Source organism: Ruditapes philippinarum, unplaced genomic scaffold (assembly GCF_026571515.1).
Source record: "Ruditapes philippinarum isolate M1 unplaced genomic scaffold, ASM2657151v2 ctg8_1_1_1_1, whole genome shotgun sequence".
NCBI classification, from domain to species: Eukaryota; Metazoa; Mollusca; class Bivalvia; order Venerida; family Veneridae; genus Ruditapes; species Ruditapes philippinarum.
Genome location: NW_026856049.1, coordinates 482,642 through 613,613, shown reverse-complemented (window position 1 = coordinate 613,613; position 130,972 = coordinate 482,642). Strand labels below are relative to the sequence as shown.

The 130,972-nt window shown below is 33.0% G+C and overlaps 2 protein-coding genes across 5 annotated transcripts in view; both read left to right on the top strand.

Moving 5' to 3' along the window:
• Positions 1–9,399: 9,399 nt before the first annotated feature.
• On the top strand, positions 9,400–117,406 carry LOC132745248 (FMRFamide receptor-like). Of its 4 annotated transcripts, XM_060734112.1 has the most exons (3): positions 9,400–9,488; positions 52,595–52,686; positions 114,846–117,406. In XM_060734112.1, exon 3 carries the CDS (start codon positions 115,538–115,540, stop codon positions 117,038–117,040), a length of 1,503 nt encoding a protein of 500 aa, XP_060590095.1. In that variant the 5' UTR covers positions 9,400–9,488; positions 52,595–52,686; positions 114,846–115,537; the 3' UTR covers positions 117,041–117,406. The 4 variants fall into 4 exon arrangements, with proteins under 4 accessions (XP_060590095.1, XP_060590093.1, XP_060590094.1 ...); XM_060734110.1 differs by lacking the exons at positions 9,400–9,488; positions 52,595–52,686 and adding an exon at positions 80,716–80,914; XM_060734111.1 differs by lacking the exons at positions 9,400–9,488; positions 52,595–52,686 and adding an exon at positions 87,894–88,033.
• A 7,509-nt stretch (positions 117,407–124,915) lies between these two features.
• The window catches only part of LOC132745253 (general transcription factor 3C polypeptide 1-like), a 15,576-nt gene continuing 9,519 nt past the window's right edge, over positions 124,916–130,972 (top strand). The window contains exons 1-3 of the mRNA XM_060734118.1: positions 124,916–124,936; positions 128,255–128,395; positions 129,336–129,399. Coding sequence (XP_060590101.1) covers positions 124,916–124,936; positions 128,255–128,395; positions 129,336–129,399 — 226 coding nt within the window. The remainder of the gene's footprint in view (positions 124,937–128,254; positions 128,396–129,335; positions 129,400–130,972) is intronic.

The window sequence follows — 130,972 nt, the reverse complement described above, 5'->3', positions numbered from 1 at the left end:
ATACATCATTATCGTACCTACCTTACAACAAATACAACATTGTCTTGTTGTTGTTTTTTTCAGCAGGATCGAAAGACACAAATCCATTTTATTTTCAAATATATATACATACTTTTGAATTCAGGCTCTCTATTATTATCATGAACAATGTTCTTGTGAAATTTCTAATCATGCCTGTGTTTCTCAATTCTCTCTAGGTCTCTTTTGTTCATATCATGGCAATTTCATCAAATATTCCATTAAAATCTTTGACCTGAAACAAAGCACACTGAGATGAAATTTGATTGTTTTTGTAATTCTGATTTTCTGTCCTCTTCCCTCTTACAATTATTAGTTGTATTCCTTATATTTTAAGGTATTGCATATTTAAATGAATGGCCATCATGACAGTCTTGTTTACTTTTCAGGGAAGCAAGAATACAAAACTTTAATGTCTATAAAAAATTATTGTGATATGACAGTGCAGTTTGTATATTTTTTTTTATTTTTTTTTTATTACGTTTATTTAAGGTCGCCGCCGGAAAGCCCATATGGGCGACCCGTTTCCACTTCAAGTCGGGGCCATTCCTTTAGAGGTCCCGCCGAGAAATTTTGTTGCATTTTTTTCCAGCTTTTATTGGATGGAGGAAAGACCCCAGGTGGCCCTCCGGGCATTATTTTAGGCACAAGCAGGCACCTGGGTAGAACCACCGACCTTCCGTAAGCCAGCTGGATGGCTTCCTCACATGAAAGATTTCAACCTGAGTGAGGATCGAACTTACAGCGGTGAGGGACCTGTGATCTCAAGTCAGTGACCTTAACCACTCGGCCACGGAGGCCCCCCTGCAGTTTGTACCAGGTATTGGTTTCTTTTATAGCCAACAACTTCAACAATTTCAACTGGTGTAGTACTGGTGGTGTTAGCTGAATAGAGGTGCAAAAGAAGCATTTCGCAGCACTTCAGGGATTATTATTTGCTATTGTAACATTTTTTTATACAACCTTTTGAAGAAAAGGGGGTATATTGTTTGTATAAAATGTTCGTCAGTCTGTCAACATGTCTGTTGTTGGTTGACCCATTTGTTTCTGCTCAATAATTGATGAACCATTAGACTAATAGCCTTCAAACTTCATAAAAATGATCACCCTCATTGAATAGAAAAGCCCTTTTGTTTTGGGAGCCCAGGTATGAAGGTCTAGGTCACAGTGACCTTGAAGGGAAAACCATTTCTGCTCAATAACTAAAGTATTATTTGACCTATAGCCTTCAAAACTTCATAGGAAACAATCAACCTCATTGAGTTAGGAGACCCTGTATAGTTTTTAGCTGCCAAAGCATGAAGGTAAAGGTCACAGTGACCTTGAATAGGAAAACCATTTCTGCTTGATTAACTTAAGAATCTTTTGACACACAATCTTCAAATTTCATGTGATGATCATCCTCATTAAGTGGAAGGTTACCCTGATATGATAATGGGTAATGCTTACTTATTCTTACTATCCATTAAAGGTAAGTGGAGGGGGACATGTGTGTCATTTTCACTTTATTCTTCATAAAAAGTCTTAAATTGGCTTTTATATGTACATATAGCATTCCATCTTGGTTGTATGTTTTATATAACCTACCATATAACCACTCATGTGTCAGACATGACATGTGACAACTACCAGAAGCAGCATGAGAATATCATATTTTAATGTCAGTATATATTTTATTGTAAATATTAACAAAGGAGTGTAAAAACACCCTCAGTACAGTAAAATGAAAATTTACAAAGGGTAGGGTCCCTGCTTGCTCAGCCGTGTGGCTTTACTCAAATAATGTCCTCCATCCTGCAGTAGATATTCATTGAGGTCCATTTTACTGCACAGCCACTAGATTCCAAACAATCTAACTTTAATAAAGGCAAAAAAGAAACAACATCATGTATGAACATGTCAAATAAATGTAAGCAATCTTGTCCACAAAATGGATTAAAATGTTGAAACATATAAGAGATAGTTATCTTTTGTATTTAACAACTGTGAAACATCACCAAGATCTGGTGTAGCACCTTCAGTCCATTTTAAGCTAGCATAGTTCAAGAAATAAAAATATCTGGTGGTCTCATGCATTGTCTCCTCCAAGAAATAAGTTTAGATTGACCATTTAAATTTGAACATTGTAGTGCACAATCTTTAATTAAATTTAGGAAGTTTATGTTCAATCCATGGTGATCATTATCATATCATTGTATTATCTAGGTAAGTTGATCATGAGAACTTCATCATTTTCTTTGAATACAGCAGAATCAGTATCAGACTTTACAGAGTAATTCTAATAAAATGGTTTTTGTTTTCTTCAATTAAGGCAGACACTTTTAACTCACAAAACTCTTTAAGTAGCTCCTGTTCTTTACTGCATCTAGAACAAATTGAAGTAAAAAACAAAAGCATTTTCCAATTTGAAATTCAGTTGAATTAATCTGTAAATCAATCCACTAAACTTCATTACAACCAAATTGTTTTGGAATACCATGGGTGGAAATTGAAGAATTCTCTATAACTATGTTATATTCTTTTATTGTTAAAGTGTGAAACTTTAATCTGCACATTTCATGAATATTAACTTAGGTTTGAAGATAATTGGTATAAAAGTTTACCTTTGAGGAAACATTTAGTCTTCTGATTGATGATAATTACTGTACTGTTTCCAATTAACACCCACCACCCCTCTAATTAGCCTCCTCCCCCTGTCATAATTTTTAGAAAAAAAAAATCTTACTACAATATCTATAGATTTATAATCCAAATATTTTTATTTAAAAAATAACAATTAATGACACTCCACTGATTAAAAAAAAATCCTGAAAAAGTCACTAAATTATATATTAAATAATAATAATGAATAATGATTTTTATAATTGAATTGTATCTTTAATTAATGAAAACAATTAAAGCACATTTTTACAGTAACTAGTGCCCCCCCCCCCCCTTTAAAAAAAATGCGGGGGGGGGGGGGTAAATAGAGACAATACGGTATTTGCTGGAATTAACACATGCTTTTGTTTTTGTTTTGAATGCTTGAGTCAAGAAGAATACTAAATACAGAAGAAATAAAATTTTGAATATTTGATTGCATTACAATAGCTATTGTATTTTGTAAAAAAATTGTTTAATGAGTGTTGTAGCCTAGTTTCCAGGCTGGCAAAGTCAGCATGTATTTATCATCAGGCTGGGACTTCTTTGATCAATTTTATATTCAAAGGAGGAAGTACATGAAAGTTTACTGTAACCATATTGAAGTCTTGGTTCTTTCATGACTGTGCTTGAAATAATATTTGAAATGTAGCAGGTGTGTTTTATTTCAGCTGTAAGATGTGAATGTTTCCTTACACTTGTGAAACATAAAGAATTGTTAATTTGATTAATTCTCTTGGAAATGTATCTTGATGAAGAGTCAGTTACCTTTTACCTTGATCAAGGATGAAAATAGTGTCCATTAAACATTAGTTTCTACCTTCATTATAGTATCAGATTAACTTCTTCATTTACAAGTGTATCCTTTTATAACCTTGAGAAGCTGTGTTGCATTGTTTAGTAAAAAGCTTAGAATTTTCAAGCCATTAAACTAAGTTATCTATAAGCCTGCATGGTCATACACAAATACATTAATGGACAAATGTCTTAAAGAAAAGAGGAGAATGCTTTTATGGAAATTTGAGAGGAGAAAATAATTGTTTCTTGTACCTGTAAAGTGAAGTGAACTGTACTTCCTTTTAATTAAAATTTATTTGCTAGTGAATTTGTTCAAAATAAAACTGGCATGACTCTTTCTATATCATTTTAATTGGAATGCCAGTTTATGGGAAGTTGAAAGGGATAAAGATTTTTAGTGTTTCAATGGTTGATTTGATCATTATTGTTGAAATTATATAGATTTGCCCTTTCTTGTTCTTGCTAAACCATAATTTATGGAGTAAACACATTATATATGATAAGATTCAAGGAACCATTTGCAGTAAGAGAACTAGCTAAAAAGTGAACAAGTTGTTGTAGCTTTAGAAATCCTGGCATACAAGCAAATTGAATATTGCTGCATCATATTTTGAGGATATTTTAAAATAGATAATGATCATTATGTTGACATTCTATCACAAAATGTATCCATTTGGCATCTGTGTATTTTCAGTATAATTGTGTTTTACGTTCATTCTCAATAAAACACAGCATTTGATGTTCCACTGGGTAGCTCTTATACCAAGGTTTTTCTTGAGGTCAAAATGTCGTTAGAAAGGTGGCTGCCACTTTGTCTAATAGGGACACTCTCAGTTTTTTACATTTTCTATCTGTTATTTTTCTTTTACAAGTACCATTAATGCCCTAAAATGTAACATACGTTACTGTCGCCACCTAGAATTTTCAACTTTGAATTGTGTCTCAGAAAAATAAGTTCCAGAATAAACGAAACATGTGCAATTAGTCATTGCTGTGTGTATATGAACTTTGATTATTGGTAAAAATTATATTTGACTGTTAAAATCTCATTGATATAATGGATGATCAAATGTCGCCAAATGCATGTAAATAAATAGTGACAAACCTAAAACAATAATAAGTGGAACCGAAATTACATAATTGAATCGATGCATGCTTAATAATACAGCATATATATAATTATAAGTAAAAATAAGCTTGCAGCCTCTCAAATATCATTATATTTTCGGAAATTTTCATTTTTTATTCAAATCTTTTCAACAGCATTTTAAAAAGAAACATACGTTACCATTATTTAAGAGCCAATCCATTCAAAGAAGAATCCAAACAAGAAAGAAAATTAACATGTGTGTAACTCTGATATATTAACCACAAATTATGGCGGGTTAAACGGTCTTGCATCATTTTTTGACCCACTTTCAATGTAAAAATGAAACATACGTTACAGAAACATACGTTATCAACTTTTTAAAGTAAGTTTATCAAAAGGGAAATTGAAGTCAGAAAGCACGTAGGAAATTGAAGTCAGAAAGCACGTTTAGTGCTCGCCAATTTTTTTAAGCCAATCACCGACGAGGATTTTTCAAATTTTCAGGTTTCAAATCTTAATAGAACAGATTTTATATAAACTGGACGTTTTATATTATAAAACGCAAGTGGGCGGAGCTAAGTTTCGAAGAGCGCTAAAGTGAAATATACGCATGTGCAGAGATCTTGAAGTTTACTCCTACTAATCAATATTTATGCATGTTTTTCCGTACACGCACATGTATATCGTCACTACGGCATAGAATTAAAAAAAAAGGTTCATTTAAATGAAAACAGGCAAAATAACAGTAAAACTGTTTTATTACTTACGGAACCAGTATCATTTTATAATTTCCAAATAAAAAGTTCACTTATTCCAACAAAGTATGTATGTAATATTTCTTATTTTTTATGTAAATATTACAGCCCGTGCCGCTGCAAAACCGAAAGTAGGGTGTTTTTATTAATTTTACATTTATTTTTGACAATATTCTGCCATTTGTCCGAAGATGATATGTATATGAACATAATAAATATGTATGCTGCATATATAATCAAGCTACAGGTTCATTTCAGCCCGAAAAATATGTCGAGGTGACGGGCGAGGCAAGACATGTCGACATTTTGTAGCTTATTGTGAAGTTGCCGTACTTGAAAATCGGGCACATGACAAATCAGCACATAAATAAAACATTCTAGCGTTCCGTGGTCATACCTCCTTTTCTTATTACAATGAATTTTTACTGCATTGTTATCCATCGCTGATTTGTTTTTAGCAGAGAATGACCTGTGTATGTTCAAAGAGGGTACCGTTTGAGAATATTTCGCAAAGAGGGTACCGATATGGATATGCACCGTGATATTGTTCTGATTTACCTAGACAGAATGCGGAATAAGCTATGCAAAACACGTGACCCGAAAATGTGTACCGCTACCCTCTTCCAAATAGGTTATACACATTTAGGCTATCGTGTGACGTCACGCAGTTATTGGGGGGCGGAAAAAAATGGGCGGAGCACTAAGCCGGTTAGAGTGCATATTGGATGTTCTTCGTAAATAAGAAAGCTACAGTCGCTTCGCAAGCTCCGCTCCTTTTTAGCTTTCTTATTTACGAAGAACACCCAATATGCACTCTAACCTATACATAACAGCAACATTAACTTCTATTTGACATTAGTAAGTAAATTTTGATAACTTTGGTCGAGTTTTAACTTGTTTAAGTAACCACAGTGAAACAAACGTTACTTTTATCAAACAGACTTTATATTGTTTACACATGCATAATATAAAAACATAAAATCGCATTTTTATGACAATAGAATGATGTACATTTGATTCCTAAATAAAAAAGTCGATTTTACATGTAAGTTTCAATTCCGTGATTAAGTTCATAAATAAGCGAGTGTGAAACATACGTTACTCCAACTTACAATTCAACAATTTTTGAAAATTAAAGATAAAGTTGGGATTATCATGCCTGTTAGTAACGGTTACCTTGTATTAGATGTAAGAAGATACAAAATTGTTTTTACAAAGGAAAGATATGTTAATAATATGTTGATGTACCAGCAGAAATGTTAAAAATATTTTACAAGGTATTGATGTTCTCAGCAACAACTAATTCGTTTCTGCAAAGAGCTTACTGGCCGTATTTCATTCTATATATAATAATATTAAAATAATATCCATAAATATACATTATTTTACAAAAAATAAAATTGTTTTCTCAACCTTTACTTGCATTTAAATAAAATGAAACATACGTGACATCCTATATGGGGATAAATATAGAACTGCTTAGCAATAAATTTTCCAAATATTAAGAAAGTGAAAAGTTGAATGTTTTGAAAAAAAATTGCTTATACAATATTTGTGTATGCATTCGACCTCTCATATATTATATATGATATATATCCTTTGAATGAAGACATAAAATAATCATTTCCAAAATTGACTATTTTTGCTTTCTACGAATATTTAACTTTGAAGAAATTAACTGAAAATTAGCAAGGTACCCAACCTCCTTGAATTTTCCTGGGTTAGAAAGTCCCTCTAGATAGAGAATTTACAGATTTTGATATATTTTAAAGACATTTGTTGTTAATATTCAGCCAATATGTTACATTATTAGATCTGAAATCTACGTTACTGAAGAAATACAGTGTCATTACCGAAATAAATGCCATCCTGTTATATCATAGTTTCTTGTTCAAAATATTTCTGGCAAACTTGCAAAATACCCTAAACTTTTACTTCAGCGATAAAAAATGACACAATGACAACATCAAATTTTTAATATTTTTCAACCTCAAATGCTTTATTTTATTGAGAATGGGCATTTATAGCAATAAAAAAATTCATTTGGTTTTGAAATTAGACGAAAGTACTATAGCTTTTATATTTGAATTGTTGCCACTTTTTTATGTTTGTTGGTATATAGTGTACATATTTCATAATTTAGTTAAAAAACAACATATGATTGAATGTTAACAATATTACTCTGTATAACTGTAATGTTTCATTGCAAAATCTACTCTGCCAAGAAATATTGAAAAAGTTTGCAAAGAAATCTTTGGAAACGGTTGTTACTTGTTGTAAAATGTGGTGTTAAAATGACCAGTAGAAATAGATGAACCACCTTTAACTTAAGATATGATGTTATGTTGAAACAAATAGACTTACTAGAAATTAAACAACAAGGTTGATTAGCAATAACAAGACTATTTAAACTGTCTCCTGGTGGAAATCTATACAATATGAAACAAACCTGGAAAAGCCAATTCAATTAAGTTAATTTGATAAATAAATCTGGTTTAATTTCATTTCTTCAATCAATCTGGCTTTTTAAATTACATTGAACCAAAATTCAAATTTTAGACTGTTACATAAATTGTATGAAAATTACTTTACATTAATTACTTTTGGAATAATTAAAATGAAAATATTTCCTCCAACAGCAATAAAATATATTTTACATTTAGTTTATTAATGTTTCCTATTTTCTAATTAAATGATTATATGCTTGTTTTTTGCCTTAAATATCTAATTCAATGTCATATTAAAAGTCACAAGACCATCCTTTAATTAAATTCTTAAAACAACAATATCCTTATGCTTAACATATTAGTGCAATCATCAGAAAGAACAGGGGTAATTATATTTCACCCATTACATGCTGGAACCAAATGTGACAAAACTTTGATATCCCTGGAATTGGTAATGGATGATTTCAAATATGTTTTGAACATTTAAAGCTGCATGCCTCCAGATGAAATAAAAACGAAAGCATCCTGGGGCATAATGGGCCTTTAAGATTGGATGGTATTGGTAATTGCAGTTTAAGTAAGAATACTAAAATTTCACGACAAGAGATATTCCCATTATAATCTCTTTGTTAATCTCGAATCTTGGAGACATTTTGATATTAAATTACCATGCTACATTGTTTGCTAATGTACACTGACAAGATTAGAATCTGTTGATATATCACTGAAACAACCACTTTAAACATAGCATAGATATGCTGAATTCCATACTAAAAATATAACTTATCCTGAATAGATTAACTTGATCTGAACTCAACCTCCAACAGTGTATGCCTTATAATCATGTCACAAGCATTTCATTCAAATATTCAACTGCATGAATTTCAATCAGTTAAACATTGTTATCTCAGATGAAGAATATATGTATCTACTGGTGTGATACGGACATTTTTGTCTTACCTCTAAATACCATAGAATCCCTGCATATAGCTGAGGACATAACCTTAAATGATCTTGATATGACCTGAGTAAGGTACTAAGCTTTAAACACACAACTTAATTGAAAAGGAAATCATCATAATTAAATTTTTCATAACATTATCCAGGATTTTGTAGTGCAAATATTTGTTTGTTTCAAGCTGGTATGTTTTTTTAGAAAAATCATAAGAGCTATTGCTGCAGTCATGGTGCTGTTCCAGTTCCTGTTACAGCCCACCAACTATGATCATGAATTTTAATGCTTAATGAATTGTCTTTATTCTTGGACAAAACAACCCTTTGGATGAGACATCAACTAGACCAGACGAAACATGACCTTGACTTATAAATGACCTTGACCTGAAGTTGAATTTTTCTTAAACTTTCATAACTTAGTTATGATGAGGGAAATTGCACTTCTTTATTATCCCTCATGTACAGACTCAATCAAACCGAGTCTGCAATTTTCATGATATTTTATTGTGATTAATGCTTCCGAGGGATCACCTTTTTTCCAGAGTTTTACACTCAAAAAACTCTGAAGAAAGTATAATATATTAGATGAAAACTTGAAAATATTAGCAAGGTCATTTGTCATATTGATACAATCATGAGGAGAAGTATTGGTTTGCTTATAAATGATTTTATGATATTTTTGCAGATTTATGATGGATGAAGTTGGCAACTCTAATTCCCAAGGCATACTGATGGCTGGAATAAATTGAATCAAAAGTTGCAAGATGTTAAAATGTTGCTGATCAAGTAAGTTCACAATGTTCCTATGGGTTTTGTCTCTCTGTAATAACTATCTGCCCAACTTGTGTATTTGCTTTCTTTAGAAATATTTGACATCACTTTACAGTAGAGAATGCGCCATTATGCTTACTGTTGTCTCTCACTCTGTAATATGGTGGCTTGTACAGATGGACTTAGTGTTGTTTGTGTGTTAGTCTGTTATATACGTGTATTGAAACTTTATTTGAGACATGCAGATTAGATCATTTATACAGTATTGACAGAAACATATTTTGTCTTGTTAATTACAAATTGGATTACTGAATAGAAAAACAGATCAGAATAGTCCCTTGTGAAATCTCAAAATATGTACATGTCCAGTTTATTGTGCCCCCACTTTAGTGGCGGACATTTAGATTTACCCTTGTTCGTCCTTCCGTCCGTTCTCTTTTGTGTCGCAGGTAACTCAAAAAGTATTTGACCTAGAGTCATGAAACTTTACAGGAATGTTGATCAGCATGTGAAGTTGTGCACCTGGGTATTTTCGTCTGGATATTTTTAGTATTTTTAGAGTTATTGCCCTTGACTTAGTAAAATTTTGCAATTTTCAACTTGTGTCGCATGTAACTCAAAAAGTATTTGACCTAGAGTCATGAAACTTTACAGCAATGTTGATCAGTATGTGTAGTTGTGCACCTGGGTATTTTCGTCTGGATAATTTTAGTATTTTTAGAGTTATTGCCCTTGATTTAGAAAATTTTTGCAATTTTCAACTTGTGTCGCATGTAACTCAAAAAGTATTTGACCTAGAGTCATGAAACTTTTCAGGAATGTTGATCAGCATGTGTAGTTGGGATTAATTTAGTATTTTTAGAGTTATTGCCCTTGACTTAGAAAATTTTGCAATTTTCAACTTGTGTCGCATGTAACTCAAAAAGTATTTGACCTAGAGTCATGAAACTTTACAGGAATGTTGATCAGCATGTGAAGTTGTGCACCTGGGTATTTTCGTCTGGATATTTTTAGTATTTTTAGAGTTATTGCCCTTGACTTAGTAAAATTTTGCAATTTTCAACTTGTGTCGCATGTAACTCAAAAAGTATTTGACCTAGAGTCATGAAACTTTACAGCAATGTTGATCAGTATGTGTAGTTGTGCACCTGGGTATTTTTGTCTGGATAATTTTAGTATTTTTAGAGTTATTGCCCTTGACTTAGAAAAATTTTGCAATTTTCAAATTGTGTCGCATGTTACTCAAAAAGTATTTGACCTAGAGTCATGAAACTTTACAGGAATGTTGATCAGCATGTGTAGTTGGGATTAATTTAGTATTTTTAGAGTTATTGCCCTTGACTTAGAAAATTTTGCAATTTTCAACTTGTGTCGCATGTAACTCAAAAAGGATTTGACATAGAGTCATAAAACCTTATGGGAAGGTTGCTCAGCATATTTAGTTTTGCACTTGGGGTTTTGCTTGTGGATTTATCCAGTATTTGTAGAGTTATTTCCCTTGACTTAGTAAAAACTGTTTCATTATGTTGTTATTTGTTCCTTGAGTGCTTAAGTTAGAATCGACCAACTTTACAGGAATAATGATCAATATCACTAAATTACAGGAATAATGATTCACATCACTGTGTAGCTATGAACCTGGGACTTTGCATGTGGATTTTTTCAGTTTTGTTAGAGTTATTGCTCTTGACTTACAGTAGTATAAATTTGCAATTTTCAACTTGGGGTTTGCTTGTGTTTGTAAAGTTCTTGCCCTTTACTTAGTAAAAGATTTTTAGTTTTCAAAAAATATTTGACCTAGAGTCTTAAGATTGACAGAACAGTGGCGCGGTGGGGTCACCCGTGTCCTATGGACACATTTCTAGTATCTTCTTGTTGAAAACTACAATGCCTGGAGTTAGATATTTGGTATTTAGCACTGTCTAAAAGACCTTTACAAACATTATATAAATCATAAATATAGAGTCATAAATGGCTTTTCAGCTCACCTGTCAAAAAGTGACAGGGTGAGCTTTTGTGATCGCTTTTCGTCCGTCCGTCCGTCCCGTGTCCGTCCGTAAACTTTTACTTTAAATGACATCTCCTCATAAACCACTAAGCCAAATTCATCCAAACTTCACAGGAATGTTCCTTTGGTGGTCACCTTTAAAAATTGTTCAAAGAATTTAATTCCATGCAGAACTCTGGTTGCCACGGCAACCGAAAGAAAAAACTTTAAATATCTTTTTTTAAAAAACACGAGTTCAAATAAAAGCCCTGGGGTCAAAATTGGCCCTGCCCCAGGGGGTCATTGATTTTCCCTATATGCATATAGTAAAACCTTAAAAAATCTTCTTTTAAAGAACCCATGGAGCTAGAGCTAAGATATTTAGCATGAAACATCATCTAGTAAGTGTCTACCAAGTTTGTTCAAATAAAAGCCCTGGGGTCAAAATTGGCCCCGCCCCAGGGGTCATTGATTTTCCCTATATGCATATAGTAAAAACTTAAAAAATCTTCTTTTAAAGAACCCAAAGAGCTAAGATGTTTAGCATGAAACATGTTCTAATGGGTGTCTACAAAGTTTGTTTAAATAAAAGCCCTGGGGTCAAAATTGGCCCCGCCTCGGGGGTCATTGATTTTCCCTATATGCATATAGTAAAAATTTAAAAAAACTTCTTTTTAAGAACCCATAGAGCTAGAACTAAGATATTTAGCATGAAACATCTTCTAATAAATGTCTACCACGTTTGTTCAAATAAAAGCCCTGGGGTCAAAATTGGCCCCGCCCCAGGGGGTCATTGATTTTCCCTATATGCATATAGTAAAAACTTAAAAAATCTTCTTTTAAAGAACCCATAGAGCTAGAGCTAAGATATTTAGCATGAAACATGTTCTAATGGGTGTCTACCAAGTTTGTTCAAATAAAAGCCCTGGGGTCAAAATTGGCCCCGCCCCAGGGGGTCATTGATTTTCCCTATATGCATATAGTAAATACCTAAAAAATCTTCTTTTAAAGAACCACAAGAGCTAGAGCTAAGATATTTAGCATGAAACATGTGCTAATGGGTGTCTACAAAGTTTGTTCAAATAAAATCCCTGGGGTCAAAATTGGCCCCGCCCCCGGGGTCATTGATTTTCCTTATTATGTGTATTGCAAAAACTTAAAAAATCTTCTTTGAAAAAACCCAAATAGCTAGAGCTTAGATATTTGGCATGAAACATCTTCTAGTGAGTGTCTACCAAGTTTGTTAAAAAAAAGCCCTGGGGTCAAAATTGGCCCCGCCCTGGGGTCATTGATTTTCCTGATATGTGTATGGCAAAAACTTAAAAAATCTTCTTTGAAAAAACTCAAATAGCTAGAGTTTAGATATTAAGCATGAAACATCTTCTAGTAAGTGTCTACAAAGTTTGTTCAAATAACAACCCTGGAGCTAAAACTGGCCCGCCCCGGAGGTGTCATTGTTTTTTAACTATATGTGTATAGTAAAACTTAAAAAATCTTCTTTTAAAAAACCCAATGAGCTAGAGGTTAGATTGCAGGAAGCATTTTTTTGTGGGTGTCTACCAAGTTTGTTCAAATAAAAGCCCTTGGGTTTAAATTGGCCCTGCCAAAGAGGAGGGGGGAGGTCATTGTTTTTCATTATATGTGTGTAGTAAAAACTTAACATCATGAAACATCTTCTAATGAGTGTTTTCCAAGTTTGTTTAAATAAAAGCCCTGGGGTTTATACTAGCCCCGCTCAGGGGGGCCTAAATATAGATGAGCGACCTCAGGGCCATCATGGCCCTCTTGTTATCCCCCGCCGAAAATTTTCGGCGGAGGATATAGAAATAGTCTCCGTCCGTCCTTCCGTCCGTCCGTCCGAGCAGACGAGAGCTACATTATGAGGTTTAGGTTTATGTACAGGCACTCTGTATGGGGTTCATTCCGTAGAGACATGTATTATGTGGTTAAAAATGCTCTTATGGGGTTAAAAAAATTTGCTCTTGTGGGGTTAAGAGATCAAAGGAATAACCCCACAAACACGTCTGCTAAGTATGTCCGTCCTTCCGTCCGACATTTTTGTCCGGAGCATATCTCTAAAAGTATTTGAGTTATCAACTTGAAACTTCATAGGTGGATAGACCTCATTGAGGAGGAGTGCAGTGCACAAGAATGATAACTCTACCTTGCATGATTTTTGAGTTATTGCCCTTTGTTATTTTTCAAAATTGATTTTTGTCCAGAGCATAACTCCAAAAGCCTATGAGATATTAACATGAAACTTCATAGGTGCATAGATCTCACTCAGGAGGTGTGCATTGCATAAGAATGATAACTGTACCTTTCATAATTTTTGAGTTATTGCCCTTTGTTATTTTTCATACCTAATTTTTCACCTAAGTGGAGCATAACTCAAAAAGTGTTTGAGATATCAACATGAAATGTCATAGGTGGATAGATCTTATTGAGGAGGAATGTTGTGCGCAAGAATGATAACTCTTCCCTATACAATTTTTGAGTTATTGCCCTTTGTTTTTTTTTCATGCTATTTTGTCCAGAGCTAATCTCAAAAAGTATTTGCGGTATCAACTTGAAACTTCAAAGGTGGATGGATCTCATTGAGGAGGAGTGCAGTGCTTAAGAATGATAACTCTACCCTGCAGTATTTTTGAGTTATTGCCCTTTGTTATTTTTCAAAATAATTTTTGTCCAGAGCATAAACTCAAAAAGCCTTTGAGATATCAAAATGAAACTTCATAGGTGCATAGATCTCACTCAGGAGATGTGCACTACACAAGAATGATAACTCTACCTTTCATAATTTTTGAGTTATTGCCCTTTGTTATTTTTCATACTTAATTTTTCAATTCAATTTTTTTCTCACAAAAGTATTTGAGGTATCAAAACTTGAAACTTCATAGGTGGATAGATTTTACTGAGGAGGGATGCAGCACCCCACAAGAATGATAACCTACCCTGCATTATTTTTCAGTTATTGCCCTTTGTTATTTTCAGCCATCAGTATTCACATAGGTTTCAAATCTGTAATCACTATAGCCATCAGTTTTCATTACCAAAAGACCTCTTAAAATGGAATTATTCTGCTCTACTACATATACATTCTTCCAATGAGCAAACACATTCGGCGGGGGATGGCCATGTTGACATGGCTCTTGTTATTTTTATTTTTTATTTATAGCTCACCTGTCACAAAGTGACAGGGTGAGCTTTTGTGATCGCTTGTCGTCCGTCCGTCGTCCGTAAACTTTTACTTTAAATGACATCTCATCATAAACCACTAAGCCAATTTCATCCAAACTTCACAGGAATGTTTCTTTGGTGGTCACCTTTGAAAATTGTTCAAAGAATTTAATTCCATGCAGAACTCTGGTTGCCATGGCAACCAAAAGAAAAAACTTTAAATATCTTCTTCTATAAAACCCAAAGAGCTAGAGCTTAGATATTTGGCATGAATTATCTTCTAGTGAGTGTCTACCAAGTTTGTTCAAATAAAAGCCCTGGGGTCAAAATTGGCCCCGCCCCAGGGGGTCATTGATTTTCCCTATATGCATATAGTAAAAACTTAAAAAAATCTTCTTTTAAAGAACCCAAAGAGCTAGAGCTAAGATATTTAGCATGAAACATCTTCTAATGGGTGTCTACCAAGTTTGTTCAAATAAAAGCCCTGGGGTCAAAATTGGCCCCGCCCCAGGGGGTCATTGATTTTCCCTATATGCATATAGTAAAAACTTAAAAAATATTCTTTTAAAGAACCCAAAGAGCTAGAGCTAAGATATTTAGCATGAAACATCTTCTAGTGAGTGTCTACCAAGTTTGTTCAGTTAAAAGCCCTGGGGTCAAAATTGGCCCTGCCCCGGGGGTCATTCATTTTCCTTATATGTGTTTAACAAAAACTTAAAAAATCTTTTTTGAAAAAACTCAAATAGCTAGAGTTAAGATATTAAGCACGAAGCATCTTCTAGTGAGTGTCTAAGAAGTTTGTTCAAATAAAAGCCCTGGGGTCAAAATTGGCCCCGCCCCGGGGGACATTGATTTTCCTTATATGTGTATAGCAAAAACTTAAAATTTTTCTTTGAAAAAACCCGAATAGCTAGAGTTTAGATCATTAAGCCTGAAACATTTTGTGTCTACAAAGGATTTGTTCAAATAAAAGCCCTGGGGTCAAAACTGGCCCTGCCCCAGGTGTGTCATTGTTTTTTACTATATGTGTAAAGAAAAACTTGAGGAGCTAGACCTTAGAGGTTTAGCAGAAACATCTTCTAATGTGTTGTCTACCAAGTTTTTGTTCAAATAAAAGCCCTGGGGGTTTTAAACTGGCCCCGCTCCGGGGCCTATATACAGGTGAGCGACTTCAGGGCCATCGTGGCCCTCTTGTTTTAATATTGCGTTTATTTAAGGTCCCACCGCCGGAAAGCCCATATGGGCGGACTGTACACTCAAGTAGGGCCATTAATAGAGCGTCCCGCCAAGATTTTTTGTCGAATTTTTTCCAGCCTTTATTGGTGGAGGGAAACCCCAGGTGCCCCTCCAGGCCCATTATTTTTCAAAGGCACAAGCAGGCACCTGGGTAGAACCACCGACCTTCTGTAAGCCAGCTGGGGATGGCTTCCCTCACATTGATAAATTTTTCGACCCGAATAAGGATCGAAACCTTTTACAGCGGGTTGAGGGACCTGTGATCTTCAAGTCAGCGGGACCTTAACCACCTCGGCCATTGGAGGCCCCCCTCATAAATGGCCCAACCTGGGTGCCACTAAATGGCATATTAGGGATAACTAAGATAAAAACATGTTTCAGACAAATTTCATAAATGGGTCAATTCAAAGATTATTTTAGATAACCTGAACAGATTTGTATAGACAATTTTTACCCAGCTTCTTTAGGGTGCTGTAATGTTTTACTTGAATTTACTGTAACAAACCAAAACGGTAATATAAAAATAAGTCACATTATTGTAAGACAAAGTCCACTGTTTTCCTATAGCCGGCCAAAAATTTCATCATAAAAACTGTGTTTATAGGAATAATTTCTTCCTGTCTGAATGTAACTATATTTTGTGCACCAGATGATGGAATTATTAGCCACTTTGTGTCATATATTATATTTATTACCAAATAACGCAACCAATATAAAAATCTACTGTCCATATTAACTGAGCTCTGTGACCTCCAGCTAGTCTTCCAATTTTAGCAATGAATATTTTCATCTACCACACAAAATAGAAGTGCATGGCATTAGTTTTTTATGATTAATGGAGGAAAGATGGAAAAAATTTTTTTCAGTGTTATTTTTGTGAATTTTTAATGAAAGTCCTTTTAGATTTGTTGCAATCATTGCATTTTTTTAATGCAAGCTTTTAGTTGTTATGTGTCTAAGAGAAAGAAAAAAAACTTTTATTTCTTAGTTTTCAAAATGTCTAACCCGAGGATACCATTGTTTGGTATTGTTTAAGGGTATATAAGTGTGAAACAGTTAATCTGTTTCCTGACACCACACATAGTGATTTCACCAAATAACATATCCCCTCATGGTTTATTATTTATTACAGTTTGGAATGCATATTATGTGAACTCACCCCCTTTTTAGCGAGACTCCCTCTTTTCTTCAGCCCATATATTCAAAGATTTTTCTTAAAATAAGGGTATTTTTTCACAAATAAAAGAAATTTTTTGAATGTCAGAAACATAATTACTGTTTATTGTTTAAATTTCTAAAAATCTCTCTCTTTTTAAAGAAAAATCTCCAACTTAATAATAAAAAAAAGTTCACATGTATGTGAATGACAGGCCAAAAAGTGTGCTACAACAATATTGCTTTTCATAGACAAAGTTTGCAGAAAAAATATTTCTTAGTATGATTATACGCATAAATATATTTATAATATTGCACGTTTGTAACGTTGCTTTTCATTAGATTATTGTGACGTTTATATAGTTTTATTTACACGGTTGCTGACAATTCATTAAGAAATCTCAATAGAAATTTTGCAGTACAGTGTAACTTCCGAAAACCGAACACCCATGTGACTTGTCAAAAAGTTCGGATTTCAGAGGTTTCCGGAATTCAGAGGTTTATGATAATGTGAACAAGAGTAAGCCACTTAATATCACTAAATGTCAAGAAAGATTTGGCCATTACTGTAATGTCATATATAATAGTCTTTTAATCAAGATAAAGATGAGAATGAAAATAATACATTTTTATCTTACCTGAAAATGCTTTTGAAATTTTATTCAGTTTGTAGATATTATTGTTAATTGCATAACTTACATATCGTCGATGCTACCGTTAATTAATTATATCATCAAATGCAATAAAATCCTTAAAACGTTTGATGCATACATTGTCCAATTTCATTGTCATTTAATCCTGCTAATAAAAAACACTTTCAAATTAACTGACCGCCGTAAATTACTTTTGATTAAACCCATCACTTCAAACATTTACCATTTCACAGTTTGTAATTTTAACGCGTTGTCAAATTATACGATCACCGCTAATTAGTAAACAATAGATTAAATCTTCCTGCAGGGTAAACATTCTCGATTTACAATGTATTTCACACCTTTGGATATTTCCGGTTTTTGGAGGTAAAATTGCATTGATTTGACTCTAATTTTTCGAAAAAAGCGTCCGGAATTCAGAATTTAGAAGTTCCGGAATTCAGAAGTATTATATTCATAGAAAATAGAAGGGAAAAAATCGGAACCGAAAAAATTGTTCGGTTTTTAGAAGTTTCCGGATTTCAGAAGTTCCGGAATTCAGAAGTTACACTGTATTATAAATTAAATATAAATATTCTCGACAGGTTATGTTGCCTGGTGGCTTGGGTTATATTTACAAACAACTGTTACTGGTAATATAGGGCCATATAACCTGTCAAAAATCTTTATTGGCGTCCGCGCCGAAGCGCGTCGCCTTTTATGTAATGAAATCAGATTTTGTGAAAGGGCGACAGCAACTTCTCGAGCCTTTTATAGTTGTTCATAATAAAAGCCGATCATTCCGATCGGTATGAGGGTGCTTGATTATTAATTAGTCGCGATTTGTACAATGAATAGCGAACTGGAGAATTTCGCAATGCAAACATTTTCAAATTAGAATCTAAATAACCTTTTCCGTCAATAAATCGCGCTCTTCAGGGTATTTCTATTTATCATTTTGTAGTACACAGTGGATTATTATAGTATGTTATTCCGAAAGCTGTAAATAGAAAGATGAGTTGATGACCTAAATATTCCGAAAATCTATTTATAGATGGATGTACTCCTGTCGGTAAATCCCGGTCTCTCCTGGTCTATTTTGACGACCGGCGAATAGTACCATCGTTTATTGTCCGGTCTCTCCCGGTTTTGGAGTAGATGTTTGATATCGTTACAGAACAGAACAAATATTTTTACAGATAAACACGGATTTATTATTATAAATCGGTGAGATAAATAAGCTTTTTTTTCAAAATGAATGTTTGTCACTTAGTTTGGTTACAATAATTAAGAAACACAGATCAACTCTCAAAATTATTGATTATTGTTATAGATATACATACAATTCGAAAATAAAACCCAACAACACACATTGCATGTTTTATTTTATCTATATGAGATAAAAACAATAAATATGTACAATAATTGAGAAAAAATGTACATTTTTATGGCATTAATATGACACTATCAACTTTGAAACATTTTATTTAATCTGTTATTCGTGTTTAGTAAAGATGCCGAGGAATTGTTCAAAGTTACAAATCAGATTTTATGAATTATTCAATTGATTGATAATTTAAGAAATGATAAAGAAAAATACAAATGTACATGTATATGGTTTAAGAATAAACAATATTATATATTGAAAGATTAACCATAATTTACTGACTTTTTGCAGTTAAGTTTTGACTTATAATCGTCGGTCATTATGACAATTGAATTCTTAAAATAATAGTAAACGTAAAAATTCAGTATTAAAATAGTGCATAAAACACAAAAAAGAAAAGCAAACAATATTCATAAAATCTGTATTTTTTTTATTAAAAAAGATATTACAATTAGTATATAATAAACATTTATGCTCAACATGATCAACATGGTAATATAACAAGTGTCTTATTGTTACTTAGTGTGAACAGATACCTTAAGAGGGGGTCTTCGCTAATAGCGATAACATAATAAGGGACAATTACACAAGTGTGGTGTTGATCATGCGTTACTCAAATGGATTATAAATGATTGTATACATGTATATCCGTTGCTATTAATAATCACGATCATAAAGAAATAACAAGTAATATTCTAATTTCTAGCATGCCAATCAAATTTATAAATAATGAACAATGTCTTTTAATTGTTCCTTCGTTCATAAGTGATATACAATTCTGGTAAAAGCCAATGAACCATTGAACAGTTTATCAACATATATCTACTAGTTCATCTGCACCTGATGCGTTTCTTGCTTGGACGCCCTTTGATGCTTTGCATCAATGCTTTTCTTGTAACTAATAATATAAACTTCTCAGTGAAGATGTGATAAATTGTGGTTTGTCTGTCACCAGTCCATTGTTTTAGTCAAGATATTGTAAATGTAAAATAGTTGTCCTTGTTTGTCAGTATTTGCCTGTTTTGTTAGATATTATTTACTATTTGAATCCGAGAATCAATATAATAAAAAAATCCCAATAAATTAGGACAAAAATATAGCTGCTCTTACTTTTATTTGATTATTTTTAGATGGACCATAAATTCTTGTTGTTACAGATCATTTGTTTCTGCTAAAAGCCATAAAATTTCTGTGACACTGAAATGAAATATTGTAAGTCTGCAATGAAACGTGTCAAACTCTCAACTTGAAGCGATAAAAGTTTTAATGAGATTTTTTCCTGCAGCATAAAATTTTATAGTTCTGTAGTGCCATGTGAAGGAAGTCAGTTAACTTTTGTGTGTATTTTAAATAATTGATCGAGATTATACTGTAAATGTTATTCACAACTCTTATTTTAACTTGTATCTCATATAATCTTAAATTTACTGGACGCCAAAAAGATGGTTGTTGTTCAGAAGCTAATATTAAAAGCACTGTGCAAAAAAATAAAATATGGCAACATCAGAAAAGTTCTTATATTTTGGGTTGGTTTTCTTTCATTTCATGCATTGAGAATTCTCTAAATGTATCCAGATCATTGTTAAATGTTATTATGCCCCCATTTTGAAAAAAAGGGGGTATATTGCTTTGCACTTGTCGGTCCGTCGGTCCGTAGACCAAATGGTTTCCGAGTGATAACTAAAGAACCCTTAGGCCTAGGAACTTCAAACTTAGTATGGTGATTGGTCATGACCAGTACATGACCCCTATTGATTTTGGGGTCAAGGGGTCAAAGGTCAAGGTCACATTGACCTTGAAAGCAAAAACGGTTTCCGATCAATAACTAAAGAACCTTAAGGCCTAGGAACTTCAAACTTGGTATGGTGATTGGTCATGACCAGTAGATGACCCCTATTGATTTTGGGGTCAAGGGGTCAAAGATCAAGGTCACATTGACCTTGAAAGCAAAAAAACGGTTTCCGATCAATAACTAAAGAACCTTAAGGCCTAGGAACTTCAAACTTGGTATGGTGATTGGTCATGACCAGTAGATGACCCCTATTGATTTTGGGTCAAGGGGTCAAAGGTCAAGGTCACATTGACCTTGAAAGCAAAAACGGTTTCCGATCAATAACTAAAGAACCTTAAGGCCTAGGAACTTCAAACTTGGTATGGTGATTGGTCATGACCAGTAGATGACCCCTATTGATTTTGGGGTCAAGGGGTCAAAGGTCAAGTTCACATTGACCTTGAAAGCAAAAACGGTTTCCGATCAATAACTAAAGAATCTTAAGGCCTAGGAACTTCAAACTTGGTATGGTGATTGGTCATGATCAGTAGATGACCCCTATTGATTTTGGGGTCAAGGGGTCAAAGGTCAAGGTGACATTGACCTTAAAAGCAAAAACGATTTCCGATCAATAACTAAAGAACCTTAAGGCCTAGGAACTTCAAACTTGGTATGGTGATTGGTCATGATCAGTAGATGACCCCTATTGATTTTGGGGTCAAGGGGTCAAAGGTCAAGGTGACATTGACCTTGTAAGCAAAAACAGTTTCTGATCAATAACTAAAGAACCTTAAGGCCTAGGAACTTCAAACTTGGTATGGTGATTGGTCATGACCAGTAGATGACCCCTATTGATTTTGGGGTCAAGGGGTCAAAGGTCAAGGTCACATTGACCTTGTAGGTAAAAACGGTTTCCGATCAATACCTAAAGAACCTTAAGGCTTAGGAACATCAAACTTGGTATGGTGATTGGTCATGATCAGTAGATGACCCCTATTGATTTTGGGGTCAAGGGGTCAAAGGTCAAGGTCACATTGACCTTGTAGGTAAAAACGGTTTCCGATCAATAACTAAAGAACCTTAAGGCCTAGGAACTTCAAACTTGGTATGGTGATTGGTCATGATCAGTAGATGACCCCTATTGATTTTGGGGTCAAAGGTCAAGGTCACATTGACCTTGTAGGTAAAAACGGTTTCCAATCAATAACTAAAGAACCTTAAGGCCTAGGAACTTCAAACTTGGTATGGTGATTGGTTATGACCAATCAGATGACCCCTATTGATTTTGGGGTTAAGGGGTCAAAGGTCAAGGTCACATTGACCTTGTAGGTAAAAACGGTTTCCGATCAATAATGGAAGAACCCTTAGGCCTAGGGACTTCAAACTTGAGATGGTGATTGGTCATGATCAGTAGATGACCCCTATTGATTTTGGGGTCAAGGGGTCAAAGGTCAAGGTCACATTGACTTCTTAGGTAAAAACGGTTTCCGATCAATAACTAAAGAACCCTTAGGCCTAGGAACTTCAAACTTGGTATGGTGATTGGTCATGACCAGCAGATGACCCCTATTGATTTTGGGGTTAAGGGGTTAAAGGGCAAGGTCACATTGACCTTGTAGGTAAAAATGCTTTCCGATCAATAACTTAAGAACCCTTATGCCTAGGAACTTCAAACTTGGTATGGTGATTGGTCATGACCAGCAGATGACCTATTGATTTTGGGGTCAAGGGGTCAAAGGTCAAGGTCACATTGACCTTGTAGGTAAAAACGGTTTCCGATCAATTAACTAAAAACGCTTAGGCCTAGGAACTTCAACCTTTGTGTGATGATTGGTCATGACCAGCAGATGACCCCTATTGAGTTTTAGGTGAAGGGGTCAAAGGTCAAGGTCACATTGACCTTTTAAGTAAAAACAGTTTCTGATCAATAACTCAAGAACACTTAGGCCTAGGAACTTCAAACTTGGTATGGTGATTTGTCATGACCAGCAGATTACTCCTATTGATTTTGGGGGATTAAGGGGTCAAAGGTCAAGGTCACAATGACCTTGTAAGTAAAAAACGGTTTCTGATCAATAACTAAAGAACGCTTCGGCCTAGGAACTTCAAACTTGGCATGGTGATTGGTCATGACCAGCAGATGACCCCTATTGATTTTGGGTCAAAGGTCAAGGTCACATTGACCTTGTATGTTAAAACGGTTTCCGATCAATAATAAGAGAACCCTTAAGCCTAGGAACTTCAACCTAGGCATGGTGATTGGTCATGACCAGCAGATGACCCCTATTGATTTTGGGGTCAAGGGGTCAAAGGTCAAGGTCACATTGACCTTGTAGGTAAAAACTGTTTCTGATCAATTTACTAAAAACGCCTAGGCCTAGGAACTTCAAACTTTGTATGATGATTGGTCGTGACCAGCAGATGACCCCTATTGAGTTTTGGGTCAAGAGGTCAAAGGTCAAGGTCATGACCAGTAGATACTTTATAACCCTTATTAATTGTTTGATCACTGGGTCAGAAGTCATGCATAATAACCTTATCACATGACTAATTGGCTGCTGATAGGGGGCATACATGTTTTACAAACATATCTTGTTTTAATGGCATTGCGCTAGAATATTTATTTGTAAGTGTATTGTGACTCAGGTCAGTGTCCTTACAATATACATGTATACAGAAACACTGAACATAAAAGTTTAAAAGGCTAGTAAGCTTGACTTGTCATGGATTTTGACTTAAATTTTCAATTTTATGAATTGTTAGAAGTCTTGCTTGAGGATTTCACTTGAAATGTCTTAATTGTAGGTCACTGGTATCTTATCTGATATATTATTACCTTTTTAGCACTGAGATTAGAGAGCATGCTATCCATTGCTTTACTGCCAGATAAAGTTGAACTTACTGAACAGCGGTGGTTCTACTCAGGTGCCTATTCCTGCCTGAAATAATGCACAGAAAGTTACCTGAGTTCTTCCTCCACCAGTAAAGCTGGAACGTCGCCATATGACCTATACTGTGTCTGTGTGAAACCCAATCAAACAAACACCATATAAAGTTAAGCATGAGAAATAAATAAAATAAATATCTTAAAGTACTACATGTAGTGGTTTCAAAATTAACAGATGTACTTTTCAATACAAAGTTCATCATCTTGGCAAGTTTAATAACTATGACTTCAATTTTTCCAAGTTATTGCCCTTTTTATCACTTTTAAAATATGGCCTGGTATGGTAAACCTAATTATTGTGTCAAGTTGCATTAAATTTATTCAAATAACTTCATTTATTTAATGATATCTTCCATATGTGGTAAATGCCTTTAATGGTCCTTTAAATTTTTGATGGAGTTTAGGGTCACTGGGGTTAAAGTCACCAGTGCTAAAATACATTTTAACAGCCTTTATTTTATTGACAGATGGCTTTTATATTTGGCAGGAAGATAACTTGGATGGTCTCCTTTCTTTGGATGTAGTTAGGGTCAGTGGGTCAAGGGTGCCAACAACAGAACTCTACACATTTGATTTTACAGCCTTTCATATCCTTTGGTTGTAGTTATGAATCAGTGGTCAAGGTCAAAGGTGCCAAAAAAAATATTTCTACAAATTTGCTTAAAACACCCTTATTTATTGACTGATGTTTTTTCATGTTTTGAAAGGAACATTACCTTCCATAGTCCAGTGATAGGGATAACAAGATGAAGGTCACTGACAATAGTTTTTATACGCCAGAAAAAACATTCAGCATTACATGTATATTGATTAAACACGTTTCAGGTACAACCTTTACTTTTTTTAACCAATGTCATTCATATGAAGATGGAACATACCTTGGGTGTCCCTTTAAGTTTGGGTGGCATTCAACTTTTCATTCAAATACCAAAGACATGTCAACTAGCATTTTTTCTCAGTACTTAAAAGTCATGACTCTGTCAAGTAATATTACTATGTTTACAATTTTCATCCATAACTGACGTCGAATGGTTACCTTTTTTGAAAATTTGTGACTGACAAGAATCTGGTTGGGCATATTTGTGTTTCCAAAAACAAGTTCTTGTTTATTTTTAGATCTGGCTTTTACTATTTAATCCATGTCATATGTTTCTAGCTGCATACTATGGCTGTGTATTTATTAACCAGTGACTTAAAATGTAAAATTGTATTGGTAAAGGAAATAGGTCCTCCTTTGATTAGAATAAATTTAATGTCTCTATAAACATCACATATTGAGAGAATTTTCTGGCTTTAAAATCCAATTAATTTTGCATAAAATTTCTGAAGTTTCTAGCAAAATTGGAATGTCTTTCAGATATGTAGAAAATGATTTTCAAAATATGGATGTTTTGTTTATCCAATTAATGCATCATGAAAACCAGGAGAGAATAAGGCTGCCAGTTTGTCCTGAACGTTCTTTTGTCCTTACTTCTTCATTATCTTAGTTACAGGAAAATACCATGCTTGAACTCTATTTACCATGGGTTGGATTCACAAAAAATGTTTGCTTTGTTGCAATGGAGTTAAAGTGAGTGTGAAGGCGTACCCTTTACTATGTCTTGTTCAGTCACCATTCACATTTTTAAATTCAATTCAAAATGGCCAACTTAGATGAATATTAATTTTTGCCATTTAAAATATTACAGGGGTTTTAGATTGATTAGGGTCAAAGTCAGTTTAAACCATTTAAGGTAATGTTGAATGTTTAATTTTTCGTACCCTATTTTAAAACTATGTATATTGTAAAAAAAATTTGAACCAGCTAATTAATGGGAGGGTTGTCAATTTCTGCCTGTCATTTTCTCTATTTAAGAAAAATCATAATCATTTAGGTAAAAATGATGTCACCATTTGAATCTTTAAATATATATAAACTTATATAAAAGACAGGTGTGAAAATTAAAATCTTGTTATACAAGGGAACAAAATCTTAAACCTGTGAAGATATATATCTATTTTGTTCTTTAGATATATAATTATATACAAGATTATCTTTTATAATAAGGTATTGTCAAATAAGAATCTTATATACAGTAACTATAGAAAATAAAAAAAAAAATTAAAAAAAAAAATAGTGACAGAACTGTTATTTCCTGAATCTAGGTCAGTTATACATCATTTACCAGATATAAATTGGTGGTTCATTCACTATGAGTCTCTTTTGATTATTTCACTTTTCTTATTTTATTGTCAGTAAATAAAAAAACAAATGTTTGGTTTTTAAAATTATAGAAGATTAAAAACCAATGTAAGCACTTAGTTAATGACGAATTTTTAGGGAAAATCATTGTTGGAAAGGTTGTTGGTACTACCTTGGTTGCTTACATCTTTGGCTACAAAGCCAGTTTCTTCATCACAAAAGATAAAGGTATTTATTATTGTGAATTTGGTGGTAGTGAGTTGCACGAAGTACTAATAGTTGCCTACCATCCGTGCCATCTGATCATGGTCTGCACAGTTCACTATTCAGTAATTACATACATGTATTTTGAAATTTTTCCTACAAAAGATGAATGATTTTGTCCAAACTGAAAGATGGACAAGTCCATTCAAGATATATATAATATATAATTATATTACATAGATTTTATTTGAAATGTAAAAATTTTAATGTGATCAATTAAAGTAAAATTGGTGGGGGGGGGGGGAAACATATCAAACATGATTGATGTAAATTAATTCCAGTGATGATTAAAATACATTTGTACATAAATTATCTTGTGAAGTATATCAAGTTGTTGAAGAATTGAAGAAATGAACAACATTTTACTTGCATCATAGATAAAAATTGTAAATCAAGTTTAAAGAAAATTATGAGTCATAATTTCCTGAGAAAAGAGATAATTTACTTGCCAGTCATGTAGTCATTTTGGTTGATGTTGTAGTCATAAAAATTTAATGTTGGTCAAAAATTTTTATTTTCCTGTGGATTGCCTTCATACTTGGACACAACAACCATTTTGGACAAGACTTTCAAGTTGATCAGACTGAACTTGACTTTCAGGCCTAAATGACCTTGACATTCAAGGTCAAATTATTTTAAGTTTGCTTGATTTTGCTACAACTAACTATATTTTTTATTAGTCCCCTACCGGTTTAACCGGAGGGGACTTTAGGTTTACCGTCCGTCTGTCTGTCCGTCCGTCCGTCTGTCAGGACGTCAGTCCGTCTGTCCACAAAACTGGATCCCGCGATTAAACGCAAAAAGTACTGAAAATATTTTTTATGGGAAACTTATAATGGATAGATGGCAGTATGGAGATTATGCAGTCTTTTTTATGCCCCCACAATGTGGAGCATATAGCGTTGCACTTGTCCGTCCGTACGTCCCGAAATCTTGTGAACGCAACTCCTCTTAAACCGGATGGCAGATTTTGCTTAAACTTACCGACGGATGAACAACCCTTAATGTGTAGATGGTAAGTAAGGAAGGAATTTTCGCTGCGACCAAATTTTAACAGAATTAATGGCCCTTGTTGATTTTTTCACTATATACTATGTAGAAAAATTTTGTGAACGCAACTCCTCTTAAACAGGATGGCAGATTTTGCTTAAACTTACAGGGATGAAAACAACCTTAATGTGTAGATGGCAGTAAAGGAAGGAATTTTTTCCTGCGACCAAATTTAACAGAATTATGGCCCTTTGTGATTTTTTCACTATATACTATGTAGAAATTTTGTGAACGCAACTCCTCTTAAACCGGATGGCAGATTTTGCTTAAACTTACAGGGATGAACAATCTTAAGGTGTAGATGGTAGTAAAGAAGGAATTTTTCTGTTGCGACCAAATTTAACAGAATTATGGCCCTTTTTGATTTTTCACTATATACTATGTAGAAATTTTGTGAACGCAAACTCCTCTTAAACCCGGATGGCAGATTTTTGCTTAAACTTACAGGGATGAACAATTAAGGTGTAGATGGTTTAGTAAAGGAAGGAATTTGTTGCTGCGACCAAAATTTTACAGAATTATGGCCCTTTGTTTGATTTTTTCATTATATACTAATGTTAGAAATTTTGTGAATGCAAAAACTCCTCTTAAACCGGATGGCAGATTTTGCTTAAACTTCCAGGGTATGAACAACCTTAATGTGTAATGGCAGTAAAGGAAGGAATTTTTTTTGCAACCAAATTTAACAGAATTATGGCCCTTTGTTGATTTTTTTCATTATATACTATGTAGATTTTGTGAACGCAACTCCTCTTAAACCGGATGGCAGATTTTGCTTAAACTTCCAGGGATTAACAACCTTAATGTGTAGATGGTAGTAAAGGAAGGAATTTTTGCTGCGACCAAATTTAACAGAATTATGGCCCTTGTTGATTTTTAGTTTTCAACTTGTGGCCACATGTAGTCCAAAAAATATTTGACCTAGAGTCATAAGATTGACAGAACAGTGGCGTGTGGGAGCATCCGTGTTCTATGGACACATTTCTAGTTTTCTTCCTATGTTGAAAATTCTGGTTGCTATGGCAACAAATAGTCTGAAAATATGGCAAATTTAACACATAAACTGGATCCAGTGATAACTCAAAAAGTACTGAAAATATTTTTATGAAACTTGAAATATGGGTAGATGGCAGTCTTGAGATTATGCACATTTTTTTCTTTTCTTCCTCTGTTGAAAATTCTGGTTGCTATGGCAACAAATAGCCTGAAATTCAAGATTTCTGATTTAAATTTTTCAGCTTTTTCACTATAAGTTCTTTATTTCTTAAGGTGTTTACTTCAAACTTTAAATAAGTTTCTGGTCATCAACCACATCATATGTGACAAGGTTTACAACTCTAGCACAAAAATTATCAGTATTACCTCCCTTGAACTTAGAATTTTTATGAAAAAAAATGTTGTCTTTTTAGCTCACCTGAGCTTGCTCAGGGTGAGCTTTTAGGATCGGTGAATGTCCGTCGTCCGTCCGGCCGTCCACAATTGCTTGTGAACACTCTAGCGGTCGCATTTTTGCCTCAATCATCATCAAAACTTGGTAAGGATGCTTATCTAGTTGAAAGCTCGGATGAGTTTGAACAGGGTTCATCTCGGATGAAAAACTAGGTCACAAGAGCTAAAAATAGAAAAAACCTTGTGAAACACTCTAGAAGGTCACATTTTTGACCCAATCATCATCAAAACTTGGTCAGGATGTTTGTCTAGGTGATAGCTCGGATGAGTTCGAACATGGGTCATCTCGTATGAAAAAGTAGGTCACAGGAGCTATAAAATAGAAAAACCTTGTGAACTCTCTAGTGGTCACATTTTTGAACCAATCATCATCAAAACTTGGTCAGAATGCTTGTCTAGTCATTGCTTGGATTGAGTTCAAACATGGGTCATCTCGGATGAAAAACTAGGTCACAGGAGCTAAAAATAGGAAAAACCTTGTGAACACTCTAGCGGTCACATTTTTGACCCCAATCATCATCAAACTTTGTCAGGATGCTTGTTTAGATAATAGCTCGGATGAGTTCGGATGAGTTCGAATATGGGGTCAATCTCGGATGAAAAATAGGTCACCGGAGCTATAAATAGAAAAACCTTGTTAACACTCTAGCGGTCACATTTTTGCATCAATCATCATCAAACTTGGTCAGGATGCTTATCTAGTTGAAAGCTTGGATGAGTTCGAACATGGGTCATCTCGGATGAGTTCGAACATGGGTCATCTCGGATGAAACCGCCTCCGTGGTCGAGGGGTTAGAGTCGATGACTTCTAATCCAGTTACCTCTCTGGCGTGGGTTCGATCCCCGGGAGATGCTTTGGTAGTTTAGCGCGGAGGAAGGTTGTCTAGTACTGGTGTAACTCTCCAGGAACGATGGTTAGGGAAACTACCCGCCTATATGACTGAAATACTGTTGGAAAAAGGCGTAAAATGAAACAAACAAACAAACATCTCAGATGAAAAAAGTAGGTCACCGGAGCCTAAAAATAGAAAAAAAAACCTTGTTAACACTTAAAGCGGTCACATTTTTTTGCATCAATCATCATCAAACTTGAATCAAGATGCTGTCTAGGTGATAGCTCGGATGAGTTCGAAACATGGGTCATCTCGGATGAAAAAACTAGGTCACAGGAGCTAAAAATAGAAAAAAACCTTGTTAACACTTTAGTGGTCACAATTTTGACTCAATTGTCATCAAACTTGGTCAGGAAACTTGTTAAGGTCATTGCTGGGAATAAAATCGAACATGGGACATCTCGGATGAAAAAACTAGGTCACAGGAGCTAAAAATAGAAAAAATCTTGTTAACACTCTAGTGGCTACTGTTGTGATCCAAAATATTCTGTTAATTGGTCTGAAAGTTTGTTTTGATGCATTTTCTAAGTCAAGATCGAACATGGATCATCTTGGATGAAAAAACTAGGTCACACCGCCCAAATATGGAAAAACCTTGTTAACATTCTAGTGGTCACATTTGTCGACTCAATTATCATCAAACTTGGTCAGGATGCTTGTCTAGGTAATTGCTTGGATGAGTTTCGAAATCGCATGTGAAACTAGGGTCACCGGAGCTAAAAATAGAAAAATCTTTTTAACACTCTAGTTGCTACCTGTTTTGATTCAAGTATCCTGGAAATTGGTCTTGAAAGGTTGTTTTTGATGCATTTCTAGGTCAAGTTTTGAATTATGTCACCTGGGGTAAAAAAACTAGGTCACCACTGCTCAAATATGGATAAATCCTTTGTTAAAACACGTAGTGGTTCACATTTTTTGACTCACCTGTCATGGAGACTTGGTTCAGAATGGCTTGTTCTAGGTAATTGTTTGGATGAGTGTTTGATAATTTCAGGTGAGCGATCTAGGGCCATCATGGCCCCTCTTGTTTTTAAATAACTTCTTTATTTCCTAATGTATCTACTTTCAAACTTCATATATATGTCTTCTTATTATCATTTTCAAACACACTTTTTGAGAAAGGTTAAATACTTACTAGCAAGACTATTTGCAGAATTATTGTCCCCCTTGAACTTTAGATTTTTTTTGGTATTTTGCACTCCAACTTCTTCATTCCTTATAGGATTTACTTTAAAATCCCACATCGTAAATAATATGACAAGGTTGTATAAACAATAATTTCCTTACTAGGCAGGGAAACTTAACAACATAACTGTGAATATAGACAAAACTTTAGAACTTCAAAAGATTAAGTTCATTCATGTTCATTCATTCACTGGTAAAATTGAATGGCAACAATGCCCCCCGCCCGCCCCCCCCCCCCCCCCCAATTCAGAATGTTGCTTTGGGTTCTAACCGGTTTAGGCGGACTTATTTGGATTGCCTTGCAAACTATGATAATTGCTTGTTAACTTAATGGTTTCCCAAATTTAAAAAAAAAGGGTTTTACCCCCCCCAAAATTATTTTTTTTTATATTTTCCAGTAATTTTCTTTTGTTGAAAGTTAAATAAAGCGAAACTTCTCGTTGATAGTTTTACTGTAGATGTTTATTTTTGGATATATAACAAGTTTCGGATAGGCTATGAAAATGTGCTGATTATCATTGTATAAAAACTTTTTTATGATTGTCTTCATACTAGGACACAACAATGTGTAAGAAAAGACCTTCAAGAAATTAAACTGACCTTGACTCTGACCCTTAATCTGATAGATGACCTTGACCTTGCAGGTAAAATTATTGAATTTTGTTAGATTTTTGTTACAACTGGCTATAACTTTATTATTATTAATGAATGGATTGTCTATAAACTTGGCCACAACATGTCTACAAACTTTGCCACATCATGTCTACAAACTTGGCCACAACATGTCTACAAACTTGGCTACATCATGTCTACAAACTTGACCACATGTTTACAAACTTGGCCACAACATGTCTACAAACTTGGCCACAACATGTCTACAAACTTGACCACAACATGTCTACAAACTTGACCACAACATGTTTACAAACTTGGCCACAACATGTCTACAAACTTGGCCACAACATGTCTACAAACTTGACCACAACATGTTTACAAACTTGACCACAACATGTCTACAAACTTGGCCACAACATGTCTACAAACTTGACCACAACATGTCTACAAACTTGACCACAACATGTCTGCAAACTTGGCCACAACATGTCTACAAACTTGACCACAACATGTTTACAAACTTGGCCACATCATGTCTACAAACTTGGCCACAACATGTCTACAAACTTGACCACAACATGTTTACAAACTTGACCACAACATGTCTACAAACTTGGCCACAACATGTCTACAAACTTGACCACAACATGTTTACATACTTGGCCACAACATGTCTACAAACTTGACCACAACAATCTTTGAATGAATCGGATTTCATTGCATGCAGGGCAATGACATGGCTTGCTTTAATCTAGTGGGGATTTTTAGCTCACCTGTCACAAAGTGATAGGGTGAGCTTTTGTGATCGCTTTTCGTCCGGCGTCCGTCCGTCCATCGTCCGTCCGGCGTCCGTCCGTAAACTTTTACTTTAAATGACATCTCCTCATAAACCACGAAGCCAATTTCATCCAAACTTTACAGGAATGTTCCTTTGGTGGTCACCTTAAAAAATTGTTCAAAGAATTTAATTCCATGCAGAACTCTGGGTTGCCATCATGGGCAACCGAAAGAAAAAACTTTAAATATTTTCTTTTAAAAAATCATAAGAGCTAGAGCTTAGATATTTGGCAAGAAACATCTTCTAGTGAGTGTCTACCAAGTTTGTTCAAATAAAAGCCCTGGGGTCAAAATTGGCCCCGCCCCGGGGGGTCATTGATTTTCCCTATATGCATATAGTAAAAAATTAAAAAATCTTCTTTTAAAGAACTCAAAGAGCTATGGCTAAGATATTGAGCATCAAACATGTTCTAATAGGTGTCTACCAAGTTTGTTCAAATAAAAGCCCTGGGGTCAAAATTGGCCCCGCCCCAGGGGTCATTGATTTTCCCTATGTGCATATAGTAAAAACTTAAAAAATCTTCTTTTAAAGAACCAAAAGAGTTAGAGCTAAGATATTTAGCATGAAACATGTTCTAATAAGTGTCTACCAAGTTTGTCCAAATAAAAGCCCTGGGGTCAAAATTGGCCCCGCCCTGGGGGGTCATTGATTTTCCCTATATGCATATAGTAAAAACTTAAAAAATCTTCTTTTAAAGAACTCAAAGAGCTATGGCTAAGATATTTAGCATGAAACATGTTCTAATAGGTGTGTAACCAAGTTTGTTCAAGTGAAAGACCAGGGGTCAAAAAATTGGCCCCGCCCCGGGGGTCATTGATTTTCCTTATATGTGTATAGCAAAAACTTAAAATCTTTGGAAAAACCCAAATAGCTAGAGTTTAGATATTAAGCATGAAACATCTTCTAGTAAGTGTCTACAAAGTTTGTTCAAATACAAGCCCTGGGGTCAAAACTGGCCCGGCCCCAGGGGTGTCATTGTTTTGAACTATATGTGTATAGTAAAAACTTTAAAAAAATCTTCTTTTAAAAAGCCCAATGAGCTAGAGCTTACATGTTTAGCATGAAACATCTTCTTATGGGTGTCTACCAAGTTTGTGCAAATAAAAGCCCTTGGGTTAAATTGGCCCTGCAACGTTTGGTGGGGGAGGGGGTTGGTGGGGCCTATATACAGGTGAGTGACCTCAGGGCCATCATGGCCCTCTTGTTTTATAAAGATACAAACATTGAAAATGGAATAGAATGCCAAACACATAAAACACAAATTCAGTAAATGTGAAACTTGAAGAAGATTGCTTCACTTGTTTCAGTTTTTGTATATTAAAATGACAGAAAACACTAATACACTGAAGTAAGATTTTACAGAGAAGATTTGTAAGTAATACAACAAAAAGAGAACCTTTGTGATTTCTAAAAGTAGTCTTTAAGCTCCTTAACTATGTTTAACATCCTACATTTTCAACACCTGGGGTGTTATTTGCTGCCCAACAATTAGCTTAGTGTCTTTAAATCTGAATAGAGCATTTTAGAAAAGTTATTTTGTTATGTTATTGCATTTGATCCGCTTTGCACATATTAGGATGACAAAAAGATGAAATGTATTACATCTGGAGTACTGCAGCCTAAATTTGAACAAATATGTGTAATATTTTATCTTCTGTAATGTTGTATTTTCACTTGAGATTTTTTAACAAGGTATTTATCTTTTATTTTATATTGCATAGTTAAAGGGACTCCACTGAGGTTTTTTGACATGATGTGACTGAAAATATTTTTTCCAGATAAATGTACCATTTGATGTAGGTGTAGACCACGAATCTTTGTGCAAACTTTTAGATCATTCGCGCAATTCGTTTTTCCATAATAATTATTCAAATTGTAAAAAAACAACCCAAAATAAAAAACGTTTAAACGCTTTTCACTCAAATTAGGCTAAGAAAAGCATAAAACTACGATTTTCGATTTATCTTAAAGTATATTTCTTAACTATCTTTGCATATATTTCTGTTTAAAGCGCCCCAGTTCATTTATGTAAGAAATTCTAATGTTATGTTTTTAGGCTTTTAAACCTCAGTGGAGTCCCTTTAATTAAATCTAAAAGCAATTATGCCATCAATAGAGAGATAAATCAAGACCCAACAATGTCAACCAAACTACACACAATCAGTAGTACTGACTTGTTACTTGATATCTCTTGCTCCATGATGTTTTTTTTTCCCACAATTTTCAAAGATTCAAACTTGTAATGAAGTCATATTCTCCATTTCATAGAAGTACAGTCTACTGTTAATTTCATACATGACTGGCAGCCTATTTTCTAAAAGGATTAACTTACTATGAACCCAGACTCCAGCCAGTTTTGTTTATTTATATTGTGGTAACAACTTGATTCAAATAATTTAGATTGTATGAATTTCAATCATATTTAAGCAATTTTCACTGTTGGAAACAAAATCGTGGTTGATATGTTATTTTTGAAATAGTTTTGTACATATTTTTTCTCTTGATCAAGGTCATTGCTTGCAGAAACCTTTCCAAAGTAGTTGATAAATTAAGTTTTTTAAACCCACTTTGGTGTTCTTGACTTATTGCTTACTTGTCTATATTATTAACATTGTATTGTTTATATACATATATGATACTAGAGTTAGCATACTAATGGTCCCTTGCAACAATTTAAATCAATGTAAACTGAATATTCAGTTCCAAATCATTTACTTATCTCTTGCACAAAGTTTATCAACCTCTCAAGTTTTGAGGCATGTCAGTTGTCAGTAGCAATTGAGTGATGGTACTTGTATGTATATCAACTGAGTGATGGTAATGTGAGTGATGGTATTGGTATGTATAGTAACTGAGTGATGGTATTAGTATGTATAGGCTAGCAATTGAGTGATTGTATTGGTATGTATAGCAATTGAGTGATTGTATTGGTATGTATAGCAATTGTGTGATGGTATTGGTATGTAAAGCAATTGAGTGATGGTATTGGTATACATAGCAATTGAGTGATGGTATTGGTATGTATAGCAATTGTGTGATGGTATTGGTATGTATAGCAATTGTGTGATTGTTTTGGTATGTATAGCAATTGAGTGATGGTATTGGTATGTATAGCAATTGAGTGATGGTATTGGTATGTATAGCAATTGAGTGATGGTATTGGTGTGTATAGCAATTGAGTGATGGTATTGGTATGTAAAGCAATTGAGTGATGGTATTGGTATGTATAGCAATTGTGTGATGGTATTGGTATGTATAGGAATTGTGTGATTGTTTTGGTATGTATAGCAATTGAGTGATGGTATTGGTATGTATAGCAATTGAGTGATGGTATTGGTATGTATAGCAATTGAGTGATGGTATTGGTATGTAAAAGCAATTGAGTGATGGTATGGGTATGTATAGCAATTGTGTGATGGTATTGGTATGTATAGCAATTGTGTGATTGTTTTGGTATGTATAGCAATTGAGTGATGGTATTGGTATGTATAGCAATTGAGTGATGGTATTGCTATGTATAGCAATTGAGTGATGGTATGGTTATGTATAGCAATTGAGTGATGGTGTTGGTATGTATAGCAATTGAGTGATGGTATTGGTATGTATAGCAATTGAGTGATGGTATTGGTATGTGAAGCAATTAAGTGATGGTATGGGTATGTATAGCAATTAAGTGATGGTACTGGTATGCATAGCAATTGAGTGATGGTTTTTGGTATGTGAAGCAATTGAGTGATGGTATTGGTATGTAAGCAATTGAGTGATGGTATTGCTATGTATAGCAACTGAGTGATGGTATTGGTATGTAAAGCAATTGAGTGATGGTATGGTATGTATAGCAATTGAGTGATGGTATTGGTATGCATAGCAATTGAGTGATGGTATTGGTATGTATAGCAATTGAGTGATGGTATGGGTATGTATAGCAATTGAGTGATGGTATTGGTATGCATAGCAACTGAGTGATGGTATTGGTATGTATAGCAATTGAGTGTTGGTATTGGTATGCATAGCAATTGAGTGATGGTATTGGTATGTGAAGCAATTGTGTGATGGTATGGGTATGTATAGTAACTGAGTGATGGTATTGGTATGTATAGCAATTGAGTGATGGTATTGGTATGTATAGCAATTGAGTGATGGTATGGGTATGTATAGTAACTGAGTGATGGTATTGGTATGTATAGCAATTGAGTGATGGTATTGGTATGTATAGCAATTGTGTGACGGTATGGGTATGTATGTATAGTAACTGAGTGATGGTATTGGTATGTATAGCAATTGAGTGATGGTATGGGTATGTATAGCAATTGAGTGATGGTATTGGTATGTATAGCAATTGAGTGATGGTATTGGTATGTATAGCAATTGAGTGATGGTATTGGTATGTATAGCAATTGAGTGATGGTATTGGTATGCATAGCAATCGAGTGATGGTATTGGTATGTATAGCAATTGAGTGATGGTATTGTATGTATAGCAATTGAGTGATGGTATTGGTATGTATAGCAATTGAGTGATGGTATTGGTATGTATAGCAATTGAGTGATGGTATTGGTATGTATAGCAATTGAGTGATGGTATTGGTATGCATAGCAACTGAGTGATGGTATTGGTATGCATAGCAATGTTTAGTTTCAATCCTTCAATTACTTTTCTCAGTCCTTAATCTTTGGAGAATTCTGAAAATAATTTACTGTTTATTAAAAAATGATTTATGAAGGAATGTGATTTAAAAGAACAAAAAATCAACTAAAGTAGAAACAGTAAACTTTATTCTATAAATTTGACAGATGGGGCATATTAAAATTTGGTACTGTATGTCTAGGGATTTGGAACCATTTATATATTTTTGTATAATAATTGAACATATGAAAAGACGGCCACATTTACTTATATAATTATATAGTTTTTTGTTTATTTTCTTTTTTTTTCCAAGTAATAATTGTATTGTGATTGAATCATTGTTTTGGAATGTTTGAGTTATAGTTGGATCTGTTCTGTACACCTCAACTTTGTTTGACACATAATGCATGTCATTGTTGAAATGTTCCTTAGATAATGGTAGAAGTGGGCAGAGAAGATAATCTAGGATTTCTGAAATAATGTTAAAAAATATAAGTTCGTAGAAATTTAAACAAACTTTAATAAGAAACATGTTAGACAACTTATGTCCAAATAATAACCAAGGCACACCAGACTACCACTTGATGAAGGATTTTCACAATTTTCCTCTTTTTTTTCAAATTTGTAAGGTTTTGTACTATTATTTAGATTATTTATTACTAAGATCTTGTTTATATGAGTAGGACTTGTATGCTGCAGTATATCACATTTATAAAGAATTTTTCTTCGCTTTAAAGCAAAATTTATTGCACATGAAATTTGAATTATTATGTTTATCCTTTGATTGCATTTGAAGATGGCTATCTTTATTATTGTTTTGGGAATATGTTGGAGGATATAATAGTGCAATTTCAAGTTTTAAGAGTGATTTTGACTTTTGGTGGAGTTCTGTTTTAATAAATCTTGATACAATTTGTGACATGAAAGATGTATGAGCTTTTTTTACAAACCTATCAATTAAACATTATTCGTAATTTAAGGCCACAGAGCATCCTATGGGAAATGATTAATTTCTGCAATATCAGAATCCTGAAAGATTTTGGAAACATTTAGTTATATACATTGGTGTAGATTAATGCAGCTTTATGAAGGCTGCATCTGGTTTTCTTTAATTTCTGTGTGTTATTTAAGACAAACAAAAGGTTGAAGTTATTGACTAAACCCCCCAGGTTTCCTCATTAAGTTTTCTCTTTTATGGCATATTTATTAGAGGTGGGTGTTTACTGTTAGCTATTTTTTTACTGTTAGTATAAATGGTCATCATTTATTAAAGGAGACGTCTGAACTTTATTATATTATGTAATTGACAACTTTTGCTTTCTTTAACAAAGTAAAGGATAATTTTTGTAAGAAAATGATAGTTAAATTGATTAAATCATAATTTAATTTGATTTACATGTATAAATAAATAATATGGTGCGCCTTTATATAGAGCATTTAATGGTGTATTTAGTGATCCTAAAAAAAACTTTTACTTTGTGAAATAATTTTGATAATGTTGGTGCATAATAACCATATAAAATTAACATGAGTTTAAATAGTTCACTGATCTGATTATACAGATATACTAATTCTTAAAAGTTTATGGTTCAACTTTTGAATTTGCTAAAATTGGCCATGACTGTTTTTAATGGACAAATGTAAAATTAACACTTAGAGAAAACTATATAAGACAAAACAACACTTTAAACCATCATGTTGAGCAATCATGTATGATACTGACCTTAAAATTACCTTTATTGTCAAGGTCAGATGATTGAACTTTGCTAAAATGACATAACTTTGTTCTTTATGGACTGATTTGATTTACATGTATTTACAGACAAAAGAAGACTAAATATAACAAAACTGAGGTGTTGAATATTTCAAGTACAACTCTTTGACCTTAAAATGGCCAAATCATTGAATTTAACTGAAGATGCCCTACTGGTGTTGGCTCTTTATTGCGACGGACGCGCCCTCAGGCGCGTTCAGAGCTAAGTCATCTACATGGGATTTCGTCTGCTACACTCGCGCAAAGTGTCCTCAACTGATTAACAGCCCAAGAAAAAGTACATGAATTTGATCCTTTAAAACTCGCATACTATGTCGGGATATCTTAAAATCTTCCATATTTAGCCTTTTCAATTTCAAATTAAGTTATCCAAGTTAAAATATGGACGTATATGATTGATAAAAACGTTGTAGTCCCGTAGTATTATTGCGCAATTATGCAAATTACTGCCGAAACGATTTACCGCTGTCGAAAAAGTAGGACAGCAAATTATACTTTAATAAAGGTGTAAGCTCTGAGTTCCAAGAAATTATTAGTAGGAAATGAATATTTCTACATTATACAAAACATTATTATTAACAAATCAAAAGTTTTTTGGACTCTAGAATAACTCGCGCATTAATAAAAGAAGAACTATTTTCGTGACTCATACCGCGGGTTTAGCTGAATATTCAGCAGTTATTAATAAATTAGATACATTTTCTAGGTCACGATATGAGTTAACCTTCGCTATTCTAAAAATAGATTCTGCTTTACCTGTGCTGATTTTCGGACAGTAGGGAGTACACATTATACATGTTATAAACCAGCGGATACTTACTTTGTTCACATGCAATACTTTTAGAAATTCTATACAATTGTAAGAAGCAAAGAAGTTGAAAATGTAATTTAGTGTGAAAATGAAAAGGACAACTAAACACTATAGTGCTTTTAAAAAAAAAGTGTGACATTTAGATTAAAATAAAAACGATGTGCTCTGGTCCTTGCAAAATAAAAAAATCTAAAAAATACGGTGACTATTAATTGCTGATGATTTTAACCAAAAATATTTTTAATGAGACGTACATATCCAAAAGAAATAAAAATACAAATGACTTATATTTTATTGTCTATATGCCCACTATGTTAAAACACGAAGCAATTCTAAATAACATTCTCACATGTATAATCACGGATTTATCCGTGGTATAATGTATTATGCTTGAAGTCTATTTGCATGGTTTTATTTTAGAAATATGTCGTTGAAAGTTTTTTTTCCATTTACATATCATTTCTTGGAATAAATCGATAATATCACTGATTTACAAGTTTGACCAGGGTTTTAGGCATATATTTCATTCTGCTTGAAAGTTGAAAATCTGGATTATATCAGATTGGGACACAAAATATATTGCTCCTTGTATGGAACAAATTTTCTCTGTTATATATTTTGTGTTTTATTTTTTTTTCTAAAAAACCCTAAATGCTGACGGTTGCATGTCCGTCGCATTCAGTGCTGCAGCACTTTGATTGTTTAAGTAATCAAGGCTGATTGAGGTGGTAAATGCAGTCTTGTAATATATCCTTGGTTACACTGAGGCTTATATTGTCACATGTTTGTAGGGATGGATAAAGACTTTGGATTTGTGACAAGTTCCTCAATAAACAGGAAATTTCTGGCTAATATGATATTACACTGATCAGTTTGCCTAATGTAATGTGCTAAAATTATAGTCTTAGAAGCTGGTAATTGGCTTACTGAATGTTTGATACAGCAGAATGATGATCAATACCACAAAGTCTTAACTAAATGAGCTTAAGTTTTTGTTGTGGTAAAAATTACACAAAAATTAATTGATGCACAGCATCTGAGTTCAATGAAGCATTTTAGAAACCTTACAATGTCTAGTATATCTTACTTTCATATGATAATAATTTTTATATCATCAAGGAGAGCATCAGTAATCCAGCACTCATTGGTACAGTCTTCAGGTGAGGCATATTTTCTCTGTGACAACTGATACAGGAATCTCACCTTTTACTCATGTGAGATTAGAAGTTGATCACAAGTGGAGAAATTGGTAATAATGGCTAGTTATCCGGAATAGAAGTTTTGGTGCATGAATTGCCAAGACATGACCAAAACTTGTGTTCACATTGTCATAAAAACTAAGAAAACATCAAACTTAGTTACTATATGTATAAAAAGTAAAAATACATGTAACTGATCCAAAGACTCTGCTAAATATTATAAAATGTTAAATGAAACAGATTTGATTTCAAGATACTACATTCATGGCCATTTTAGAATTAAACTTTAAGAGAAAAAACTGTCTAGATTTTTTTCAAAAATTGTACTTTGCAAACATAAAATAAGAATGCTTAATCAAAGGTAACTCAGTATCATCAAATTAAAAAAGATATTTATGCCCTCCTTCAAAGAAGTTGGGGTATATTCCTTTGTTTGTCATCTGTTGGTATGTCCATAGACCAGACCTTGTTTGACCAATGACTAGAGAATGCTGAAGCCTACAGTTCTTTGATTTGGTTAGGAGCTTAGTCATGGCTAAAAGATTATCCCCAATTGATTTTGAAGAGTCAATGTGTTACCTTGACCATAAAAAACCTCACCTAATAGGGAATGATTTGGCCCACAATCCTTAGATGTTGGTCATGGTTAGTGGTTGACCCTTCATGGTTTTGAGGTCAGGAAGTTAAAAGTTCAAGGTCACCTTTATGATTAAAAAGCATGTCTGATCAATAAATAAAGTACACTTAATAAGCCTACATATCTAAGATTTAGTTGTAAGATAAGAATTCCATGTAAATGACTTATCAGGGGCATACATGTTGTGGTACAGTTTAATTTTTATATTGACACTACAGCTTCCCTTTATTAATGGCCATAAACGCTAACTAACAAAGAACAGTTAGAATAAAGACATGGTAGATGTAACTATATATTGTAAACTATTTTGTATATTTGACTGACTGATTAACTAATGGTTTTGATCATGTGAACATTAAATGACAAGCAATTATCAACAATAGTTTATACTGATAACAACATTTCCTGTATTTCCTCAATTTCCAGTAATGATATCAGTGAGTAATTAGTAGCAGTAAATTCACAAACATATGCTGTATTAACTAGAGATCTAAAGACAAAATAAGGCATCTATCATGGTTAATGGCATGCTTATTGGAAGAGAGGCTTTTTGATAAATAAGTTAACTAAATTGAAGTACAGCATGGTTTGGTTGTTACATGAAGGTATCATGATTCTATTTCAAGTCCCTTGTTGTTTAATTTCCTCAATTAGGTTCAACAGGTGGTTAAGATAAAATCAAATTATAAGGCAATTGTACTTGTATAGTATATAATATATAAATCAGCCTTAATTAGCTTCCTATATATAGATGGAAGTTTGTTACCACAAGTTATGAACTAATTAGGTACTGGTAGAATTGGCTTTTCTGTCTTGGATAATTTTCAGTGTTACTTGAAACCAAAAGAGCAATAAAAAAATAATATGCCACCAGATATTGAAAGGTATGAAATGTTGTAGCAACACTGGTAAATAACTCTATAGCAAACTGAAAATATTGACAAAATTGACAATAATAACTACTACCAGATTTGAATGATTTTGATTTTTGCCTTAAATATAAATTAATGTAAATACAAATTTAAAAAAGCTGTTTGTTGGTAAGGACAAATGATTTTCGGTTTATAAAATACAAAGAGGTATTGAGTATAGACCGACTCCAGTAGAAACATACATTGTGTGTGTAGGTATGTAGGGATGACAAGTATATGTTAGTCTAGGTTGTCTAAAATTAAGATTTAATGTCTTTTCTTACTTTATAGTAATATTTTAATGCTAAAATTCAGATGAAATGAGCACAAACATCTTCATTTAGTGTTTTGATGCCACCAACATAAAATAGGGTCGGACATGTAGTGTCCCTGGTGCCTGGTTACTTATGTATCCATGATGGAAATTCAAAATAAATTGGTACCCATGACCAACATTAAGATATAAATTGTATAACATGCAAGTCAAAGCATACATGTCAAGTTGGTTTAATTTTTCAAAAATCAGGTTTCAATATTTTCCTACACTGACATTGTAAATTTTACAATTTAAAAGGTTAATGTAAAAATTCTTTTCCTGCCACTTGTAAGAACTGCAAATATTGCTACACAGAAAGAAGAAATGTCATATTAATATTCCACCCCAATAATGAAATAATTATTGTTGCCGTGTCTTCTCTGTCAGGAAGATGAAAATATTCTTTGTTGAAATTATAAGAATGGCTTGAAGCCAAAACTCTTGATATGGACAATAGGATATAATATTGGTCTGTTATTGAATTATAAATATAATACTTGGCACAATGTAGGCATAATTCCTATTATCTAGTGTGAGAAAATATGGTGAATTTTAGACTCATAAAAAAATGGAAGTAGTTTTCTAAGATTATGAAGTAGCCTAAATAACAAAGAGAAGATAAAGATGTAGAATAAAATAACGTAGGATGTAATGATGTAACAATACTTGTAGGAGGAATAAAGGCCTTACTAATATGATTTTGTTGAAAGTCTTCATATTACATATCATTTTGAATAAACTGTTACAAAATTGTCTACGTGGTTTTGATCCTAGGTGTTATCAATGTTTTAGCTTGCCTGAGCTGGTTGTCCTCAAACTAAGTTTGGTGTACAACATCCATTTATTGTGTCGCATGTAACTCAAAAAATATTTGACCTAGAGTCATGAAACCTTACAAGAATGTTGATCAGCATGTGTAGTTGTGCACCTGGGTATTTTCGTGTGGATATTTTAATGCCACCGCAGCATCTATATAGCTATTCACCTGTGTGTGTGTTTGTTTGTGTGTGTGTTATATAGATTATATAGTGAACTTAAAAGATCTTCTTGTGAAAAACCACTTGTCCAATTTCAACCAAACTTGGCAGGATTGATCCTTGGGTGAAGGGCTTCCAAAGTTGTTCAAAGAATTTCATTCAATGCAGAAATCTGGTTGCCATGGCAACCAAAAGGAATTATAAGAATAAATTTAAAAAATCTTCTTGTAAAGACCCAAAAGGCATAGAGCTTAGATATTTTGCATAAGGCATTGTCTGGTAGACCTCTACCAAGATTGTTCAAATTATAGCCCTGGGGTCAAAATCGGCCCTGCCCCGGGGTCATTGGTTTTCTTTATATGTATATAGTAAAAACTTTCTTCTAGCAATTGACAAATGCTAGAGGTTAGATATTTTGCATGAAACATTGTGTAGTGAACCTCTAGCAAGATTGTTCAAATTATAGCCCTGGGATCAAAATTGCCCCCCGCCCTGGGGGTCATTGATTTTCAATATATACATATAGTAAAAAATCAAAAAATCTTATTGTCTGAAGGTACAAGGCTTAGAGCTTTAATATTTGTTTAAGGTATGATCCACCTAATGCATTACCTCCACTTTGAAGAGTATTCAAATAGGCTAGAACTACTGTCAACTGCATTGTAACTGAAGGGCGCGGGTTCAAGCCCCAGAAGCGGCAACTTTTTTTTTCTTTCTTTTTTTTTTTTGAACATTATTTGTGTGTCTCATATCACTCTTGAGAAGAAAAAAGTGTTTCATTTTAATTATGAAATTATTATTGGTATTTATTGGCTAAATTGTGCCAAATTCTTATCAAATATGGTACCTGATATTTTCAAAGTCTAATAAAATAAAAACTAGAAGGTAAAAGTATTTTATATTTGACAAGCGAAACCAATATACTTTTAAGAAAATTTATGCAAACTTTGAAAACAGCCCCTGATTTGAGTAAATTTTAGCGATATTTTGAATAAGGCCCTCCAAGTAGAAAAATGATCAAACAAGTACTTAAAATGGGTGGGGTAGGGTAACATTTATATACATATTTCAAACATTTTGAGAAGAAACAATAATTTTGCTGGGTCATTTGTTAGCTGAATGCTATTATTTGTTTCTCATAGGAAAACATTTTATTTCATAATGATTATAAAATAGAATATTTAGAGTTTCTCATTTCTGAAAAAGAGCCCTTCTAATAGCCAAGTTTTACTTAAGAAAAATCTCCATAACTCGTAAACCATACGGTAAACTTTGTTTAAATTTTGCATTCTTGTGTCTTTTAAGGTATATAACTGACCTATGTTGTCAATTTTATAGTTCCTTATAGTGCCCATTAGGGGGCTCATACCTTACATGATATCATCTATAGGTACTCTACCAAAGTTGTTCAAATTTTGCCTCTAGTGTCAAAATTAGCCCCGCCCCAGGGGCCATATAGGTTTTCCTTATATGTATAAAGTAAAAACTTTAAAAATCATCTTCTCTAAATTTACAAAGGCTAGAGTTAAGATATTTTGCATGAAACATTGTGTAGTGAACCTCTAGCTAGAGCTTTGATATTTGGTATATGATATCATCTATGGGTCCTCTACTAAAGTTGTTTTAATTATGCCCCTAGTGTTAAAATTGTCCTTCCCCAGAGGCGATAGTTTTCCTTATATGTATAAAGTAAAAACTTGAAAAATTTTCTTCTCTGAATTGACAAAGGCTAGAGGTTAAATTTATGGCATGAGACTTTGCGAAGTGAACCTCTACCAAGATTTATTGCTTCTGAATGACCTTGTTACCAGTTATAAGTTAATTAATTCCCCGCACAACAAAGTTGTAAGGGGGGTATACTGGAATCAGCTTGTCCGGCTGTCCGGACGGCCGGTCGGTTTTTTCTTGTCCGCCCAATAACTTAAGATTCCTTTGACCCTTAGTCTTCATATTTGGCATGGAGGTTAGTCATGATTAGTAGATGACCCCTATTGATTTTGAGGTCACTAGGTCAAAGGTCAAGGTCACAGGGGCCTTGACTTCAAAAAGCTTGTCCGCCCAATAACTTAAGATTCCTTTGACCCACAGTCGTCATATTTGGCATGGAGGTTAGTCATGATTAGTAGATGACCCCTATTGATTTTGAGGTCACCAGGTCAAATGTCAAGGTCACAGGGGCCTTGACTTCAAAAAGCTTGTCCGCCCAATAACTTAAGATTCCTTTGACCCACAGTCGTCATATTTGGCATGGAGGCTAGTCATGATAAGTAGATGACCCCTATTGACTTTGAGGTCACCAGGTCAAAGGTCAAGGTCATAGGGACCATGACTTCTAAAAGCTTGTCCGCCCAATAACTTAAGATTCCTTTGACCCACAGTCTTCATATTTGGCATGGAGGTTAGTCATGATTAGTAGATGACCCCTATTGACTTTGAGGTCACCAGGTCAAAGGTCAAGGTCACAGCGGCCTTGACTTCAAAAAGCTTGTCCGCCCAATAACTTAAGATTTCTTTGACCCACAGTCTTCATATTTGGAATGGAGGTTAGTCATGATTAGTAGATGACCCCTATTGATTTTGAGGTCACCAGGTCAAAGGTCAAGGTCACAGGGACATCAAAAAGTTTGTCTGCCCAATAACTTTAGATTCCTTTGACCCACAGTCTTCATATTTGGAATGGATGTTGATCATGATTAGTAGATGACCCCTTTTGATTTTGAGATCACTGGATCAAAGGTCAAGGTCATAGGGACTTTGACTTCAAAAAGTTTGTCCACCCATTAACTTAAGATTCCTTTGACCCACAGTCTTCATATTTGGCATGGATGTTGATCATGACTATAAGGTGACCCCTATTGATTTTGAGGTCACTGGGTCAAAGGTCAAGGTCACAGGGACCTTGACAAAAAAAAGATTTTCTTCTCAATTGCTAAAGAATGTCCTGTCCGCAATGAATTGATTTTGACATTTTCACATTTGCAGCATGTAGAATACATAACTTAGCAATGCACTGGCTTAGTAACCTCCGATTTGGCAAGGAGGTTTTCCTTGAGCTCTAAATGGCCACTGTTGATTGTGACAAAGTGGTATGCGGGGGTATTCATGCCATGATAGTGGCAGTTCTAGTTGTAATAGTTCAAATATTTTCAAAGTCCATTGACATATGGCTTTGAAACTTTGCACACTTGTTGTATTTGTGTAATACCAAATATGGTAACAGCATGATTAAAGTAATGGTCTGACTGGCACGTCACTGACATTAAAGTGAAGAATGGCAACGAGAAACAGACTTGCTGCAAAACAAAAATAATAGGAAGTGATTTGGGCAAACAGGGGTAAAGTTCTTCCAGGAAGTTCTGATATATTGCAATAACTGAATAGCATACATGTATGTATGATCCTTTCTCACTGGGGCCTGTACAAGACATAACTAGCTTACACCTTGATAACAAGTATAGAAATATATTGCAAGGTGTGCATAAATGCAGTGGGGGAATAAATAAATGTTTAAATTGCTCAACAATGAAACATTGTGATTACCAACAATTATTAATTTTGTAAAAGACAGAAACATAATGTCTTTATAACCCTTTCCCTCATGAGCATATTGTGAAAAATGGCCATTTTCACTGAAAAGCCTCCTGTTACAAGTTCAAACTGCTATGAAACTATGAAAAATGCTTCAATATTAATCAAACTTGGCACAAATGTTGACTGGATCATTGCCGTTGTAACGACATGCTCAGTCTTAAATTTCCTGTTACCATGGCAACGAGGGGATGTCTCAAATGTGCCAAAAATCACTATTTTGCCTCGATTTTTTCCATCAAAATTTATTTCAAAGTGCTGCAACTTCTCAAGGGATTGAGATAGAGTCAAAGGCTTTTCAGTGTTGGTTACACGTTACCTTATGATCGACCTGGGCTCATTTTTAGCCTCTCACAAGTCCAAAATTTTCTTGGCAATGAGGGGGACTACCGCCCTCCCTTCAAACCCCCCAAACAGAAGGGGGCACATCCCCCTTATATATGAGGTAAAGGGTTAAATAAAATTACCAGAAAACAACTTCTGGCTTGAAGCATAGAAATATTTTGCAAAGATTATTTGTACAGGACTTTTGTATAACCTTAGATTCGGCATGCAAGCTTTGTCTAAAATAAACATGAAAATAGTTGATAGGATGAGTTGATGACGACTTAGAAAATTATATATAATATGATTATAGAGCTGGCCGTAATGAAACATAACATAAATAACAAGACAATTATAAGTGATAATTATATACATTTACAAGGACAAAATATTCATAATTATATACAATTATATAAAATGATATGAATATTTGTCACATGACATGACATTCTTGATAATAATCTGAACTGTGACAATGCACTGGTAGTAATCATTGTGTGTACTCAGTTTAATATAGGAGGGGCTTGTACATTAGCAACTAAGTTCTAAGTTGGCCGTGAAAAAAAACACCCCATAGCATCTTAAAAGTATTGCCAGAAGCTGATTCTATTGTCATCGCCCACAGGGTAATGTTGGCATTGGGTCAACTTTTCTGTCCATCTTTTACTTATGGTCATTAATTTTAATGTTAACAAGGCTATTACATTAAAAAATATTAAACTTAATCAACCTCGATGCCTGTTTTAATGAAAAAAGGTCACAGGTCAAGGTCACTGGTAGCATAAAGTAGGTCATTTTATGAAAGTGCATCCATCCATCCATAGCTCCATCTATTATTTGAAATTAATGTGGTATCAGTTTGTTGCCACCATGATAATAAATTAAAGATCTTTATGGTTTGCTGCTGATTTATCTGAGAGTGGTTAGTTATCCAGGAATGCGAGTTAGGTTGATTCACTACTGAGATATGACCAAAATATATGTAAAAAATCTGTGGGGGAATGAAAAATGGATTGGCAATAAGATAATATATAATAGAATACTATAGAGGAATCTTTCACTATTTATAAAATGACATTAATATGGCAGCTATGAGAGCATCATGTAAAGAACTAACAACTTCCTGTACATTTAAATTAACCATTATGATAGTAAAACATGTTTTTCAGTGATTGCAAAATGTAATTGTATGTACTTGGTAAAATAGATATGTGAGCATTTGTTAAAATAATGTTACTGTACTAGCCCTGAAGGAAAGAATATAATCCCACATACTTCCCTCTAATTGATACATATATTTCTTCCATGTTTCATTATAAATGGAAATACTGATGTTTATTATTGGCTTGCAGCTCTGTCTTTGATTGTAGAGTAATGTAATAATTAAGACATATTTTTCAGCTGTCGTCACATGTGTTTGGAAGCTTAAAGGGACTCCACTTATGTTTTTTTGACATGGTAGGACTAGAAAAAAATTTGCATCAAATATTCCACTTGATATAGGTCTTAAGACCGATAACCAATATATGCAAAATTTCAGATCATTTGCTCACTCCATTTTTCCAGAATGATTACTCTATTTGTGAAAAAATGACCCAAATGTGAGAAGTGTTTTTCACTCAATCTGGCGGAGAATAGCACAAATATACATATATGGTTGGCTTTAATCACCAGTCACTGGCATAATACAGCGTATCATACATATTATATATAAATAGTTCCAGTCTGATGCATAAATAGATCACAGGAGCTCAAAAACACTTTAAAAATATGAAATCACAGAAACTGCCATGCCCAGAGCTCAGATATTTGGCTTGTAGTATCACCTTGTGGTCCTCTACAAAAGTTATTCCAGTGGTAAAAATTGCCCAGACCTGGGGGTCACTTACTTTACATAGACTTTTATAGCAAAAATATTTTTGTGCCCCCACGTTAGTGGCGGGCATTTAGATTTACCCTTGTCCGTCCTTCCGTCCGTCCTTCCGTCCGTCCGTCCGTTCACTTTTGTGTCGCACGTAACTCAAAAAGTATTTGACCTAGAGTCATGAAACTTTACAGGAATGTTGATCAGCATGTGTAGTTGTGCACCTGGGTATTTTCGTCTGGATATTTTTAGTATTTTCAGAGTTATTGCCCTTGACTTAGTAAAATTTTGCAATTTTCAACTTGTGTCGCATGTAACTCAAAAAGTATTTGACCTAGTGTCATGAAACTTTACAGGAATGTTAATCAGCATGTGTAGTTGTGCACCTGGGTATTTTCGTCTGGATATTTTTAGTATTTTCGGAGTTATTGCCCTTGACTTAGTAAAATTTTGCAATTTTCAACTTGTGTCGCATGTAACTCAAAAAGTATTTGACCTAGAGTCATGAAACTTTACAGGAATGTTGATCAGCATGTGTTGTTGTGCACCTGGGTATTTTCGTGTGGATATTTTTAGTATTTTCAGAGTTATTGCCCTTGACTTAGTAAAATTTTGCAATTTTCAACTTGTGTCGCATGTAACTCGAAAAGAATTTGACCTAGAGTCATGAAACTTTACAGGAATGTTGATCAGCATGTGTGGTTGTGCACTTGGGTATTTTCGTGTGGATATTTTTAGTATTTTCAGAGTTATTGCCCTTGACTTAGTAAAATTTTGCAATTTTCAACTTGTGTCACATGTAACTCGAAAAGAATTTGACCTAGAGTCATGAAACTTTACAGGAATGTTGATCAGCATGTGTAGTTGTGCACTTGGGTATTTTCGTCTGGATATTTTTAGTATTTTCGGAGTTATTGCCCTTGACTTAGTAAAATTTTGCAATTTTCAACATGTGTCGCATGTAACTCAAAAAGTATTTGACCTAGAGTCATGTAACTTTACAGGAATATTGATCAGCATGTGCAGTTGTGCACCAGGTATTTTCGTCGTGATTTATTTAGTATTTTTAGAGTTATTGCCCTTCACTTAGAAATTTTTTGCAATTTTCAACTTGTGTTGCAAGTTACTCAAAAAAAGATTTTACATAGTCATTAAACCTTATGGGCAGCTTGCTCAGCATATTTAGATTTGCACCTGGTGTTTCGCTTGTGGATTTATCCAGTATTTGTAGAGTTATTTCCCTTGACTTAGTAAAAATATTGACAGAACAGTGGCGCGGTGGGGGCACCCGTGTCCTATGGACACATTTCTAGTTTTTAAAAACATCTAGAAAACAAGAATTCCCAGAGCTAAGATATTTGTCATGAGGCATCACAAAATTATATAAATAATGCCTCTGGGGTCAGAACTGGCCCCACCTGGGGGTTTCTTAATTTATGTAAAACACAGTAATGACAACATAATGTGAGTTTATTACTGATTCTGCAAAGAAGAATTGTGACCTTTTCTAGCAAGAAGTGTCAGGTAAGCCTTCCAAGGCGTTCTTGTGAGAGTTGTAGTGTGATCTGTTTTCCTAAACCATTAAGCTATAGATGTATACAAGGAAGTTTTTGCTAGAAAAAAATAATTGTATTAAACTGAATGGCTTCTTGGACATTATTTCTAATGTACGTGTTTATTTTTTCAATAATGGGCATTATCGGGATTGCTTTTAAACCTTCATATTTCACATTAAGTAAAGCTTTTCTTGGTGTCTTGACTCAATATAACACTTTTACTTCATCAAAGAAGTGTTAGAATTAAGAGAGAGGTTGGTCAGAACACTTCCTGTTTTATAAAATTATAGGTTGTTAGAAATTTGTTTCTCTTACAACAAAAATCTGACATAAGTACTCTTTTCTATAACGTCTCTTTTTTCTATAATGTCTTTTTTCTATAATGTCTTTTTTTCTATAATGTCTTTATTTAAGTGAACCTTGTGTCTCTCTTGATATAACTGTTTGTTTATATTAAAGCAAACAAAATTGTATAAAATGATTACTGTGTTATTAAAAAAAACAGTCATGACCTGGACTGTTAAGGTCAATGTGTTTGATTATGCTAAAATTGGCCATAAATATGTATGGATTTGATTCATACTTACACTTATGACAATACCTTCATGTTGAGTCATTCTAGAATGATTTTTGCCTTAAAATGACATTGTCATTGGCTTGTTGAATTTTCATTAATTCTCTTAACTTGAATTGATGTTGCCTTTGAAAACTGTTTCACCACAATGAATTTCTTCTGATGTGTTAGGCTTTAGAAATAGGCAAAAGTTGTGTTGCCTTGCTTGCATTGGCTCTTGTGTTGTTGTGTATCAAGATATCTGTATGTTGTAAAATGTCTTGTCTGTCTGTCATAGTAACAACTTTATCTGTTTCTTTGAACAGGTCATAAATAACAATGCTAATGTTGCACACATGAGCAATATTGTCGTAAAGATCAGTTGTCAGCAATCATATATGTCCTTGTCTGAAACTAATGTAATTGCATTGTGTTATCTTTGCTGCTGTGTATAAGTCACATCTCCACTGTAAAGGATAGTGAATGTCCTGCAGGAATACTACCATGAGAATTATGTCCGGCATCTTGAGTACAGCCAGTGACCTTCCATAATAATATTAGCTTGATAACTTTCGTAAATGAAAGGATTTAATGTATGTCTGTGAGGGATCCGAGCCCCGATGTGGTGATTGGCGAGTGATTTGCAATCAATGATCTTAATAAACACAGTCACATATGTTGATAAACTAGTTACACACTAAGGTAGTGATTATTGAGCTGTGTAATATTTCAGCTTTAAAATATTTAAAATCTTATCAACAACATGAATAAACCTTTGTACCAAAGAATTTATGTTCCAGACACACAGTTATTCTCATACACATGTGAATGATTCAAGTCTAGTAGAAGTGATATTTCTTTTTTTTAATTTCATTAAGAACACCAGCTAAAGTGACAGTACTAAACTAATTCTGTTAATAGCTCCTTTTACAGTTTGAATGGAAGAGTAGGTTTATTATGTTATATTAATAACTCAAGCCAGACATTTATCTTGAAGAAACTGATGTAGTTCATATAAACACTAGTTCATATAATCAGCAAAACTTAACACTACTTTACAAGCAATGATTAATATATGAAGAATTGATAATAAATTGTAAGTTTATTTTGTTTGTAGACATTTGTATTTGAATGCTCGTTTGTCAAGGTACATTAGTCTAGGAAAGATTTATAGGTTCTCATATTTATGATAATAGTTGTTTTTAATCTTACAGGCCACAAGATGGATGATGTCCCTTGATAGACTAGTCGTTGTGTGATTTGCATAAAGAGTGGTTATAGCAAGCTGTTCAACTTTGTAGAAAAGGTAAGGCCAAAATTGTATGATATTTTGTAGAACAAGCAGTAAATTTACACGATTAAAGAGAAACACACTGGTTTAGAACCAAAACCCTATTGAATGTGAAGTTATTTTGAGAAATTGACAGAGTTATTCACCTTGGTTAAGCAAACTAAAATGTGTAGACTTTGTGTTGGTTGTAACTCTGAACATATAACAACTACTGATAGAGCCATTAAACTTTATGATGAGAATAATTACCAGTATGCTATCTTACACACCTGGGTATTTTGATTTATTGGATAAACAGAGTTATGACCCCTGATTAATTAAAAAAAATAGTATATTGAGACGTTTGTTGCTTCAAAAGTGTAGAGCCATGAAACTTTCTAAAAGTTGTTGTTGTTACCTAGTGGTATATGGATTCTTGTAATAATGTCAAGAAACCTAAATATTTATTTTAAATTATATTTTCTTGTCGTAAACGGAGACATTGCTATCCAATTTTCTGACTCTGAATTACTTTTATGAATTGAATAGTTTATGTGAAATACTAGAATCCACTTTATTATTTTTATATGAGTTAGCAGGTGGTTTAACCAACCCCACAATACATGACAATGTTATATTATGATGCCTACATGCTGATTAAAACATACAAGGTAATAGTTTAAAATATGATGTTGTTTGTGTAGGTGACAATGAGAGAATCATAAAAAGGCAGTCATCTTACACTGTTACAATTATTGTAAAATAATATATCTGTAAATAAAAATAACCAATTTTTAATAATGCCCATAAAAGGAGATATCTATTATAAGTATAGTTCATTTCCATAAAAGGAAAAAACTATGTTAATGTTAATTAATGGAAATAAATATTATATAATAGTGTTCATACTTTAATTAAATAAAATGTCTTTTTAAAAAAGGAAATAATAATTGTTATACCCCCACAAACGAAGTTTAGGTGGGGTATAAAGGAGTCAGCTTGTCGGTGGGTCCGTCGGTCTGTCCACATCATGGTTTCCGGACGATAACTAGAGTTTGGAGTGAGGTATTGTAATCAAACTTGGTATATAGCAACCTTATGTGGAAACCCCGGTTGGTATTGCATTTGGACCCCCTGGGGTCAAGGTCACAGTTTCTAAAAATAGAAAAATGATTTCCGGACAATAATGAGATATTGTAATCAAACTTGGTATATAGCAAGCTTACATGAAGACCCCGGTTTGTATTACATGTGGACCCCCTGGGGCCAAGGTCAAGGTCACCATTACTAAAAATAGAATAATGGTCTCCGGACAATAACTCAAGTTAGGAATGAGATATTGTAATCAAATGTGGTGTATTGCAAGCTTACATGAAGACAGCGGTTGATATTGCATTTGGACCCTCTTGGGTCAAGGTCATGGTCACAGTTACTAAAAATAGGAAAATGGTTTCCAGACAATTACTAGAGTTAGGAATGAGATATTGTTATCAAACTTGGTGTATAGCAAGCTTATGTGGAGACCCCAGTTTGTATTGCATTTGGACCCCCTGGGGCCAAGGTCAAGGTCACCATTTCTAAAAATAGAAAAATGGTTTCTGGACAATAACTAGAGTTAGGAATGAGATATTGTAATCAAACTTGGTGTTAAGCAAGCTAACATGAAGACCGTGCTTGGTATTGCATTTGGATCCCTTGGGGTCAAGGTCTTGGTTACTAAAAGTAGAAAAATGGTTTCCGGACAATTACCAGGGTTAGGAATGAGATATTGTAATCAAACTTGGTGTATAGCGAGCTTATATCAAGATCCTGGTTGGGATTGCAATAAATTAAAATAATTCTTTGTACATAGTGCTGTTGATACTTTATTTACCGTAGGTTGAGTTCAAATATTTCTTCAGACCACTAATTTTTCAAAAGTCAAAGTTGCTGGTGGGGGTATCAATCACCTTCAGTGATACGTCTAGTTTAGTTATGTCTATTTAAGGAATAATATTTGTTTAATTATATCTATTAAAGGTGCAGGTCACTTTCATTGTATATATGAAATCTTTTCTATGGTCATTTACCATGTACCTCTGCTCGGGCATTTACAGAAGGTTACAGTTCCTTGCAAAAGTAAAGGCAACTAGTACTGGTAAACTGCTTGACAGCCTGCCCATGGTCAATTCAGACTGGCTTACTGCCGTGATCCGGAGTGAAAACTACTAATACCACCACCATAAATTATGTCTTTAATAGGAAATTACTGTTGATTCTTTATCGATATAAAAGGAAATAACTATTCTATGATGATATCCATACTACTTTATGAGAAGAAATATGTGTTGTTTCATAATGTCAACACTCACAGTTTTATGTTAACATCTATGAAAAGAAATAACTAATATGTGATAATTTTCACAAAATAAAATAACTATAATTGTCCATAAAATGAAATAACTATTGCATAATCATGTTCATAAAAGGGAACTATTGTATAATTTTGTCAATAAAAGGAAATTGTTGTTGTATGATTATGTTCATAAAAGGAAATTGTTGTTTTATGATAATGATCATAAAAGGAAATTGTTGTTGTATGATTATGTTCATAAAAGGAAATTGTTGTTGTATGATAATGATCATAAAAGGAAATTGTTGTTGTATGATTTATGTTCATAAAAGGAAATTATTGTTGAATATTATGTTCATAAAAGGAATTTATTGTTGAATATTATGTTCATAAAAGGAAATTGTTGTTGTATGATTTATGTTCATGAAAGGAAATTATTGTTGAATATTATGTTCATAAAAGGAAATTATTGTTGAATATTATGTTCATAAAAGGAAATTGTTGTTGTATTATTATGTTCATAAAAGGAAATTGTTCTTGAGAGACCATTAATTTTTAAACTTCCCATCTTCTTAGACTTGCTTTTTTGTGAGATCTTTAAAATGGCAACTCTTTCAACTTTCTTAGGCAAGTCTTTTTCAGAGACCATTAATGGATACTTTTTCTAGTTATACCCCCAAAAACGAAGTTTGTGGGGGGTATATAGGAGTCACCCGGTGGTCGGTCGGTTGGTGGGTCGGTCGGTTGCATTTTCCTTGTCTGGAGCATAACTTGAAGACTAATGGTTGGAATTCAATATAACTTCATACAATGGTCAAGCACATTGAGAGGAAGTGCAGTGCACAAGAACCATAACTTCATCTTGACTTATAACATAGTTATTGCCCTTTGTTACTTTTCCTTGTCTGGAGCATAACTTGAAAACTACTGGTTGAAACTCGAAACAACTTCATACAATTGTCAAGCACAATAAGGGGAAGTGCAGTGCACAACAACCATAACTCTATCTAAAGTAGTTACAGAGTTATTGCCCTTTGTTATTTATCAATTGCTTTCTTTTGTCCGGAATATAACTTGAATACTAATAGTTGGAATTCAATATAACTTCATACAAAGGTCAAGCACATTGATAGGAAGTGCAGTGCACAAGAACCATAACTCCATTTTGACTAATTACAGAGTTACTGCCCTTTGTTACTTTTCCTTGTCCGGAGCATTACTTAAAAACTACTGGTTGGAATTCAAAACAACTTCATACAATGGTCATTAAGCATGTAATAAGGGGAAGTGCCATGCACAAGAACCATAACTCCATCTTGACTAATTACAGAGTTATTGCCCTTTGTTACTTTATTTGCTTTTTTTGTCTGGAGCATAACTTTAAGACTAATGGTTGGAATTCAATATAACTTCATACAATGGTCAAGCACATTGAGAGGAAGTGCAGTGTATGAGAACCATAACTCCATCCTGACTAACGACAGAGTTATTGCCCTTTGTTACTTTTCCTTGTCTGGAGCATAACTTGAAAACTAACGGTTGGAATTCAAAACAACTTCATGCAGTTGTCAAGATATGCAGTGCACAAGAATTATAACTCCATTTTGACAAATTACAGAGTTATTGCCCTTTGATACTTTTCCTTGTCCGGAGCATAACTTAAAACATACTGGTTGGAATTTAAAACAACTTCATACAATGGTCAAACACAATAAGAGGAAGTGCAGTGCACAAGAACCATAACTCCATTTTGACTAATTACAGAGTTACTGCCCTTTGTTACTTTTGCTTGTCCGGAGCATAACTTGAAAACTACTGGTTGGAATTCAAAACAACTTCATACAATGGCCAAGCACAAGAACTATAACTCTGTTCAGAGTAATTACAGTTATTGCCCTTTGTTACTTTTCCATTGCTTTTTTCTTGTCCAGAGCATAACTTGAAAACTACTACAGTGGAACCTGTCTAATCCAAACTTGTCCGGACCAGAAGAAAAGTTCCGATTAGAAAGGTTTCCGGATTAGAAGGTTTTTCACATGTTTGTTCATGTTATTGGCAGAATAGTTTAAGGAAAGAAAATGAAAATGCACTTGAAATTGCAATATAAATATTTTATTTTTGCAGTCTCTTATCGTTTATTTTAACATATGTGAATACAAAAATAAATAAATTTAAATAAATGAATAAGCATGAGACATGATTAAATATTTGTACCAGCATTTGTCAATTGTTGTTTACACTTATCCAATTCAGGGACTATCCGAATTCACTGACAGTTTCCATTTAATCATGTGTCATTAAATTCATTACAAAAGATTAAATGATATTTCTATTGCATCATATCAAAATGTTTATTGAAGGTGACGAAAATCAATCAATTAAGCAATTAAAGTAGATATAAAGGCAAGCTAAGTGTAATTTTCACACCTTTGCAGATCATATGTTTCACCCATTAATCAAGGGAAATAACACTTATCAGTTTGGTGTATGTTTATTTTGAATGTAGATGTGACATTTGGCAAAATCTGTTTTGATCCCAGAGGTTAATTTTAGAGTAAAATAAGAACAAAAATTGAAAAAATCGTCCGGAATTCGGAGTAGACAGGTTCTGGATCCGAAAGGTTTTTTTACTATTGAAAATAGAAGGAATAAAATCGGGACCGGACTCTTTGTTTGGATGAGAGAGAATTCCGGATTAGAAGGGTTCGGATTAGCAAGGCTCCACTGTAGTTGGAATTCAAAACTATTTCATACAATGGTCAAGTATATTGAGAGGAAGTGACGTGCACAGAAACCATAACTCTTTTTTGACTAATTTAAAAGTTTTTGCCCTTTGTTACTTTTTATTGTCCAGTGCATAACTTGAAAATTAATGGTTGGAATTCAATGAAACTTTATACAATGGTCAAGGGCAGTGAGATGAAGTGCAGTGCACAATAACAATAACTCTATTTGGACTAATTACAGTTATTGCCTTTGTTACTTTTTAGCTCGACTTTTCTATGAAAAGGGGAGCTATCCTACTCGCCCCGGCGTCGGCGTCGGCGTTGGCGTTGGCGTCACACCTTGGTTAAGTTTTTCGTACCACCCCACTTTATTTCAGAAGTATTTCAAGTATGGCTTTGAAACTTACCATACTTGTTCACCATCATAACCTCCATCTACAGACAAGAGTACATAACTCTGTCAAGGTTTTTGACAGAATTATGGCCCTTTTTTGACTTAGAAAGTGTATTGAGCTTGGTTAAGTTTTTTGTACCACCTCACTTTATTTCAAAACCATTGGAGGTATTGCTTTGAAACTGACCATACTTGTTTACCATCACGACCTTCATCAACAGACAAGAGGACATAACTCTGTCAAGGTTTTTGACAGAATTATGCCCCTTTTTGACTTAGAAAATACATTGAATATGGGTAAAATCCAATTATTGCCTTAACCCTTTGAGATATTGCTTTGAAACTGACCATACTTGTTTACCATCACGACCTTCATCAACAGACAAGAGGACATAACTCTGTCAAGGTTTTTGACAGAATTATGCCCCTTTTTGACTTAGAAAATACATTGAATATGGGTAAAATCCAATTATTGCCTTAACCCTTTGAGATATTGCTTTGAAACTGACCATACTTGTTTACCATCACGACCTTCATCAACAGACAAGAGGACATAACTCTGTCAAGGTTTTTGACAGAATTATGCCCCTTTTTGACTTAGAAAATACATTGAATATGGGTAAAATCCACTTATTGCCTTAACCCTTTGAGATATTGCTTTGAAACTTTTAATGCTATTTCACATCATTACCCCCATCTGTACGCAAGAGAAGGTAACTCTGTCAAGGATTTGTTTTAAAAATTAAGGCCTTTTATCGACTTAGAATCTTGGTTAAGTTTTTAGTACCAGTCCACTTTTTGACTGAACTGTTTGAGATATTAATTTGAAAGTTGGAATACTTGTTTACAATCATGATTCCCAAACATGTCCAGGAGAAGGTAATTCTGTCAAAGATTTTATTTGAATTATGGCCCTTAACTGTCAATGTTTTGTATTATAGGCAAGCACTAAAAAACTTAAAAAATCTAAAAAAAATAATTCTTCACTAAATATCTTAATGCTCATGGCCATTGTTCACTTTAAAAATACAGAGATTCTTGTATTGCCTTTTACTGCAAAAACTTTTTTTATTGGCAAGCAATAAAAAAGTCGAGCGCGCTGTCTTACGGACAGCTCTTGTTTTTATGTCCAGTGCATAACTTGAAAACTAGTAGTTGGAATTCAATACAACTTCATACAATGGTCAAGCGCAATGAGAGGAAGTGCAGTGTACAATAACCATAACTCAATCTTCAGTATTTATAGAGTTATTGCCCTTTGTTCCTTTTCCTTGTCTTTCTGGACTTATTACAGAGTAATCTAATAAAACTTCATCAATGGCCAACCACATTAGTGATAGTTCTAGTTTCTTTAGTTAAAGGTTGCCTAAAACAGACTTCAAATGTTTGAAAATTTCTTATGTATCTACAGTGATTTACTGAGGAAATTGTCATGATGTCTCCACGTAAAGGGGAACTGTTTTACATTTGGACAGAACACATTGGTGTATGAGCTGTTCCATTGCATGGTAATAAACCATCTGAATTTATCCTTTTGCTTATTTTAGAAACCAGGAAACAAGTTCGTTTTGAAGAAATTTAAATATATATAACTTTTAAAGTTTTGTATTTTTTGTTTTGAGATGATTTGGATATTGTTGTGCAGTTTAAAACTTTAATAGCCGCCTCTGATGCCTTTAATGTGTTATACCTGTAAAGTTACTATGTTTATGCTCAAATTTGATGTTTTATTGTTGGTCATTTGCTTTTTAGCTCACCTGAGCAATGCTCAGGGTGAGCTATTGTGATCGCCCTGTGTCCGTCGTCCGTCGTCGTGCGTCGTCAACTTTTAACATAAACAACATCTCCTCTGAAACCAATGACTGCACATCAACCAAACTTTACAGAAATGATCCTTGGGTGGTCCCCTTTCAAAGTTGTTCAAATGGTTCCGGTCTGTTGCATATGTAGGTCACAGGGCCAGAAAAGGATTTCAAAAAACACAAAATTAAAAAATCTTCTTGTCTGAAACTAAATGGGCCAGAGCTTTGATTTTTGGTATATGGTATCATCTATGGGTCCTCTACCAAAGTTGTTCAAATTTTGTCCCTAGTGTCAAAATTGGCCCCGCCCCGGGGGGTCATAGGTTTTTCCTTATATGTCTATAGGTAAATCTAAAAAAATCTTCTTCTCTGATTTGGCAAAGGCTACAGATTAGATATTTGGCATGAAACATTGTGTAGTAGACCTCTATCAAGATTGTTCAAATAATGGCCCTAGGGTCAAAATTGGCCCCGCCCTGGGGGGTCATTGATTTTCATTACATACATATAGTGAAAACTTGAAAAATCTTCTGGTCTGAAACTAAATGGCCTAGAGCTTTCTGGTCTGAAACTAAATGGCCTAGAGCTTTGATTTTTATGCCACCGCAGCATCTGCGATGCGGTGGCATATAGCGATTCACCTGTGTGTGTGTTTGTTTGTGTGTGTGTGTGTTATATAGATTATATAGTGAACTTAAAAAATCTTCTTGTGAAAAACCACCAGTCCAATTTCAACCAAACTTGGCAGGATTGATCCTTGGGTGAAGGGCTTCCAAAGTTGTTCAAAGAATTTCATTCCATGCATGAAATCTGGTTGCCATGGCAACCAAAAGGAATTATAAGAATAAAATTTAAAAAATCTTCTTGTAAAGACCCAAAAGGCCTAGAGCTTAGGATATTTTGCATAAGGCATTGTCTGGTAGACCTCTACCAAGATTGTTTTCAAATTATAGCCCTGGGGTCAAAATTGGCCCCGCCCCGGGGTCATATATATTACTAAGGGGAACTGTATATAATGGTAGACATTCCATTAGGAAACATTTGTGCAATTGTTTCTCTAGAGTTAGAAACCTTCCTTTACTTCCTAGCCCATTACTAGGAAATTGTTTTCCCAAGATTTTATTTAGGCCGATTTGTGGCTTTAAATTCAGCCCCGCCCCAAGGAATGGTCTTGTGTTTTCATTCATAATATAGTTTGTTAACTATTATTGTAACTTGCTGTGTAAAGACTCTCAAATAGAACCGCCCTCATAGGCTTAGACTCTTTGGCGAGGCCAATATGTACCATCCAGGTGCTCTCTTGTAATCACATCTTGAACAAATCATATGCGAAGTAAGACACCTTAGAAGATTTTGATTTCTATGCTAAGCACCATGGGGCCAACTATATGGCACCCGGCCTCTAGGCTCTTTGGGGTGTCTGTCATTTGATATATTCACAGTATATATGTAAATATTGTATAAGATATTTATTAAAGTACCTTCTTGTATTATGATTCCACTCATAATAACAAAGGCTCTAGATGATTGTGGAAACATTGGGACCCCCAGGCGGGTAGAGTATTTGTCAGTAAATTGGCACAATTGTTCTATGTGGAACAGCCCATCTACTTAAATTGTTAAATGAATACGACTCTTATGGCACCTTTGTGGTCAAAAGTGCAGACCCCCCGTTACCTGGGAAGTCATTTGTTGTATTATCCTGAACTCACATATGTTATCGCTCACAAAAAGCCTCTAATGAGCAAATAATCTCTTTCCTATTGCTATTCACAAGATGCTACGCCAGTTTGATAATTTTGCAAACGTATTAATATTTGCAAGATAATTAAACTAAAAGCTGTTGGAAGTGTAATTTATACTAATCGCAGATTGTTCATCACATATTGAATCCAGCCGTGAGGTAAAAATGCCCCCGCCCGGGCGACGTGCACGTGTGATTTTCGGCCATTGTAATGATCTATATACACTATAGTAAGAGAAGAATCATTATATTGTTTCTAAGTTCAATAGTCCTTAGAGCACAGTTTCGAGATTTGATCTTATGATATATCTTATTGTTTACTACTACAAATGTTTCCAAATTTATGCCCTCCTATTGTCCAAACTTATCCCTCCCCTTTTCCATTATTTTTTTCCTCCAGCAATATTTACCTGTGCTTTGCATCGAGAAAAATTTTTTATTTTTACTATATATATAGAAACCTTGACCCCCCCGCGACATGACTGACAAAATTGACACTCGATTACCTCGTATCTACCCATCAGTTACCTCTTTCAACAGAAAGTTTTAGTCACTATATTATGTAATGAATCAATACCCAAGCGCCAATTTGACCCGACCTTACAATCTGTAGAGTGACACACAAGTGGCAATATCTGCTTTGACCGGCAATCAGAGAAGAGAGGTAGATACTAAGCATGAGAACTATGACCCCCCGGCGCCAATTTTTGACACTTGGGACAAAGGTGAACATGTATAGACACCATGTAGAGTGACCATACCACAATGCATGGAAAAAGTCTAGCCACCCTGAATACCACACAGGAGAAACAGATGGCGCTGATGACCGAATCATAGCAAGTCCACCATCGAAAGTGATCATGTGAACGACCATAAAGGCAGAGATATACAACCTCGATCAGGCCGGAGTCAGACACAGCCTAAGTTCATGCGTGCAAAACAACACAGGTAGACCACTTCAAAGCGGAGCCGTAAAACAAAGCCAAATCGACAGCAAGCCAACACCACAAAACAAGACACCCATGCACGACACCCACAATACACAAACCGAGCAAGCACGACGAACCGTAGAAATAGGAGAACAACTTAAAAATCATTTAATATCTTACATCCTTTCACAAAGCTAGAGTTACCCAAATAATTCTGAAATTATGTGTACGCCACACAGGGTTTTATTAGATATGCCTAAGCCAATCTGTTATCGCATACTCAGGCAATTGCACTGATTCACACAAATACTAACCATGATGTCAAGCCTGTTGGGTAAGTTCTCAAAAGTCGTACCCACGCCCCTACTCTCGATCATACTTGATTGATAAACCATTCTGGTTTTAGTTATTCTTCGTTTTTACATATTAGTGAATAGATACATTATGAAAATTCCTCCATTTGGTGATGAAGGTACAGGCCTCCGGATAGAGCTTAGTGGTGGGTTTCCAATTTGAGGAACTACACGTGGGATATAATATCATCTATGGGTCTTCTTAGACTAAATTGAGTTTTTTATGCGCCACTAGTCGTTAAAATTGACCAGCATACTAGCGCCAGAGGCCGAAAGTCTTTTTACTTAGATGACATTATAATATGTATAATTTATATTAAGAGGACTTGAAAAAATCTTATTTCTCCTGAATTTGAAAAAAGTCTTTTCTTCTTCATGCCATTTGACAAAGGTCTAGTGAGATTCAATTTCAGGCAAATAAATTGCGTTTCATTGATGATCCAATTGCGAAGTTAGAACTTTCTTTACTCATAGATGATTACTAATATTTTATTTAGGCCCTTGGAGGTCTAAAAATTTTATTCTCGCAGCACAGGGTCAATGGATCCCACCTTGTGATTGTTATTTATTGATGGCTGTGAGCATATAGTAAATAAAACATAAAAAAAAAGATTTTTGCCTTTGACACCAAGTCGAAGCGCATACTTTATGCTAAGTTATGTTTGTCTATAATCCTAATTCATCATAGGTCGTGAGGTTCAAATTCGCATTCAAATTTGTCCCCCTGGTTTCAAAATTGCCCTGCTCCTAGGGTCAGTGATTCTCATTATGTACACATAGTAAAAACAGAAAAAAACAAAGTTGTTTTCTGAATGGGAGAAAGCTACAGCTGAGATATTTTGACTTGAAATGTTGTTTGGTGACCTTATCAAGATTGGATTTGAATCAAACCCTTGGGGTCCAAAATTTTGCCTTGCCCCAAGGGACAGTGACCTACTTTCTTGTCCTTTAATGTACAGCAATGAAATTTTTGACCATGTGCACAGTTTTAGTTGTAAAATTGAAACTGTGATATCAGGTGACCTAGATTTTGATGATGTGAACCTACTTTCTTGTAATTTGATGTACAGCTTTGAAATTTGAACCATGTGCACAGATTAAGATTTAAAGTGAACTTTGATTTTAGCTGACCTTAGATTTTTTGACAAAGTGTCTTAGCTGTGTTGTCTTTTGATGTAGTCATGAAATTTAGGCTGTGTGAAATATGACCTTCGCCACCAAATTCACTAGACTAGAGTGCATTGATATATATTCCTACTCTGATCTTTTATTGAGTTTTAACAACAGATTTAACGCACTAATCTGATAATAAGAATTAGATAGGTTAGGGATCTATTGCATTTTGACAATCTTTCAAAATTGTATAGAAACAAAAAAAATCTGTTCCTACACTACTATTTAGTGTTGTAATTAATGCGGTGGCCATAGCATTTTTTCTCAAATGCCAATCTTGTTGGTAATATGGTATCATCTATGGGTCCTCTACCAAAGTTGTTCAAATTTTGTCCCTAGTGTCAAAATTGGCCCCGCCGGGGGGGTCATAGGTTTTTCCTCATATAGTATATAGTAAAAAATCTAAAAAAAATCTTCTTCTCTGATTTGGCAAAGGCTACAGATTAGATATTTGGCATGAAACATTGTGTAGTAGACCTCTATCAAGATTGTTCAAATAATGGCTCTAGGGTCAAAATTGGCCCGCCCCTTGGGGGATCATTGATTTTCATTACATACATATAGTGAAAAACTTGAAAAATCTTCTGGTCTGAAAGTAAATGGCCTAGAGCTTTGATATTTGGTCTATGGTATCATCTGAAGGTCCAATACCAAAGTTGTACAAATTTTGTCCCTAGTGTCAAAATTGGCTCCGCCCCGGGGGGGGGGGGGGGGTCATAGGTTTTTTCTAATATGTATATAGTAAAACATAAAAAAGATCTTCTTCTCTGAATTGGCAAAGGCTACAGGTAAGATATTTGGCTGGAAAACATTGTGTGGTAGACCTTCTACCAAGATTGTTCAAATAATGGCCCTCGGTCAAATATTGGCCCCGCCCTCGGGCGGTCATTGATTTTTCATTATATACATATAGTGAAAACTTGAAAAATCTTCTGGTCTGAAAGTAAATGGCCTAGAGCTTTGATATTTGGTCTATGGTATCATACTATAGGTCCAAAATCAAAAGTCGTTCAAATTTTGTTCCTAGAATTAAAATCAGCCCCGCCCTGGGGGTCATTGATTTTCCCTATATGTATATAGTAAAAACTTAAAAAATCTTCTTTGTAAAGAACCAAAGAGCTAGAGCTAAGATATTTAGCATGAAACATCTTCTTAATGGGTGTCTACCAAGTTTGTTCAAAAAAAAGCCCTGGGTCAAAATTGGCCCCGCCCCAGGGGGTCATTGATTTTCCCTATATGCATAATAGTAAAAACTTAAAAAAATTTCTTTTTAAAGAATGCAAAGAGCTAGAGCTAAAATATTTAGCATGAAACATGTTCCTAATGGATGTCTACCATGTTCATTCAAATAAGAGCCTGGGGTTCCAAAATTGGCCCCGCCCCGGGGGTCATTCATCTAGCCTCGACTTTTTTTTTTTTAGATATATACATATTTATATATACATACATATAATATATATATATTATATATATATATATATATACATAATATATACATATTATATATATATATATATGTAATTTATATATATATATATTATATATACAATATACATACATACATACATATATATATATATATATTGCATTTTTTGGTGTGTGTGTATTACATGAAATATATATATATATATGTATGTATATATATATATATATTATATATATATATATATATATATATATACATACATATATATATATACATACATATAATATAAGTTATATATACATTAAAAATCTTCTTTTAAAAAACCCAATTAGCTAGACCTTAGATGTTTAGCATGAAACATGTTCTAATGGGTGTCAACCAAGTTTGTTCAAATAAAAGCCCTGGGGTTTAAACTGGCCCCGCTCCGGGGGCCTATATACAGGTGAGCGACTTTGGGCCATCATGGCCCTCTTGTTAAAAGTTAATTGGGATAAAATTAATGTTCAAGGCATTAGGGTAAACCTTGACATGTATGAGCATGTTAGTTCTGTATATATATAAATAAAAATACACTGTCAGATTCCTGGCATGAAACAACATTTACTAAAGTGTACCAGTCATGTCACATTATAAAACTAGAACTACTTGTATGATATGATGAAAGTTTTGTGTTGTAACACTTTCCCTATAAATTCAACAACTGCGCAGATCTAAACAGACATTCGTCTAAGTAGCAGTTTTTTCAGATTTTCTGAAGGTATGCACACTGCACAGCTGACCATTCCTTTGCAGCCATTTAACTGTGCGTAATACAGGTACCTCGCTTGTACATGATTTATATAAATCATCTCTTGAACACCTTATCCCTGGCGGAGACTAAGTTTATGTAGACATATACAGAATAGATTTAAACTATTTTTTCTAATAAACTAGAATGACAAGAACTTATACATGAGGGGGTGAAGCATCTTTTGTTGTCCTCTACAAAAGTATTTTGAATCATTACCCTGTGGTTAAAATTGACCCTTCCCAAGGGTCACTTTGTTTACATAGATTTATATAAGAAAGTGCATTTAAATCTGATTCTCAGAAACTAAATTTCCCAGGAATTACATGTATTGCATGTTACATGGACTGGTGGACCTCTACAGAAGTAACATTAATGATGGTCCAGGGAAAGAAAAGTTGAAGACTTGGATCACATTTGTTACAAATCCTTGATAATTAGCATGTAGCATTACCTTTTGAGCCTCCGCTTAAGTTATATATAATGAATGGTTAGATATGACAAACCTGACCAATTGTTACACAATTACCTACTTCTGCTTTAAAGAATTAAATGGACCTAAGGTGAGCAAACAAGGCTTCATCTATGGCATAAAGGGCCATTATGATCCTCTTGTTAAGTGATTATTATCGGCCATTCTTCTTTATTCCTTTGAATTGTCCTTGAAGACAGCTTATACCGTAGTTAAATAAGCGTAAACAGTAATATATCTGCATTTCCACGTCCCTATGATATTGTAATAGATTTGTATGTTTGCTTAAACACTTTTTGTTTATTTGCATTGCATAACGGGATATATTTTGCAATTTATGCAGAACATGGTAATTTCAATTTGCATTTTGTCAATAAGAAATCACAATTGATGATTTCATGGTAACTTATATGATTATACATTGCTTGATATTTTTTTGTAGAAAATGTTTGGTTTAAACATTTTCCAAGTAGAATTTGGCATATAACAAAATAAACAAGAAAAATATTACATACATTCGTATGTAATAAAGGTACGATTGCATACTACTTTTTGTGAAGACTTTATGTTTGCTGAATTTAAGGTGTAATGTAAAATGAAAAAACATGTCATGAGATATTTTATATCTTTAAACATTTTCATGGAATGTAATTAATGTACCACCATATTAAAGTTGCATGCCTTCAGATGAGAAAAATGATTTCAAGGAAATCATAATATGAAAAGAAAATTCACGGTCAATTGACTGCTTTGAAGCATAATCACAAAATAAAATTACAGGAAATTAAAAACCTTTTTAATACACTTAAGGTAGAATTTCACAGATTTGACTTATGATTATTTATTCATATTAACATCATTATTGGTTATATATTGATAAAAAAAAACGAAAGACACAGTTTGTAAATATTTATTACAATAAAATATGAAAAATACCGAGGTTAGCTATAATTAAAATTCCCGCGCTAAGTCGCGGTGGTGCTTAGGATAATCACTTGATACTGTAAATGGCAGCCATTTTACGATACGAAAATGCCTGGCCCTCCTCGGACAGTTTATCCTGCCAAAAATATATGAAAAAATACTTGCAATTCAAAGTTTGCTGGCTACATAAAGATTATCGATTTACTCTTTGCACACTTTTTTCTGCCTGAGTATAATAATATTGACGTGTTTTCATTGGCTTAAACCATCACGTTACCAATACACATGTAGGTGTGAACTAATTTCGTGTTCATTAAAATTATTCCGTTAATAGACATATAACAATCTTATTTACAAATGAATTGATAAAACAACAATCCCAGAAGCATTTAAGATAATAACAATCATTGGAAAAAAATAAATGCATATAAATTGTAAATTTGTGTCCCCTAAACAAAACATAATAGACTCAACCAAAACAAGCGCCTGCTTCTTCACCTAACTATGTAGTTGCATGACCATGATTAGCAATTTAGCAAACCAAATCTAAGAGATAAACCTATTGTAAAAATAATACTATGACCACAGCAGATTTCGTACAGAAAAGAAATATCAAAAAAAAATATATACTGCCAGAAAAAGGAAATTCCTATTGCTACAGTTATGTTGTTGTTGCTGTCCAAAACTTAATGTTGGTCATTATTTTTTATTTCTTGATGGATTGCATTCATACTTGGACACAACAACCCTTTAGACAAGACCTTCCAGTTGACCAGACTGAACTTGACCATCACTCTGAAATGACCTTGACCTCCAAGGTCAAAAATTTGAATTTCACATATTTATGAATGGATTGTCTTCATACTTAATAACACAATAATCGCTACAATAAGACCTTTATATAGAGCAGATTGATTATGACCTTCACTTATCATTGACCTTGAAGGTCAAATTATTGAATTTTGCTTGTTTTTTCTGTAATTGGCTTATATTTTTGTTATTTATGTAAAGTTCATGTAAAGTTATTCAGATATGACCTTGACCTGTATATGACAATGACTGTCAAGGTCATATATTGAATTAAGCTTAGATTGTCAAAACTTTATTTATGGATTTAATTTATACCTAGACAAACAAATACATATAACAAAACCAACATGTTGAACTATTCTGATATGACCATAACTTGTATTGACCTTGAGGGTCAAGGTCAAATAGGAAATTTGGATTATAATTTGTTCAAAACAGTAATGTTTTCTAGGAGTATTCTTTACTACAATATTCTTTTTATGCCCCCACAAAGTGGGGAGCATATAGCATTTCACTTGTCCGTACGTCTGTCTGTCCGTCCGTACGTCTGTACATCCCAAAATCTTGTGAACGCAACTCCTCTTAAACCTGATGTCAGATTTTGCCTAAACTTCCAGGGATGAACAACCTTAATGTGTAGATTGTAGTAAAGGGAGGAATTTTTGCTGCGACCAAATTAAACAGAATTATGGCCCTTTGTTGATTTTTTCACTATATAGCATATATATGTTGTCAGTGGGGGCATCCGTGTCCTTTGGACACAGTTCTAGTTTCAATGTGCTTTAGCTTCAAAAGTAAAAAAAATAATGTGTGGTCCCTGCCTGGCGGTGGCCTTTGTTCCTTTTAATGCTGTCATTATTACTACATATGGACTAATAAACTATTTCTAAAGAAAAACATATTCATATATGTAAAGTATTAAAGGAAATAATAATGATAAGCTGAATGTCAAAATTATCATACAACTACAAATTAACTTACAGAAATGACATTTTGAAACAAGTATTTAAAATAAGCATATAATTATGTTAATGTAGACAATAAACAATTACTGACTATGAGTAATACTATAATGGTCAATTATGCTCATTGATTTTACTCCCTGGAGATACTAGTTTGATTTCTGCAGTGTGTTCCTTCAGGAATGCCAGGAATCCTTCACATTATTGTTGTTTCTTTCATCATGGCCATGTTTCATAAAATCTCCTACCTAAATGGTTTAAGGCAAAGAGCAAAAAAAAAAACCTTGTTTTTCAATGTTACATGAGTTACAGTCATCATTCAGGTGAGCAATAAAAGTGCCATCATGGTCATCTTGTTTTTATAGGTGAATAAGAAATGTTTTAATGGAACAAGACAATTGACAGTCTGAAATGTTTAAAAAGTTAATACTGTAAGGTAGAAAAAAATGCATATGAAACAGTTTGTACCTCTCTCAAGTTTAAGTTTTCCTTATATGTATATAGTAAAGTCTAGACAATGATATTTTTTTGTTAATTTGAACAAATGATGTAAGCAAGTATTTTTCTAGATGATATGTTTTATTGCATAAAGATGAATAATATGAATATGTAATTCAGTTTATAAATTCGCTAAGGGAGTCTGTCTTGGACCCTATGATTGTGTATTGATGTTATAAATAAGTCTTTATGTTTCATCTACAATTAAATGAGATATTTTATAATAAAATGCTCCTATGTCACATTATGCTAGTGTACTGACCAGGGAATTTAACTTCTGCAGATAGTTTTTTATGCTCCCCAAAGGGAAAGCATATATTTGCCGCTTTATCTGTCTGTCCAGATGTAGGTCCGCCCACTTTCCTTGTAATGGACATGACTCTGAAACTACAAGAGGTGTCAACAAGAAACATTATAGCTTGATAGAGCAGTGCAAAAGAATCGTAACTGCCTTGCCTTATTTTTGAGTTTTTGTACTTTGTTCATTTTTGTGTCGCCTTGAAAAAGGCGCCATATAGGGGTTACTTTTGTCGTCGTCCGCGTCGTTGTTGGCTTCCCCTTAAGCTTGTCCGGAGCATAAGTCAGTCATTATAAGTTGGATTGACTTCATACTTGGTATGCATGCTTCTTATAATGACCCGAAGTGCAGTGCACATGAACCGGTACTCTGCATTTCTTAATTTTTGAGTTTTTGCCCTTTGTTAATTTTCATTCTTTATTTTTGTCCAGGCCATTTCTACTAAAGTATAAAAGCTATGGTCTTTAAACTTCATAGGATGATAGATCGCATTAAGAAAAAGTGCAGTGTACAAGAACTGGTACTCTGCACTTCTTATTTTTGAGATATTACCCTTTATTAATTTTCATACTTTATTTTTGTCCAGGCCATTTCTCATAAATTATAAAAGCTATAGACTTGAAACTAAATAGGATGATAGATCTTATTGATAAGAAGTGCAGTGCACAAAAACTGCTGCTCTGAAATTCTTATTTTTTGAGTTATTGCATTTTGTTAATTTTCATATTTCATTTTTGTCCTGGCTATTTCTCCTTAACTATATTGTTCACAAGGCGACACATCCGACTCACGGAGTTCTAGTTACTCTTTGGACTTTGTCCCTGACATAACTCTTAAACTACAAGAGATATCAACAAGAAGTATTTTCTCTGTGTCCAAAATCTATTTTGGGAGCATCCCCCGTTTCAACCGGCTCTTGTATTATTCTTGCAAGGTAAAGAAATTTTGCTTCTTTGAAACAAAATTTAGTTTAACTTTTGGTGTTTTCATAATTATATAAAATGCTCAAATCAAGTTTTTTAATATTTCTTCAAAAAAAATGTACAAAACTTAATAAAAAAAATTTAAATGCTCACAAATGATATTTTAAGTATTTCTTTAAAATGCCAATAACAATATTGCGTTTTGTTCTGAATTGCTTAACTGGCATTAAATATGTATGTATTAATATTCCTTTGCATGGATATTGTTGTTCCTGGGCATTGCTAGAGGAAATGTCAACATACAGAGACAATTTATCACTTTCCAAAATTAACATCGATGCCATAGACGGTCTTTATTTGTGATGCATTTTTAAGATGAAAATTTTTTCAGATAATAAAATGATTGTGAAAAGAGTCGATAGTGAAAAGAGTCCAAAGTATATCTATTTCTTAATCAACCTTAATTTTGTCACAAACTTTGAACATTTTATTGCAGCTGCCAGGTATTTTGCTTGTAGCTGCAAGGTTTTCAGCCAGTAGCTCTAAGATTTTCTGATTGTAGTTCCAATGCTTTCAGCCAATAGTTGCTAGTTAGCTCGACTTTTTTTTTTTTGAAAAAAAAAGTAGAGGTATTGTTATAGTCAGGTCGGCGTTGCCTTTGCCGTTGCCGTTCCCGTCCGCAAACTTGTACCTGGATCATAACTTTTTAGCTCACCTGAGCATATGCTCAGGGTGAGCTATTAGGATCACTCTTCGTCCGTCGTCCGGTGTCCGTCGTACGTCGTCCGTTGTCCGTTCACACTTTTCAAACGACATCTCCTCTGAAATCATAAGGCAGATCATAATGAAACTTCACAGGGATGTTCCTTGTGTGAAGCCCTAACAAAGTTGTTCAAAGAATTCCATTCCATGCAGAACTCTGGTTGCCATGGCAACCAAAAGAAAAAACTTTAAACATCTTCTTCTAGAAAACCCAAAGAGCTAGAGCTTAGATATTTGGTATGAAACATCTTCTAGTGAGTGTCTACCAAGATTGTTCAAATAAAAACCCTGGGGTCAAAATTGGCCCCGCCCCAGGGGGTCATTGATTTTCCCTATATGCATATAGTAAAAACTTAAAATAATCTTCTTTTAAAGAACCCAAAGAGCTAGACCTAAGATATTAAGCATGAAACATCTTCTAATGAGTGTCTACCAAGATTGTTCAAATAAAAGCCCTGGGGTCAAAATTGGCCCCGCCCCAGGGGGTCATTGATTTTCCTTATATGCATATAGTAAAAACTTAAAAAAATCTTCTTCTAAAAAACCCAAAGAGCTAGAGCTTAGATATTTGGCATAAAACATGTTCTAATGGATGTCTACCAAGTTTGTTCAAATAAAAGCCCTGGGGTCAAAATTGGCCCCGCCCCAGGGGGTCATTGATTTTCCCTATATGCATATAGTAAAAACTTAAAAAAATCTTCTTTTAAAGAACCAAAAGAGCTAGACCTAAGATATTAAGCATGAAACATCTTCTAATAAGTGTCTACCAAGATTGTTCAAATAAAAGCCCTGGGGTCAAAATTGGCCCCGCCCCAGGGGGTCATTGATTTTTCCTATATGCATATAGTAAAAACTTAAAAAAATCTTCTTTTAAAGAACCCAAAGAGCTAGACCTAAGATATTAAGCATGAAACATCTTCTAATAAGTGTCTACCAAGATTGTTCAAATAAAAGCCCTGGGGTCAAAATTGGCCCCGCCCCAGGGGGTCATTGATTTTCCCTATATGCATATAGTAAAAACTTAAAAAAATCTTCTTTTAAAGAACCCAAAGAGCTAGACCTAAGATATTAAGCATGAAACATCTTCTAATAAGTGTCTACCAAGATTGTTCAAATAAAAGCCCTGGGGTCAAAATTGGCCCCGCCCCAGGGGGTCATTGATTTTCCCTATATGTATATAGTAAAAACTTAAAAAATCTTCTTCTAAAAAACCCAAAGAGCTTAGAGCTTAGATATTTGGCGTAAAACATGTTCTAATGGATGTCTACCAAGTTTGTTCAAATAAAAGCCCTGGGGTCAAAATTGGCCAAGCCCCAGGGGGGCATTGATTTTCCCTATATGCATATAGTAAAAACTTAAAAAAATCTTCTCTTAAAGAACCCAAAGAGCTAGACCTAAGATATTAAGCATGAAACATCTTCTTATCAGTGTCTACCAAGTTTGTTCAAATAAAAGACCTGGGGTCAAAATTGGCCCCGCCCCAGGGGGTCATTGATTTTCCCTATATGCATATAGTAAAAACTTTAAAAAAATTCTTTTAAAGAACCCAAAGAGCTAGAGCTAAGATATTTAGCATGAAACATGTTCTAATGGGTGTCTACCAAATTTGTTCAAATAAAAGCCCTGGGGTCAAAATTGGCCCTGTCCCAGGGGTTATTGATTTTCCCTATATACATAGAGTAAAAAGTTAAAAATCTTCTATTAAAGAACCAAAAGAGCTAGAGCTAAGATATTTAGCATGAAACATGTTCTAATGGATGTTTACCAAGTTTGTTCAAATAAAAGCCCTTGGGTCAAAATTGGCCCTGCCAGGGAGAGGGGGGGGGGGGGGCAAAAGTCATTGTTATTCATTATTTGTGTATAGTAAAAACTTAACATCATGAAATCTTCTAATGGGTGTCTTCCAAGTTTGTTCAAATAAATGCCCTTTGGTTTAAACTGGCCCGGCCCTGGGGGCCTATGTTCAGGTGAGCGACCCCAGGGCCATCATGGCCCTCTTGTTTATTTCTTGGTGTATTGTCTTCATACTTGGCCACAACAACCCTTGGGACAAGACCTTTCAGTAGACCACACTAACCTTGACCTTCATCCATAAATGACCTTGACCTTCAAGGTTAAAAGTCCAATTGGCTGTAACTTTGTTATTTTTGAATGGATTGTCTTCAAACTTGAACATAATAATCTTCAAGGATATCCCTTAAAAATAACCCGCCAGACCTTGACCTTCACTCATAAATGACCTTGACTTTGAAGGTCAAATTATTGAAATTTTCATTTTTTTGGCTATTATTGGCTGTAACTTTGTTATTTTTGAATGGATTGTCTTCAAACTTGAACATAATTATCTTCAGGGATATCCCTTAAAAATAACTAGACATACCTTGACCTTCACTCATAAATGACCTTGACTTTGAAGGTCAAATTATTGAAATTTTCATTTTTTTGGCTATTATTGGCTGTAACTTTGTTATTTTTGAATGGATTGTCTTGAAACTTGAACATAATAATCTTCAAAGATAACTGTTAAAAATATACCGAAAGACCTTGACCTTCACTCATTAATGACATTGTATTTGAAGGTCAAATTATTGAAATTTTCATTGTTTTGGCGGTAACTGACTGTAACTTTGCTATTATTGAAGGGATCAACTTCATATTATAACAGAACATTCTTAAGGACCAGACCTCGTTGTTTATCAAACCCAAATTTGCTTGGGCTCTTTAATGACCTTGACCTTGAAGTTTAAATTACTGAATTTTCTCAGATTTGTGCATTAAATGACCATAATTATATATTTATTGGTGTGTGTGTGTGTGTGTATATATATATATATTTACAACAACAACAAGAATTGCGTCATTGTTTCTATTTATAGAATTGCGTCATTGTTGCTATTTTTAGAAATTGTGTCATTGTTGCTATTTTTAGAAATTGCGTCATTGTTTCTATTTTTAGAAATTGCGTCATTGTTTCTATTTTTAGAAATTGCGTCATTGTTGCTATTTATAGAAATTGCGTCATTGTTTCTATTTTTAGAAATTGCGTCATTGTTTCTATTTTTAGAAATTGCGTCATTGTTTCTATTTTTAGAAATTGCGTCATTGTTGCTATTTTTAGAAATTGCGTCATTGTTGCTATTTATAGAAATTGCGTCATTGTTGCTATTTATAGAAATTGCGTCATTGTTGCTATTTATAGAAATTGCGTCATTGTTTCTATTTTTAGAAATTGCGTCATTGTTTCTATTTTTAGAAATTGCGTCATTGTTTCTATTTTTAGAAATTGCGTCATGTTGCTATTTTTAGAAATTGCGTAATGTTGCTATTTTTAGAAATTGCGTAATGTTTCTATTCATATATATACAAAATATATAAACAAAACTAATGTGACAAGACAGACCAACTAAATTTATAAAAAGGAAAGTTAAGATATGTTCAAACCTTTCTATGTTTGCGTTTAGAAAAAGTAAAAAGTCGAGCATGGCCCCCGCCCTGCGGTGGCTCTTGTTTTTTCTGATTGTAACAGCTAGGTTTTCTGCTTTTCAGCTGCCAGGTTTTCTGATTGTACCTGCCAGGTTTTCTGCTGGTAGCTGCCATATCCTGGAAATTGGTCAGAAAGGTTCTTTGAATGATTTCGATCTCAAGTTTGAATATGGGTCATCTTGGGTCAAAAACTAGGTCACACAGACAAAATATTGGAAAACCTTGATATCACTAGAGGAAACATTTTAAGCCCAAATATCCAGACAATTTGCCAGAAAGATTGTTTAGGTAACTTCTAGCTCATTTTTTTTAATATGGATCATCTGGGGTAAAAAAACTAGGTCACACAGCCCAAAATTGGAGAAAAAAAAACATGTTTATGCACTTGATGTAACATTGCCAGCCCAGATATCTTGGAAATATGTCAGAAGGATTGATGCAATGATTTCTAGCCTAACTTTGAATATTGGTCATTATTCTTGGGGTCAGAAACTATGGGACACAGCTCAAGTATGGAAATACTTTGTTTACATTTGCACTATTTCAGGTGCAGATATGAATGTTATGATATCAGTTTAATATGATTAAAATTTTATTGTTAATTTTTTGCTCACCTGTCACAAAGTGACATGGTGAGCTTTTGTGATCACTTTTCGTCCGGCATTCGTAAACTTTTACTTTAAACAACATCTCATAAACTGCTTAGCCAATTTCATCCAAACTTCACAGGAATGGTCCTTTTGTGGTCACCTTTGAAAATTGTTCAAAGAATTTAATTCCATACAATACTCTGGTTGCCATGGCAACCAAAAGAAAAAACTTAAAATATCTTCTTTTAAAAAACCCAAAGAGGTAGAGCTTAGATATTTGTCATGAAACATCCTCTAGTGAGTGTCTATCAAGTTTGTTCAAATAAAAGCCCATGGGTCAAAATTGGCCCCATCCTTGGGGGTCATTCCTTTTCCTTATATGTATATAGTAAAATCTTAAAAAATCTTTTTTTTAGTAACCCATAGAGCTAGAGCTTAGATATTAAGCATGAAACATCTTTTTGTGAGTGTCTACCAAATTTGTTCAAATAAAAGCCCCAGGGTTAAATTGGCCCCACCCCGGGGGTCTGATTTTCCTTATATGTCTATAGTAAAAACTTAAAAAATCTTCTTTTAACCTTTTCCCTTATAGAAGCGAGAATCGCCGTCTTTTACCATTCCCTGATAGAAGCGAGAATCGACGGCTTTATCGATTACCGCATGTAAGCGAGAATCGCCGACATGCATGATCTCAATGGAAGCGACTTTCGCCGACTTCAATATTTACCTGCCCAAAAATCAACAATTTTCCCGGAAAATAGACCTGTAAATTGTGTTATCGTAAAGATCAACATTTCATGAGGGGATTCCGTGCATAAAATTATGGTGTTACTATTTAAAGTTTTTGTATAATTAGCAACCAACCAGGTGAGGGGTTTTCCTTACGTCACGCAGTTAATGAGTGCGCGGGTCAATGAAATAAATATAGAACGTATCGTAAGACAGGAACAAAAGTGTCTAAAAATAGCATCTAATGAATAAATAGTATTTATATGATCACGGGTCGTTCACGTGCCAGGCATGGTATAATGGATTTGATGTTTGTTTTGGTTTATGATAGCTGACATGTGTATATACACGGATTAATTAACGTCCTGACTAGGGGTATCTCTCTGGCCCCTGCAATAAAATATTTCCGGTAGCAGCGGCGATTTTTTTAAGAAAATGACCGAAAAAGAAATGTTTATTAGTTTAAATTCTTTCATGTGCGCTATTGTTTTCATAACAGACACAGCATGGGGCCGTGTATTATACGACATGATAAAATCATATTCCCATATTATCATCTTTGATGTCGGCAACATGAAAATGCCGAAAAGGCCGTGGAACTCGAGGATGTCTTTCCTTTATCATCATTTGATCTAAATTAGATCTATAAATGATAAAATTTAATTTTTAAATTCATAATTCATGAAGAAAATATATGACCATGACAGCAGATATTCTGAAATATTTCATTCAACAGTTATATACATGTATTACTGAAATGACAGTTACTATTATGAAATAAATTATAAAAAAAAAACTGATAAAATAAATAAAAAAAAACAAAGTGAGATTTCTTTTACTGGTATAAAAAAAGGTAAAAAATGAACTTGTTGTTATTTATTTCACTAAAATGAATGCTGCATAAACCAAAAAAATTAATTAATAAAATTAGCCATATTTCCCTAATGAGAGAAAAATTATACATCATTTTTATTGTTTATAACTACTGTAATTATACTGTTATAAAGCCCACAAATATAAAATTTATACCACTGGAAAGATAATTCAAATCTCTACAAATCTTACATTGACATATATATTGTCAAACTTTGTAATTAAACCATTTCACATTAGTTAAACACATAAGTAGCCTAATTTATCTGAACAATGGAGAAAAAAACACCATCAAGTATATAGTTTATTACTTATAACTCATGTAGACATATTTGTATAAAACCCAACAAATATGATATTTATACCATTGGAAAGGTATTTCAATTCTTCTACAAACTTTTTATTGATACAAAATTTGTCAAAACACAACTTAATACTTTATTTTCCAGTTAAAGTATATAGGTATCTAATTTGACCAATTTTACCTATAATTTATCATACCCTATATGGAGATAGTGTGTGACTCCTTATCAGTAGGATATTGATTATTGATTATCTATCTGGCTACTGTATTATGGGGTGTAAAGCAGTAAATTAAGGGGGCTGTATCAGGGAAAAGGTTAAAAACCCGAAAGAGCTAGAGCTAAGATACTTATCATGAAACTTCTTCTAATGGGTGTTTACCAATTGGTTAAAAAAAAGCCCCTGGGTTAAAATTAGCCCTGTCCCAAGGGCCTATATACAGGTGAGCGATTTCAGGGCCATTGTGGCCCTCTTGTTCCTATTGTTCCTTGTCATTAAGAGCCTTAAAATCAGGTGAGTGATATTAGGCCATCATGGCCCTCTTGATTATATTTAAGATGTGTGTTTCTTAAATTAATCACTTTAATGCTAGTCATTTTTTTAATAGGACATTTAAAACAACATGTACATGTACAAATATATAACATACATAAGAATGAATAAGCCATGACAGGCACACCGACACCAAGGATAGCATAAAAAAGAGAGACTCTTATTTTCATCATGGTCCCCAGTGTTGATGGCATGACATAGAGAGCCTTTATCCAGTGCAAATAAAACTTTCAGTTACATATTATCACAATTAGATTTCAATCATTTTAACACAGACTTAAAATTACAGCATTGTAACACATTATTATGCCCCCATTTCGAAGAAAAGGGGGTATATTGCTTTGCACTTGTCGGTCTGTCGGTCCGTAGACCAAATGGTTTCCGAGTGATAACTAAAGAACCTTAAGGCCTAGGAACTTCAAACTTGGTATGGTGATTGGTTCATGACCAGTAGATGACCCCTACTTGATTTTTTGGGGTCAAGGGGTCAAAGGTCGAGGTCACATTGACCTTGTAAGCAAAAACTGTTTCCGATCAAATAAACTAAAGAACCTTAAGGCCTAGGAACTTTCAAACTTGATATGGTGATTTTGGTCCATGATCAGTAGATGATCCCTATTTGATTTTGGGGTCAAAGTCAAGTCACATTGACCTTGTAAGCAAAACGGTTTCCGATCAATAACTAAAGAACCTTAAGGCCTAGGAACTTCAAACTTGAATATGGTGATTGGTCATGATCAGTAGATGATCCCTATTGATTTTGGGGTCAAAGGTCAAGGTCAACATTGACCTTGTAAGCAAAAACGGTTTCCGATCAATAACTAAAGAACTTTAAGGCCTAGGAACTTCAAACTTAGTATGTGGTGATTGGTCATGATCAGTAGATGACCCCTATTGATTTTGGGTCAAAGGGGGTCAAAGGTCAAGGTCACATTGACCTTGTAAGCAATAACGGTTTCCGATCAATAACTAAAGAACTTTAAGGCCTAGGAACTTCAAACTTGGTATGGTGATTGGTCATGATCAGTTAGATGACCCCTATTGATTTTAGGGTCAAGGGTCAAAGGTCAAGGTCACATTTGACCTCTTGGGTAAAAACGGTTTCTGATCAATAACAAAAGAACCCTTAGGCCTTGGAACTTTTAAACTTGGTATGGTGATTTGGTCATGACCAGCAGATGACCCCTATTGATTTGGGTTAAGGGGTCAAAGGTCAGGTCACATTGACCTTGTAGGTAAAAACGATTTCCGATCAATAACGAAAGAACCCTTAGGCCTAGGAACTTCAAACTTGGTATGGTGATTGGTCATGACCAGCCGATGACCCCTATTGATTTTTGGGTTTAAGGGGTCAAAGGTCAAGGTTCAAATTGACTTTGTAGGTAAAAACGGTTTCCGATCAATAACGAAAGAACCCTTAGGCCTAGGGACTTCAAACTTGATATGGTGATTGGTCATGATCAGTAGATGACCCCTATTGATTTTGGGGTCAAGGGGTCAAAGGTCAAGGTCACATTGACCTCTTAGGTAAAAAACGGTTTCCGATCAATAACTAAAAGAACCCTTAGGCCTAGGAACTTTCAAACTTGGTATGAATTATTGGGCCCATGATCAGTAGATGACCCTATTGATATTGGGTTAAGGGGTCAAAGGGCAAGGTCACTTTGACCTTGTAGGTAAAAACTGCCTTTCAAATCAATAACTTAAGAATAAACCCTTTGGCCTAGGAACTTCAAACATTGGTATAGTGGTGATTTTTTTTGATTGGGTCATGACCAGCAGATGACCTATTGATTTTGGGGTCAAGGGGTCAAAGGTCAAGGTCACATTTGACCTTGTATGTTTAAAACGGTTTCCCCTAATCAATTAACTAAAACGCTTAGGCTTGGTATGATGATTGGCGTGTGACCAGCAGATGACCCCTATTGAGTTTTGGGTCAAGGGGTCAAAGGTAAGGTCATGACCAGTAGATACTTGGATAACCCTTATTAATTGTTTGATCACTGGGTCAGAAGTCATAATAACCTTATCACATGACTAATTGGCTGCTGATAGGGGGCATACATGTTTTACAAACATATCTTGTTTAAGTTAAAACAGAATAAAGACATGTATAACAGGAAGCAAAATGAAATTTTTTTAAACATTAGATATTTTACCTATGACAAACTTTAGTAAAGAGATATTTAGGTAGGTAGATGATAAACAGCTAGTGTGAGAAGTGAGAGAGAGGGAGAGAGTGGCCAATACATGGCTGTATAGTATTGGAATTTAGCGGACTGTACAGTAGAAATCATTTCAAAAACACTATTGGTGTGCTGTCATACAGTAGTCACATATCCATGTTTAAATTAGCTATCTGTGCTTTTATAACCAGGATTTTATATCACTGATAGGTTACAGCAAGTTTTAAAAAAAGGTAGTTATATGTTTCAAAGTTTTTAGATAAAATTTAAGAAATGATTTTTATCCTATATTATTTTTAACTTTTTTTTTAAATGATATTATTTTTCTATTTTACCCAAGTTTTATAGTTTTATGTTCACAGATTTTAAAGTGGTCTGTGCAAAAAGTAAATGAAATATTTCATGTTGTTTAATTTAGAATGATATGTGATTTTAAAAGTTATGTAAAATTTACTACTTTTAGTTAGTGCTTTTTTATTACTGATATAACTTGCATGTTTGTGAATTAATTTTGTTTATTGACTTATTTATGTAATTATACCTGATATGTAGATATGTATTAATGTAGTAGATATTTTAAATATTTACATAATATATATATATAATGAATTGATAAAAATATAATATAAGTAAGAAATGTTAAAATTTAGCAATATTCAAAACTTATAATTAGAAACAATAGAGTAAAATTAGAAGAATCTTTCTAGCAAATAACATTAAATTTATGTGAAAAATTATTTTTTTTCTAAAGTTTAACATGATTATTTCAAGATTAAAAAATTCTATTTAGTTAAAACAATTTACAATGTCAATTGCCATTTTAGCACCAGTTTTCCTGTCAGCTCAATAATTCAAATTATGAGAGAAATGTGTACATATATTGTATAGTATATAATGATGATGTAGATATATATGATAATCAATTACTTAAAGGTTATATCAACCATTTTTGATATATTTTAGCACAGTGTATGTTAATATTTATAAAGATCAATTTAATATTCATTTTGAATTCCAGATTGCTTATTTAAAATGCAAAAACTTGAGACAAATTTTTTTAATACATATAAAATAAAGAGTCATATGAGCTAGTGAACAACACTATCAATTATATATAACATCATTAAACATTAATTTATTGATGTGAATAAAATTTAAGTTATCATAAAGTTATGGCTCATAGGGAAGACTGGGCTTGCCTAACTATGTTGCCTCTTTAAAAAAAGTTTTTATTATTATTATTATTATCATTATAAACGTCTAAATAATAAATCCCAGTTGTTTTACTGTGCTATAATGATTTATAAATTTGTACTTTATATCAACACCAGTTTTGTAATGACATTTCTATAATCTGTATCTCCTTTTCTCCTTATTTGATATTACATATTTCTTAAGATTTTATTTAATGGAATAAAAAAAAACCCTGATGTGTCAGTTTTCTTTTTTTTTATGTTTAACATTTTTTTTATCAAGCTTTGTTTAAAGTCTATTATTCTGTCTTGCTGAAAACAAATCTATTAGATTTTATGTCTTTTATTTTTATTACATTGAAATTTTCTGACCATGCAGTTGAATATACAATTTGCATAATTCATTAAACTTTTTTTTATTTCATTGAATTTAAATTTTATGTAACATTGCCTTTCTGTCAGTGTGGTATATAGAGGATATTCAAATTGTTTGTTTTGCATGTAAGATTGAAATATAATTTCACTGAGTGAACACCAGATGTAATATTTTCACAAGTGGCGTAGCCACGAGTGAAAATAGAATAGCTGGTGTTCAGGAATGAAATATATTTCAATCTTATATGTAAAAACAAATAAATTTCTTTTTATTTCATGCTTCTTAAGTGATTTTAGGTATTTTTTACTGATTTTACCGCGTAATGTCGCGCATTCTCCTTTGTGACGTCATCACATCATGACGTCAAATCATCAATTTTGAATTCTAACACTCCACATGATTTTGTCACTATAGACAAAGAAGGAAAAAAAACGGTGTTAAACTGCCAATAAACACTGGTTAGGGACTACTTGTATATGCGGCTGTTATGTTTTCACCCTCGATTATAGGGTTTACAAGGCCTTTTAAAGCAACAATAAAAAGCATTTTTATTTATATTTTCAGTTCTTATAAAGTTTTCTTTTCATACAATACCGAAATAATATCTCACATACACTAACGCCACATACATACAAGAATGATAAATAGGGCACTGATGTAAGCACCATACGACGTAAGTTTTTATTGTTGAAAACTTGATAAAGCAACGTTGTTTTTTTTTCTTACTATTTCTTTTGTTTAATAATTTCTAATTTTAAGAAATAACATCGGCCTGAGAGGTGTATATCGGCTATTTAACACCGGTTTTGTCGTTTTGATGCGAAAAAATCAATTCCTACACATCAAAACTCCAAACCGGTGTTAAATAGCCGATATACACCTCTCAGGCTGATGTTATTTCTTAAATATAGTTCTGTTAAATTTCTCTAATTTTGTTACATTTTTGACATGATGTATGCTGACATTCTAAAGAAGCAAAATTTACATATGACAGCATTTATTTCTGCCTGTTATTCCATTTAGTTATGATATTCTTTTCATTCGCATTCAGATATATAGTCTGGCTACAGTGAAAATTATATTTTATACATTTCACTAGTGGTTTATCAGAATATAATCATCTGATATATTAAAGTAAAACACTGAAAAGCATGAAATAAACAAACAGATCTTTTAAATAACTGAGCAGGAGTCAAAGTGACTTATTTCTATAATTTATGTTACACTTATACATTAGCAGTCTAGAAAAAGTCTATACAGTATCAGAAACTTAAAATTTTAAAAACAAAATTTTCTTTAGGGAATATTTATGTTCTTTGTAAATTGTTTTCAAAATATATTCTTTATATTTTTTATAAATTGACTTGTTATGACAAGGATTATTGTTGTTTTTACTTTTGTTCTATGAAATATTGTGTTGTGATAAATTATAACATTAAAATAGGTATAATAGAAACAGAAAACATGCAAAATTTCAGTGATAAAGGAGGGATATAAAATGCTTAAATATAACTAAATGTAAATTGCTTTTCTATCAGATTTTACACAATGAGTGGGCACTGCCACATTTGTGTAATTGCTGTATGAAGACATCAGTTATTCACTTTAGTAGCATGGTGAAGCCGTGACAATCTTACGATTTTTATCATCAAACTACTCTCTCTAATTACAAGTTATCTCCTTAAAAAAGTCTCAGTATCTGTCAACATCATTTTGTAGACTTATTTTAGGTCATGTTATGTTAATATATCTATATAGATGAACATTGATTATCAAAATTTGTATTATAAGCACATGTTACGAACTAATCCAACAATCGCAGTCTCACGACACTAGAAAATGCCAAAATGTCTGTGCCTGAGTATTTATTCTTATGATATAAAAGTAATTTCTCTTTTAAAAAGTTGATTTTGACAAAAATTATTTTTTTGATGTTGCTTCTTTTTAAAATATAATTAATAAAATGAAGCCACTAACAGATAGTCCATTTAAGGTTGTAGCATGTTATGTCATCAAATGTAACAAACAGATGTAGCTGGCAAACAGAAATCATGTTATGTCGAGTATGATTCAATACAACAGTTGACATTAAGATGTGCCTTTAAGTACATGTGCAATTTTACAAATTCTGTCTTCATACATTTTAATTGAATTTTAATGATCGTTAAAATAAGTAAAATATTTTCTTTACTACTGAACATTCACGTAATAACTTAAATGATTTGAAAGTCATGAATATTGTATATTTTATAAATATTCCAAGTTTACAGGAATATATATTTATATTAATCTATGGTGTTGTCACAGTAAAATAATTGCTTTGATTTATTCTTAATAGATGTCACATAGTTGCCTGCTGAACTTTACTTTGTCATTAAAATAATATTATAACAAACTAGATTATTCAAGTAAAACAATACACTCAGTCATAAAGGGGGTTCTATTGATGTATTGCCAATAAATGTCCATACAATTTAAAGGTTAAAAAATTAAAGTACATTTCAAGTTTATAAAATATATGCGACAAATAGATTTAAATATTGTTTATTTTTGTTTCAGATTTTTGATTTGAGTATGATCATTCACTGTAACATTTTTCCTTTCATAAATATTAATTAAAACATCACAAATGCTCATTTTGAAATCTTTAAAGTAAAATTGAAAAGAACATCTCACAATTTATCTGATTGTAATGGATGGCTAGGTGGCATGTTTTCTCAAAATAGCTATGTGGTGTTTTTAACATTATGTATCTATTTACGGATAAAATTTCAAAATTTACATATGATGAAAAAAGAAACTGTAAAGGATTGATTCTTAATTGCATAGTATTTCCTATCAGCAACTGGAAGTTTTCATAATATATCTCATTTTAAAGATATAAATAAATTTCAGATGAAAAACTAAATTGTCCATAAAAGTTGAATTCTAAAGTGCTGTGCAATAGCTGTTGAAAATTAGCATATTTTGTCAAAATTAGATTTTAAGTGGGGACATAAAATTATATAAAGTATTTATATCAAAGTAAAAGCTGCACACCTCCAGATGCGCCAGCCAAAATATTTCAAGAAAATCAATATTGAGAAAAATGTACTAAAATTAAAGAAAGGTAAAAACATTCAAGATCTAAGTGATAGTTTACATGTTATATACGGTTTAAGACTGATTTTGCAGTATTTTTAAAAATAATCACCATATTTTTACTGCATTACTAACACAGTATAAGGGCTGTTTTTGCATAATTATGTTGACCACTTTTTGGTAATTTTCTTGGATTGTAAATGCCGATTGCAATTATGCAAATTGCTATATTTGTTCATCACACAATATTTCACTTTTTAATACAATTCCAAAATTTTCATGAAAATTAACATGAATCTTGAGGCGTGCTGCTTTAAGATGTAACAAACTGTTTATATAACACACTGGAGGACAAATTTCATTTCTAATTCTAATGTCTCCGGTACCAAGATGTATCAAGAACAATATTTTTATAGCAGAGGTACTGTACTTAAATTAAAAGATTTATTTGAATCTGAAATGTGTGGATATTTAAAAATTTACCAATGTTTGTTTAAGTGAGACATTGCAATTGATATGTTTTGTAAAGAACAATATTGTATCATTACTGATGGGCATACATACTATACCTGTGTATCAATAAAGTCTATCTATCTATAATAGTGAAGATAAGAAAATTTAATGTTTCTCTCTGTTTATTTTTTTTAAAGTTCAAAAATTTTATTTATAAAGAAAATTTAATGTTTCTCTCTGTTTAATTTTTTAAAAGTTCAAAAATTTTATTTATATTTTATTTGATATCATGAAATTTTAAACTTTAAATACACAAATGAAACAATAATGTTTAGTTTTTGGTATTGAGACTTTTATGTTTTAAAATATATTTCAGAATTTTGATAAAACTTTTCAGGAAATCAATACTAGATAACTGTGTTATGTCTCAAGTAAGAGTTGTCTCCTTTAACTTTTACTCAAAGTTACAAAGACAAATCTCTGTCTGTCCTCCTGTCTGTCTGTTCTTCTCTCCATCTCTCTCTCTCTCTCTATCTCGATCTCATTTGGAAATGATAGATTTTAGCCACAGGCAATATTGAAATGTTGGGAAGGGAATCATTTATTAACAAATTGTAAAGGTGAGGAGAGAATTTACCAGTTTGATGATGTTTAAATAACAGGATGGTGAATTTACTTGTATAATGTAATGATAATAATAGGAGAAATTTAACATTTACATATGTGAAAATTATACCATATATGACATTTGAACATGGTATTATTGCTAATTTATGTAAATGATTCATAATTTCTTGTCTTGTAAGTAAATTCTAATTCCCTTTTATACTAATGCAGCATTGTTTATTGTTTAAAGGCCCATTATGCCTCAGAAATGCTTTGATTTTTTTCTCAAAAGTTTTTATATGTTAATATTTTTTATGATCTTGTTCAAGTTTCCAAAGATATACCCATTTTCCATTTACATGACCTTTCATTGGTATGATTATATAGCAAATTACTATTTTGTATGGAAGTCAAAATACTTATTTGTTAACTTTTTGCTACCTTTTTTGACACATTACAACACGTTCAGTGCTGTTTTCTTTATATAAGTAATGCTTTGAATTTATTATTGAGACATTATTTGTTTGACATTTCTGAAGAATAAAAAAATATGGATTTCTGAGTCATAATGTGCCTTTAAGCAATTGTATATCTTAGAATACCCCCACCCACATGCAAGTGTGGGGGGGGGATACTGGTATATATAAGCTTGTCTGTCTGTTAGGGTTTTGTGTGTTGTTTTTATCAAACTTGAAACTCTTAGGTGGATGATAGATCTATTGTTGGGAGTAGTGTGAAAAAAATACTTAGTTAAAATTTAAATAATCTTCCATCATCTCTAAGATAAATTCTAGCAGTCCATGTTAATATCAAAATTATTATGATTTTAAAATTAAAAATTTTTCTAGAGTAGGGTTTATAAGGATAAAAAAAATATTTTTAGGGGGTTTGTACTATAATAAAATTTCCCTTTATTAATTTTAAAACATGCCAAAATTTTTTTTCTTCAAATAAAAAATAGCAGAAAAGATTTTTTTTATAATTTATGGTAATGGTGTTTTGGTGTAGATACTTATTTTCCATGTATTTTTAATTATATATTTTTCCTGAGAGCTTATATATAGCTCTAAACTTAATACACCCCTGATATTTCCTATGGAAGGGATCTTTTGATACATTATTTGGCATTAGTATTTATATTATTTGGCATTTATAGTATTAATTTTTATATATTATTTGGCATTATTAATTAGTAACTTTATGTTTAGAAATATACCAGGTGTTTTTTGTGTTGTTTTTTAAAGAGAATTAATGCTGACATCATTAAATAAAGTAGAAGAAATACTCTGAGTATTTTAATATGGTAGCATGAATAAATCATTAACTGATTTTGATTTGCTGATAGTGATTAAATTGTAAAAATCTTTAAGTAAGAACTAATATGTTTTCGCATATTTATCGGGTATTATTATTTTAAAGGAGGGGATACTATATATGTACTAGGTGGTACAGTAATGTTATAGTTCTACAGGAAACAGCTGAATTAATCTAGCGTAGGTGTGTAAAGCATGTATTGATATTTCATTGTAACATGAATGGTCACAGTGGGTGGACCAACTTCATTTGTTTCCATTATAATTCTAAGAAAACATTGATAAACTGAAAATATCTATGCATTGATGACATGGATTTTAATAAATAAGGTTAACTTCTTCAGTATTTGAGTAAATAAAATCAAGGGTTTTGTTAAACAACATCGCATGAATTTAATGTAAATTTTTTCAATGATGGTACAGATTTATATTAGTTATTATGTAATTATGATCAAATTATCATAAATAACTGAGAGTAATGCAAATGCATTTTTAGTGTTGTTTTTTTCACAAATAGCACTACTAAAGTTCTATGATCATCATTTATAACATAACCTAATATAGGGCACATTTCACTATTATATAATACAAGTGCCTAATAATATTTTAAGTAATGTAAATAATATAAAATAATATAAAAATAATTACGCGATTTCATATTTAAAATATTTTCAGTAACAATGTTCAATAAATAACATGTTTTGCTCAAAATCTTCTTCATACATTATACCACTGATTTTATGCTTGGCTTGTTGATAAGTTTAATGTTAGATTTATTTTTGTTCTAATTTTGTATGCATAAATGTTTGGATGTTTGCTGTAGGCCTTGAGGAAGATGGCATTTACTTTATCAACTTCATAACCTTCCGTAAATATAACTTTATTTATTTATCTTTTATTTATTTTAAAAAATAATTCCTTTATTTTAAAAAATGATTATTTATTTATTCATTATAAGTTAATAATAATGTAAATGTGAGAGTGCTTTGTCAATCCATTTGGAAAGTTAAATTGTTCAAGTGAAGACATTTAATTTCCCTGCTTCTATCATAAGAGTACAAGATCTCAATTATTGTTATTCAGGTCTTGATAAAAAATGAATTCATCTCATTTATGAAGTAGCTTCGAAAAAATCCAAGTTACTATCTCATTTAAATTTTCTGTACATCATTACATTAGATTCAATAAGTTCTAAATAATTGTTAAAATAATTTTCTTGTTTGTTTGAAAAGAGGTGGGTGTAGGAATTCATGGCAGAGTGATAGAGGTTGTTAACTTCAAAGCACTTGCCCATCACCGTTTTGGTAAAATCTTGCTACAGACTTTGGTTTTTTTTAACCAAAAACTGAAATTAAATAATAAAATATGTTGTAGCAAGTTGCAAGTTACAAAATGTAAGAAATTTGTTTTTTTTTACTGTTTCAGATCGATGCGTCAATAATCAGCAAGATAAATAAAGCTTTCATGTTGACCAAACTATTTTGATACAAAAGATGTAAAGTGTTTGTAAAATAGATTTTAAAGTGCTCAATTTTGTTTTATAATTTTCCTTGAAAGCACAGGAAGGATTTTTGAACTTGATTATTTTTGCTTTTAGGGAGAAATGTTGATTAAGTTTTTTTGATAGGTAACTTGACTGATTGAGATGTTTATTTATATATATATAAAAATCTGAAAATTAAAGGTACATTGTTTGCAAATAGAGAAGTTTTATTACAAGTTTTAATATGGGGGAATGTAACATTTTTTAGGCCATTTTTTTTTTATATTTTGGTTTACTGATTTTTTCAAAAAAAAAGGGTAGGGTGGGGGGCGGCAAAAAAAAAAAAAAAAAAAAAAAAGTTTTCATAACTATAAATGTGGTGCATACATATACATAGTACTTACTAGAGCAATGAAATTAAATACATTCGCCGATTGTCTATTCCAAAGATTGTTTAAAATACACAAAAAAAACTTTTGCTCATATTGCCATTGTTTAAAAACACACATGAAATCTACACACAATGACTTTTGACAAGTGGCAAGCGAGCTCTTCAAAAGAATCTGTCATTCTTTGATGTTTACACACTGCTGTGTAATCTGAATCATCAAAGGTGCCGAAAATCAGCTGACTTGCACTCATTTCTTTATAGATCAGATGTTAAAAAAAAAGTGTCAAGAAAAGATTACAAAAAGTCATGTTCAATTTTGCCCATTGTGAAAATATTTTTATCGGATAAAAAGCAGGTCAATTTTTGACATAAAAATCTATTAAAAGTAAGTGCGGGCATTTTTTTATTTTGTTTGTTTGAAAACCTGTATTCAATCTGCTTTTAAAGACTAATTTTTTTTTGTTAAATCTGAAAATACTGATCTTGTCAATTGCAGCAGATTTCTCTCGCTCTGTCCTTGAATGTAATTGCTTACGTAATTTGGCGTGTTTTTTTTTTGTTTGGTTTTTTTTTTTACATTTTTACGCATTTCGACCTTCAATGCATTGATGAAATATGATCAAAGCCTAATTATAATTCTGTGAAAATGGCTTGACCCCATTTAACAGACATTCTTTCATAATACACCAATAAACACTTTCCCCAACTAGCAGACGACAGGCTATCCTCGAGTAAAGATAACCGGTTGCGTATCTCACTAATCGTATGTAAAATAGTCTGGCATATGGTAGGTTTAACAGTAATGTTAATTAAAATACTTACCGCGACATTTCTTTGACAAGTCGTTATTAGCAGCGTATTTCAAGACAACACAGAATTTTTTTGGGGGCAGATTTTTTTTTTTTTTCATTTTCCCAAAATACAGAGTCGGCGGGTCAGTAAACCGAAATATCAAAAAATAATGGCCTTAGCTTTGATTTTTTCGAAGAAAAAAAAGAGTTTCTGCACTGCTACAGTCATGTTGTCGTTGTTGAAGTTGCCATTGTCATCTGAAAACATTAACGTTGGTCATAATTTTTTTCTTTCTCAATTGCCTTCATACTTGGACACAACAACCCTTTAGACAAGACTTTTTAGTTGACTAAACTTGACCTTGACCTCCAAGGTCAAATATTTGAAGTTTGCTTTATTTTTGCTATAATTAATTGGCTGTTACTTATTATTTATGAAAGGATTGTCATCATGGTTGGACACAATAATCCTTAGAACAAGATCTTTATGTAAACCAAATTGATTTTGACCTTCAATGACCTTGACCTTGAAGGTCAAATTATTGAATTTTTCTTGCTTTTCTTTTTCTTCCTTCTATAATTGGCTATAAATTTGATATTTTCTATGACAACCAAATTGAATGTGACCTTCACAAGGGGAATAACTTGAAAATCAGTTTCATGGGTTAAGGTCAAAGTCACTGATGCTTAAAATAGATTTTTTTACACTTTTGCTCATAAAGCTTTTGTTTATTTACTACTGTCTTTCATATTTGGGTGGTCCTCTATTTTTAGTGATACTGTCTGATTATATGTCTGATCTGACAAATGTTCATTGAATACACTGACAAATTTGCATTGAATACATTGACAAATGTGCAGTTTCGGGGAGCATCCATCACCTTCAGCAATAATCTTGTTTCAATATGGATTCAATTCTATATAGTTATTTATAAGACTTAGTAACTTAAAGATTGTGAAAAACAGCAAGATTTTCATTATTCTTATTGAAAATCAAAGTTAATAATTAAATCATTTTACCTTTTTTGGCAGAAAATTTTCATTAATAATTATTTTTTTACTTATGAACATTTTCTATATGGATGGTAATCCATCCAAGCTTAACTCTTGAGTCTTGATCACTTTATATGCATTGAAACCCAAATGACAAAAGTTTTGCTCAACTAAGATCTAGACAGTGACCATGTTTCCTTCATTGGTTGTAAATAAAAATATGATTGTATTGATTGCCATGACAAGAATAATCTGGTCTGGTTTATAGATGACTGTCATATAAACGTATAAGTTATGATATTGTTTAGTAAATATGTTAGCAAGGAAATGTAGTAAATCACTACAACTGTTGTGATGGTAACAGATTGAAAAAGATTTCCCAGTAACATATGCCCAATTATTACACATTATTAAAAAATACAGTACAACTTTTGATAAGTCGAAGTTGAAGGGACTTGTGTAAAAATTTTGACACAACGGGACTTCGAATCATGAATTGGTTTCAATTTAATGACAAAATTTCGAGTATTTGACTCATTTACAAGCGTCGAGTTACTAAAGGCGTAACAAAAGGAAAGGGCGATAACTAAACCAGCTTATAGTAAATATATCCTGTGTGAATATATCGCGCGACACTGGGTCAAGAATGTTTGCAAACGAAACTAATTTGTACTGTTTATTTTCAAATACACCTACAGCGACTTCAAAAATAACAATTAGAGCATTTCATCACACACATACAAAAGCTATAGTCACAAACAACTGTGTTACCACTGTCCATCTTGCATGTGTTTGAAAATCTTGTCCTCCCCACGACTCATGTCATGTATAAAGGGATTTTGAAATCATTCAAGGGTTTGTCATGCGCCTGCCCTAGAACCCTAGCTTCAATGTCAAAGTTACAGTTGGAAGTCAAAGGTCAGCAGTAAAAAAGCCTTGTCTGGCCCATGGCTCTGTCATGCATCAAGAGATTTTGAAAAATAAATTGGCTTAAATTATAAACATGATGATAAGTCAATTATGCAAAACCAAAAGAAAGGGGATTTTGAAACAACTTGGCAAAAATGTTAAAGTCTTTAGAAGGTGTGTCATGTGCAAGACATAGACCCCTAGCTCCAAGGTCAAGTCAGGCTTAGAGGTCAGCAGTTAGAAACTCTTTTCCAGTCCATAACTCTTATCATGCATCAAGGGATTTTAAAGTTAATTTACAAAGATGTTTAACATAATGAGTCACTTGCAATTGTGATTATCAATGCTTTACTTTGACAATGACAAATTATTTTTTTCCAGTTTTTTTGCTCCAGTACAGAATAAACTTAAAACAAGAATGTCGAACGACACATATACCCCCCTTTCTAGCCATTGACTCTCATAATTGGTAATTTTATTACAGAAACTTGCCAAAAATGGGTACATGGAAGTGTTCAATTATGGAAAAATCAACGGAAACCATTTTGACATTTAAGGCCCATGTGACATTGACCTTTGACCTAATGACCCCTAAATCAAAAGAGGTCATCTACTACTTATGACCAATAACTAGGTGAAATATGAAGACTTTGTGATGAATACTTTTCAAGATAATCAGCGGAAACCCTTTTGACATTTAAGGCCCCTGTGACCTTGACCTTTGACCTAGTGACCCCAAAATCAATAGGGGTCATCTACTAGTGATGACCAATCACTATGTGAAATATGAAGACTTTGTGATAAATACTTTTCAAGATAATCAGCGGAAACCCTTTTGACATTTTAAGGTCCCTGTGACCTTTGACCTACTGACCCCAAAATCATTAGGGGTCATCTACTAGTGATGACCAATCTCTATGTGAAATATGAAGACTTTGTGATACATACTTTTCAAGATAATCAGCGGAAACCATTTTGACATTTAAGGCCCCTGTGAGCTTGACCTTTGACCTAGTGACCCAAAAATCAATAGGGGTCATCAACTAGTGATGACCAATCACTGTGTGAAATATGAAGACTTTGTGATACATACTTTTCAAGATAATCAGCGGAAACAATTTTGACATTTAAGGCCCATGTCACCTTGACCTTTGACCTAGTGACCCCAAAATCAATAGGGGTCATCTACTAGTTATGACCAATCACTATGTGAAATATGAAGACTTTGTGATAAATACTTTTCAAGATAATCAGCGGAAACCATGTGGTCTACCGACGGACAGACCGACGGACCGACAGACAGACAGACAGACATTAGCAAAACAATATACCCCCTCTTCTTCGAAGGGGGGCATAATAAGTGCTTGGTCACTCTAAAAATAAGGCTTTTGAATATTAAAAATCTGTTTTTATTAATAACCAACCATCTGTCCTCTGAAAAGGTCTTTTAATGCAAATACCAACTATACTGTCCTGTCATAATATCTTGCTTCATATTATTTAATGACTCCTAAGATATAAAGAGGACCGTCTGTATTTGTCAGACACATTTCTTGTTGTTTTTTTTGTTCCTAATTAATTAATGTAAATTACTTTTTCATTGTTATAAAAATTCTCTTTATATGAAATTTAATTTGTCTATGACCATTTTATTCACAATAAATAAAAAAAATCTAATTAGGAAACACGTTATTACAAAGTATATTTAATGAAGAAATGTTATTTTTAATTTTTAGAACACCTGAGCATAAATGCTCAAAGGTGAGCTTTTGTGATGGTATTGTGTCAGTGGCTCATTGTCCATCTTCATTCAGAATTTCTTTTAACAATATCTTCTCCTCAATCACAATGCCCAGAGCTTAGATATTTGGCATGTAGCGTTAACTTGTGAACATACATCATACATCTGTGGTTTAAAATGGTCCACCAAGGGGGTGTTTTGACTTTAAATTGTAAAGTAAACAGGTCTTAAAAATCCTCTCCCTGAATCTACAAAGCACAGATCATAGTTATTAATTGCCATTAGTATTACCTTTTGGTCCTCTGTAGTTTGTTTTTTTTATAAAATAATGCCGCTAATATTAAAACTCCCTGCCCCTAGTCAAAAATGGCACACCCAATATGACCTAATTACTTACTTCAGCATTGAAGAGTTTTTACTTTTTCTAGCAATGTAACTCATGTGGGAGATCTAAGACCATCATGGCCCTCTTGTTTAAATTAGTTTTTCTATTGTCAACTCAACAAAAGCTATATATTGATGGCAGACCAAGACCAGGTGGTTTCTTATTCCAACAATTGTGAGTAAATGACATGTATAAAAGCTCTAATCAGAATTTAATGGTATTGCTAATCATTGAAATTCCTCATTTGTATCTAATGTCATCTATTTGTATCTAATATCATCTTTTTTGTCATGTAAAATCAGACGAAATAGCAAAAATACAAGACTACATGATTTTAAACTTGCTGACTTATCAACAGTTGTAGCAGAACTTGTAATTTATATTTGAAAAGTTGTTGTATTTGATAGAAACTCTGCTTTCTTACTCTATAGATTTTTGCTCAGTTATGCTAGAGCACTTATGTTACAGTGGAGCTCTCTGTTATGTTGCCCTGGAGATCTCTGTTATGTTGCCCTGGAGCTCTTTGTTATGTTACCATGGAGCTCTTTGTTATGTTGCCCTGGAGCTCTCTGTTTTGTTGCCCTGGAGCAAGCTCTCTGTTATGTTGCCCTGGAGTGAGCTCTCTGTTATGTTGCCCTGGAGTGAGCTCTATGTTATGTTGCCCTGGAGCGAGCTCTCTGTTAAGTGCGCTGGAGCGAGCTCTCTGTTATGTTGCCCTGGAGCAAGCTCTCTGTTATATTGCCCTGGAGCGAGCTCTCTGTTTTGTTGCCCTGGAGAGAACTCTCTGTTATGTTGCCCATGAGCGAGCTGTTTTGCTGCCCTGGAGCGAGCTGTTATGTTCCCTTCGAGCAAGCTGTTATGTTGCCCTAGAGCTCTCTGTTATGTTGCCCTGGAGCGAGCTCTCTGTTATGTTGCCCTGGAGCGAACTCTCTGTTATGTTGCCCTGGAACTCTCCGTTATGTTGCCCTGGAGCTCTCTGTTATGTTGCCCTTGAGTTAGCTCTCTGTCATGTTGCCCTGGGGCTCTTTGTTATGATACCCTGAAATCCTCAGCTCTTTTGCCTAGGATAATACACTTGTTTTACACATGCACTTGTTATGTTGCCCTGGAGTGAGCTCTCTGTTATGTTGCCCTGGAGCGAGCTCTCTGTTATGTTGCCCTGGGGCGAGCTCTCTGTTATGTTGCCCTGGGGCTCTTTGTTATGATACCCTAAAACCCTCAGCTCTTTTGCCTAGGATAATACACTTGTTTTACACATGCATTTGTATATGTCAGCTTACTTGTAAGTTCGATAATAAAGGGTCAACCAACTTTGACAAGCTACTGTTTTTATGGATTCAATTACATGTAATATAGAGATCATGACACCAGAAAATGTTTGACATAATCTTTGTTGACAAGTTTACAAGTTTTATCCAATAGCAAGAAAAGGCTTTATTTCTATTAACATGTCATCTTAGAATTAGCTTCTTGTGCTAGCTTAACATATATTTTAAGATTATTGGTTTTGCTGGTTACTGACCTTTCCCCAACTGATAGTTTTTTCCCTATTCTGAACTGGGGACTGTTCATTATTAATTTCAGGATTTTGTGGACCAGAATAGTTCTTTACAGATGCCAATTTTTGTCAAGATAAAACGATAAACGAGCTTTCCTTGTTGTTGTTTTATTTACATAAAAATTTATATAGATGACATGAGTGCATTGAACAGGAAATATTTGATTTCACAGTAAGTTGAGGTATAGACTTTAGTTATTCATGACCATTTAAAGCTGTGAGGATTTTATTTTGTAAGAGCTAGCAGCAATAGTAACATGTCTATGATCATTACTGAATAGAGCAGGCTAAGATATGTTAGTATATCCAAGTTTGTAAAAGCTTTGTTGTTTAAATATAGGAATATAATTATGTCACAATGGTTTAACTGGTGGAACATGTTACCATTAAGTGTCACCATCAAACAAGACAGTATGTTACAATATTTTACAGTACATATCATAATGATCAAATGATATCCAGTAATTGACTGTATATGTTGCAATTATTTTACTGATATCCATATTTGCATTTTAATCACAATTGATTTTACTGATATCCATGCATATTAATCACAATTAGTTTTACCGATATCCTAATGACAATAAATTTTACTGATATCCATGCATTTTAATCACAATTAGTTTTACCGATATCCTAATGACAATTAATTGTACTGATATCCATGCATATTAATCACAATTAGTTTTACCGATATCCTAATGACAATTAATTTTACTGATATCCATGCATATTAATCACAATTAGTTTTACCGATATCCTAATGACAATTAATTTTACTGATATCCATGCATTTTAATCACAATTAGTTTTACCGATATCCTAATGACAATTAATTTTACTGATATCCATGCATTTTAATCACAATTAGTTTTACCGATATCCTAATGACAATTAATTTTACTGATATCCATGCATTTTAATCACAATTAGTTTTACCGATATCCTAATGACAATTAATTTTACTGATATCCATGCATATTAATCACAATTAGTTTTACCGATATCCTAATGACAATTAATTTTACTGATATCCATGCATATTAATCACAATTAGTTTTACTGATATCCTAATGACAATTAATTTTACTGATATCCATGCATATTAATCACAATTAGTTTTACCGATATCCTAATGACAATTAATTTTACTGATATCCATGCATATTAATCACAATTAGTTTTACTGATATCCTAATGACAATTAATTTTACTGATATCCATGCATTTTAACAACAATTATTTTTACTGATATCCATGCATTTTAATGACAATTATTAATTTTACTGATATCCATGCATTTAATCGCAATTAATTTTGCTGATATCCAGCAATGCAATATATGCAACAGTTTATTATGAGTTTGGGGCCTGAGGCTATATAACACATGATTTTGATAGTTTTATACAGAAAAATATGTAATCATTGTTTAATCTGAGGAAGATTGACACATCAATTTTCACTATGTGAGAGGTTTTGTCTCTGTAGTAGAGATAATCTGATATAGATAGACCATATCTGTTTTGTATGTGACTTTGACAATCTTCTATCAAACAACAGCAACATCAATGTATTAAATTATGAGCAATTCTCATCTGATGCAACTCAGGAGCATGTTCACATGGGGTATCTTATTTCTATTTTTAGCTGTTAAAGTGAAATTATGTTAATTTTTTTTTGTTACCAAGTTGAATTGAATTAGTAATATATTTCAAAAGATTGACTGTTATAATGGTGATTAACCAAAAACGTTCAAATAAAATATAAACTACCTAAATTATAAAAAGACTGCATATTGAACATAAACAGTACATTCCAAACAATGTTTATAGAAATGTCTGTGGGTCACTGGCTATGCTATCCTTTTTAACGGTGACGAAATAATTGTGTTAAATGTTTAACCAACCATACTATTTTCAACATTTACTTTGTTTCTTTATGACAAGATATGCCATTTTGTTCATATTTTGTTGTACTCAAATTGATTAGAATACATATCCGAATATGGACTTGGCTCATATCGTATTTGCTCAGATCGGAAAAAATACATTGTTGAGTACAACTAAAATACAAACAATTGTCATATCTTGTATTAAAAAAAAACTGAGGTAATATTTATAATCAATTTAAAACTTTTTCGCCCTTTGTCAAATACTAACCTAATTACCAGTTATTGAATTTTGTAACTGGTTTTTAGCTAAAAACTGACCGCAACGGTTTAAACAGATAAATGTGACACCCCTAGTGGAAAGACTACCTCTTCTTGAAAGGATCTTTTAAAACTTGATGTATTCTCTCATGTTGGAAAACTCATTTTCTTGTGATTTCAGATGTCAGCATGCATTCTAATCTTTATCTCATGATCTCTAGCTGAATTTAGATAGTTTGATTTTGTTACAGACTGGCACATAAATGCATTCTTGATAAAAAAAAATAAACAAGAAGCCATTATTAGAAATTGTGGAGGCTGATAAAAAATTTAAGAAAAATGCCAAAGTTAATGTTAAAATCATCGGGTGTGTCTTGTAGCAATTTACAACTTTGGTCTCTATAATACCAATTTTATTATTAACAACATTTTCTAAAGTTTCTACTTCTCTTATATAGACAAAGAAGGAAAATTTAAACTAGTGTGTTGAATTGTTTTAAACTTTTATGGTGATACATGATTTTTATACACAGTCTATTGGGACTACTTTTACTAATCAACTTGACAAACAAACATCCTCGTCCATCATAGATTAACTAGCTATCGTACAAAAACAATTCTGTTTCTACAGAAAATATTGAAAAATTCATTCCCACATATGGCGTGTTTTCGTATGGAGATGTCATTGAATGGTTTTGTGAGACAGTAAAGACTGCAGGACAAGCTCTTGATGTCAATATCTCAGTGCTAAAACATCTCTGTATTTGTAAGACATCTAATAATGACAGAAAGATCAAGGCAAAGATATGATAAATATTTAATTGACATATATTGATGTTGGCTATCAAATTTCTCATACTGACAATCTAGAATACTGTTCTCGAGATAAAATACATACATTTTTATGCAGAAAATATATAGAGCAAAATTAAGGGTCATTTAGTGCTGTAATTATCAGAGATTGTCATTCTTGGAAGTATATTTTTGGCTTGATGAATCAATGGAACACATGATAACGTCTGTTATGTCTGTCCGTCTGTACTTATATCTATCAGAGGTCCCTTTCAGTACAATTTTTGAGAGATTATATCCGTTTATTTTTGACATAGTTTGGAAAATTGTATTACAATTTATGGTTAAGTAGCAGATTTTGAAGCTATTATGTAACTTTCAAAACAGTTCCAAATGTTACAATTTTTAGCTCCCTTGACAAAGTCACAGTCATTTTTAGGGTCATTACTCTATACCATATATGTGATTGACAAAATATGGGGGGAAAAAAGTAGATTTATGATTAGGGAAGTTGTTAAATTATTTTACAATTGTGAAGAAATTTTTCTAAAAGCACCAATAACAGAAAAGGGTTTATCAGCTTTCTTGACAATGTTAGAATTGTCAGTGATTTTTATCTCAAATCTTAAGCACATTATGTAATAGGAATTACAGCAGTAACAGTTTGCCAGTACATACATGTACAATGATATGTTGAAGTTAAGAGGAAATAAATATTGTAATGAGGTACACATTTAGTTGTACTGGTTTTATTTGAAAAGTTTTGCTTGGTTTTCTAGATAAATTAGTGAACTTGGATTTCTTGATAAATAAGTGAACTTGGTTTTCTTGATAAATTAGTGAACTCGGTTTTCTTGATAAATTAGTGAACTCTGTTTTCTTGATAAATTAGTGAACTTGGTTTTCTTGATAAATTAGTGAACTTGGTTTTCTTGATAAATTAGTGCTGTGAAAAACTCTGATGTACATAATTATGAAAATAGCAAACCAAAGGTTGCAAAGCGTTTAATAAAACAATGTGTCAAGGATAAGAATTACATAGTGTCTGGGTAAACAAAGCTTGAATAAACAAATAAAAATGTTTCCTTAAAACAGTACTGCTCCAATCTGATAAAAGGATAGTAAAAGGTGCTGTGTTGCAGTTGTTTTTTATGTTTTAACAGGAAAGGGATTCCCTTGGAAATTTAAAAAACACAACGTTCTGCACTTAATGCTGTGATGCAAACAAATATAGCAATACAAACTTAAGATTTTACTTGGATTGGCATATATCACTTTTAATCTTATAAATCAGTCTTCACTTTGTGATGGGCAAAGCTAGCCCAACATAATCTTTTAAAATCCTGTTTGCCTTGTATTTTGGACTACAATGACAAAATAACATAAAATAGTAATATTATCAGTACACGGTATAGAGAGTTTGTCACATTCACATTCCAATGTCAAATCATCTGGAAGTTAATACTGTAATAGAACTTTTTTAGTCCCCTACCAGTTTACCGGAGGGGACTTTAGGTTTACCCTCCATCCGTCTGTCCGTCTGTCCGTCCGTCAGTCCGTCCGTCCACAAAACTGGATCCCGCGTTAACTTGAAAAGTACTGAAAATATTTTTATGAAACTTGGTATATGGATAGATGGCAGTATGGAGATTATGCACGTCTTTTTCTTTTCTTCCTATGTTGAAAATTCTGGTTGCTATGGCAACAAATAGGCTGAAAATATGGCAAATTTTACACATAAACTGGATCCAGTAATAACGCAAAAAGTACTGGAAATATTTTTATGAAACTTGACATATGGGTAGATGGCAGTCTTGAGATTATGCACGTCTTTTTCTTTTCTTCCTATGTTGAAAATTCTGTGTGCTATGGCAACAAATAGGCTGAAAATATGGCAAATTTTACAAATAAACTGGATCAGTGATAAAGCAAAAAGTACTGGAAATATTTTTATGAAACTTGACATAATGGGTAGATGGCAGTCTTGAGATTATGCACGTCTTTTTCTTTTCTTCCTATGTTGAAAATTCTGGTTGCTATGGCAACACATAGACTGAAATATGGCAAATTTTACACATAAAACTGAATCCAGTGATAACTCAAAAAGTACTGGAAATATTTTTATGAACTTGACATATGGGTAGATGGCAGTCTTGAGATTATGCATGTCTTATCTGTTCTTCCTCTAGTACATAATTATGAAAATAGCAATAGCCTTGCAAAAAGCGTTTAAAAACATGTGTCAAGGATAAATTTAAACAATAGTGTTGGGTAAACAAAGTTTGAATAAAAACTGAAAAATTTTTATAAAAATATGCTCCATCTATAAAAGATGTAAAGGTGCTGTGTTGCAGAGTTTTTGTTTTAAAAAAGGATTCCTTAAATTTATAAAACAAACGTTTCTGCATTAAGCTTGATGCAACAATATAGCAATACAAACTAGATTTCTGGATTCATATAAACTTTTTCTTGATATCACTTTACAATTGTATCAAACTCCCAACAAATCTTTTAAAATCTTTGAGAAAAATGACAAATAACATAAAATAGTGAATGCTATCAGACACGGATGGGGTCACTCAATTCCATGTAATCTCTTGGATGTTAATACTGTATGAACTTTTTTTATTTAAGGCAACAGTTTAAATAAAATTCAGAAAGGTTGAGGATGATCACTTCAAAAATCCTAAATTTAAGGGCACTACTATATGTGGCATATTGAATGTGTTGCACTTACCCTTTTTACCATTTTGTTACAGCCCTATTAGGAATGACTCTCAAAATGCTTGTTATGTAAAAAGCATCTGGACTAATTTTTTGTTCACTTGATCAAGTTGTGCTTACAGAACAGGGTTATCACGAGATTAACCTTAATCATTAGTCGTCCCATCTACTGCTTTGTAGATTTTAGATGAAACTATACAGCAACAATCATTGGGTAGTTTTTTACAACATTTCCTAAAATCATTTCAGTCTGTTGAACAAGATAGCCACTAAAGTTTAAATCAGAATTACTACTCAAATGCTACTCAAATATGAGACTTGATCTACTTCTCGAAAGCTTGATACATTTTGATGAAATCAAGAATAACCCTTTAGTAGATAGTCCACAACTGAAATCACTAACAATGTTGGTATGTGCTGAACAATATGAACATCAGAGCTGAAAACAACATCAACAAATCCAAAAGGAATTATCCTTTGGTTGTCCTTTTATAGGAATTGCTAGTGGCTGCAAACAAATATTGAAATATAAGACTTTCATTTGGTGAAACTTTATAGGAATTTTCTATAAAGAAATCTTGTCTGTGTAAACTTTATCATCAGTTGAGCAGTTAATTGTCATCATGGCTCTCTTGTTTAAAGTCGCATTTGGTTAGCAAAACCCAGTTCAAGACTTTCCTCAGACTTGCAGTCAGATATACAGAAACATGAAAGCAGTGCACAACTATTGAAACAGTATTTGAAAACATTGTAACAGGTGGCTCCATATAATCACTTCTTTGATTGGTCAGTAATGATTTGAATTAAACAGGTGCCAGTGTCAGATTGGGCATGGTTCATTTTTAGTTCAGTCTTGTAAAGCATGGAATAACAATTATCAATGATAGACAAAATGGCAGGTGTTTTTGTAAGATTGTATACATAAAACATGTACTTATTTTCCTACCCAGAGGTTAAAATACAGGTGAAAGTCAGAAATTGGTTAACATTTGTTTAGTTAAATCCAATTAAGAACCTAAATAAATATGAAAGTACATATAGATGTGAAAAATGATAAATATAATAAATACTGAAGAATAGCTAGAAAAATATTATATTATGTATTAATAATGTTATAAGTGTTATTTCCAAAGAGAGACACATATAATTATATATATAGGGACAGGAAGTTCTAAAAATAGAAAAATTATCAGATTCAATTCCTTATTTAGATGATGGTTTATGCTAGCCTTTGATTTTCATGCTGTTGTTTAACTTTCTGAACAAATTGCTAAACAGATTAGCTCGAAACAATATGATTTACATGTATAAATTAAGTACATTAAATGGTAACAGTTGTTTCAACTGCTCAAATAGGTCTTCATCTCACTTCCAGGAATGGTTTTGAACTTTTGATAAAATACAAAAGTCAAATAAAGGTTATACGAATAACTGTAGTGGGTTCAAATATGCAATACTGTCAGTTATTGGCTCCTGTAGGCTGAGATACCAAACAGTTCTCAGGAAAGAAAATGTTTGTTAATGTTACTGAACACCAGCTGGTGTAAAAAAATGAAGCTGACTTCAATGGGAAGAAATTCTAATTCTGAATGTAATCTCATTGATTTATGATACAATGCAAAAAAAAAGAAACAAACTATGTAATTCGTATTTATCAAAAACATCTTGCTTTGTCATTTACACCAGTGATTTCTTTATCTTCTTGGTGCATGCTTGGCAAGACAGTAAACAGATTAAAATGTGAGTAATCTCTCTTGCTGATTAGATGTGAACAAAACTTATGGTATTTTGAAAACATACATGCACTCTTTCTTAGATTGTAGTATAGTTGACTTCGGTTATAACGAACTCATTGGGACAGTCAAAATCTGTTCCTTATATCCAGGGTTCCTTTTAAGCATATAGCGAATTAGTTCCTTGTATCAGGAGTTTTTATAGCGAACAAATTTACATATAACGAACTGATTGTTAAACATCGTCCGCCATTTTTAAGAGCATTTAATTAAGAATAATTAGTCATTTATTTCTTTTTTAGACACAATACCCGAGAGTGTACATTTTGGAATTTGAAAATCCTATTTCAGTTTTAGTTTTACTCCCTTTCTCAATTTTTCATAAAACATAATATTTGTTTCTTAACTCAGTGCTTTTCGTTTTCTTGCAATGAATAAGAATAAACAAGATTTTCCATTTTTCTTCCTTTTATATTGAATATCTTCTATGATTTCTTTTTATTTCAATCAAGCATACTTTATAGTTTTCTATGGATTATGTTTGCAAGCATGGGTGATTGTTGAACATTTTACTCGAGCAAAACTATTAAAGAAAAGAAATTATAGAATAAAAGGGATTACCGTTTTATCATTGTGACAAGAACTCAAGCTAAAAATATCCTAAATAGAAAACTATTACATACTTCTATACAAATTCATGTTCATATATTGAATTACATACAACAATAAACGGTACATTCGGCGAGTTTTATTCCGTGCCAATGAAAACGAAAGTTCAAAATGCGGGATATATTTACGAAAAGCCAATATTTGGAGTTCGTTATAAAAGTGTAATTTTATGCACTTTTAACTAAATTGGGACTAAGAAATGAGTTCCTTATAAGCGATAATTCCTTATAACCGTGTTCGCTATAACCGTATATTTTTATATTAAACAAAGAAGGGCAAAATTCGGGCAAAAATAAATTGTTCCTTATAACCGGAAGTTCCCTATAACCGTGTTCGCTTTAAGTGAAGTTTACTGTACCAATATTGTACCCCTTTTGCCATCTTAATGGGGGCTTATTTATAATGTTAGTGATTAATGCTATTATAAATCCTGCCTTATATTGTCATTAATGAACAAGAAGTATCTTTACAGAAATACTTTGTACGAAAAATCAAAGTGCTACAAGCACTGAGGGCAATTTCTGCTGTCTCAAGGAGTTATAGACATTGGTAGAGATAATAACTTATGGTAGGAGGCATTGTTGAGGTTGGTTTATTGCTTCACCTTCATATTGGTTAAAGTATTTAATGGAATTGTATGAACATTGGTATAATATTTCACTGAGATCAGCATAGAAAATCATGAGTGGCAAACAACTTAATTAACACATATTTACAATTTATGGTTTAGAGAATTGTCAAATATAACAGTATAGAACAGGATCAGTTTGGCTTGTTCTGCCAGGCAGTAAAAGTTTGTTTGATCTTAAAATCCTTTATGTTTTAACCCATTACTTCATATAGACGTGTTCCTTGAACTTGTAACATACAGGAACAGTCATTTTTCACAAAATGCTCATGCTGTAATGGGTTAATAATTATGATTATTATTGTAAATAGTAAACTTTTAATTCCATAAATGAAGTTATATTCTCTATGGATTGCAAAGGCTCAGTTAAAATGATCTCTTAAATGATTACCTGCTATTAAAAGACCTCTATCACAGTTAATTTCTTATATTACTTGTATATCACATTTTCACATACCTTTAATGAGTTATTAATTATACCCTGGAAAAATCACTCTTTGATTATTCGTGCATGTACAGAAAAAAATATAATTATATAGTTATAAATAATTCAATTAGTTTGCTCTGAAGTGACAAGATGAAAGAACAGATGACAAGAATACAAATGTATGTGTGTGTCATTTTAAAAGGAAATTAATATAAATAATATAGAAATACAAGATTACTTTTAATAAATCCTAGCCAGTGAAGAATTATAGTCATAGATTTTACACATGTACTGTGGGATGAAAAGAAATTTATAATACCTTAGTGATTGTTACAGAACAGAACATATACTTTATTTGGAATGACCCAGATTACAGTGTACAAGTATAATGTAATAAGATATGAACAAAGTTAGTATATAGTTATCAAACATCAAATCAAATGGGTATGAACAATTAACAGTAATATTATGTAATACAAATAATCTTTAATGATAGAATTGCAACCAGAGTGGTAAGTTTTAGAATCTTGAACTAGGAAGATGTAAAAATTTGACAGTTGGAAGACACTGTATAGCTACTATAATTATGAAGCTAATCATACATGGCAGCTTAACACTTACCACATTAGATATCTTTTCAAGTTTTCAATCTGGACAAACCCATTAGAGTCATTTAAGGGACAATTTCATAATATGTACTGACAGAATTTCCAACAGTGTAGATCATGATCAGAAAACATGGACATGCATTTAGATTTGTCAATGTCCGTGAGTCCGTCATTTAGCCTGTTTCAAAATGTTGTGTCACATGTAGCACTAAAATGTAAGTATAAAGTATTTGACCTAGAGTCAATATACTTTACAGGAATGTTGATCAGCAAATTGTCAGGTTGGGCACCTGGGGTTTCTCATGTGGATTATTTCAGTTTTGTTAGATTAATTGCCCTTGACTTAGTAAAAATTTGCAATATTTAATTTGTGAACAAGTATTTGACCTAGAGTAATTTCAACAAATTGCCAAGTACTCTGTATACAAAAGACAACAAGTTTAGTCTGTTAATGGATGGTATCCCTTAATATGCTGTAGTAAGCAATTTTTTGCCAAACAGAACAACATGGATGTAACTCTTGATAAAATTTTATTTCTACTTACACTGTTTTTTGGTTGGCAACAAATATATTAACATTCATTTAAATGTATAGACATTGTAAGTGCCAGTTTTTATCAGTTTACTGAAGTACTGTATCATACTGGTGCTGACACTCAGCAAACTAAACAAACAAATTAGTTTTTTAGCTCTCTTTATTTGAGAAATATGAAGTATTACATATATATAGGTTGGAACACGTTAGGATAAATAGAAGAGAGGAAAATGTCCCATGATAATTTAATGCTAATTGAGCAATATGTTCTCTATTAGATGTTATGTCTTGTTTCACATGTTCACTCTCTCTTTTCCTTGTATTTTGCCAGTAAATGTTTTCCCAGCAGTAGGCCGGCTCACACTATTCTAGTACTCTAGAGTTTAATTTAAACTTTCAAAACAATTCAATTCACAACAAACATCAATTCTCTACAAAAACAAAAGTTTGATATATGTAAGCTATTTTCGTTTTGTTAATAATGGATTATAAGATTCACAACAAAATTGGGATGGTCACCCACTGTCATTATCATATAAAACTGATACAGTATATTTATGTTATGATGTGGTATCATAAATCTTATACTAAAAGTCTATAATTATATTTACATTCATCATTTTCTTAGATTGAGAAAAAGATGAGGACTGGTGGTCTCCTGTATTAAACTGTTTATTTTTAGATTAGATATGCATTGATAAGAATTTGAAAAAAGGTATTATGGAAGAAATTGTGGTTGATGTAAGATCATTTGAGGATAAAACATTTCTGATTGATACACTATGTGTAAGTTGATATAATGGCTAAGTGTTTCTGTAAGTGAGACATAGATTTAGACATAGATTTATACTAGATGTTATATCTCTAATGGTGTTTGCTAATATCTCTGTCTGGACCAAACAAAAGCTGTTTATATGAATACACCAGGAATTAAATGGAAGTATGAAGGAATAGCAAGTAATCCTCAATTATGTAAAGGAAGAACCTCAGACAAAATATTTCATTATATAAAGATGTTTTTTGCTATACTTTATATCAAGGTTATTCTTGTACTTAATCATTATAAATGAAGGACAATTATTTTTTACTAAGATTTACTTTAGAGAAATTTAGACACCACAAATGATTGCAGCATTGTTTTTATCAGGCTTTTCATCATTTTTAAATGTTTATATAAAATTTTGTATTTGTAGCTTAGTTGAGAAGATATTTGTTATTATAAGATATATCCAATAATAATAATCTATAATAAGTATATATTTAAATGATAAAAGGTGAATGTTTGACAGAGTGATGTTAAGTCCAGTCAGTCAGTAAGTTAAATACTTCAACAACTGTGAATAAACATGAATGTAATGCTGTTATTTTAGTAGTGTTTTACCAGTTAACAGTGATGAAAAGATGAACTTCATTTGAACCGTCTATCAGTAAATAACAGAATATGCTTACAAATATTTCCTGAATTTTAGCACTAACAACAATAAAGTCACATTTTGTTTATTTACTACCTAGTTATAGAATTATACCAGTTAATGCTTATGGACCAGTACATTAACAGAACTGATGAATAGCCTACAGTTCTACACTCCTACACATGAACTGTCCACATATTGTACATGATAATAAAAGGTAGAAACTAATTACATGGACTATTTTTTTATTGAATGTTCAGATTGATCATTATCTGTAGTAATACAATGTAAAATATGAATAATACAGAAAGCAACTTTAGTTTCTTACTCTCAAACCATGTCAGGTACATTGGTGTTTTTTTTTCCACATAGAGAAGTATTTTCAGATTAATTAAGGAGTCTATATAGCAAGAGTCAATGTCCTAACATCAGCTGTTCCATCCATTGAATAGATTTATTCAGCTTCAATCCTTTAAATTACTTATATGGTAGGAGAAGAGAAAAAGATTGTTCCAGAATGTACTGCAGAAAATACCTGGATGAAAATGACACATCATTGTGTGTGAATATCAGAATTTCAGATTTTTAAAGGGAGGTAATTGTGTCAGAATTTAAGATTTCTAAAGGGAGGTAATAAAAGGAACCAAGTCTATTATGATTTTTTTAACTCTCTTTATGTTAGCAGAAATAATTCTGGAGTCAATGTGAAATATCGACATAAAACATCATAATGCAAATTCCATGTTTTTATTTCAATGTTGTACATAGTCACTGCGAATGATAAATGCTTTGGAGTAAGGACTTCATGTCATTTAAACCACTACATTAACATATTTTTAGCTCAACTTTTTTTCAAAAGTAAAGGTATTATTACAGTCATGTTGGGGTTGAACAGCAAACATTGTACCTTGATCATTACTTTTTAAGTTCTTGATATATTGTCTGCATACTTGGCCAAAATAACCCATATGATATGACCTTTCAGTAGACCAGACCAACCCATGACCTTCATCCATAAATGACCTTGACCTTCAAGGTCAAATGTCCAAATTGTGCTTGTTTCTTGCTATTATTGGCTATAACTATATTTTTGAATGGATTATCTTCAAAACTTGAACATAATACTATTTTACGATAGCCCTTTAAGTTAAACAGACAGACCTTGACCTTCATTCATAAAAACTAGTGTGACTAAACAGACTCATAAAAATTATAAAAAGGAAAACATAACTTTTTTCCTCGTTTCTTTGTTTGCCTTAAGGAAAACTAAAAAAGTCGAGTGTTGCCCCCAGCCTAAGGGTGGCTCTTATTTACAAAAGGTTTGGTTGTTCTCAACTTTTTGTGTAAAATGTTACTAACTGTCTGACATATCACATACTCATTTGTAACTAAATTCTGACCTGTCTGTGAACTACCAGTCCCTCAAGGGGGATTATTCTATGTTCTTATTTGTAAAGGCTATTGAATTGAGAAGTTTACTTAGGAATCTTGATAGATCTATGCTAATATCAGGAAAAAAACTACTTCATGTCATAGGCAGGATGTCTTATCATCAAGTAATGTTAAGAATTGTATATTGATAATAAAGCTAGATTTATTCTGTCATATTATAAAAAGATGTTTGGGACATAAGGTTAATATGTAAAGACCAGTGAGTGATACAAGATAATATAAAATTGATATATATATATACATATATAGACCAGTGAGTGATACAAGATAGTAAGTAAGTAAGTAATGACTTTATTATGCTCCCCGAAAAATTTTGTCGCCTGTCCATATGAACCTAGAGGTACTTGTGTGATTTGGAGAACAATGGGAAACAGTAAATTCTCTTTGATCCTATTCATTCCGTTTTTACTTGTGTGTCTTTTTTTAAGCCTTGTGTGACTAAAATGGCCAAAAAGATCAAAGGAAAAGTCACATAAGTTCCATTTTGTGAGTAGTCCGTCTGTCCGTCCGCTTTTCTTGTCTGGGACATAACTTTGAAACAACAAATGCTATCAACATGAAACTTTGTAGGTAGATAGATCTCATTGAGTAGGTGTGCAGTGCACAAGAACCGTAACTCTGCCTTGCGTAATTTTTTTAATTATCCCCCTTTGTTTATTTTACACTTTGAACTTTGTCCGGGACATAACTCTAAAACTATAAGAGATATCAACATGAAACTTTATAGGTAGATAGATCTCATTGAGTAAGTTAGCAGTGCATAAGAACCGTAACTCTGCCATGCCAAATTTTTGAATTTATCCCCGTTTGTTACACTTTGAACTTTGTCCGGGACATAACTATAAGAGGTATCAACATGAAAATTTGTAGGTAGATAGATCTCATTGAGTAGGTATGCAGTGCACAAGAACCGTAACTCTGCCTTGCCTTATTTTTGAATTATCTCCCTTTGTTTATTTTAAACTTTGAACTTTGTCTGGGACATAACTCTAAAACTATAAGAGGTATCAACATGAAACTTTGTAGGTAGATAGATCTCATTGTCTACGTGTGCAGTGCACAAGAACCATAACTCTGCCTTGCCTAATTTTTGAATATCCCCCACTTTGAACTTTGTCCAGGACATAACTCTTAAACCATAAGAGGTATCAACATAAAACTTTGTAGGTAGATAGATCTCATTGAGTAGGTGTGCAGTTCTCAAGAACTGTAACTGCGCCTTGCCTAATTTTTGAATTATTCCCATTTGTTTATTTTTACACTTTGAACTTTGTCTAGGACATAACTCTAAAACTATAAGAGGTATCAACATGAAACTTTGTAAGTAGATAGATCTCATTAGGTAGGTTTGCAGTTCACAAGAACCATAAATCTGTCTTGCCTAATTTTAGAGTTATTGCCCTTTGTTCATTTTGACACTTTGAACTTTGTCTGGGACATTGCTCTAAATTTATAAGAGATATCAACATGAAACTTTGTAGATAGATAGGTCTCATTGGGTAGAAGTGCAGTGCTAAAGAATCATAACTCTGCTTTGCCTTATTTTGAAGTAATTGCCCTTTGTTTATTTTTACTTTTTTGACTTTTGTCCTGGACATAACTCTAAAACTATTAGAGATATCAACATGAAACTTTGTATGTAGATAGATATCATTGGATAGAACTGCAATGCTTAAAGAACCTAAACAAATCCTTGTCTAATTTTGGAGTTATTGCCCTTTTTTCATTCTTACCCTTTGAATTTTACCCGGGACATAACTCTGAAACTATAAGAGATATCATCAGGAAAATTTATAGATAGATGGATCTCATTGAATAGAAGTGCTGTGCAAAAAACATAACTCCGCCTTTCCTTATTTTGGAGTGTTTGCCCTGTGTCCAAAACCTTCTCGGGGAGCATCACCCGGTTCAACCAGTTCTTGTTTAATGAGGAAACAAAGTTGGGCAACCCAGTCTTTCCTGTTAGCCTCAAAAGATTGATATGTACAGACTATTGGAGTGATACAAGGTTAAAACATATTTATAGTCCAGAGAGTAGTATAAATAAGTTATCCAGGCAGTTAAGCTAAAAAGGGAGATGTTACTTGCAATCTAGGGCCACTAGTTGGTTCCCTAATGAGGTAAGATATCTATATGTATAATGTTAACTGATCTCTAATGACCATTTGAGCCGCGCCATGACAAAACCAACATAATGCGTTTGCAACTGCATTTGCATCCGCACAGTCTGATCAGTATCCATGCTGTTTGCTTACAAACTCTATAACAAGTAGAGAAACCGATATAGCAAACAGCATGGATCCTGATCAGACTGAGTGGATGAGCAGGCTGGTCTGGATCCATGCTGGTCGCAAACCCATTAATAATTATGTTGGTTTTGTCATGGCACGACTCATTTGTCTTTTACCACTGATTAATCGATCATGTGAAAAAGTAGTTGCTCACTTGCTGAGATTTTGGTAATAGCTGGATGGTTAGCTATCTCTTTATGTTAAAGTTGGCACAAATGTTCTCCATTGTGAGGCTGTCCCTGCTGCCAAAGTCAAGGTCATACTTAGAGGTCTGTAAATAACTTAGCTGAGTGTATTCTATAAATTTGATAGATTTTAAAAATTCCTTGCATGATATCTAATGAGTGAATTGTCCCTTTGAAAGCTGACATTCCCTGAAAGCCTACTGACAATGTAATTACTGTCACAGACATAGACTACCTCAAACATTACAGTATAGTGACTGAAACAATATATAGGAAATCTGAAGTAAATTGGTATCTGGTTCATTTAAAATTGTTATCTGGGTCAACTTTTGTTAATCACTGATTGTGATAAAACAGGAGATATATATCAGGAGTGGACATTAAAAAAAACATGATTGCTTAGTCAGTGTTGCCTTCATTTTTAGCTCATTTGAGCAATGAGATAGTGAGATGCCAGTGTGTCTTTCATCCATCATTATCCATAGTTTTTAAACAACATCTCTTTCTAAACCATGAGGCAGAATTTCACAGGATTGAAGCCCCTCTACAAAAGTTATTTTAATGATTAAAGATTGACCATTGGAGCAAAACAGATTTAAAAATGAAATATTCAAAAATCTTGTATTTTCCAGAGCTTAGGTATTTGACATGTAGCATCACAATATAGTTACCTTTGAAAGTTTTATAAATCATGACACAGGGGTTAAAATTGGTCCTGATCTGGGAATCACTTATTTAATGTGAAACTACAATGTCCAGAGCTTAGATATTTGGCCATCTTGTGTATATGAACTTAAATAGAAAACACATTCAAGTCCTCTTGAGTAAATTACAATGCTCAGAGCTTGAAAAAATCTAGCAATGTACATCAGGGCCTCTGGTTATAGAACATACTGAGAACATACTGATTTACTGTCATTGATGTAAGTTTAAATGTCTATAACCAATAGGAAGTGTTTAGATACATATGACATTTAATGTACCTGTTGGTGTACTTTTGAGTTGTTGAATTGGTTATTGCACCAGGGAAGATGTGTTGTGTTTTGTAAACAAACAGAAAATCATTTTGTTTACATGAGGGAATACAATAATTTTTGTTAGAATGTTTTAAAGTTATATTATTCTACTTCTTGTATAACTTCATGTTTTGTACGCCAATAATTTATAACTATATAAGGGAAAATTTATAAGCTGCTTCTTTAATGATTAAGATTTGTAAATGATGATAAAGAATGAAGCGTTTGAAAAAAGTTGTCAATAAATAACTCTTTATTGTTCTATCTCTTCAAAAATTGTTTAACTTGATTCTAGACAGATATAATTGTTTAACTTGATTCTAGACAGATATAATTGTTTAACTTGATTCTAGACAGATATAATTGTTTAACTTGATTCTAAAGAGATATTATTGTTTAACTTGATTCTAGACAGATATAATTGTTAAACTTGATTCTAGACAGATATAATTGTTTAACTTGATTCTAGACAGATATAATTGTTTAACTTGATTGTAGACAGATATAATTGTTTAACTTGATTCTAGACAGATATAATTGTTTAACTTGATTCTAGACAGATATAATTGTTTAACTTGATTCTAGACAGATATAATTGTTTAACTTGATTCTAGACAGATATAATTGTTTAACTTGATTCTAGACAGATATAATTGTTTAACTTGATTCTAGACAGATATAATTGTTTAACTTGATTCTAGACAGATATAATTGTTTAACTTGATTCTAAAGAGATATTATTGTTTAACTTGATTCTAGACAGATATAATTGTTTAACTTGATTCTAGACAGATATAATTGTTTAACTTGATTCTAGACAGATATAATTGTTTAACTTGATTCTAAAGAGATATTATTGTTTAACTTGATTCTAGACAGATATAATTGTTTAACTTGATTCTAGACAGATATAATTGTTTAACTTGATTCTAGACAGATATAATTGTTTAACTTGATTCTAGACAGATATAATTGTTTAACTTGATTCTAGACAGATATAATTGTTTAACTTGATTCTAGACAGATATAATTGTTTAACTTGATTCTAGACAGATATAATTGTTTAACTTGATTCTAGACAGATATAATTGTTTAACTTGATTCTAGAAGAGATATAATTGTTTAACTTGATTCTAACTTGATCTAGACAGATATAATTGTTTAACTTGATTCTAGACAGATATAATTGTTTAACTTGATTCTAAAGAGATATTATTGTTTAACTTGATTCTAGACAGATATAATTGTTTAACTTGATTCTAGACAGATATAATTGTTTAACTTGATTCTAGACAGATATAATTGTTTAACTTGATTCTAGACAGATATAATTGTTTAACTTGATTCTAGACAGATATAATTGTTTAACTTGATTCTAGACAGATATAATTGTTTAACTTGATTCTAGACAGATATAATTGTTTAACTTGATTCTAGACAGATATAATTGTTTAATTTGATTCTAGACAGATATAATTGTTTAACTTGATTCTAGACAGATATAATTGTTTAACTTGATTCTAGACAGATATAATTGTTTAACTTGATTCTAGACAGATAAAATTGTTTAATTTGATGCTAGACAGATATAATAGTTAATAACTGATACATATCATGGATATAAAACAGATAAAGTTATACAGTCATATAATAATGTGTTTCTTTTTCAATATATCATCAAATGTGTGTGAAACTGCAGTATATCAATGTTTTATCTGTTTATCTTAAAATGTTTAGATATACATCATTTACATCACATTCAATGATTCTTGTATTTTTAGGTCTACGTTATTGTATAAAATGATGACATTATGTTTTAACAAAACTGAGTAAAATATGTATTAATTTTCAACACTAGAATTAAATGGTGTTGGCATAATATACAACATAACTTGATTAACATATTGCTGCCAAACACTTACATACATAAAGTAGAAATTAAATGAATCTTTGCTTATATCAAGAAAAAGGAATGATTCATTTTAAAATATTGTAATGATAACTACAGCATTTTATACAACATGTGTTTCTCTATTTTTTATTTTGCCTATTTCTGATCCTGTTGAGTATTTGTACAAGAATTTTTAAAATGTACTAAAATTATACTAAAAAGTATGCTACCCCTGTTGCCATCTTTAGTGAGGTGAGCGACTTCATCGCCATCATGGCCTTTATTGGAAGCGGAAGATAATTATTATATAAAATGAAGAAAAATACCTCGTCATGATGGCATATTGTTAATTAGTTCTTTTATATTTGTATGATTTCAGGTTCAAGAAGACAAAAAAAAAAGAAAAATTGAAAGTCTGCAGAGAGGTTTAACACACCTTAAAGTATATTCTACAGTCATACTTGCAAATTTTGGATGAGTGCAACAAACTTAAACATTATAGGACAAAAAGGTTGTCTTTTTTGAGATGTGGGACAACAAGTTATCATTAACAATAAAGAAAGCAAATACTTGGAATCATCTTTAAAGTTACTTTCAACTGCTGAAATTGTATATCTATACCTGAAATATCAATGTCAAATATCATTCATTTTTACTGCTGTTTTTTTCGGACCTCCAAGAATTCTGCTTCCAAGATTAGGACCAATCAGAATTGACATTTCTTGCCAAGAGTAACTGATTACTGTTTGTTTATTAAAGAAAAAGAGCAAATTATTAGCAAAGTGATTTAAGATAAGTCTTGGTTTATAACATTTTGTCTAGAATGTCTAGTAAAACAATGAGTGCCCTTGTGGACAAGTAGCTGATTTGTCAAAGCAATATTATTAACAGGGAAAAAACCAATTAGCCTGTCGTGATTTGATAACATTGCTTGTTGCCTAAAAAGGAAAGATTTGTCGTCTTCGAAATCAACATTTATATGTTTTATGAACAAGTCAGCAAAAAATATCTCCGGCAATGATTTTGAAAAGATTTATGTTTTAAGTGTGAAAACAAGACAAACATTTTACGATGGTTGAAGGATACTCTGAGGAATATATTAAATCATTGGGCATATCTTTTTCTTTTAATTTATCTTCTTTCTTAGCAGAAAGTGATAACACATCACAAACAAATGACACTCTTTCAGAAGACGACAAAATAAAATATGAGAAAGCCCTGCTGAATTATTATTTAATGGGAATAGCAGGGAGCACAGTATGTTTTATTGGGATAATTTGTAATATATTATCCGTTATTGTTCTAACACGACGTGTAATGAACTCGTCTACCTACTCCTATCTAGCAGCTCTTGCTGTTTGCGACACTCTTGCTTTACTTCTAACAGTCACCCTATATCTACTGAGTGAAGACACAACATACCCACAACCAGGTAAAATAAGTTGGGGAAAAACTGCATATGCAATGTTATTTCCTTATTTACACCCATCAGCAGTAACATTTCAAGTAACATCAGTTTGGCTCACTCTAGCGTTTACAGTAGACAGATATATCATGATATGTCATCCATTCAAAGCAGAGAGTATGTGTAGTGTTGGAAAAGCAAGGAAGGTAATAGTTGGCGTTTACGTATTCGGAATTCTGTTCAACATTCCCCGATATTTAGAGTATACAACTCGGGAAATGGTAATTCCTTCCTTGGACGGAGGAAATGTAACTCGGCTTGTCATAGAATATACTTCAATTGGACGAAGTCAAACATTTATGGATCTTGTTCACTCCTATTTATATTTAACTTTTGTGTGCGGAATTCCATTTTTCACTCTAGCAATTCTTAATACTTTTTTAATGCATGCTGTTCATATGTCTAAGCAGCATGGACGTCTGATAAATGCGAAGGAAAAAAGAAGAAATGACACAACAGTGATGTTGATTGGTGTTATAGTAATATTTCTAGTTTGTCAAGGACCAGCCTTGATTTCCAGAATGGTGTACGCAATTGATTTCAATAGGGCAACTGGTTCCATGACATTTCATAAGATTAATGAAGTAGGAAATTTCTTAATCATTGTCAACTCTGCAATAAATATTGTGCCATACTACTTTTTTGGAAAACGCTTCCGCAGAGAGTTTTGGAGACTGTTTTGCAAATGCTTTTTAACAAACCAGGAACTGCAAAAGATAAAACGCAACTATAGTTTTTCTATAGATAACAATAGGAGAAGAATAAGTCAATGTAGTGGAGCAAGTCAGTATGAAATGAATGGTTTTCAGCAGCTCAATAAGGACAATGAAAAGACAAAACTTCATAGAGACAGTGCCTCACCTTTGTTACTTCATCTAGAAAAGGTTCATCGTGACTCAGTTCAAACAATGGACACAATTGATATGAATGATCGACTGTCTCCAAGCTCATTTGAATCGTACAGGAAAGAAAGTCCAACTCCTAAACCAAGAGTTAGAAAGGAAAGCCCTAACTCGTTAAGGGTTGTTTGGGAAATGGACACAAACAAGAATGAAAAATGCAACGTGATGTTAGACAATTCTGATACAGAAAACACACGGGAATTGTGATATGATGTTATTTTTGTTATAAGTATTGTAGCATCTAAAAGTAAGGCATGATATTTCTCAGTGAATCAGTATCTGATAATTAAATACATGTATGAATACTGTAACAATATTGTCAGTCACTTTTAAACCAATGTAAAGGTTCAGTTACTTTAATATATTGTGTGTTCTTTAAAGTGTTAAAATTTGGAATTAAAAGCTTGCATTGACTCATTTTGTGTTATTGGGAAAATAGCTTTTCCTAATCATTTTAATTAACATCATTATTTATATTATACATGCTATGCTTTCTATATATTACTATCTTCCATATTTCTTTATTTTAACATAACAATTGTAAACATTTTGAATAAACTATTTTACCTTTTATTTTCTTTGACTTTGAGCCTTTCATTCATATAATTATTCTTGAGTAAACATTCTATGCTTTAATCATAGATTGAACAATTTTTTTATCCCGAAGGGAGAGCATATAGTCGCTGCCTTGTCCGTCTGTCTGTCCGAGCAAACATTTTGGGTTTAGAGGCTATGTAACAGTAAAGAGAACAAAAGAGAACAGTACGTTCATTCCGTGATCAAAGGGTTTATGGGCTAGTAGCCCTTAAGAAAACAAAGAAAATAGCCCCTAAACCCAAAATGTTGGAACGTCCATACAAACCCAGAGGTACTTGTGTGCCTTGGAAAACAATGGGTAACAGTAAATTCTCTTTGATCCTATTCATTCCGTTTTTACTTGTGTGTCCTTTTTTAAGCCTTGTGTGACTAAAAATGGCTAAAAAGATCAAATGAAAAGTCACATAAGTACCATTTCCTAAGTACATCCGTCTGTCCGTCCGTTGTCTTGTCTGGAGCATAACCTGAAAACCCTTGGAGATAATATTTTTAAACTTCATACAGTAGTAGAGGACATCGAGGCAGAGTGCAGTGTCAAAGAACCATAACTCTATTTTACCCCGTTTTTGAATTATCTCCCCTTTTAGAAAAATCTTATCCAGGACATTACTCTGTATTTATAAGAGATATCAACATGAAGTAGCTGTGCAGTGCTTAAGAGCCATTACTGTGCCAAACCTAATTTTGGAGTTATTGCCCTTAGTTCATTTTGACACTTTGTCAGGAAGATAACTCTAAAATTCTAAGAGATATCAATATGAAACTTTGTAGGTAGATAGATCTCATTGGGTGGAAGTGCAGTGCAAAAGAACCATAACTCAGCTCAGCCCTGTTTTTGAATTATCTCCCCTTTTAGAAAAATCTTGTCTGGGACATTACTCTAAAACTAAGAGAGATATCATCATGAAACTTTGTAGGTAGATAGATCTCAATGGGTAGCTGTGTAGGGCACAAGAACCATAACTCTGCCATGCCTAATTTTGGAGTTATTGCCCTTTGTTCAGTTTTACACTTTGAACTTTGTCTAGAACATAACTGTAAAATTATAAGAGATATCAACATGAAACTTTGGGTAGAAGTGCATGCAAAAGAACCATAACACTGCTCAGCCCCCTTTTTAATTATCTCCCATTTTAGAAAAATCTTGTCTGAGACACAACTTGATAATTATAAGAGATATCAACATGAAATCATGTCATGAATCAACCTATCAGTTTGAGATTTGACATGAATCAACCTATCAGCTTGATGTTGACATGAATCAACCTATAAGTTTGATGTTGACATGAATCAACCTATCAGTTTGATGTTGACATGAATCAACCTATCAGTTTGAGATTTGACATGAATCAACATAACAGCTTGATGTTGACATGAATCAGCCTATCAGTTTGATGTTGACATGAATCAACCTATCAGCTTGATGTTAACATGAATCAACCTATCAGCTTGATGTTGACATGAATCAACATAACAGCTTGATGTTGACATGAATCAGCCTATCAGCTTGATGTTGACATGAATCAACCTATCAGTTTGATGTTGAGATTTGACATGAATCAACCAACCTTCAGCTTAGCTTGAGTCACATAAAGCTTGTGCTGATGTCAGCTATGTTGACCTATGCTTGAAATGAATCAACCTATCAGCTTGATGTTGACATGAATCAACCTATCATGAATTACCTAACAGCTTGATGTTGACATGAATCAACCTATCAGTTTGATGTTGACATGAATCAACCTTTTAGCTTGATGTTGACATGAATCAACCTATCAGCTTGATGTTAACATGAATCAACCTATCAGCTTGATGTTGACATGAATCAACCTATCAGCTTGATGTTGACATGAATCAACCTAACAGCTTGATGTTGACATGAATCAACCTATCAGCTTGATGTTGACATGAATCAACCTATCAGCTTGATGTTGACATGAATCCACCTATCAGCTTGATGTTGGCATGAATCAACCAATCAGTTTGAGATTTGACATGAATCAACATTTTAGCTTGATGTTGACATAAATCAACCTATCAGTTTGATGTTAACATGAATCAACCTATCAGCTTGATGTTGACATGAATCAAGCTATCAGTTTGATGTTGACATGAATCAACCTATCGGCTTGATGTTGACATGAATCAACCTATCAGCTGACAAAAAAAACTTTTATGTACCTAGCAAGTCAAACAGATTTACTAATGATATCAGAAAAGTATGGGTTGTTTTAACAAAATGTAAATTGATACAAAATGGCAAAGTTTTAGCAATTACTGTTATGTACTGATTGTTCAAACTTGTGTCTTGAATTGATCAAATTTCTTGTATCCTATTACCCTAACACAGTCACTAAAAGGACATAACAAGAAACAATGTTCATTAGTCTGCTAAATGATGTAAGCAATGTTGTTTCAGCATACTATTTCATGTCTGAAAATAGGTTATTGTCTGATGCTTGTTGTTGTTGGACACATACACAATTGTTTTTCTCATATTACTGAAACTTTTAAGGTCCCTTTTTTCACATGTACAATGATAATTTATAATAAGAATATGGATCCAGCTAAATGCCTTAGTAAGTTATAATATGTACATTGAACCAAATAAAAATGTCTTACTGTTTCAGTTTCAGTTTATTTCTAGTAATATAGGCCTCAGGCCCAACATACAAAGTACAACAATACATCAAACAGTAGAGTGATAAATTGCAAATACATTTGTTACTAGATGTAATGAATTGAATTTGTAAATAATTATACAGTATTAAGCTCTTCCTTTCTTACATTCATTGCATAATATATATATTTAGCAATAGATATTACTTCATTTATTATTGTTGATGACATGAGAGAATAAAATAAATGGTGGGAATGATGATGTAACCATGTATCTTTAAAATAGACAGCTCTGATATTGTTATATAGTGAAAAAAAAGAAAAAATGATATTCATCCTCAATAACATAAATATTTGTCTTTAGGCAATGAAAGCAATATCTTAAATCTCTATCTATTCCAATGTGTCTACCTTTCTCTATCATAAGATTATGACATGAACAGCGAAAATTAGAAAAAGCTCTTCTATACTTATATGCTAAATCTAAACTTAAATATCGTTCAACATTAAGTAAAGTCTTACAGTACATGTACTTGTAATGTAATGCTTTAGGAGAAGAATCAACAGCATTATGCCAGTTTTCTGAATAACAATCAAATAAGCATTGTTTAAACATATTAATGAAATTTAAGTCATCACCGACATCATGAGAGACCCATACGTATCCAAAACCAAATTGAAAAAACATATCTTTAATGTTGCCAGCCCATGTTTTCCGTCCAGATTCGTGTAGTCGTTTTAACATCAAATAACAATGTTTTGGGTACCTATGATCTCCCATACATGTCAGTTTTAACCAGTATTTAACACAATTTGTCATATAGATAGTACAGAGAGGTAATCTTCCACATTAACCAAGAGCAAAATAGCTTGTTGTATTTTGTGACAAGTTACAATATTGTTTACAGAATTTAACTTGTACAGATTCAATCTTATCAACATAATTATAACCCCAGATTTCTGACGCATAACACAATATAGGTTTTACCATTGAATCAAAAATTTTGAACATATCAATAGGATCAATGTGACCAAATTGTCTTTGAAAATTGAATATACAAGCAGAAGCTTTTAGTCTCTGTAGTGCAAGCATCTCTTGTGTTTTGGACCATACTAACTTTGGTGTGAAAAATACACCTAAATATTTGTAAAATGGAACAACTTCAATAGGTTCATTATTAAACAACCATTTTTCAGTTTGTTTCAAAACACCGCCATTTCTAAAGACAATGATTTTCGTTTTACTTAAGTTTATCTTCATCTTAACAGATTTACAATAATCTTCAATATAATTTTTTTGCTGCTGTAGATTTAAAACAGTGTCAGAAAAGCTAGACACATCATCAGCAAACATAAGAGCAATTAACTCTTCAATGTCATTGGATACAAAAATACCTCTATTACATTTTTCATGCAGAAAAGTAACTAGATCATTTATGAAAAGTGAAAAAATTATCGGACTTCCAACACAGCCCTTACACCTAGTTAAACTAAAAAAACTATAATGGTTGGATTTTGTAATTCATTATATAAATTTTGGAAAGGGGCTAATTCCCACTCCAAGTAATCACTGTCTTTCTGCTGAAGTAACTCTTCATAATGTTTAAGTAGATTTAATGTCACAGGTCAACAAAGCGGTCATTAACCATGGTCTTAACACTAAAAAGGAATCAAGTGATAGACCACTTCCCTGCTTTCAGTGTAAAACATTTTGCCACTTATTATTAACCCGATAAACTCATGAAATTACAATGATTTTACATGATTCACTTGAGAATATATTAGAATTTGGAATCAATAAAATAGCTTGGTTTATCGTTAGATATTTGGGTTAGTGTTTAACATTCATCTGTGAATGTTATTTATAAACTGGTCTTATAGTGACTGCTGTGAAATGATCATTGATTCTGCATTAAACTGGTCTTATAGTGACTGCTTGTGGAAAGATCATACTTTCTGCATTTAACTGGTCTAATAGTGACTGCTCATGAAATGATAATACATTCTGCATTTAAGTGGTATTATAGTGACTACTGTGGAATGGTCATTCATTCTGCATTAAACTAGTCTAACAATGACTGCTCATGGAATGGTCATACATTCTGCATTAAACTGGTCTTACAGTGACTGCTTGTGGAATGATAATAGATTCTGCATTAAACTGATTATACAATGACTGCTTGTGGAATGATCATAACATTCTACATTAAACTGATCTAAAAGTGACAGCTTGTTGAATGATCATACATTCTGCATTAAACTGGTCTTATAGTAACTGCTCATGGAATTATCATAGATTATGCATTAAAATGGTCTTACAATGACTGTTCATGGAATGATAATACATTCTGCATTAATATGGTCTTATAGTGACAGCTTGTGGAATGATAATACATTCTGCATTAAACTAGTCTAACAATGACTGATCATAGAATGATCATACATTCTGCATTAAACTTGTCTTACAGTGACTATTTGTGGAATGATCATACATTCTGCATTAATATGGTCTTATAGTGACTGCTTGTGTAATGGTCATACATTCTGCATTAAACTGATCTTATAGTGACAGTTTGTGTAATGGTCATACATACTGCATTAAACTGATCTTATAGTGACAGTTTGTGTAATGGTCATACATACTGCATTAAACTGATCTTATAGTGACAGTTTGTGTAATGGTCATACATACTGCATTAAACTGATCTTATAGTGACAGTTTGTGTAATGGTCATACATTACTGCATTAAACTGATCTTATAGTGACAGTTTGTGTAATGGTCATACATACTGCATTAAACTGATCTTATTGTGACAGTTTGTGTAATGGTCATACATACTGCATTAAACTGGTCTTATATAGTGACTGCTTGTGTAATGGTCATACATTCTGCATTAAACTGATCTTATAGTGACAGTTTGTGTAATGGTCATACATACTGCATTAAACTGATCTTATAGTGACAGTTTGTGTAATGGTCATACATACTGCATTAAACTGATCTTATAGTGACAGTTTGTGTAATGGTCATACATAATGCATTAAACTGATCTTATAGTGACAGTTTGTGTAATGGTCATACATACTGCATTAAACTGATCTTATAGTGACAGTTTGTGTAATGGTCATACATACTGCATTAAACTGATCTTATAGTGACAGTTTGTGTAATGGTCATACATACTGCATTAAACTGATCTTATAGTGACAGTTTGTGTAATGGTCATACATACTGCATTAAACTGATCTTATAGTGACAGTTTGTGTAATGGTCATACATACTGCATTAAACTGATCTTATAGTGACAGTTTGTGTAATGATCATAACATTCTACATTAAACTGATCTTATAGTGACAGCTTGTGGAATGATCATAACATTCTACATTAAACTGATCTTAGAGTGACTGTTTGTGGAATGATCATACATTCTGCATTAAACTGGTCTTATAGTGATTGCTCGTGGAATTATCATACATTCTGTATTAAACAGGTCTTATTGTGTCTGCTATGTATATATCTGTCATTGGGTCATGGTTCATGTACATTCATCTGTCATTTGCAGTGTCTATTCTAGGAGGGGGGATGGAGACATTCCCCCCTATTTTTCCAGAGGCAGGGGGGGAATTTTACATAGAGAAAGAAGGGAAAAAATCAACAATAGACACTGCATTTGGTCATGGTACATGAAATCACCGCACTCATGTGCCAGTTCATGTCTGAAATAATGAACAGAAGGGCACCTGATGTCTTCCTCAATCAGTAAAGCTGGAATGCTGCCATATGACCTATACAGTTTGTCAGTGTTACATAAAACCTAATCAAACAAACATGTACATACATCTGTAATTGGTCATTGTACATTTTCATTCATCTGTCATTTTGTCATGGTACATGTACATTCATTAGTATATGTACATACATCTGTCATTTGCTAATGTAGAACAAAAGCCCTCCCGGACCAAAGCCTTCCCGTCCAAAAATAACAAAAGCTCTCTTGTGAAATACAGGGCGGACAAAAGGCCTCCTGTCAAAATAACAGGGATGACAAAAGCCCTCCCGTGAAAATAACAGGGTCGACAAAAGCCCTCCCCCTGTATTTGACAAGGCGGACACAAGCCCTCTCGCCAGCAAATATATATATGTATATGTATGTTGAATACCTTACCCTGTCATTTTCACAGTGGGCTTTTGTCCGCCCTATCATTTTCACGGGAGGGCTTTTGTCCGCCTTGTCATTTTTGGACAGGAGGGCTTTTATCCGGGAGGGCTTTTGTCCATTTCCCGTCATTTTCTCATAGTACATGTACATTTATCTGGCACTGGGTATGGTTTTCATACATTCATCTGTCATTTTGGTCAAGGTGTATATATTTAACTATCATTATTCCTCTGCAAACAAAATTTGAGGACAGACAAAATTCCCTCTAGGAATGGTAAATACAATGTTTAATATCTGTAAAAACTGCCATTAGAATTGCCTCCTCATATAAACAACAACTTTACTCAGAAAAACTATGGCTATCCTTTATGGTTAGAGATGGACATTAAAAGTACATTCCTGAATTTCCTGAACAGATTCTTTGCAATGTACATTTACTAATTTTCTATGAGAAAATCTTACTTGCAATCCTTCAACATAAAGGAAAATGACTGAATATTCAATTTGCCTTGAAATAAGTGACAACATTTACATCAAATTGAATTTTCAGTTACTTCTCAAGAATTTTGTCAGAGCTCTTTAGAGAATTATTTTTGTTGGCTAATTTGATATACTTTCCATGAAAATGTTTTACTTTCCATCCTTCCTGATAATTTTCAGAAACATTTAACGTCAATTTTGTCTGATAATAGCCTCAGTGCAAGATGTGTATACTTAATGGAGAAGTATGCGTAGGAAGCTCTGAGGAGGAGGCCAAATAGTATATCATAGTTCTTGTAGCCAAGCTAAATTTATACACTGGATCAAATTTGTTGTGCTTTAGGCTTACTGGTCTGCATGATATTGTTAATGTGTTTGGGGGTGATTTTAGTTTGTTCTACTTGATTTTTTATACCCCCGCACAACAAAGTTGTAAGGGGGGTATACTGGAATCAGCTTGGCCGTCCGGCTTTCCGGCCGTCCGGCTGTCCATCGTTTTTTTCTTGCCCGCCCAATAACTTCAGATTCCTTTGACCCTTAGTCTTCATATTTGGCATGGAGGTTAGTCATGATTAGTAGATGACCCCTATTGATTTTTAGGTCAAAGGTCAAGGTCACAGGGCCTTGACTTCAAAAAGCTTGTCCGCCCAATAACTTAAGATTCCTTTGACCTATAGTCTTCATATTTGGCATTGAGGTTAGTCATGATTAGTAGATGACCCCTAATGACTTTGAGGTCACCAGGTCAAAGGTCAAGGTCACAAGGGCCTTGACTTCAAAAAGCTTGTCCCCCCAATAACTTAAGATTCCTTTGACCCACAGTCTTCATATTTGGCATGGAGGCTAGTCATGATAAGTAGATGACCCCTATTGACTTTGAAGTCACCAGGTCAAAGGTCAAGGTCACAGGGGCCTTGACTTCAAAAAGCTTGTCCGCCCAATAACTTAAGATTCCTTTGACCCACAGTCTTCATATTTGGCATGGAGGTTAGTCATGATAAGTAGATGACCCCTATTGACTTTGAGGTCACCAGGTCAAAGGTCAAGGTCACAGGGGCCTTGACTTCAAAAAGCTTGTCCGCCCAATAACTTAAGATTCCTTTGACCCACAGTCTTCATATTTGGCATGGATGTTGATCATGATTAGTAGATGACCCCTTTTGATTTTGAGGTCACTGGATCAAAGGTCAAGGTCATAGGGACTTTGACTTCAAAAAGTTTGTCCACCCATTAACTTAAGATTCCTTTGACCCACAGTCTTCATATTTGGCATGGATGTTGATCATGACTATAAGGTGACCCCTATTGATTTTGAGGTCACTGGGTCAAAGGTCAAGGTCACAGGGACCTTGACAAAAAAAAAGCTTTTCTTCTCAATTGCTAAAGAATGTCCTGACTGCAATGTATTGATTTTGACATTTTCACATTTGAAGCATGTAGAATACATAACTTAGCAATGCACTGGCTTAGTAACCTCAGATTTGGCAGGGAGGTTGTCCTTGAGCTCTAAATGGCCACTGTTGATTCTGACAAAGTGGTATGCGGGGGTATTCACGCCATGATAGTGGCAGTTCTAGTTTTTTCAATATTCCTTACTGAATATCATTTAACTACCCTTTAAAAGGATTTGTTGCCTGCTTTTTATGCATCCATGAAATACAGATGTGAAATGAGATTGCCCCTGGTGTGTGGGCAGACGAGCCGGGTCCAGGCAGCTTCCAGGATTGTCTTTTATATGCATGGAGGAATTTATGTATATCTTGACACAAAATAATGTTAACCATGATTGGATGTTTGTCAGGCACATGAAGCAGGTCTCTCGGTCAACTGTCAAGGTTACATTTAAAGGAAAAGACTTGTCCGGAGAACTTCTTCATGCATTAAGAGATTTTGATATAACTTGGCACAAATGTTTTTTTTACAGGTGCAAAATTAAGGTGGACAATTTTGTAATATTGAAGAATTGTATAAAGAATGTTCACAATTATGATATTAAGTTTTGCCTGAAAAATGTTGGTCAATATATGCAAGGTCAAGGTCAACAGTAGTACAAATGTTTGCCAACATTATCCATATATGCAAGGTCAAGGTAAACTAAGAATGAATGTCAAGATTTTGTCCAGAGCATATCTTTATAGTGTTACCAGCATAATCCAGGTCAATTTATGCAAGGTCATCAGATTTATTTTGTCTGAAGCAAATCTTCTACTTAAATATTGTTTGATACATATGGCATTTTCATTAGATGTAGTTTATTGTGCATGAACCAGGTCAAAGGTTTAGGTCACATTTGTAAGTCCTCAACAAATGCTTTTTCAGAGTAACTTCTACATGCATGTATGGACCTTGAAATCGGTACAAATGTTTATCAGTGTTAGCCAGAGAGATAATCACAAAATTCAGGTCCTTGTGACCAAGGTCAAGGCCACACATCAAGGTCATAGGCCTGATAAACAAGACTTATCCATGGACAGGACACTGCGCTTTTCTCAGTGCTGAATAGTAAATAAAAGCAACATAGAAAAGAGGAATAATTGTGCAAACATGCTAAGTAGACTTACCTGACATTGATAGTCAACAAATATTACAAGTTGAGAAAAAAGCAAAATCTCTAAGTCAAAAAATGAAAATAATTAAACAAAAAAGGCTTTCTGAATTATTTACCTCTTAGAAATGCTTTGATAGTGAGTAGGTAGGTATTCCAAGTTTAAGGTGTATATCTGTGATACTTTCTTAACATAAAAAGCTTTTCAAAAAAATAAAAAAGGGGCATTTCTGACACAAAAATAAATTATAAAGTTACTGTCCTCCAAAAATTCATTCCAATTTAAAAATTGAACAGATATTCCAAGTTTGAAGCAATTAACTTCGACACTTTTTGAGAAATGTACCTTAGAAGACAAAATTTAAGTAAAAAAGGGGGAATAGTTTTGTTAAAAGGAAATTTTAGGATTATCTGGTATCATATTTTGAAATTGAACTTGTAAATTAAGTTGGAGATGAATAATGGATTATTTCACAAATGTTCAAAATCAAATTATACAAAATCAAGGTCACCAAAGATAATCAAATGTAAAGAGTATATTTTCCAGAGCATATCTATTCCATGCATCTTTAGAAAGAGACCTTACCCTTCTCTTTGTTGATGTTTTATTGTGGTCATGTTATAAAGTCTTCATGTCTTATGCGACCTCCTTGATTATGCTTACATATACAGATTAAAGGAAATAAGTCTTACCCATCAATCTCTGTGAAAGCTTTGCATTTTACAATTAAACAATGTGATAAAGATAAAAACAAAAATTGAATCTAGCTTGGTAGTCACTTAGTATGCATTTGGAAACCTATTTAATTTTTCTTTAGTAATACCACTTTGCACAAACTGTAGCTTCTTGGCCGTGTCCTGATGTGACAGAAAGACCTACTCCTGTATCCATATTAAGCAATAGATCACAGATGAGTGATGAAGGTATCATTATGGCTCTCTTGTAAGATCATTAACATTACTATTGATTAAGAATTATCTAATTTTATTTATCTTGAATATTTGAATTTATTTTCAGGTGTTAAAAGTTGGTGTCACATGTACTAGATTTGTCTCACTGCCTAATGCACGGCCTTGGGTCATTCATGCATACAAAAATATTAAAGGACGTGGCGTGCATGTAGATGAAGATGTGGATAACAGTGTACCAACTGATCAGGTAACAGTTTTATATTTGGTAGTTTAATGATTATTACCCATTGTCACATAAATCATGTCCTGATGTAAAAAAATGCCCTTGCCATTTGGGTCCTTTAATTTGTATTTGACAACAGGCTTTATAATTCTTCTTTTCTGAAATTATTTTGAGTAGAGCTTAGATATTTGAGATTTATCTCAATAGTTAAGAAAAGCATGCCTCTTCTGTCAATCTTTGTCCCCAGGTGGTCATTATTAAATCTACATGTATAGTGCAAACAAACATTAAAAATATCTCCACAGACACTGCAATGTTCACAGTATGTTGCCTTACTTCATGGTCCTCTACAAAGGTATAATAAACCGTATCCCTAGGTCACAATTGGCTCTGTCCCAGTTTACCTAAATTTTCTACGCCACAGTGGCTTTCTGCTGTGATCTATAGAGAAAACAACCAACACAAACACCTTGACCTTTCATATTTGGCATGTAAAATCAAATAAAAGTTATATGAATAACTAAATATAATGGGCAACCTAAACTTTAAAAATATTTACTACATTTGCATTGAAGAAGACATTTGTGAGGTCCATAAACGAGTGGTTCAGTTAGTTGACATCGAATAAACTTGCCAATCGCTGCTTAGGGTTTGATTCCCCAGTTTGTTTTACTGTGAGGAAGCTATCAAGTTGGCTTACGGAACAGCTTGTCAAGGGACACATTCTGTCTTTCTTCACCAGTAAAGCTGGACAGTCTCTTAGTGTGCTTTAAAATGAAGAATTTTATGACATTTATGACATTTTCTAGCAAAAACCTCAGGTGAACGATCTAGGTGTTATAATCATTAAAAACATCTATTCTACGCCATTACTTATATTTGTCAAATGATCTTGAAATAAAACATTTGTTCCATTGCTTTTTATTTCTTTTATTGTACTCTTATAATTTTCTTTTGTGAATAGATTGATGAAAATTGGATAGACCCATCACATCAAGGAGAAAAGTCGTATTTTTACACTGAATCAGGTAATTATAGCCTATTTTGTACAGTTGGTTTGCATGATTGTGCAGAATGTAGTCTCTTTTTTCTTTAGATTTATGATCTAAAGACTTTTTGGTTATTGGTTGTCTTATTAGACAATGTTGTTTAAGCTCATCAGCACAGCTATTGTGATCCCCTGTCATCAACCATTTCTTAAAACAACATCACCTCTGAAATCAATTGTTGGGTTTTTACCAAACTACACAGGAATGATCTTTGTATAAAAATTGTACAAATGGTTACATAAGTAAGGTACAAGGCCAAAAAAGGAGTTTTAAAAAAGTGCAAATTTCAAGAATCTGCCTTTGTGAAGGGGGCAGGCCGAGTCATGGCTTGTAACATACATGTATTGTTATAAAAAAAAATCTTCTGAAACCCAAACACCGAGAGCCTAGATATTTAGCAAGAAACATGATCTTTTGCCTTTGGTCTATATTCTGAAAGTTTGATATGGAGGATAATCATGACTAGTTAAAAATCCCTAATGATTGATTTAAAGTAATTCAGTCATTGGACAAAATCACAATGGTCTAAAGCCATTCTGTCCTTAGGCTCAGGTAAGCTCTTTAGTGTCAATGGCCCACTTGTTAAGTATTATTTTGCAAAAAAATGCAAATATATTAGTTATTCCATTAAACAATTTTGTTTTAAAAATCTACATCTTGTTAGAATAATCAGCATTTAAATCAACTACCAATATGATAAATGGATTGATACAGAAAATAAAATTTGTCTGTGGGGGTAATAAATTAATCTATAGGGAAATATCCTAATGTCAAATTATTTGTGATCGGTTAAATTTTCAATACACTTTATATGTTACATCATTGTTTTACATTTGGCTGTATGATTATATTTTTCCTACAGGTAAATGGCCAGTTATTTGTAAAACAAATAAATGAGGATTGTCACCATGAAAATAGAATTATCAGATAAATATTTTTTTACATTTAACTGGGAGAGTTGTTAACTGATTTTAGGATGGAAAAGGTCTTTTTTAATATCTTATTTATAATAAGTAAGTTTATGATTGATTACTGTCAATACAGTTTGAGAATTTTGTTATAGAGATCTATATCATACTGAACATTGGTATGTTAAGTGAATTATTTAGCTTATTTTGGTATGAATGACACAGATCAACTAAGAAGATTCATCACATGTTGGTTATAAATTGTGTAGTTTGTGATTGGATTTGAAAGTCTTTGTATATTGATTAAGATTTTGGTCCCTTGAAAGGTACTTGCTTTTGTGTATCTACAACTTTCTTTGGAGCATTTTTTCGTTATATCATTTTGGCCTTTTCTTGTTAATAGACATAAGCTCCTAGTTGTTCTTTTAATTTACTTGAAGGGTGAACGGGTTTATCACAGAAAGTTTGCGACTTTAAATCAATTGCTTCTCACCGCTGAAGGTCCAATCCCGCCAGAGGCTTTGGATCCTTTTATGGAAGAAGCTATCCATCAAGCTTACAGAACGTCAGTTGTTCTACTCAGGTGTCCACTTGTGCCAGAAATAATGCACAGAGGGACACTAGAGGTCTTTCTGCACCAGTAA

Coding starts and splice junctions, on each gene's coding strand:
- LOC132745248 (XM_060734112.1), top strand. CDS start 115,538: ATGGTTGAAGGATACTCTGAGGAATATATTAAATCATTGGGCATATCT.